At 37.5% G+C, this 111579-nt stretch overlaps 4 protein-coding genes across 8 annotated transcripts; 1 reads left to right on the forward strand and 3 right to left on the reverse strand.

Moving 5' to 3' along the window:
- Positions 1 to 19246: 19246 nt before the first annotated feature.
- On the reverse strand, positions 19247 to 47343 carry LOC114471660 (neuronal acetylcholine receptor subunit beta-2-like). The gene is made up of 6 exons (XM_028460538.1): positions 47166 to 47343; positions 26543 to 26688; positions 26334 to 26378; positions 26081 to 26190; positions 21331 to 22300; positions 19247 to 19995 (listed from the first exon to the last, which is right to left on the reverse strand). The coding sequence occupies exons 1-6, from the start codon at positions 47212 to 47214 to the stop codon at positions 19840 to 19842; spliced, it is 1476 nt and encodes a 491-aa protein (XP_028316339.1). The 5' UTR covers positions 47215 to 47343; the 3' UTR covers positions 19247 to 19839.
- Positions 47344 to 56532: 9189 nt separating this feature from the next.
- LOC114471658 (E3 ubiquitin-protein ligase RNF38-like) lies at positions 56533 to 76591 on the reverse strand. Of its 3 annotated transcripts, XM_028460536.1 has the most exons (13): positions 75318 to 76591; positions 70741 to 70793; positions 70403 to 70584; positions 66846 to 67272; positions 65880 to 66020; positions 65561 to 65749; positions 63170 to 63331; positions 62010 to 62110; positions 61090 to 61171; positions 60877 to 60998; positions 59243 to 59342; positions 58984 to 59061; positions 56533 to 57239 (listed from the first exon to the last, which is right to left on the reverse strand). In XM_028460536.1, exons 1-12 carry the CDS (start codon positions 75613 to 75615, stop codon positions 59002 to 59004), a joined length of 1917 nt encoding a protein of 638 aa, XP_028316337.1. In that variant the 5' UTR covers positions 75616 to 76591; the 3' UTR covers positions 56533 to 57239; positions 58984 to 59001. The 3 variants fall into 3 exon arrangements, with proteins under 3 accessions (XP_028316337.1, XP_028316335.1, XP_028316336.1); XM_028460534.1 differs by lacking the exon at positions 58984 to 59061; XM_028460535.1 differs by having other exon boundaries at positions 56533 to 59061.
- A 1672-nt stretch (positions 76592 to 78263) lies between these two features.
- On the reverse strand, positions 78264 to 88000 carry LOC114471310 (zinc finger CCHC domain-containing protein 7-like). Of its 2 annotated transcripts, none has more exons than XM_028460032.1 (8): positions 87193 to 88000; positions 84332 to 84393; positions 83632 to 83739; positions 83385 to 83555; positions 81391 to 81426; positions 81171 to 81278; positions 80032 to 80149; positions 78264 to 78893 (listed from the first exon to the last, which is right to left on the reverse strand). In XM_028460032.1, exons 1-8 carry the CDS (start codon positions 87554 to 87556, stop codon positions 78439 to 78441), a joined length of 1422 nt encoding a protein of 473 aa, XP_028315833.1. In that variant the 5' UTR covers positions 87557 to 88000; the 3' UTR covers positions 78264 to 78438. The 2 variants fall into 2 exon arrangements, with proteins under 2 accessions (XP_028315833.1, XP_028315832.1); XM_028460031.1 differs by having other exon boundaries at positions 83385 to 83558.
- Positions 88001 to 94916: 6916 nt separating this feature from the next.
- LOC114471193 (signal-transducing adaptor protein 1-like) lies at positions 94917 to 111151 on the forward strand. 2 transcript variants are annotated; one of them, XM_028459824.1, is made up of 10 exons: positions 94917 to 95279; positions 97162 to 97233; positions 97295 to 97390; positions 97536 to 97592; positions 99899 to 100071; positions 100151 to 100282; positions 101467 to 101536; positions 102560 to 102659; positions 102733 to 102921; positions 110632 to 111151. In XM_028459824.1, exons 1-10 carry the CDS (start codon positions 95178 to 95180, stop codon positions 110784 to 110786), a joined length of 1146 nt encoding a protein of 381 aa, XP_028315625.1. In that variant the 5' UTR covers positions 94917 to 95177; the 3' UTR covers positions 110787 to 111151. The 2 variants fall into 2 exon arrangements, with proteins under 2 accessions (XP_028315625.1, XP_028315626.1); XM_028459825.1 differs by lacking the exon at positions 97536 to 97592.
- The last annotated feature ends 428 nt before the right edge of the window (positions 111152 to 111579 follow it).

Consider the following 111579-nt stretch of genomic DNA (forward strand, 5'->3'; position numbering starts at 1 on the left):
ACAAAAGCTGCAGAAATGTAATTGTTAGACAAAAGAATTGAGAGAGCAAGGAAATGAAAAAGAGATATAGTCTGTGAGCCCAGTAAAAACACTACACATGGATTTACCCTCATCCTCACTATTATCATGAGAACCATTGAATAAAATGTAGTGTTTCCAACTCTCCTTGGGTGCTAAGTGGGGGTTTACTAGTATTTCTTGGCAGAAATACTATTAAACACTTGCTGTACATTCAGCTGACATAAAAGTCTTGTTTTCAAATATGTAGAATAATTGTGAATTTATCAGGTAGCAGTAGTAGTTTTTTTGTCCGTCAAATGTATTTAAAAGAAATTAAAACTAAAGAGAGAATGTTATTTAACTGTGGAACCTTGTCATAATTTTATTTATTTATATATATTTTTTAATTTAGAAAAAAAATGTTTGTGGTCTTGGTCTTGACTCGGTCTCGGTTCTCGGAAGTCTTGGTCTTGTCTTGGTCTCGGGCAAGTCTTGGTCTCGGATAGTGTGGTCTTGAACACAACACTACAATCAAGGCAAGGCAGATTTATTTGAAGAGCACATTTCTTACACAAGGCAACTCAATGTGTTTTACATGATCAAAATGTGCAACAGAAAACATTCAACAGCTTAAAAATAAAAAAGAACATTAAAATCAGCAGAAAAAACATTTTAAATCACCAACAAACACACATCAACAACATGACCAAAAATCTCTCTCTCAATCATATGCAGGAGAGAAAAAGTCTTTAACTTGGATTTTAAAATGTTACCATTGAATGCTGACTTCAGCTCTGCTGCAGTTTGTTCCACTTCTTTGCACCATAACAACTAAAAGCAGCATCACCATGTTTACTGTGAACTCTGGGTTCCACTATCTGACCTGTGTCCATAGATCTGAGAGACCTGCTGGGTTCATACCTGACTAACATGTCACTGATGTATTCTGGACCAAACCCATTCACAGATTTATACACCAGCAGCAGAACTTTAAAGTCTATTCTGAGGCTGACTGGGAGCCAGTGTAAAGATTTTAAAACTGGACTAATGTGTTCTGACCTCTTTGTTCTGGTTAGGACCCGAGCTGCAGCGTTCTGAACCAGCTGTAGCTGTTTGATGCTCTTTTGGGGGATTCCTGTCAGAAGACCATTACAATAGCCCAGTCTGATGGAGATAAAAGCATGGACCAGTTTCTCCTGAGCTTTCTGAGTCATTAAACCTTTCACTCTGGAGATGTTCTTTAGGTGGTAGAAGCTGTTTTTGTGATAGATTTGATCTGACGCTGAATGTCAGATCTGAGTCAATCAGAACACCAAGGTTTTTGACTTGGTCTTTAGCTTTTAAAGATTGAAACTCAAGATACATGCTTAGATCCTCTTTTCCTTGTTACCAAAGACAATCACCTCCATCTTGTCATGATTTAGTTAAAGGACATTTTCACTCATCCAGCAGTTTACTTTTTCTAAGCAGTCACACAAAACCTCAATGGGACCATAGTCATCTGGGTTCAGTGATAGATAAAATTGTGTGTCATCTGCGTAGCTCTGATAATCAACCATGAAGTTCTGTGGAATTTGTCCTAAAGGAAGCATATAAAGGCTAAACAGAAAGGGTCCAAGAACAGAGCCCTGAGGAACCCCACAGGACATTGATAATGATTCAAAGTTTCCAATGCTTACAAAATAACTTTGCTCCTTCAAGTAGGACTTAAACCATTGCATTACTTTCTCATTTAGTCCAACCCACTGCAATCTGTGCAACAACATGTTCTGGTCAGCACTGAGATACAATAGAATGGGATACTTTTCCTGAATCAGTGTTCAATCTTATGTCATTGATCAATTTGATAAGAGCTGTTTCTGTGCTGTGATGAGTATTAAATATTTAAGTCACCTGTTATTATTAAAAAGTTGTAGTCAGTGCATACAACTGACAGCAGTTCAGCAAACTCATCCATGAATTCTCCAGAATATTTTGGGGGTCTATAAAAGACTAAAAACAGAACTCTTGAATCACCCTTCAGTAAGAATGACATATATTCAAAGGAGATAAAATCACCAAATGTTATTTCTTTGCACTGAAATATTGATTTAAAGATGGCAGCAACTCCACCACTTATTGAAATAAATAAAGTCTTGTGGTGCACTTTCATTGAGAATAGTATTACTGATACCATCATTCAACCACGTTTCATTAAGAAATAAAAAGTCCAAGTGATGAGTCAAAATAATATCATTAATTAGCAGTGATTTGTTAACAAGAGATCTAACATTAAGAAGAGCTCAATTTAAAGACTTTAATGGAGACACTGGAGGACTCTTTGGATGACATGTTATTGTAATCAAATTATTATCTCTATTAATCTTTTTCTTTCTCTTTAATCTACAATTTTACCTGTGTTACCTGTCACCACAGGAATTAAAGAAGCTGCATTAACTTAGTAAGGCACTGACTTTTTCTGGTTCTTCCTACAAATAGAGGTATTGCAGTCCTCAATCACACTCCCATTCATTCCTATGGACAATTTAAAGACTCCAATCAACCTAACAGTCATGTTTTTGGATTTTGAGAGGAACCTGGAGTACCCAGAGGAAACCCACATGAGCATGAGGAAAACATGCAAACTCCTCACAGAAAGGACCCCAAAACACATCCACTGATGTCTCCTCTCCATCATCTTCAAAGCAGCCAATTTTTTCCAGAAAGAATATCTCCCCATGTTCCCCCATTCCCTGGTTCTGGGTTTTTCCCTTGGGCGGCATTTGGGATTATTTGGGATGGGCCTGGCGGGTGGGTGTCCGTCTCAGGGTCTGGGTGCGCTTTGCCAGGGGGATGTTGGCTCTCTCCAAACCTTCAAAATCAGTCAATATATGTCATAAATCCAACCAACTTAGATGTACTAATTCATTTAACTACTTTATGTTTTTTAACATTACGCATTTTTGTTTTTTGAAACAAAAATGTAAAATCAAACAGTTTTGTTTTTTGTTTATCCCTTCTTGACCTTCATGAAGTAAAATGCCTTCCATTTCCATTTCAATTATTTAAAAACCTGAAAACAAACCAAATAACCACCAATTAAATATATATATATATATATATATATATATATATATTTCCTTTCTGAACAAAAAAAATCAATGACCAAAACAACATACACTGACCTCTACCACTACTTTGCATTGTCCCTTGTTGTGAATTTCAATCTTAAGCATTTATTTACTGTTTTTTTTTTTTTTTTTATTGTTTTTTCTTATCCTAAACCTGTTGTTCCTGTCAACATCCATCCATCCATCCATCCTATGCTAACCATGATCATGGTACTGAGTACAATCCCAATTGACTCAAGGCACAAGGCAGAGTCCACTGAGGACAGGTTGACAGTTCTAGTCACTATTCATTGCTGTTTTCTCCTTTTCCTCCAGTCTGGCAGTGCAGTGCCTGCCTGTAAAGACTGTGGCTCACTTTTACCTACAAAGCCTAAAACCAATGGTTCATTTTATGTCATTTCAACAAATGGCGAACACACTTCGCAATTTGCAAAACTATTAAGCAATAAATGATTATAAGACACAGAAACAAGGCTACAATGGTCTCATGTAAAGGATTTTCAATATTTGTGAGTGGTGAAATAACCCCAAAGTTGTGGTTCAAAATAAAATTTCAGAAGTCGCAAAAAAAAACAATTGTTTTATATCCAAAGAAAGATTAACCTTTATACTATAAAATAAAACAGAGATCAGATTTTTTTTCTTACATTCCCAGTTATGAGCCAAATAATATAGTACTTATTTCAAGAGACTGTCACAAAAGAACCAATGCATATACAGTATATGACTAATCTATGTATAGCTCAACGCTGATCAAATCACAGGGAGCTGAGACATATGCAAAGTTATTTACTGAAGGCCCAAACATGTTCCAGCCAGAAACCCAGAAAACTTTTTTCCAATTTTGAGGAGCTGGTGTGTCCACCAGATAGGATGTATATCAGATATTTTTGTATGATTTGAGAGAGTAGGTGGAGCTGTATTACTTTACCAAATTTCAGTTTCCTGTGTGATCTAGTTCCTGAGATATTGGTAACTGAAGATGGAAGAAAAATAAGGATGCACCAAAATCGGCACATACCCCCCTCACTAAACTGGCCATATCTCAAAAAGTATTCATCGATCAAACAAAAAATGTACAGTGTAACTGAATAATTGCAAAACAATTGATAAAAAAATTCTGAATTTTTTGAGACTGAATTGCATGGAATGTCCTGAAAATTTGTTGAAATAATATGGAACGACCTCAATGTAAGAGAACCATAAGACATACCCAATTAAGTATGATGACATGAAGTGAAATAGACCTTTAAAAAGAAATAAGGCATACATGCACACACATTAGGTAAATATCATTGTGAAAGTATATTTTGTGTATATTTAAATTCCATAATATTATTATTAACACTATTGTCAGGAAATATCTTGGAATTGCATATTTAAAGCCTCCAATTCATGCACACAATGCAATGGTGCACCATGTTTCTAAGTGTACATCAAACTCTTATTTGATGTTTACCACAGTATTCAAATACCATGCGGTCATTATATCCTCATTGATTTGAGCAGCGTGTGATGGCTTCATAGAAAAAAATATCTCATTTAATTGAAATATGAAGGCACAAATGAAAGGAAAAACTTATTTCATGTGATTTAATCCCATGGCAGTGAAGTGTTTGTTCGTCATCGTTTCTAGTGACAGTATCATTGCAGAGACAGATGTCAGAAATGATCCGATTGTGGTGCTGATCATGAGCAGAAGTATTTCTTCCTTCCCATTAGAAACCCCTAAACATCTTCCCTGCAATCACAGATATATTACAATCAGTCAATAGGATATGGTTTCACTCCTTATCTGTCCTCTTTCAGCCATTAACGCAGTCTGACAAGTGATCTTCTTCCCAGAATCACCATTCCCTTCATGCCTCATCACATCCCACCAATCTAGCCTCAGCCTCAGCCTCAGCATCCTCCCAGCAGCACCAGTGTAGAAGCTCCCAGCATCCCCCTCTCAGTCCTCAAGGCCAACCCTCACCCTCTGGACACATCAGCAACATGGAGCCTTCCTTCTGACTTGGTCCACTGCTCAGCGTCTGCTGGGTCATCCTGGTCCACATTCAGCCTCCAGCGACTAATTAAAGTCTTTTCACTGCACAATTCTCAGTTATCTGTTTAAAGTGCTAATTAAACTGCTAGTTTTATGTGTCATGTTTTCCCAGAACCCTCCCACACACACACACACACACACACACACACACACACACACACAGAGAGAAAGAGAGACGCACACAAATTGTGTTGTAGAAATCATATGAACAACTGCAGATTAAAGAGTGTCAAACAAAGACTTTGCTTATATCACTAACTGGAATAAGAATCCCAATCTGAAATAATGTAGAATCAATGTAGAAACTCCAAGATACATGCTTTTCAAATTATGTGGCACATGTGTTAAACTCACGGCCCGTGGGCCAAAACTGGACGTTTAGAGCAGTTTATCTATTATACAAAAAAGGATATTCAACACACGTGGACATCGGGGGCAGTGCCTCTGGATTGGCAGACCGGGGTGGTGGTCCCCCTTTTTAAGAAGGGGGACCGGAGGGTGTTTTCCAATTATAGAGGGATCACACTCCCCAGCCTCCCCGGTAAGGTCTATTCAGGGGTACTGGAGAGGAGGGTCCACCGGATAGTTGAACCTCGGATTCAGGAGGAGCAATGTGGTTTTCGTCCTGGCCGTGGAACTGTGGACCAGCTCTACACCCTCAGCAGGGTCCTTGAGGGGTCATAGGAATTTGCCCAACCAGTCCACATGTGTTTTGTGGACCTGGAAAAGGCATTTGACCGTGTCCCTCGGGGATTCCTGTGGGGGGTCCTCCGGGAGAATGGGGTATCGAATCTCCTGATAGGAGCTGTTCGTTCCCTGTATGACCGGAGTCCGAGTCTGGTCCGCATTGCCGGCAGTAAGTCGAAATCGTTTCCGGTGAGGGTTGGACTCCGCCAGGGCTGCCCTTTGTCACCGATTCTGTTCATAACTTTTATGGACAGAATTTCTAGGCGCAGTCAGGGCGTTGAGCGGGTCCGGTTCGGGGGACTCAGTATTGCATCACTGCTTTTTGCAGATGATGTGGTTCTGTTGGCTCCAACATACCGTGACCTTCAACTCTCACTGGATCGGTTCGCAGCCGAGTGTGAAGCGGCCGGAATGAGAATCAGCACCTCCAAATCCGAGTCCATGGTTCTCGACCGGAAAAAGGTGGAGTGCCTTCCCCGGGTTGGAGATGAGGTTCTGCCCCAGGTGGAGGAGTTCAAGTACCTCGGGGTCTTGTTCACGAGTGAGGGAAGGATGGAGCGAGAGATTGACAGGCGGATTGATGCGGCGTCTGCAGTGATGCAGAGTCTGCACCGGTCCGTCATTGTAAAAAGGGAGCTGAGCCAAAAAGCGAAGCTCTCGATTTACAAGTCGGTCTACGTGCAACCCTCACCTATGGTCATGAGCTTTGGGTCATGACCAAAAGAAGAGGAAATGAGTTTCCTCCGTAGGGTGGCTGGGCTCTCCCTTAGAGATAGGGTGAGAAGCTCAGTCATTCGGGAGGGGCTCGAAGTAGAATCGCTGCTCCTCCGCATCGAGAAAAGCCAGATGAGGTGGCTCGGGCACCTAATTAGGATGCCCCCTGGATGCCTCCCTAGTGATTCGTTCAGGGCACGTCCCTCCGGAAGGAGGCCCCAGGGAAGACCCAGGACACGCTGGAGAGACTATGTCTCTCGGCTGGCCTGGGAGCGTCTCGGGGTCCCCCCGGAAGAGCTGGAAGAAGTGGCTGGGGAGAGGGAAGTCTGGGTCTCCCTACTGAGGATGCTGTCCCCACGACCCGGAAACGGCTAAGCGGAAGAAGATGGATGGATGGATGGATGGAGATAGAAGGATGCACATGTATTCATTAAAATAACTTGTCAATGTACAGGAATTGTAATGTAGTATGAGACTTGAGTATGATAATGTAATTTGCCAGAACACTGCATGGACTAAACATAGAAAAATTGGATTGTTTTATGAACTGACTGAATATACAAAACTTTAAAAAGCTTAAATTAAAGTCATTATTTTTACGTGGCGTAATTTAACATACTCTACATTTTTAAAAAAAATCATGTTAGTTTAACACAAAGTGAATAAATATACTTTACATTAAAAAGTTGTGTTAATTTAACATAGAGAAGATTAAATGCACTGAAAATAAAAAAGTCATGTTGGTTTAACACAGAATTTTTGTTTGTTGAACATAGATACATTGTTTTTAGTAAACAACTTTAATATACAGGCTACAACCGATTTTTTTTTTATGTAAATTTTACAGACTTTTTTTCCAGTGTACATCTTTTCATTAAAAAAAATCCCGAAGGCACACCACCAACTGAAAATGTTTTTTAATGAAACTTATATTAACAATATACAGTCATTCTTATCAAATTGTCTTGAATAGGAATCAATTGAAAAACCCTGCTTTAAAGCATCCGATTTGGAGAAACCGGAGAAAATAAAAATGACAGAGAAAACGCGAATCATTGTGTAAATTTCTCACTAATTCAGTTGTAGATATCACCAAAAACTAAAATTCAATGAAACTTCACAATATTTGCAGGACTCACAGTTTTCCCTACATTTATATCACATGATGGCCGTTATTTTTCATATCAAATTGAAGAAAGATCTCTACATTTTTATAAATCCTGTAATTTTCCCGAAATGATTCCACAGAATTTACCAAATTAAATACATTTCCGTGAATAATATTGGTGCCCTCATTTATGTCATTTATACGTGGAGGTTTTATTTTTTTTATTTCTTTCCTTCTTTCTTTCACTAAGCTTTTTACCTTTAATTTGTATGTAAATTTACCCTTAGTTTAGTGAGTGTCGCGCTTTTTTTTAGTTTCATTGTATAAGTAGGTTTTAACTCATCTGTGGTTAATAATACAATATTATATGGTTTGTTATTGGGGAGTAGATCGTCTTGACAAGGTATTAATAACTAATTAAGTGACTTAAGACACTTAAAACTCTATCTTAAGTGGCACCTCTTGGCAAAAATGTATTTAATATTAATACTAATTATTCATTAAATATTAAATTATCGCTCCTTGTCAAAGTACATACACACGACTATGTTCTGATAAATTTAGAAATTCCCGGAAAAGGGGGTGGGCCCCTGGGCCCCCTTCAAAAATGTCTCCGAGAGGCTCTTGACATCCATTCATAGAATGTCCGTGTCAAATTACATCCCGATTCAACGAGCATTAGGAGGACTAGTCATTTGAAAAATGGGGCCCACGGGGGCTCCCTGGCGCCCAAGTGGCACATACGCAGTAACGGCCCCCATTCATATATTGGTATGTGTCAATGATTCAGCACCACCAACTGTCGCAATATTTTAGTTACAAATAAATGAGAAATTGACTTCTGTTTTTTTAGTGGGCTCAGAGTGTCGATGAGTACACATCCATAGATTATAGCTACCAAATTTTAGCCCGATCCGTTCACGAATAACAGAGGATTTGCAATTTTAACTTGTGTACGCGACAACAAAAAGAAGAACAAAAAGAAGAACAAAGTCAGTGGCCAAAACAACAAACATGAAAGAAGAATGAGAGAAAACTATACATCATGATAACAAAATTACGCACAAAAAAATGACAGAAATATACAAATTGACAATAAATAAAAAAAGATACACAAAATGAATCTAAAAACACAAAACAACAATAAATGCACATGAAATGTTTGAGAAATATGCAAAACAACAACAAAAACACATAATCCCTTTGTTGTTTTGTGTATTAATGCTCAGATTGATGACTATTCTAAATGCTTAGTAATAATAATTACACCATCACATTTTAATTTTCCCACCTCTGGCTCCTATCAACAGTGTTGCTGAGTAAGCCTGCACAGTGTACACTCCCTGTTGTCCACTAGTGGGCAGCAGTAGGTCCTCTGATCCATCAGCAGGTAACAGACCACAGGAGGTGTCTCTTTGTCCCCTCTTGGTCCCCCGGGGCCCAGTTTGATTAGCAGAGCTCTGTGTCTGTCTCTAACTCTGCAGCTCATGAGCTCAGAGGGAAAGATGAGGATCAATGTTTGTACCGCATCCTCAACATCACCCAGTGCTGGGCAGCTCCATATTCTGGGATGCAGTAATGTAGTTCATAAATATCGACCACAAATGGCAGGTATAAATCCTAAAAGGATGTTCTGGGCTGGATAATGGGAAGGATGGAGGGCAGGGGAGGACTACAGGAAACACGTCTAAGTGCTGACTGCAGCTGCAAGACAATTAAAACAGCTCAATAGCATAGAATGCAATAGAATACAATAGAATAGAATAGAGACATCTGCTTTCCTGCTTTTATTTCCTGTGAAGTGATATAAAAATACACCTCAAACAAAAAAGAAAACACCTATATTGGCTTTTTTGGCATTATTGGCTTAAAGTTTAAGGCCAATTCAACAACGTTATTTGTCTCCTAATCCTGTCTTTAATAGGAAGGAGAATTTCTCTTTCTACGCAGAGTTTTTCTCTTTTTTATGCAAATGTTTTTGTGACCAACCTTTGCTATTTTAATTAGAGATGGGCGATATTATTGGCTCACTGATATTAGTCAAATATAACACATTGTTAATGTTTTTTCCACAGATATGAAAAATGGTGCTGTTGTGTGACACAACATAATAAAAACAAATATGACACTTCTTCCATAATTTAAGTTAAATAAGTATTCTTACACTGCACCGAATTTGTGGAAAACATTAGGTGTGGCATTGCACTAAAAGTAGCCTTAACTTGTTATTTCCATGGATATACAGCATATATTAGGGATTGGCGGTATAGACTAAAAAATTATCCCAATAATTTCTGGTATTTATCATGATAATAATAATAATCGAACACATCAACACTAGACACATTATAAAAGGCTACAATAGCTACTGACTCAAAGAGCCCATGTGCAAGTGGGTCACTCTATTAGTGTTATTGTATATAATTCATTTATTTCCTCATTTAAAATGAAGTTATTTTCTAAAAAAAAAAGCAGAAAAAAAAATCTCATGGAAAGCAAAAATAACTTCAATAGTGTTTTTACTGCTGTTGTTTATTGTATATCTTATAATGAGTTACATAAAGTTATGATTGTGGGGTTTGATCCCAGTCTATACCAGTCTATGTGTCGAAGTGTCTTTGAGCAAGACACTGAACCCTAAGTTGCTCCGAGTGGTCGATTAGTGCCTTGCATGGCAGATCAGTCCCATTGGTATGTGAATACCATATATATTTATATATGAAAGTTTAAATAGATAAAATGTCAAAATTTCATTACCTGAAATACAGAAATATTTTGTCAACTTGGAGGATTTTTTTGCACCAGGTGTTCATAGCAATGTTGCTTACATTATTCTGAGCAGCACATACAGCGAGTTAATAATATTGAATTTTCTTGGTAAATAAATACATCAGTGGGGTAATAATTATCACAATGATAGCTGCTGGATCGATGACATCAGTCTTTATTCCATATATATATTCAGACTTTTATTCATTACATATATTCCCAGAGTCATGGGAATATATGATGATGATGATGATGATGATCAAGGAGAGATATTTTAACTGTGACTCAGTCACACTGCAATAATCTGATCAATGATCTGATCAAATCAACCTGTTACATTGTTTATCAATGAAGGCGTTTGAAATTAAAAGTGTACTTTATCATTTTCATGGATTTCAATGACATTTATAGTCCAAAAAAATGACATCACCGCCTCCTTTCCTTCAGCCCGCCTTCATTCACACATACGGTCTACCTTACGCGTGGTGGGCGTGTCAGCAGCCTAGACCAGAGAGAATACTCGTAGGCAAGAAGTGCGTAACTGCAGGAGCGCAAAAAAGCGTTTAAGTCCAGACGGGAGAATAGAGCCCTATATGATTATTCACAGGTCATTATTACAGGCTACTTATTTTGTGCCTTAAGGAAACGTTGGGTGAGGACGCTAACCTTTGTGGCATTTATGATAAGGTTGAACATTTCCTTGCTTGGCTGGACTCTCGCTTCACGCAGATTTTAACTGTTGTGTTTATTTTATTCTTAGAGGTCTTTGTGGTGCACAGGTATGGATCACTGCACTAGCAATTCCATCCAAACAATTCTCAGTGGCTTCAGACGTGGCCTGAGGCAGACATTATCTTAAGGGAGATTTTGAGTTTTTCCAGAGAAAAGGCAGATATGAACAGTCATAGCAGGCCTTTAAGGCCAAACCTTACATAAACAGCCCAGAGTGTGAAAGTGTTTTAACAAAGTCAGTGAACATACCAAAACACAGAATTATTAGCAAATGTATTATTTTATCAGCTAATATTTTTACTTTGCATTTATTGGCCTATAGGTCTAGCCTTTTTGTTAAAGAGGCAGTATTATGAAAAATTAAATTTATAATGGTTTTGCTACAGTGATATACATTAACCCACTCAGTGCCATTGACGAGATATCTCGTCATTTTAAATCCAAACGCTCAGTGCCATTGATGAGATAACTCATCATTTGCATTTTTTCACGGGGATTACTAGGAAACACCCTGGCAGAAGTCCCTCATCAATATCTAAGCTGTGGGGTGTTGTAGTGATCAACTGTGCCCCGAAGATGGCAGCAGTGCACCTTTAGATGAGAGATTAGCCACTGATGCTTCTCAGCAAAGCGGGAAGAAGCAGGAAAAATGGAGATTATGGCGCTACAGAGTGATATTGTGAAGTATCCAGCAGCTCACAGCTCCACATACTAACACAGAACATGTGTGGACCTGAGTGGATTATTGATAATGTTGTGATCGTGAGATAAAACCATCAACTAACAGGGCCAAACGGGTCATCCCTGCATGTCAGGAGGAGGGGTGAAGAGGGGTGGTGTCGAGGTGGGTACAAAATACCCCCAGCCTGTGAGCCAGATAGCAAAATAATAGGTGACATGAAGGAGGTAGCAGCGCACCTTTGGATGAGAGATCAGCCATGCTCAGCAGAGCTCAGAGGGAGAAAGGAAAGGCGTTTACGAGACAGAAAATGGCGCCAGGTACAGGGTTGACGTTCCCAGCAGCGCACACTCCGACCAGAGCAAGTGTGGAATTCATGGATAATGTGGCGATTGTGCGATAAAACAATAAAAAAACACCGGGCATGCAGTGACACTCTGTATGTCCGGGAGGAAGAGGAAGTTGCGTGTGTACAGAATGACGGGAGAAAAAGTTTGAGGAATGCCAAAATACAGTGAGAAATCAATTCAACTCTGACCCAGATAGCAAAATAATAATAATTTTGCCATCAAAAGCCCGGTCTGTGTTTTTTTTTTATATATATATATATATATATATATATATATATATATATATATATATATATATATATATATATATATAAGGAAACGATGTTCAGATGTTAGAGTTGTCACTAAGGTAAAAAAAAAAAAAAAAAAGCTTTAGTCACTGACAGGGTTTTTCTTACAAAAAGGCTTTTTTCTCAGCTTTTTGCTCTGAAACTGAAGATTTGTGTAAAACTTGCTCTATTCAACGGCTGATTACAAAAGAACAAAACAAGCCAGAAACAAATGTTTTTTTTTTTTTTTTTTTTTTTTTTAATGAAAGAAGAGACCTCAATTTTTCAGAATATGGTGTCAGATTTCAGATAGTCATAGTAGAAAATATTCTGTGGGTCTTTAAAATCAGTCAAAATGCTAAAAAACTGGCCCTGAGGGGGGTAGAAAATCTGATAATGGCTGGCACTGAATGAGTTCAATTTAGCCTCATTCAGAGGGCCACAGTTCTGTTTCCTCCCTCCCTTGTTATTCCACATTTTGTTAAAAGTCAGCTCCAAACGGGCGAGTTGGATATGACTCCTCCTTCCTGACATTCCTCGCTCCTCCTACCCTCCGGAGCAGTCTGCTGTGAAGGAAGCAGAGAACCTCGATCAAGCTTGTAGCTTTACATGCATCAATTATTGATTATGACATGTATCAGGTGTATTGATTGTGTTAACAAATCTAGTCAGCTGTGTGAAAGAATGAAAGAAAGAAATTGACTGATGTCCAGGTCATTTAAAACACCAGCATTAAAAGATCTACGCTGACAGATGTTTACCAGCAATATTTCCTGTACATACTGTATGTCACAGCAGATTTCATTCCACTAAACTAGTAGCATCACATCACATCACATCACATCACATCACATCAACAGCACGACCACAATGGCTTTGCTCTCGTCCTTCTTTGTCCATTCCTTCCTAACCTTGTCCACCTCACTCAGGTGTAACACTGCCATCTCTTTTTATATCTTTCCCCAAATAAAGTCTAAAATACCCTTTCAGGGCAGGTGACGGTCACAGTTATGCACAATATTAAGTATAATCTTTTAGTTATTTTTGCAAGAATGAAACATGCATTCAAAGGTTGCATTACATGTAGTGTTGACCTTAGTTCAGGGGTCTGCAACCTGCAGCTCTGGGGCCTAATGTGGCTCTTTGACTCTTATGCAATGGCTTCCTATAGCTTTAAACAATTATTGAAATAAATAGTTATTTTTTTACAGAGGTTATTAATGATTAATGACGAATAAAATCAAGATATAACAATTTGTTAGCCTAAAATAAATCACGTTGTGCAAGGACTGAGCACCTTCCTACTTCACCTCCTACAACATCTACAGACCATCAACTTTCCTGCACCTGTGGCTAACCTTAAGTTTTAAATCCCTGGTAAGATAACTAAACTAACAAAAACACTATTCTGGAAGAAAATAGAGATTTGAATTGTGTGGGAACAGATTCATTTAACCACCAATGTACAGGTTAAATATGCATGTTTTATGTTTGACAAGTTTACTTTTTGTAGCCTTTCAAATACATTAACTAAAAAAAAATCTTCTTTATATAACATTGTGTTAATGTAAACTGAGATGTGTAAGAATTCAAAGATGCAAGATACTGTTTTATTTCTTGATGTCAATTTATTTTATTTTATTTTAAACTGTTGCCATTTACATGATCAACGTAAATCAAATCAAATTGAATCAAATATTATTCTGTATAATTTTAACTGTATAGAATTTAATACACTGTATTGTGTGGGGGAGGGGGGGGTTGATGCGCGTGCATGTGTGAGTGCGTGGGCAGCCAGTTATGGTGATGCTTGCTGGAAAATGACTGTGACACAGCAGTATCTTTGCTGGGAGCGTCAGCACTTGCTGGAAAAACAGGAGCTTGTGTTCTAGGAATAAGAATCATTGTCCACAGATGCTCCTTTAGATGCAGAACAAAATACAGTTATAGCCCCCAATGCATCGGATAGTGGATGTTTTTAACTATTTCCATCTTTATCTTCCTCATAAGTGGCACATCCAATAAGTGTGATTCCATGAACTGAGCTTTTAACGGCCTGAAAATGGCCTTGAATCCATCATGTGATAACTGATTACATGACCAATACTGAGGGAGCAGCTGTGATGTTAAAGCTGGGAAAGTTTCATAAAATAGAATCTCCAGATTTATGATTATGGGCATGTGTGCACGGTGTAGGCGTCCACACTCACTACCATGCTCAGCTAACAGAAGGTGAGCTTTCAGACCCTGAGAATATCTAATGAAAATAAGGGTCAGCTGACTAAGAATGTCAGACAGTTTACACACACACACGCGCACACACACACACACACAGGAGCAAGTCTCTTGTTCTTTTTCTCATTTTAGTGATTTTGTTGCTAACAAATTGTTTGTGTGCTTCATATAGTGCAAATCATTTCAAAAATAAAACTGCTGATCATGTTTCAATTCCCTTTATTAATTCAGTCACTATGATATCTGTTTTTATCTCAGTCCTTTCCGTGTCAGTGGAAAAAAAACAAAGTCACCTACATGTACCAACAGAGCTGGATAACAGCACCCAGTTTACCTGGTTAACATCAGCAGCAGTGACATGTGATCGAACATGGTGACAGGTGATAAATTACACAATGCACATAATCATTAAACATAAATTCAAGTAATGCCTTCAAAGGAGAGATTGTTACAGTAAAGCAAACAACAGAATTGAACAAGGACACATGGTTTGTTACATGTCAATGTGTAAGAATAACCTACACTATTATTGCTGCTTGTTAGGTCTGTGATGGCTACCGAGAAGCTGAATGAATAATGACAAATGGCTTTAAAGCTTCTGGAGACAACCTATTTTCTTTTTATCAGATAAAAATAGATAAAGAGTGTACAGTAGGTCTCATGGGGTCATTTAATGTCGTTTCAACAAAATTCTGATATTTTTTTACAAATTGTTCTGTGATTATTAAATAGGCAAACTGTACATTTTAGGTTTGATCAGATGAATCCTTTTTGAGATATGGTCAACTTATTGTGTGGGGTATGTGTTGATTTACAGCGTCCCTATTTTTCTTCCATTTTCATCTTCCAATATCTAAGGAACTACATCACATAGGGAACTGAAATTTGGTAAAGTAATACAGCCCCACCATGTTTTCAAAAATAAATGTTCTTTTCTGATGCAGTGCTTTGTTAGATTTTTTTTATTTTACTAGTGGAAAAACCAATAACTAATAACAACAACTAAACTAATGACAACAGAGGCAAGATACCTGTACATGGCCTCATGTGAAGGATTTTCAATATATGTGAATGGTGAAATAGTCCCAAAGTTGGGGTCCAAAAGAAAAAGTAGCATTAAGAAAAATTGTTTTACATCCCAAGAAAGAGGAACCTTTATACTACTGACATTCCCACACACAGTTATGGGCCAATGAAAATCTGTCACAAGTGTTTTTCAGAAATGAATAGAACCAATGCATATATGTGACTAATCATTAGTGATGTGAACAGTCTATGTACGTTGTTTACTGAAGGCCCAAACATGTTCCAGCCTCAAACCCTGACACACTTTTTCCAATTTTGAGAGGCTAGCATGTCCACCAGATAGGATGTATAGCAGATCTTTTTCTATATTCAGAGAGAGTAGGTGGAGCTGTATTACTATGCCAAATTTCAGTTTCCTATGTGCTGAAGTTCCTGAGATATTGGCCATATCTCAAAAAGTATTCATCCGATCAAACTAAAAAATGTACAGTGTGACTATCTAATAATCACAGAACAAGTGGTATTTTTTGTGACCAAAACACGTGGAATGTCCTGGAAATGTGTTGGAATGAACCAAAGATCAATAAATCAACTATCATTTTGCCAGAAAAAAGTAATGTAAAAGGTTGAATTTGCCAGTCAAGAGTTTGTTCTGATCTCCAGTCTCAGTTTGATGAAGGATGTGAGCCTGAAACGTTACACCTTTCATTAAACCTATCTTTTGGAGCTATATCTGGTGTGCAGACTCACTTTTGCTACTGAGCTCCAGTGTAAACATTTGGTTCATTGTCTGAAAAGTTTGGCACTTTGCATTGTGGGATGTGGAGTCCCGTGGACGGATGCATAGAAGTGTTTTTTTTTTTTTTTTTTTTTACTTCATTCTTCAAAAAACACACAAGAAATCACGGTAAGAATGAAGGAAAATCAATCAATTTGCATCCATCCACAGGACTCCATATCCCACAATGCAAAGCGCAACATTTTTCAGACAATTACAGTGGAAATCAATGCAAACTTTCAAGATTTCACATCTTTTTTTAAGCAAATGATGCTTATTTAAAAAAAAAAAAAAAAACATTTGTCTTTTAACAACAATCCTGATGCTTTTAAAAGACGCAAAGTGAGTAGCAGCTGCAGAATCGTGTTGTTAGAAGTTTTACAAAATTTAAATAAAAGCCCAAATCATGTATGCTAGCTCTTAGTCCTCACAGTGCATCGCGGAAGCATAAAAAACAAACTGGGCACTGTCTCACACACACACAGCAGTCTGTTATTATTAGAAGTCTGCTTCACTCGGTTTGATTTACAAGGCAAGATATTAAAAAAGAGTTTTTTTGCTCATGGCCACAGGACACAGAGGACAGAGTAACCTTCTTATTCTGAGTTTAGACAGCCTCCATCCTCTTCTTCTTAGTAGTTTGTTGGAAAGGTGAAGCTTATCACTGCAAAAAAAAAAAAAAAAAAAAAAAAGAACTTTTGTGCAGCCACTGGAGTCATTTAAAAAAAATAAAAAATTGGATGCGTCAAAGCAAATTTAAGCAAGAAAATGAGTAGAATAGTTTGCGTGCTGGCCACACATTTTCAGTTGGCTTAGATTGGCATAAAATTGTCACAGTTTATCTTCGTCCCAAGGAAAAGAAACCCGAGCCCTGAGTTGCATATACGAACAGCAAAAAGGAGCAAAGGATGTAAGGTCAGAACATTTCAAAGGAATGTACACCTTTAAAAAATACTACATTTCCGTTCTCATGGACCTGGAGGAGTGGGTTTTCAATGGTTGACAGGCTGATGCTCTTCACATTTTCCTCCGTATCTGCATTTTTGACCCATTGTTGTTAAGTTTTTTAATGTCATTTCATTAAACATAATTAATGTTTTAAAGCAGCGATTCTCAACTGGTGGGTCGGGACCCAAAAGTGGGTCGTGGACCTGTACTGGGTGGATCGCGGACAGCTTGTTAAAAATAAATAAATACTTAACGTCTCTCATGTTGGGCTTGTCTTTTATCATGAAAGAAACTTTCCCATTGACAGGAATGCTGTGAAATGCATGTTGCACAGTAAAATATATAGAATAAGATTATATATTTGTGTTTTCAACAGCTAATTTTGAAAAACTAAATTTGGTTTGTTGAATTTGGTAAAAAAAAAAAGTGGGTCGCGATTTAATGGCGGTGGCAAAATGTGGGTCCCAGGGTGAGATCAGTTGAGAACCGCTGTTTTAAAGCACTCAGTGATAAACTGGCAGAGAACTACAAAGGAAATGGCATCAGCGATAAGCACCTACGGGACCTGGGGCTTTTATTGTATATCAACAATGTCAAACATTCTGTAGAGCAGGAAAACAACGCGAAAAGTAGGTTTATTTTGAAAGTTTCCTAGCTTGCAGTGAGGAGTGCTATATATTGCGAACGCATCAAGTTCCAGTTTAATCATCTTTCAGAACACGTGTCAAAATCAAGGCCCGAGGGCAAAATCCGGCCCTTTAAAGCTTCCAATTCAGCCCACAGGAGAAAGTAAAAATGACAGCGAAAAAACATGACTCATTGTATAAATCGCCAACTAATGCAGTTGTAGATATCTCAGTACCTCCAAATACACAAATTCAATGAAACTGCAAATTTTTTTCAAAGGGGTCACAGTTTTCCCACGCTTAATTATATTACGTCATCTTTTACTTAATATTTCCAAAATCCTTAAATTTTCTCCCAATTATTCCTAAAATGTCCCTAAATTAAATTAAAACAATTGACACAAAATCAAGGAAATGTAAGATCCTACAGGGACTGATATGTCACTTATTGCTTGGAAATTTGTCAATGCCTTACATACTTTAAGGCTGGGATACGCTGTGCAATTTTTTTCCAATCATTGCATTCAGCTCCAGCTCAAACTGTGCGACTCAGACGCAGAGCCCGAAATGCAACGTACAAACTAGAAGAAGAAGAAAAACACTGAAGCGTCACCATTAAAACAGACGAAGAAGAAAAACCCAGAAGTGGGGAGACGCTCGCAAATATCAGCAAAAAGAGCTTTAAAAAAGAAAAGACGGCGACGTGATGGACCAGGAGCTGGACGGACAGACGTGGGCAGTACAGTCCGTCAATTTTACAGCGGTCCTACGGTGTTCGCGTTTACAGTAAGCCGGTCCGTGGCACTGCTTCAACTGTGCAATGCCCTCACGAGGAGCGACTGGATCTCAAACATGTTTGAAATCCTTACGACCTACGATTGCTGATCGGGAGCTGGTCGTGAGATGTTAATTGCTTCTCGTGACCCCATGTATACTACACGATGCACGACACACGATCCAGCAGAGACTCATACGATCCCACAAAATAGTCGCACGAGTCGAAAATCGGCTCAAAATGGGCCAAAAACTGCACAGTGTATGCCTGCCTTTAGATACTATTACATGTGAAAGTGTAAAAGAATGATAAAATTGCTCATTTTACCCACTTGAGATTAAACTGGCCTGTATTTATTTGGCCCCTGAACTAAAATGAAGTTGAAACCCCTGTTTTAGATGGAAATACATGTGTTTGTAATTGGTTGATAACATGTAGGGTAACTGAGGTTTTGTGTTTTAAAATGCATGTGTATTGTTATTTTAAAATAAATAGTTTTTAAAACCTTGATTAAACTCCTTCATTTTGGAAAGAAGATACTTCAGCAGTGAGCCTTCGCTGTGGTTTCATCTGGTGACCATAAATCATCAGCAGCCCATTGATTCCTCCAGCTATCGTCCATTGTAAATCTATCATGCACCCATAATAAATGTTCAACCACCTCTTGTATCCCAGAGTTTAAATGTGATTCATGTTAAAGGCTTTATTATTCAGCCTCTGTCTTCATTATCTGAAGTTTTTCAACAATATAAATTTAGGAGAAGCTTTAGCTTTTCCACTGTTTTCATGATTTCTTTTGTTTTGAGCTTGACTAGGGAGTTTTGGTGACTCTGCACATCTGCACTCATCTGTGAGGAGCAGAATAAGAAGGACAGCAGGTAGTGGAGGAGAACCAAAGTGTGGAACTGGCATCGGAGTGACCTTGATGTGGTAAATTGTCAATAGACCTTTACATTTCTGGTGGAGCAGGAAGACCCAGTTCTGGTTCAGGTGTTCTCCACGTCTTCAGCTATGGGAGTGTTGTAACTCTGGAAAAGAGGCTGCATGAAGAGGCCGACTGTGCCCACCACACAAACACACACAAAGATCCACAGGAAGAGTCGATCGATCACCATCGCTACGTATTTCCAGTCCTCGATAATCTGCAAAGGAACAGAGAGCGACAAAGTGAGGAGTTTCCTGCTTTCATTTGGTCATAACTACATAATCTTACTCATTTCTATGTTGCATTGGTGTCATTTTAACGCCTTGTAGTGAGAATCAAACAGTCAATCTATCAGATTTTGTACTTTGACACATCTGTGGTTAAAAACAATTTTATCTATGTTTTCTTACTATATATATGTCTTACTATATACTTTTCACGTGACTAAAACTAGACTTAGACTAAAGCAAACAAAGGCTGTGTGAATACATCTCTTTAAGTTACTTTTAAGGGGAGGGACATGGTGGTAAACAAGCAAATCAAAAGTTTTTAGGTCAACTAAATCCTCCATCATCACTACAATATATTGATTTGTGTTAAATATGCAGCATTTATAGAAATAGAATATATAAATAAAACGGAGGCCATATTTACATTCATGGTAACAACAGATCAAAAAGGTTCAAATAAGTCACTAAGGCTACGTTCAGACAGTAGGCTCATAAGCGCCCTGTATCCAATCTGTTAAAACCTACTGTACATACTGTATGTGGTCCTAAATCCGATACGTATCGGATATTTTGCAATGCGACTGCGGTCTGAAAAGCCAGGTTGCATTCTAGCTGACCTTTTTGTCACCACAATGCGATAACGTCATAGTTCTGCGTCCAAGAATGAGCAGGGACGGTGAGAATCCCTTTGGAGGACGGAGTGGGAAGGAGAGTAAGGACTTAGAGTTAATAACTATTTATTACATGATACATATAATCAGTACCACACACACGCCGAGACAAATAAGGTCCATATTTACTTCTGTATTTAGTATGCCCACGTATCTTTTTCCCTATTTATTACGCCATTTTTATTTTTATTTATCTGCTGCTGAAACTGTACAAATGTCCCCTTTGTAGGACTAATAAATCTTATCTTATTTTATCTAATCTTAGGACATCTTCTGTGCACGTGGTTCACTTCAGCGTTGTATTCAGTTCATATTGCAAAGTATTAAGAATTAAGACCTGCAGTGTGAACATAGCATAAGGAAGTGTCACATATTGGTTCTCACATGTTTTTAAATTCTCTGTCATTTCGGTACAACTCTAATTTGCTTTGGTTCCTGACATGCCTGAAAAAAAAAAAAAAAAAGTTTTCCATTAAAGCAATACTGCATGTCACAAAAGAAACTGATAAAAGGAATAATAAAAAAAAATTATGCAGAAAAAAAACCAATGCAGCCAACAAAATAGTAATAATAATAATTGAAATCTTGTTGAATGAAGAATGTAGGCCTATATCTTTTTTATGGAACAGCGCAGACTTTTTCAACACTTACCCCCTCAACGTCATCCTCACTCTTCATCTTATTAGCAATGTAGCGCACGCCGTTCACAGCGTCCTCCACATCGATGTTGCTCTTGAGCGTCATCCTCTTTCTGATCTCAGTGTTCTCCGAAATGTCCCCGATCCTCCAGCCGTAACGTTTGGCTGAATCCTCATTGACGTAGAAAGACGAGGAGTGATCTCCCATTCCTCCAGCGTTCCCACCCTCCACTCCATCCAGCTTCTGCTTCTGCCGTTTTTTCCTGAACTTCTCCCGAATGTTGGAACTGCCGGGTCTCCGCATGAAGAGAAAGGAAGGGAGTCGATAGAGGAAGATACGCTTGACCCACGGAGGCATTGTGTGTGTGCTGGGAGAGCGATGGTGGACGTTGAGCACACAAACGCTGGTGACGATGGAGAAGGTGACGAGCACCATTGCAAACATGAGGTACTTCCCAATCAGAGGCACTGCAAAAGAGGTGGGTGGCACTATTTTGGAGATCATGAGTAAAAACACAGTCAGAGCCAGAAGGACTGAGATGCACAGAGTCATCTTCTCACCACAGTCTGATGGGAGGTAGAAGACCAGGATAGCCAGGGACGTGATCAGAATGCAGGGGATGATGAGGTTGATGGTGTAGAACAAAGGTTTCCTCTTGATGATAAAGTCATAGGTGATGTCCAGGTATCGGATGTCATTGGGATCCTCATTCTTGCGTCCCGGCAGTGAAACAATGTCCCATTCACCGCTGGGTTTAAAGTCATCACGAGAGGCAAAATCGCTGAGAAGGATGAGGTCAATCTCTGTGTGGTCATAAGTCCACGAACGGAACTTGAGCGTGCAGTTCTGCTGGTCAAAAGGGAAGTGACGAACTTCAATTTTACAGGCCGACTTGTAGATTGCCGGAGGAAGCCAGGCCACTTCACCATTGTTGGAGACCACAGCGTTGGAATAGAAGGAGACTTCATACGTCCCATCAGCACTGGGGAAAACCCAAAGACAAAGTCAGATAGTTTTAAGCAGTGTTTCTCAAATAGGGGTACGAGGTGGTCCTACAGGGGGTACTTGAGAGAGAGAGAGGAAAATTAACAAATGAAAGCGTTAAAAATATTGGGTTTTATCATGTTTATTTTAGTTAACTCATTGACTGCCATTGACGTACATATACGTGATTTAAAATCCAGCTGTTCATGCCATTGACGTATAAGTACGTCAATTATGTTTTTCAACAGGGGTTGCTAGGAGACACTGTGGCCGAGTTCTCCCATGAATATCAGACTTGTACTGTAGTGTAGTGACCAACTAGTGACCTGTAGGTGGCAGCACTGCAACTTTGGATGAGAAATTAGCCGAGATGGGCATATGTAGCCGAGAAGAAGAGAAAGAGTTGACGAGGGGCAACAAGAGAAGATGGTGAAGTTCAAGCAGCTCACACTCAAGCAGAGCATGTGTCGACCTAAGTCGACTATTAAAAGTGTCGCGATCGTGAGAAAAGACGATCAACAACCCGAGACAAACGGTGAGACTCCAAAGCCCAGCTCATCTGGACGACTGTACTGTAAGGCCTATCGTGTCCCCTTGCACGCAGCTTAGTGTTACGGTAAGCTGAAAACTATTCAGCGTAGGGGTTAACACATAACTGAAACTCTGACAGACTGATTAAACTATTTTAACTCTGTATAATGTAAAGCTACAGTTTGATCCACTACAAGAGTAAATAACAAGTGAAACATGATGACATGTGATGACGACTAATGTGCGCTGACCACTTCTGAATGCAGGATTGTAAGAATTTAATAAAATCAGGCTTTCCACACAAACAAATGTTAATCTGGCGTTAATATGAGGAGAAAGAAAGATTTTAACTGTGGCTCGGACAGAAAATAGTGTCCGATCCTCACACTGCAGTCATCTGATCAATAATCTGATTAAATCAACCTGTTACATTGTTTATCAATGAAGGCGTTTCAAATTAAAAGTGCCCTTTATCATTTTTACGGATTTCAGTGATATTTACATGCAGTGAGAAAAGTCCATGTTCCGTGATTTCTAGACAGCCCAAAAGTAATGACGTCATGGCCCAGTCCGCCTCCTTTGCTTCAGACCTCCTTCATTTACAGGCTATGCGCTATTGGTTGATTTAAACACGGTGGGCGTGTCAGGAATCTGGACTGGAGAATACGAGCAGAAGAGAGGCGCGTAAAAAAGCGCTTAAAAGTCCAGCCCGGAGAATATTACCAGGAACACACAAAATGACAACACACACCAAATGAGATAAAAATACACAAGATCACTATAAAATACACAAGAATAACAGAGAAACATATAAAACAACCAAACGACACCGAAAACACACACACTGAGAGAACTGTTTAAATAATGACAACAACACACAAAAATAACAACAAAAAACACACAAAATATCCATCCATCCATCCATTTTCAGACCCGCTTGTCCCTGTTATTCAGGGTCACGGGGGTCTGCCTGTGCCTATCTCTGGCTCACACTCGGCGCTTGGTGGTGGTACATCCTGGACATGGCACCAGTCCATCACAGGGCAACACAAACACAAACAACCACTCACACTCACATTCACTCCTACAGGCATTTTTAGAGACTCCAATCAAACTAACAGTCATGTTTTTGGATTGTGGGAGGAAGCCAGAGTACCCAGAGGGAACCCACACAGCACGGGGAGAACATGCAAGTGTTCATGATTGGAAATGATAAAAACTATAGAAATAAATATATTCAGGAGACACTAAATACTTTCATTTATCTTATTTACAAAATGAGTTTCTTTAAAATGTGTGCTATCATTCACTTATTCCATCATCATGCTCTATAGTAGATTTTTCACAGAATTCTGAGTAAAATGTTTTTAGTCGGACAAAGGGAGGACTTGGACTTAGAAATAAGACAAAGGGGGTACTTGAGCCAAAAAAGTTTGAGAACCACTGGTTTTTAGGGTAAATAATGCCAATCAATTATATCAATGAACAAATCACATTTATCTTAACATCAGTGATGGTCAAACAACAATTCTCAATGTTCACAATGATAAGCTTTTTGCAAGATACCGTATAAGATGCTTTGAATCGTTCCCTTTGAAAAAAAACCTACTTAAAGAGCTTAAATTCTATTGAATACGGCAGAATAGGCAAGGGATAAACCCAATAACAGTTTTATTGCACATTCTAAGGTTTAGTGGTTAAGTATAACTGTGAAGTCTCACTTTAAATAAGGTTTTCATCCAAGATGAAAGAAGCTTTAAAATACTTTTTGAATTGTGTAGCAATAAGTTGTTAAAGAGCTATAAGAGAATTCATGAAAAGATTGAATAAAAACTGGGGGTTCCTATCAGTTTTAAACCATTCACCATTAAAGTCTTTGAGTAATAGTGTTTGGATATGTTTATTTTTGACATTGAATGGTGTGTATGTTATTAAATCACTATTTAGAGTTCATAAATAGAAATATGCTTCGCACTGAGTGAGTGTGAAATAGGGATGTACTGTATGCTCGAGACATGACAACAAGCCGACCCTCACAAATCTGCAGAGCTGACTTTTGTTCTTTCTTTACAGTGACTGCGGCTGCAGGTGATGCATTATGAATCAGTGGTCCATCAATTAATAAAGCAGGTCAGGAATACAACCATCACATTTAAACTCTACGGCTGCTATGTGTATATGCAAACTAATTAAAAATATAGAGGACTACTCCTGCTTTACGTGACCTCTGCTATGGCAGACCCGGCCGCTGAAGTGCTGATCACTTCCTCTCTCTGAGCCATAATGCTCTGCATGTGTTCCTTAGCTAACCGGCAATCTGCGATCATTAAAGTTTAATGTGGAAAAGCTGGACAAACGATAGGGTCACTGCTGACCAAAATACTAACGTCCCAATAACCGAGGTCTGAAAAGAAAACGCAAACTTTCCCCATTTCTCTTACTTTTGAATCCAAGTCTCCCCTTTGTCCGACTAAAAACATTTTGCTCAGAATACTATGAAAAAACAACTATAGAGCATAATAATGGATTGAATGAGTGATAACACACATTTTAAAGTATAAGTCAAATGAAACAGTATTTAGTGTCTCCTGAATAGATTTATTTCTATAGTTTTTATCATTTCCAGTTATCTCCATCCTGATGTGGGACCAAGACTGATCCTTGAATTTTCAGTTCATATTTTAATCAAGATCGATTCTCATCATCATTAAGTGTGTTTTCTGTCATTTTGTTATGGTTTGTCTGTTCTTTTTATTATTCAGTATATTTTTCTCTTATTTTGTGTGTTTTTGTTGTCGTTTTGTGAGTTGTTGGTAAAAATTTAGTATGAATATCATTTTTAACTGAAATAAACATAAAACCCCATAATTGTTTATGATTTTATTTGTTAATTTTTCTCTCTCTCTCTCAAATACCCTCTGTAGTACCATTGTAACACAAAGTACGATTAAACACGTCAGCGTTTATAAGCTAAAATTTACTACATTGCGTTTAAATTGATTTTCACCTGCAGCCTTTTAAACACATTATTTATAGATGAGCCTAAACATGCAATCACACACAGTAAAGCTTTGCTCTGTTATAGGGCATCAGCCTGGTAATAACAGATGAAAATACTCTTCATTTTACACCTGATGTCACAAACCATCTGTGTGGTTGTAAAATGCTCATGTTTTGTCTGAGTCGTAAACAAGGATGCACACGCACGCACACACAGGGACACTTTTAGTACGTTATAATAACTGACTTGTTGTATAGAACGATGTCAGGCAGCCAGATGTGTTGGGACGGCAGTCGTATTTTTTTGATACCTTCGTACTCCTCAGGATCCCACATTAACCTGTAGTCATTCCAATTCTGATGGAGGAAAATACACACACAGAGAATATAAAATCTACACATACTCACACACACAGAAGAATACTCCGTTAATCAGATTTAGACATAATTTTTTAGCATGTTGGTAATTAGGAAGTAAGAAAGAAAAACAGCAGACAAACCTGTGTGAGCCAGCAGTTGGTGGTCATGATCTGCTCACGTTCATTCTGAAACAAAAATTGTGGATGCTTAAGAACTGTTATACGTGTGTGTGTGTGTGTGTGTGTGTGTGTGTGTGTGTGTGTGTGTGTGTGTGTGTGTGTGTGTGTGTGTGTGTGTGTGTGTGTGTGTGTGTGTGTGTGTGTGTGTGTGTGTGTGTGTGTGTGCTCACCACATTGATCAGCTGGGCCAGTGACACCAGGATGTAGATGGTGACCTGCTGGCTGTTGTTGACGGCTGGTCTGATCAGCTTATTGTAGCGATCCGGTGATAAAAGGTGACTCACCAGCCTTTCCTCCACATCAGCACAAAAGGCAGCTAAACACATACACACATATAAGAAAACACACAGAAGACATCTGTTAGCATATCAACAGTGTTGCCGCCCCAATGTCACTTTTTACAGTAACTAGTACTGTAACGCAATATTTTTCTAAAGAAATAACGCCGTTACCTATACATTATGGTGCGTTTGTCCGTTACTTTGCTAGCAGCTGTGTACTTTCTGTTTACAGTGGTGCTACATATTTTTGCGGGACGCCGTGCCAAACACGGTAAAACAGTAGAAGAAGAAGCATTGTCAGCGTGTTTCTGTTTATATCACGTGCGCCAATCATGGTGAGTCAATGTGAGAGCAGGACGTGCTTCTCAGAGTGGAAATACGCGCATTATTTTTGTCTCCAAAAGATGCATCAATGAAGCTAAGCTAACGCTGCGGCTGGATTTTAACAGACTGTGACTGTTATCCAGGGAGAGGTCAGCCAAACTATTGCACGGTATGTTGTTGTAAATACAGTATACTGTCTCTACTGATGAGTCACTGCTAACAGCAGCTCGTTAGCCTGATATGTTTAGCATTGTGTAGCTGAGAAAAATGCTGTGAATTAGTTTTTCCACATTTATTTTCATAAGCATTTACAACAGCAGAATGTGCACCTGGAATATGCACAGCTTACTAGACATTACTGTGCTAAGGCTGAAAAATTACTGTTTTAATTTTGGAGCAGCTGTTTTGTGCTTTATATGCACATCATTTATGGTTGTTTTATAGCAGTTGATCAACAGTGAATTATTATATTATTACAGCACTAATATGAAGCTGTACAGACACAAATAACCCAAAATAAATAATACACTCTTTAATTCTAAGTAACTCAAAAGTTACTTTTTCCAGTAACGCATTACTTTTTGGTGTAAGTAATCAAAATAGTAACTGAGTTACTTTGTGAATGAAGTAACTCAGATAAATAAACAGAGCAAGCCGCGGAAACAAACTTGTGCCGGTTCTCAGTGCCCAACCCTACTAATGGGGTAAACTAACAACATCTTCATGAGCAGAACTTAAGACTTGGGTTTCTAAAAGGTGGCAGGAGATTATTTAACATGGCCACCCTATAAATCTATCAAATTAAAAGAACAAAAAATTGACTCAAACTCAAGAATAGGTGGAAAACCCTTTTAAATAAAGGGTACGTGAAATAAAATGTGTTTTCTTTTGGCACCCAATGTGGGCTTTTATTTTTCTTCCTCACACACAAGCAAAACAAAAACAAAAAAAAAACAGAGATGTTTATTAGATGAGACCAGTTTCATACAGAGAGAGAGTAGCGACAACTCCGTTCACTCCAATGGTTCGGTTTTTTTTACAGCAATGGCGGCTCATGGAGCCTCACAATTGTTCCCGGAAGTGATCAGTTTACTATTGTAGCCAATGGAGCTAGAGCGGATTAGACGGTTTGTGATGCACTTTTGAACGGTAAGACGTTATTATAATTATTATCAGCGTATCGAAACCCATTTAGGCATATTAGTAGAGTATCCCACACTAAACTACTAAATTGTTATTTTAATTTTTTTGTATTTTCATATTTTATTACTATTATTATTATTATTTATTTATTTTTCATTGTGAGATACACTGCTGTTGTTTTCATGTTCAAAAGAAAAAGAAAGAAAATCTAAATTCTTCTTAGAAAATTAAGGGATCATTAGTAAAATACACAGGGTTTATTTCACACAGTTTTATCTACACACATAGGCTATATATCTTCTTCTTTTTCTTTATATTTTTTATTTATCAAACAATAAGCTTTTCAATTGTGTTATTTGTGGAAAGGATTTTTTTATTGTTATAATCCTGATTTTTATTTGTATTTTTTTTAGATTGCTCCTGCTGACTTTGGCTAATTATTTGTTTCTCCTCTCTGGTTCGGTTGGGAAGCCAAACATTTTCAATCTTTTATCGGAACGAGTGGAGCATCTCCATACAGTTATTAATGTTTCCGACATTTATTTAATGAATTTATCTTGGTTAATGACCCGTTCAAAGCAATACAATACATATGAACACATTTTTTAAACCACATTAATGTTGGCCTTAACTATGTCAAAAAAGGAGGTAAGCTGTTTACACTAATTATTAATACAAATTACTATAGGAAAAAAACTATTTATGGAACTACATAAACATATATTGTATATACACATACATATGACGGTGTACTGTATAAATATTGTAATTCAATGCAGTTATTGATGACAAATTACCAAAAATCCCAGTTATGTCACTAGGAATCAATGGATTGGAATGGCACGCCACTAACTTCCGGGACAAAATTAAGTCTTACATAAATCACGTGACGGTCAAGCATTTTGGACTCTCTCTCTCTATACGGCTCTGGACGAGGCTATTGTAAGGTTTTCTTCTTGCAGATCTTTTAATTGCACAGCTCCTAGAACAGATGACAAGAGTAATTCAATAATACATTTGTTCCTCTGTGTATGTTTGTCACTCTCAGTCTGTTCCACAGTAAAAAACAAGAACAACACTTGTCTTCTTTCTCGGCCTCCCCTTTCATACCCTAACGTGTGTGGTACAAGCATGATTAGCAGGGCAGACCTACTTATTTGCTGACTTTGAAGTCATGTGACACAGTTCATCTTTGTGTGAGTGTTCAAACCAAGCATCTAGAGTTTCAGGGTCCATCAGACACACAATAAGAAATAATCATTTTACTATGAAGCATGTGTCAAGTAGTGATGGATCTGACAATATCAATGCATCATGATGTCAGAGGTGCTCATAGACCACACCTGTCAAATAACCTGTTTTGGCTGGGAAAATAAATCCGTAAATATCCCGTATTTTAATGTAATAATAATTAAAAGATGCCTTACTAAACTGAACGCCGTCACTAGCCTCGCGAGAACTTCCACCTGAAATGGACTGGGTGTCAGTTCTCGTGAGATTAGTGCCAACAGTGGCAACAAACCCGGAGACAACTCAGAAAAGAGATGATGAATGAAGACGTTATGGTGAAAAAAACAAAGAACTGGTGTAAATACGTTGTGAAATGTGACAGAGAGTTTATCTTCCTAAAGAGCAGCAGGATGGGACACAGTTACACGTTCTGTTAGATTAATAACTGAGATTTTAACGTTTCCTATGGGGGAAGGAACCACGTAAATCAGCATGAAAAATTGATCAGCTGTTTGTTAATAAATGTCCCTGTGAAGCATTTTGCATCAGCAAATTTAACCCAGAATTGTCTTTCTGGTCAGACTTTATTTAATAAAATTATCTAGATTTATATCGTATATCACCATTTTGAGAAAATATATTGAGATATGAGTTTTGGTTCATATCACCAGCCTTAGTAGGAATGTTCACAGCATTTTAATGTTAATAAAGGTCGACCTACCAGATTCTAATCACATAATTGTATTTAATAAGTGGTTGACAAGTGGCTATTTTAGATTTCTTGTACACCTATATTAAAATATAAGGGATACTGGAGCTTGGTTGGGGGGTGGGACGGCTCGTAGTGGGTGCCAGAAAATTTCCCTTATTTTCAAACCCAAAATTTGACAGGTATGCCATAGAATGAAAGCTTGTGTCAGTGCACGCGTCGCTTTTAGAAAAGGTCACATGACCGATACAGCTGCTATTTTGCCTGTCAACACGACGCCACACTGTGTTTAAAAGGAAGCACATCTGCCAGCTGTGAACAGGATGTGTCTCTATGCAAAGAGAAAGGTTTGTATTGCACCGTCAACAACACTATGGAGCCTGAAAGGAAAACAAAGGTTTCTGTCTTTTGGGATCATTTTGACCTTATATTAGCAAATAAGATTTGTTCTTATTTCCTTGTTTCAAATTCATCTCAGTTTTTGCTTGATCGTTCAGATTTTAAATCTATTTCAAAGTGACTCTTAGTTTAAATTATTAATTTTAAGTTTTGCAAGTTAAATACCGCATTTTTTCAGAAGAACTGTCCTATATTAATAAAAGCACCTCCTTAATGCTGAGGCATTATCGTGCACGTCATCAGCCTGAAGAGGCCACAAATACACCTACAAGCACAGGTATACAAACATTTTGCTCATGGGAGCTTTATTAATAATTAATGCATTTATTTTATTTCGTTTTTCAGCATTAAGCTTCCAGGAAGTAAGCATTAGATAAAGCAGTGCATAATTTTATTATTAAAGAGTAACTAAACCCCAAACCCACTTTTTTCTGCTGAATACATATGTATTTGGGTATTAAGTAGTGCTGTTTATTAATCCTAGTCCAACTTGTAAATGCAAATGTACCACAATTGGAACTTAACTTATTGTCCTTTTTTTATGAAGCATAGAAAGTGGCTTTGATTAGAAATGGTACGACTAAGAACATATGAACAGAAAATAACCTCCATTCAATGCATTGTGTTTAATCTGGTTGGTCAACTACGGTGTGATGCATTTGATTGTTGTCTGGTCATTTCCTTTTTTGTAGTTTCACAATGTCTGTTAATCATTTTAAAACCAAAAAAAAAAAAATGACCCAGTAATGGTTGGGTGTAAATACATAATAAATTACTTTATTTATTTTAAAACATACTTAAGTACAAGTAAAAAGTACCCATAAAAGCAACTCAATTACAATAATGCAAGTACTTCACCTCTGGTCATTAGTAGCTTCAGCATCGTCTTTGACATTTGCCCTCTATTTTGTTTTTGGCTGTTCCCTTCTGAGGTCGCCACACTAAATTATTTGCATGGTTTATTTTTTTGGAAGAAAATCAGTCAAATCCGTGCCTGTAGGAAAAAGCATGTTTTGAAGTAGGGAAACACCCACGCCTTCAAAGACGTCAAAGATGATACTGAAACTACCCAGAGACCCATGAGACTCAGACAAATACATAATGAAAATCATGTAAATGGACAAAAGCAATGGTTGGGAAAGCTAGTTCATTTCCTCATAAAGTCAGGGAATGCATTGTTACTTATGTGATCCTTTTAGGATATCATACAGTTTTTTACATGCTTATTTCCTATGCAAACATTTTGTTAGAAAAATAACTATATAAGCCAAACACGAGAAATAAAGATATTTGTGGCTGGTTCCATTGGAACACCTCCTTAACTCTCTTTGGTATACTGCTCTTTTTACAGGGTCATTCCATGTCATTTCAACAAATGGTTCACGCACTTTGGTCAAAAAAAAATCAGAAATTTTTACCAATTTTTCTGTTATTCAATAAGCACACTGTAATTTTTTCTTTGAGCTTTGAGCTATGTATATAGACTGTTCAAATCACTAATGATTAGTCACATATGTGCATTGGTTCTTGTGTGATGGTCTCTTGAAATCTGAAAAAAATACTCTTTTCACTAATTTCATTGGCCCATAACTGCATGTGGGAATGTAAGAAATCATTTTTATTTCCATTTGAAGTCATATTACAAACACTACCATTTCTCGAGTTATAAAACAAATTTTCTTTGTATGACTTCTACATTTTTATTTTGGACCCCAACTTTGGGTTATTTCACTTCAGGACGCACAGAAATCAACACATATCCACTCACTAAATTGGCCATATCTTAAAAAGTCTTCATCCAATCAAACTAAAAATGTACAGTTTGCCTATTGAATTAACACAAAACAATTGTTAAAAATGTCATAATTTTTTGAGACCAAAGTGCGTGTGTCATTTGTTGAAATAACATGGAATGACACTAAAACGCTTTGTTGGATGAGCAGCAGAACTGTGTATGAGTGTTTTCCCCCCATGGAAAATGTGGATATTATTTCCCTACTTATTGTGCATAGTTTATATCCTTTAGACTTTATGAACATAATCTCAGCACAACTTCTAAAACATCCTTTAGTTATACTGTATTTATTTCCCTTCTAGTGCTAAAAGGACAAACTGCCCTCTCCAGAGTAGCCTGCACATTAAACACAGTCAGCACTAAACTGGTGCACTCCTATAAGCTTCAAATAAGCTTTAGAGTGTGTGCATGTGTTGTATAATAAATGCAAATGCCATGGACAGTTACATGTCGCACACGGGAACGAGGATGATACAGATTATTAAACGTATAAATTTGTGTAGCACTTTTTATACACAAGGCCATTTAATGTGCTTTACATGATGGAAAAGTGTAACAGAAAACAAACATTAAAACATTTAAACATTTAACACCCCTCAGTCATAGACAGAGAAAAAAATGCCTTTATCTCGGATTTATAAATGTTCACATTGGATGCTGTAGTTGATAAACAGAAAACACTTAGTCGGTTTTACGTCATGATTATAGAACGTCACAGTGGCTACATTTACATGAAAGCTTTAATTAGTATGAAAGTTAAATCCCCTTGTAAACACCTAATTCCAAATGAAAATGGCCATTCCAAATTAAACTTAAATCTGAATTAAGTGGCTGGTTTATTCTGATTTTAATTCTGAATAGAATAATTCCTCAATCTTGTACACATTTAATTCTGCTTTCTATTAATTCCGGTCGTTCTGCGCATGCTCGTCCTGTCGCGATGACGCGCTGGTGACGACATAGTCCACGATGGTTGCCCAAAGCGAGCGTTGGACTCGAGTCGAGACTATTTATTTATTAAGAGCCTTAGAAGATACAGCATGTGTAAATGTCTGGGAGACAGTTGTTTTTGAGTTTTTAGATTTTTGGTTTCTGTGATTGTTTTCATAAGCATGGAAGTTCATATGGTTTAAAAATGTGGGCTATTGTTGTTTTTTTTTATTTCATGGAAATGAGGCAAGTCACATGACCACAGGTAGTTCAGGATTGCAGGATCGCACCTGTGCAAAACAATCAGCTGCAATATGGCTACAGAGGGAACTGATTAGGGGTGTGGAGAAAAAATCAATTTCATGATATATCACAATTTTTTAGGTGCCAAATTTAAATTGATTTTTCTTTTTTTTAAATCGATTAAAATATATATAATTATACATATATTTTAAACCAAAAATCTAAAAACTCTATTCTATATTTTAATCGATTTATATCAATATATATTTTAATCGAAATTTAATTTTTTTTGCTGATATTAAATCAATATTTTTCTTATTGTATTTTTCACATTTTTGTGGATGTGTTTTCTACTGCTGGAGACATGGTATGCACAGCCATTTTATTTTCATATAATCTGTTCAGATCAGTGTTTAAACTGATACAATAGGATCAATTATTTTTTCTTATTTTTGTGCATGGTCAGTAATTAAGGGTGAATTATTCTTTATATTCTCACTTACAGTTGTTACAATGCCGTCGTTATGTTGTCATGGTTACTTTGAGACTTCGACACAGTAGTTTCAGTGAAAAGAAACTTGTTGCACTTTATTTTATGATGGCAGTGTGTAACACTGCATTTTCTTTTTTCAGTGAAAATGTGCAAAAACATAAAAAATAAATAGGATGTTTTGAAGCAAATAGTTTTGATTTTTTATCTCTACGTTTAAGTTTGATATTAACTGGGTAGAATATTGCGATCTATTGCAATAATATCGTATTGTGATACATATCGTATTGCAACATCCTTGCCAATATTCACTCCTAGAACTGATATGTCCAAAAACCCAAACTATTCTGTATGGTTTGTGAGGCGCACACACGGAATCAGAGTCGGCGTCAGCCAGTATGAACTGAGGGGGAATATAGAAAACTTTAGTGGGCACAAGAACGCTCCGCACTGACTAGCTTTTACTGGGTGCACAGTGTGCAAGGGGTGAAAAAAGATGGTAAATAATATAAATGAGTAATTAACGACAACCTAATGCTATATAAACACAGCCACAAAAACAAAGTTAGCTCGCTAACATACCTCTGACGAAGTGGTCGCTACAGACACGGGCATTAGCACACTGCTTCTCCCAGACGTAGGTTAAAATCTACTTATTACGGCGTTGTTCTGTGAGCTTTTTACATTTCTCACCTTTGTGAAGGACAATCTTCGGCACTCTATGAAATCTCCTTTCCTTTTCTCGATTAGTACAATTGGACCAGACGTAAACTACACAAAACATGGGCATTTTGATTATTTCAGATGTCAGATTCTCAAGCTACTTCACTTCCTGCCCTCCATCTGAATTTAGCGCTCTATATCTATATCTCTATACGGCTCTGGCTCTCGCAATGCAGCAATATGAGTGAAGCCACGTGAATCAACAGAGCAGGCTCCGTCCACGCTGTCAGTGTGTGTAGTCGGTTGCGATAGCCAATCAGATCTCTTCACTTTGAGTAATAAAAAGCTCTCCCTGTAGCGTGGGAAGAGTGAGATGGGGGTGGGCACAGTAGGTCAGCAGAGGGGGCACGGCCTGCGAATGCCCTCCCATGACGCCGACACTGCATGGTATATGGATGGTGACCATTCTCAGCCAATAGCAAAATTGTATTGCAACAGAACTGATTGGACTAGTTTTCCAGTGTGCACAGTGTGTATAAGTTACACAAAACATCTTGTTTGGTTAGAAGGTCACACTATAGAACACTTGTGTGTGGGCTACAGCAGAAAGTGAGCATCACTGTTTAGTTGGAACTTCACTACATTCATTTGTTGACAGTTCACTCCACTTGATCTCAGTTGTTCATCTTCTTTAAACCACTTGGCGTCGCATTGAACAGAAGGACACCAGCCTGTCACATCTCTCTGACCTCACACTAGATTTCTGATTTTATAACTTGATGATAGTTTGTATTTCTTAAAGCACAGTTTGATAACTCACAGGATGGTTCCACAGTCAGCTGTCTGGTTAGCATCAATCCAAGACTTATTAGTGGTAACCTGGATTTATGAGGTGCTAAGGTTCACAGGCTGAAGACGAGAGAAAAAGAAATGTTCTCAGTCGCTCCACGTGAACCTCCATGTTGAGAGGAAGAAGTGTTTAAATGTTGACTAGCTCTGACATGACAGAGTAAACATAATCTAAGACAGAACGATCAGTGCCAGGTTTAGACAAAGAGGAGACCGACTCACACATGAGAGGATGACACAAACACACAAGTGTACACAAACACAGCATTACACAGAACAATTACCAGATGAGAAAAATCCTCCAATCAAATGGAATTGGATCAAGTCCTATTATGATGAGGATGATGATCGTTTACGAGGAGTGACTGATTTATAGATTTGCATAATTGCATTAGAGACGAGATAAAGGATTTGTTGTTTGAAGCAGTCAGAAGGCAGACGTATGTATGACGCCATTATGATGTCCTGTGAGAAGAAGCAAATGACTATCAGACAGTCTGTAGCTGCTTTGTCCCAGAGGAACATTCACCCTTAGAGTGCTGGAAATGCAACATGTCAGATTGTTTGAGTAGTGGACCAAATTTCTTAAAAGAGTCAAATTGCATTTTTCCGTTTCTTCACCTGGACTCAGAGGCATTCCAGCCTGTGGCGATAACGCTCTTCCCCAACAGAGGCCTTACCAACTAACTTTCTTGCCTAGACTGCAACCCCTTCACAACCTTCTCGGTGACTTGAGCCTAAAGTTAACTAAGGGTGCATTCACACCGATGGATCCTAGAGCATTTGGATTTGTTTGCACTGATAGTCTGCCTCATTTCGGTGGTGAGAACATGCAAACTAAGTCTAGAGAGGATCAAACAGGCAAATTCTAGAGCGATTGTTTTTCTCGGTCTTGGAGCATTTCTAATCAAAGTCTAGAGCAATAAGGTGAACACAACCGAATGGACAAATATGTGGGTGGTTATGAGATCCAACGACACGCGCCTACTACTTCCGCTCAGGCCTATTTTACGGCAGTTCGTGTAACAAGGTTAAAAATTAAAGGTGATTTAAGCTACATTTGAGGTTGTGGCCCCCAAAACTTGGAATGGTCTTCCCCCAGAACTGAGAGCCCTGACCTCTGTGGACATATTTAAAAAGCAGGTGATGACCTATCTGTTCTGCATTGTGACTGTTCTGTATTAACTCTGTTTTATTTTCTCTGATTGTGAAGTACTTTGTGACGTTTCTGCTTATGGAAGGTGCTATATAATTAAACTTTTACTTACTTACTATTCTAAAGGTTGGAACCCTGCTATTTAAAAATAATTTAAAATGTATGTTTTGAGTTTTTGATTGTCAATGTTGTGTGTTGTGTTTGCGGTGGTTTTTCCTTTATGTCTTTTGTTTTTTCGATTAAAAACCCCACAAAAACAGTCACATGTACATGTGTATTATTAAAATACTTAACAAACGTCATATGGTCGGTTTACATTCAAATATAACGTCCCAGGAGCTCTGTCGTGATGATTGCGAGTAAAGGAAGTGACTTGGTCTACGCGTATGGGTTGAAAGGATCAGGCACTGACAAAACAGGGCCTTTAAACCATTAAAACTGAACTAGCAGTTTGTTGCTGCTCCATTGTTGAATGTTGGGAAAGAACAAACGGTGAAGGAAGAAGTTTCTACTCTTAAGCGCTCGTTTTGACCCATTGATCAGAGTCTCCTCTTCAGGTTTCTGTTTTTCTACCCAGAGAAGTCTCTACCACACCCTGGTTAATCTGAAGTTTCTATGACAGCAACTGCTTTGAGGAATTGTTTTTCTTTCCAAAAGGGAAATATGGATCATAATTGATTTAAGCCATTAATAAATAAACTCTCTCAACCCCCTACACAGATTTTGAGATAACCAAACTTATATTTGCTCAATATCGTACATACTATATTCAGGTTAATAAAGCTAACCCAGCATATATAGAATTTAGTCATTATTGAGGCTCTTGAACACTTAAAAGATATATAACTGCGAGGCTACTAATAACTGGCATTATCGTTTCATTTGGTTTTTCCAATTTCAGCCTTGGTTTCAGTTTTGGCCAAGAGTTTTAATTTCGGTGCATTCCTAATTTCAGACAGTCAGATTGTGGAGCCCAGACTTCACAGCAAACACGGTGACACTGCTTTTAATTGTTATGCTGCACTGAAGTGGAAGCAGAGCTGAAATCAGCATCACGTGAACATTTTTAAATCCAAATTAAAGGCACTGGTTTTTCTCCACTGTGTATGATTGAGAGGGAGATTTTTAACCATTATTGTTGATTTAATGTTTTTACTGATGATTTTAATGTTTTTATTGACGTTTAAACTGTTAAATGTTTTCTGTTGCACTTATGTAAAGCATATTGAATTGCCTTGTGTATGAAATGTGCTATACAAATAAATTTGCCTTTCCTATCTCCACCTCTTTTATTTTCCTCCTAAACATTTATTTCAAACTTTTTCATTTAATGCTCTATACTGGGGGGTGTAAGACAAAAAAAAAAACTTTAATTACGTACTGTAATCCTGTGTTTATGTGTGTTGTCCATGAAAATAAACACAATGAATCTTGCAACAGAGACCTAATAACTTTAAATGAAATGAAAAGGTTTCACAGTGAGGTGTGACTTCTGCTGTGGTGCTTTTCACTAAGCTGCTGTTTGATTTCTGCATGAGAGAAATAAGTGATGTCATGACACTGCCTTTAAAATGTAATGTGGGCTGTACCAAAATAAACCCCACACATAAAAATGAATAAATTAGGAAGGACCATCACCGTGTGTGTGTGTGTGTGTGTGTGTGTGTGTGTGTGTGTGTGTGTGTGTGTGTGTGTGTGTGTGTGTGTGTGTGTGTGTGTGTGTGTGTGTGTGTGTGTGTGTGTGTGTGTGTGTGTGTGTGTGTGTGAAGTAAGGCTAGTGTATGATGAAACAGTGGGTGAGGCTAAAATGAGATGTGTATGAGGCTGATATAAGGAGGAGTGCAGCATTAGGACGTCCGCCTCGCTGCATTCTCAACACCTCAATAATTAATCTGTGTTAAAATAAAAATGCCATCCTGTCACGTGCACAGAAACTCAAACACAATCACAGATTATCCTGTGAGTCCTTCCAACACAGATAAAATCAATAGAGAATCCCACACATCATGCAAAGAGAAAAGCTCAGCAAACCGCAGTGTGTGTGTGTGTGTGTGTGTGTGTGTGTGTGTGTGTGTGTGCGTGCGTGCGTGCGTGCGTGCGTGTGTGTGTGTTGTGTCATCACCACGGCTCACAGAGGAAAAACATCCAAATTCCACATCCTGCAGGTTTCTCTTTGGGAGTGTGAATTATTCATTGCGTTACCATCTGCCTTGGCCTTTCTGACGCCAAAGCCATTCAGGCTTCAGATGTCTTCCAAATCTTTCAGGTCAGTAAAGACATCCATGTGCAGTCTACGCTCGCACACACTACATGCAGTGAATCCTCAGTCTTAGATGTGTGTGTTTTAATCCAAAAAGTGCTTTTCTGTCATTGTATTCTATGTATTTTTATTATACAACTATACTCCCCTAATTCTTTCTTATGTTGTCCTAAAAAAAGAGCACTTATTCATTATTCCTTCACGACCACGTTATCCTATTAAAGGTCAAGTGCAGGCTCTTAAGTATTCAAATAGAACTAATTTATGTCTAGTTTGGCAGAAGGATGAATTAGGTGTGAAACGACGTGACATGATTTCAAATTTGCAAATTTTTCATAGTGTGCAGGAGGATTTTGCAGGTTAAATGTTATCATTTATCATGAAAGATGCTCTGTCCATATCAGCACTTTCACATAATGAGATAAAATATTATATTCAGCTAAATTAATAATTCTGAGGACTCCATTAACTCCATTAACCTAACATACACATACAGGTAGGTGCAAAACTATGGAGGTATATTTGTGTTTTTATTATTCAATCAAAAAACACATACACACACACTTCATTCAAAAACAATTTACTTCAAACAAATATTTTAAATGAAAGAAAAAAAGTGTTCAAATGTAATTTTTTGGGTCTCACATATTTTTGATTGATTTTTTTATTATTATTTTTTCATTGAATAATAGACCCAAACGTACTACCCATAATATGGCCCACATATAAAAAAGGTGACCTAAATACAAAATACAAATTTCAATGAAAGAAAAAAAAAAATTCTCTGATTGAAAATGTTTTGATTGAAGTACATTTTTTTTGCTTAAAGTGCTGGGTTTTTTTTTTATTATTATTATTATTTACCTCCATACAAAACAAAGAATTATAAACTACTACCAGAGATGGGCAACTAATCAGAGTGGTGGCAACAAAAAGCAACCACGTTGTCAACAATGACAATATTATCATGAGAAAGATCAAATAGTTTTGAGCATTTTTTTTATTTTTTATTGTCGTTTTGTTTAGTTTTTGTTATTTGTTTGTGTTTTTGTTGTTTTGGGAATTTTCGTTGTGAGTTTGTGTTTTGGACAAAAATATTGTGTATTTTTGTATATTTTTCTGTAATTTTGTAGTAATCTCTTATGCTCTTGTAGTAAATTTGGTGTATTTTTATGTCATTTTGATCATTTTTTTTGTGGCATTTTGTGCATTTACTTTGGGGGCTGCACAAATATTGACCGAGGGCCACATGTGGGTCCCGGGCCGCCAGTTGCCAATGTCTGAAATATACTAAAACAGGAACAAACTGGCAGTAGAGATCCAGAGAATCAAAGAAAATGCACCAAGAAACATTAGCAGGGGTGTCAAATAATTATTATAATAATTATTGTGCTCCAATTTGCACTGACTAAATAAATGAATTTGTGCAAATTTTGTGAAATAGTTTGAAACAGTGAGTTTTTTTTTTGACAATTTAAGATAAATACAAAAAAAAATGAAAAAAAATTATACCTTGCTCTGAGGAAGGTCATAACATAAAGTCCTTTATTAACTAGATCAGTGGTTCCCAAATTTTTTGTGCTCAAATGTGACAAAGCAAATGTCTTTGTCACATAGTAGTGGTCTCCTGTTCTCTCTCTCTATCCTCTGACTCATTGGTCAATGCTGTCAGCTAATGAGTGAAAAACAACCACTTTGACCACTGGTTCAAAGGTTCACTGCAGTGGCGTACAGTGGTAGTGCTTCAAGTTAAAGGTAAATGATGGTTAATTACCAGAGACAGCAGGGGTAGATGAAAACCACCCCAATCACCCCATAAACACTTGTATCACCCTCAGAGGGACTACAAGAATGATTTATTAAGGTGAAAAAGTTACTTAGTTCTGCTTTAATTAGATATTTTATGTAATCGACTCCCATCACTAATTTTCTAATGCTGTTCATATGCTCATCGAGCAACATTTAAAATCACACTTGTGTCTACTTCTCTGCACACACTCACTTGATAAGTTATACCTGGAGCATAGCAGGATCATGGATGTGTGTGAGAGGGGATTTCGTGCTACATGATAAACACAGATAGTGTGTGACCCTGTCTTGCACTCCGAGGGTTTTCGCATGCACATGTGCAATATCTCATTATCTCATCTCATAGCAGTAGCACACGCTCGCACGTTTAGCACACATGATGAAGAGAAAAATGGTCACTGAATACTGTATGTCTGTATGAGAAAAATGAAAGTGATAGTAATGAGAGACAGGCAGAACGTAATGCAGTAAAAGACATTTAGTCACAATAAAGCAGAATGATAACAATAAAGCAGACTGGATGTCGCTTTGTCATAAAAGGATTATGAAGGCCACACTCACTTAATTCATTTGGATAATATACAGTTTGTGTAGTTAGTGAAAAGGTTTGTTTAGAATCAGTAGTGTTTTTAGCAGTGTTACTTATCTAATGGGTTAAGTCAGGAATAATCTCAGAAGTAATGACTGTTACTCTTTGTCTAGTTATCTGATGTTACGGTTCAAATACTGTAAATAGATTTCGTGAAACTGAATAAGCCTTGAGCTACGCTGTGGTAAGGCAAGGCAAATTTATTAGTATAGCACATTTCATACACTAGGCAATTCAATGTGCTTTAAATGATCAAAAATTGCAAGAGAAAACATTCTACCACTTAAAAATCAATAAGAGCATTAAAATCAGCAGTAAAAACATTAAATCAACATGCTTTCAAATTTGATTTAAAACTGTTTATATTGGATGCTCTGCTGCAGTTTGTTCCACTTCTTTGCAGCATAACAACTAAAAGCAGCAGCATCATCATGTTTACTGTGAGCTCTGGGCTCCACTATCTGACCTGTGTCCATAGATCTGAGAGACCTGCTGCCTTCATACCTGACTAACATCTCACTGATGTATTCTGGACCAAACCCATTCACACATTGATACACCAGCAGCAGAACTTTAAAGGTCCAGTATTATGCTATTTTTACCCATCTCTATTTGTTCTCTGAACAGCAACAACATAGTATTTGAGGTTTATTTTCCCAAACTCACCTGTTTTCCAGAGTTTAGCTCTCTGAAAAGTCAGTTTAATGACTCTTCTATAAACGGGCTGTTTTGGGTCCTTCATGCATATGCATGAGTCTATAGAAGCTGACTCCACACAACAGCTGATCACTATCGTGATTTTCTTTTGCTATCCACACACTCTTGTTGTTTTTAGCGAAAAAACTGCACATTACAGTAAAACACATGACTATTTAAGCGGCTATTGTGAATGTTAGTCAGACAAACACTGCTCCACGGTATGTGTTTATTAAACACTCATCGGAGCTGCTACATCGCTTTTTTTGTCATCCTCACCACTACTGATTACAGTAATAGTCCATTCAAGGGGATAGTAAACTGTTTTGTCCAACCTCTGCATTGCATTGGGTCACTAACACGTCAGATCATCTCAAAGGCAATACGAGGCAGTATAACGGTTACTAAAAATGGAACATTTTTATATAAGGGATGAGGGGCCAGGATTGTCAGGAAGAAGAGTTTCCGTCATGTGACGTCACATGGAAAGAAAAATCCAACTTGCCCATTTGGAGCTGACTTTTTACAAAATGTGTAATAACAAGGGAGGGAGGAAACAGAATTTTTTTCAACTATGGCCCTCTGAATGAGGCTAAAGGAATGTATATCACTGTACTAAGCAAAACCATTATAAAGCAATTTTTTCATAATACTGCTTTTAAAGTCTATTCTGAGGCTGACTGGGAGCCAGTGTAAAGATTTTAAAACTGGACTAATGTGTTCTGACATCTTTGTTCTGGTTAAGACCCGAGCTGCAGCGTTCTGAACCAGCTGTAGATGTTTGTTGCTCTTTTGGGGGATTCCTGTCAGAAGACCATTACAATAGCCCAGTCTGCTGGAGATAAAAGCATGGACCAGTTTCTCCTGATCTTTCTGAGTCATTAAACCTTTCACTCTGGAGATGTTCTTTAGGTGGTAGAAGATGTTTTTGTGATAGATTTGATCTGACTGCTGAATGTCAGATCTGAGTCAATCAGAACACCAAGGTTTTTGACTTGGTCTTTAGCTTTTAAAGATCCAGACTCAGATACTTGCTGACAGCAGTCCTCTTTTCCTTGTTACCAAAGACAATCACCTCCATCTTGTCATGGTTTAGTTGAAGGAAGTTTTCACTCATCCAGCAGTTTACTTTTTCTAAGCAGTCACACAACACCTCAATGGGAACATAGTCATCTCGGTTCAGTGATAGATATAGTTGTGTGTCATAGAATTTGTCCAAAAGGAAGCATATAAAGGCTAAATAGAAGAGGTCCAAGAACAGAGCCCTGAGGAACCCCACAGGACATTGTTAATCTGTCAGATTCAAAGACTCCAATGCTTACAAAATACCTTCGCTCCTCCAAGTAGGACTTAAGCCATTGCTGTACTTTTCCATTTAGTCCAACCCACATTTACAATCTGTGCAACAAAATTTTAGTTGTAAAGAGGCGCTCAACTAGACTGGAGCACTCGAATGGACTGATCAATGGTTCACGGCTCAAGTAGTCTGGAACACTCTGATGGACTATCCTTCTATCCTATTCTGTTTGTCCCTCTGTTCACTAACCCCAACCAGTTGAAGCAGATGGCTGCCACCTCTGAACCTGGTTCCGCTGGAGATTTCTTCCTTTAAAAAAGTCTAAAAAAGAGTTTTTTCTTCCCACTGTCGGTAAATGCTTGTTCATGTGGACGTTGTTGGGTTCTTTTTTCTTTTTTACTATGGACTTTATATTTTGTTCAGCACTTTGAGATGACTTTGTTGTATTTTGCGCTATATAAATGAAGTTGAATTGAATTGAATTGAATTCTCTAAAGCTAAAAATCTTTCTGATTTAAGTTCACATCATTTTACTCAGCATTTGTGTAGTTTCTCCCACAGTAAAAAACAAAAGCATTTTATATTAGAGTCGATTAATTAAAGTGACGGTGATGGTCTGTCTTTGGGTATTAGCCTAGCTAAGAGCTAGCGGTAGGCTATCCAGGTAGAGTGAAGTTTGGTGATAAATGGGAGGAGTCGATTAGTTTTCCATGGGAAAGTCCTATTCAGTTTCTGCTAAGGTGAAAACAAATATGTCAACACTTTATGATTTATTAATGCTGAGTATAAACAAGCTAACCCAGAGTGTTCTGCTACAGTTCTTCTGAGTGGTTTTCTGAGAGCAGAGAAAACCTAGTGAACATCCTCTGGTTGACCTGCAGAGAACTGAAGCTTCTACTTCTACTACTCAGGGATTCCTCTTAGATATATAGCAACTATTATTAACGCAGGGTCCTGGATGGTGCATGTTGCACAAAGTGTGGAAAAGACCAGAGCCTCTGATGGATGAAACCATATGAAGATCAGATCAAACATTCATGTGCTACCTCTAAACCTGACTGGATACCTGCAATGCTGCACATTGCACAAATGCACGGTTAACAAAAACACATGAACTCAGGACATTTTGACTGCATTTATACGAGGGAATTGTTATTCAGCACAATATTAAAAAGCTAAACCTGAGGTACTTCATCACTGGTTCCTTATGAGGTAAGGTTATAGTGTCAGAAGGTGTGTGTGTTAAAACCTGTGCACAAGTTACATGTATAAATCACATGTTGATATGAATTTGACTAGGATAATATATCTGACAAAATACGTCAAAGTTACAGGTTATAATGTATCGAGTAAAGCTCTGCAATCTGTAAATTTTTCCCAATATTGTGCAGCCATATCCATATCACATGCACAGGAAGCAAACACGGTGATTCGAAATGCAAATAAATTTGCCCTCGGTCTAATTTCGTACGGCTCCGAAAGTGAATGCGCAACAACTTCAAAAACCCAAAACAACAACGAAAACACACAAAATGAAGGGGAAAATACACAATGGACAATAAAAATGTAAAATAATGACTCCAACTTACCAAAACCACAACAAAAATGCACAAAATGACTCCAAAAAACACAAAATGACAGAAAAATATACAAATAGTTAACAAAACTGCACAAACCAACAAGTACTGTAAAATGACAACAAAAACACACAAAGTAAAAGAAAACAATATACAAATGACAACAAAAAACATTAAACAACAGAAATATACAACAAATTGTTCTTTCTTGGATTAATGTTCAGATTGATCATAATTTTTAACGATGACAAGAATGTGGCCCTCGGATCAGACAATCCATTATTTGTGACCCCCAATGTGATCAAAGTTCTCATCTCTCCTATATCTATATATATTTTAAAAATAACAGACCTAAACGAAACATTTGTATTACTCCCACTTAGCGCTGCGTGATATGGACCAAAATTCTTATCGATACTTTTTCTCTAAATAGCGCCATGTGGCATAAATCTTGATATTTTCAAAACAATAAAATCCATTCTGGGTTAAATTTTTTTTTTTTTTTAAAGGATTTTTTGGGCTCTAGTGGCCTTTATATGACAGTTGCTTGACAGGAAAGGGAGAGCAGGGAATGACACGCAGCAAGGGGTCCCAAGCCGGGAATCGAGCCTGGGACCGGCTGCAGGTGAGGAACTACAGCCTCCATTTATGGGGCGGGCGCTCAACCCACTGAGCTAAACACCACCCCCTGGGTTAAATTTTTTGACAACAAAATGCCACACAGGCACATTTATTAACAAATAGCCGCACAATATGTGGCAATTTAGTATTTTTCTCCTCTAAGGGACAGCATGTGTGAGTGAGTTCTGTAGTGTGGCTTGTTTAGGGGAAGGTCTAGGTTAGGACGCACTCAGCAATCCATCAAAATGTGCTTTTAATGCTGTTTTGAGAAATAGAGAAAAAAAAATGGCTCATAAAACGAGCATTTTAATACAAAAAAGGTATCAAATAAAAACGTATAGTTATACTGTAGAGGCAATATTGTCATTTTCTATATCGCCAAAATAGAAAACTTGATATATCTCGATATATTGCCCAGGCCTACTCCCACTTATAAAGGAACACATTTCTCCAAATATCCCCTGCAACATGCATCCCTTGGGGTACATGTACCTCAGGTTGGGAATCACTGGAATAGATAAGCAGTGTGAGGTAACATGTGATTGTCAGTTTATTTTGGATCTCCAGTTTAAGAATATTGCACGACATCTAAATTTCGTAGCTTGAAGTGTAAAGAAGTTGGTTAATTTAATTGAGGCGTGCAATTTCCTATCTCGTGCACAGAAACACTAATGCATTTAAGTTTAGGGGCCTCAAGAGGGCCACAGATTTTATGCGGGAAAATTTAAAATTTCAAGATTATTGTGTCGTAGTTTGCACTTCTACGTTACATAAAATACAAAATATGTAATAAACTGACATTATCAAAGCAATAAGTGATAGATATCAGTGCCAATGATATCATCACTTTAAATTTCCTAGATTTTGTGACCAATTTCTATTAAATTAAGGGAAATATGTCATAATTTGAGGAGAATTTAAGGAGTTTTTTCAAATGTTTAACATTAAAAATGTCTGCAATCATGCTATATAAGCACCAGGAAATATGTGTGCTCCTGCAAATATTGTTGAGTTTCCTTTACAAGAGTGATTCTCAAACTTCTTTGGCCCAATACCCCCTCCTTTCTCTTATTTCTGAACCCACGTACCCCCTTTGTCCGACTACAACATTTGGCTCAGAATTCTATGAAAAAAACAATATAGAGCATAATGATGGAATAAATGAGCGATAATACACATTGAAATCATTTAATTGTAAAAAAGTGTAAAGACAGTATTTAGTGTCACCTGAATAGATTTGTTTCTTTATAATTGCCTGTCATCTCCCACCTGGTGTGGAACCAAGACTGACCTTTGTATTTTCAGTCCATATTCTAATCAAGATTATTTCATCTCATCATCATTATGATTATTATTTTAACTCAAAATAAACAGTATAAAACCTAATATTTTTAATGCTTTCATTTGTTAATTTTCCACTCTCTCTCGCTGTCTTAAAAGTACCCCCTGTATTGTCATTGCGTACCCCCATTTGAGAGACACTGATTTACACAATGATTCACGTTTTCTGTCATTTTTACTTTCTCCTGCTGCGGGCCGAATTGGATCCTCCAAAGGGCCTGATTTGGCCCCCGGGTCATGAGTTTGACACGCACGCAAATATCTGCACTGCTGATATATTTGCAGTAGCTGGTAAAAGTAACACTTGACCATAGAAAAAGGCTGACATGCACATTTAATGAAGTGTGTTTTATGTGTCGGAGCGTTTCAAAGTGGGATCAGCATCTCTTACCTTTACCTGTGACGGTGAGAACCAGGAGAGCCACGAGCGGAGCCGCCATCGCGTCGCCCCTCCACTGCGACCACCACGAAACTCACAGACAACAAGAGTTCTGTGGCGTTTGTAGTGGAAAAGGAGTGGCTGAGATGATGACTAGTGTAGAGGAGCTGCTGCTGCTGCTGCTGCGTTTGGAGGCTCTTTCTGTCAGAGCGCACCGCGTCTCCAGCGCATGGATCCGTGACCGCGCACAGAACTCAGAGCTCAGACTCCCTCCACGATCCGTTCAACAGCTTCCCCTGAGATTGTGTCTCAGGATATGAAGTTGAGACACACCGAGCTGGTGATATCGCTAACACAGCCGTGCCTTGGCTCATATTAAAGATTGAAGCGCCCTGCGTGGTCCGTGCGTTGCCGCGTGCGCACATCGCGCTCCTCCACCACCGGGCGTCTGTGTCACTCTGTGTGTGTGTGTGTGTGTGTGTGCGTGTGTGTGTGTGTGTGTGTGTGTGTGTGTGTGTGTGTGTGTGTGTGTGTGTGTGTGTGTGTGTGTGTGTGTGTGTGTGTTAGTGATGGACAGAGTCTGACAGCAGGGACAACAAACAGCACGGATTAAGAGTCACAATAATACCCAAAGGGAGATCACTAATGCACAGAAACAGACCTTGTCATAAATAAAGAGCATTTACTGTGAAATGTTCCTTCAAAAGTGAAAACACACTGAACTGAAGCACATGTTAACATCTCAGGACATCAATGAGTCATAACCAGATGACAAGTAACAGTACAAACACAGGTGCTGGTCATATAATTAGAATGTCATGAAAAAGTTGATTTATTTCAGTAATTCCATTCATTGTATAATGTATTCATTCATTTCACACAGACTGACATATTTCAAGTGTTTATTTTAATGTTGATTATAACTGACAACTAATAAAAACCCCAAATTGAGTATCTCAGAAAATTAGAATATTGTGGAGAGGTTCAATATTGAAGACAGCTAATTTACTCAAAACACCTGCAAAGGCCTTTAAATGATCTCCAGTCTAGTTCTGCTACACAATCATGGGGAAGATTGCTGACCTGACACTTCTCCAAAAGACGACCATTGACACCTTGCACAAAGATGACAAGACACAAAAGGTCATGGCTAAAGAGGCTGGCTGTTCACAGAGCTCTGTGTCCAAACACATTATAGAGAGGGGTAGAAAAAAGTCTACAAACAATAGGGATAACCTGACCCTGGAGAGGATTGTGAAACTAAACCCATTCAAACATGTGGAGGAGATTCACAAAGAGTGACTGTAGCTGGAGTCAGTGCTTCAAGAACCACCACGTACAGATGTATGTAAGACATGGTTTCAGCTGTAGCATTCCTGGTGTCAAGACACTGAACTAGAGACAGCGTCAGAAGCGTCTCGTCTGGGCTAAAAACAAAAAGGACTGGACTGCTGCTGAGTGGTCCAAAGTGATTTTCTCTGATCAAAGTACATTTAGCATGTCCTTTGGAGATCAAGGTCCCAGAGTCTGGAGGAAGAGAGGAGAGGAACAGAATCCACGTTGCTTGAGGTGGAGTGTAAAGTTTCCACAGTCAGTGATGGTTTGGGGTGCCATGTCATGTGCTGGTGTTGGTCCACTGTGGTTCCTTAGGTCCAAGGTCAATGCAGACGTCTACCAGGAAGTTTTAGAGCACTTCATGCTTCCTGCTGCTGACCAACTTTATGGAGGTGCAGATTTCATTTTCTAACAGGACCTAGTGCCAAAGCTACCAGTACCTGGTTTAAGGACCATGATATCCCTGTTCTTGATTGGTCAGCAAACTGGCCTGACCTTCACCCCATAGAACATCTATGAGGTATTGTGAAGAGGAAGATGTGAGACACCAGACCCAACAATGCAGAAGAGCTGAAGGTCACTATCAGATCAACCTGGGCACTCATAACACCTGAGCAGTACCACAGACTGAACCACTCCATGCCACGCCCATTGCTGCAGTAATTCAGGCAAAAGGACCCCAACTATGTATTGAGTACATGATCATACTTTTCATCTTCATACATTGCAGTTGGCCAACATTTCTAGAAATATTTTTTTTGTATCAGTCTTAAGTAATATTTAAATTTTCTGAGATACTGAATTTATGATTTTCATTAGTTGTCAGTTATAATCATCAAAATTAAAAGAAACATTTTAAATATATCAGTCTGTGTGTAATGAATGAATATAATATACAAGTTTCACTTTTTGAATGGAATTACTGAAATAAATCAACTTTTTTATGATATTCTAATTATATGACCAGCATCTGTACTTCATTACTGTACTAAAGTAGTTTTTTCTGGCATCCGTACTTTACTTGAATATTTATTTTTTGGTGACTTCTTACTTTTACTCCTTACAAATATCTGTACTTTTCTGCTCCTTACATTTTAAAAATGAGCTTGTCACTTTTAAGACGATGATGTCACGAAGTAAAAAGACGCAAACCAACCACTGCAAAGCTGGAGCAGATCAAAAAGGATACGTCTCCATTCCAGAAATCTCGAGAACATGATTCTCTTAAGGCTAAATGAAAATTTTTGGTAGTTTGAGCTTTTTTCTGTTAGGTCCCTTAGTTTCATAGTTAACATTTTCAAGTTTTTAAAAATGTTAAACTAAGATGTTCAAATGTAACATATTTAACTTGTTTCCATGTACCAGTATTCTACAAGTTCTTAAATGAGATATGGAATTTCAGTTTAAAAACCCTGTCTTATTATTGAAGGGACATGATTTTACTTTTTTACTTAAATCTGCAGTATGTAAGTTTTTTTTTGGCATCATTTGGTCAAAAATCCATAATCATCTTTGAACATATTGTAATCTGAGTGGACAGTGAACCTCTTCTCCTTTCCCTGGCCCTGTAAATGAAGTTCAGAAATCCAGGAGCGTGATGCTCGACTTCAGCCAATCAGAGATCTTTCTACAAACACGTGTGCTCCATGAGCTGTTCACGTAGCATGTGCAATGGCAGACATTCCAGCAGAAGTCTCCATCTCAGCGTTAGGCACAACATTTACACAGCAAATCAAGCGGGAATAGGCAGATTGATGTGGAGAAGCAACAGTCTAAAGGCACAAACACCGAGGAGGAACGGATCACTTTGCGTCCTCGCGGATCCCAGTGATTGCGCATGGTCCGCCGCACATATTGGCTTCAGAGGGAGAGTGATAAGAGACAGGATAAATTGTGTGTAAACCTAAGAGAAGATTATTCAAGGTGAAATCATTTTACAGTTTGGATGCGGAGTGACGGTTGTCACTCTGCCCTGAGCGGCAGGCAGTCTAAATCACAGTCGCCCCTTTGTGTGCTTGTGGAGGAGATGGGCTGACGACAGCAGCCTCTGCTCAGAACAGTAACTACAGTAATACATGCATTCATGTCAGACAAAAAAAAATCTCCAATAACACAAGATAAAGTCCCTACAATTGTCACTAGTCTCTATTGAGAAAAACGTCACTAAAGGCGCAAAGGAGCCTATGTTTCGGTTTTGAAACGGAGAGGAGAAAACATTCTACATACTGCAGCTTTAAATACATTTTGTAGCATGTACTTTTTTACTTTTACTTAAGGGAGCAACTTCAGTACTTCTACTAGTCATTTTTTTGTTGAAGTATGTATACTTTTACTCAAGTACATTAGACTGGTATTTTTGCCACCTCTGATTTCGTCATCCCGCCTGCTTCTTTTGCACGGTTCACTAGTGAACATGTTTCCTCAGGACATGCAGTATGTTAATGTCAAAGTGCATCTCGGTGTGTACATGTCAACAGTAACAGGGCATACTAGAGTACCACCCCAAGACAAGAACATTTTCATTATACACAGGTCGCAAATGGGGAAAACAAACAAAATCTGCAGGAGCAAAACACATTTTTTTGTGTTTCTATAAGATGGGAGGGGATTATTTTGCTACGTAGCCCCTCTGTGGCAAAACAGACACTCTGTGGTTCAAGAAAAAGGGATCAGAGACATTTTTAGCCACATTATGTTTTATTCAACATAATATTCATAATTCTGAGTGGAAGGTGGGTGTGAGCAACCATTCTCAATGTGACAGTCTTTTAGTTTCAAGCCAATCAGCTTCTTAAGAATCTAAGAATTCATAAAACAATGTACACGTCCACAAGTGAAGCTTTAAGATCCTACATGTCAACTCGTGAGAGGCACCGTGTTCACTGCTTTTGGCGTTTACATGTTAACATGTCATTTTTTCCTCTCTAGGGAGCTAGTTGTATCTAGAAAAATGAAGTAGTTAACTAGCAGCACAGATATATTTATCACATGCTAACTAGTGGAGAACATTTTGTATCACTAGTTGGCTATAGTCATGAAATGCAATTTTACTACGTAACATTTATGGCCGTCACACTAGTCTCCATCACTAGTTAAAGGAGCATAGGGAAGGATTTGTGGAAAAAATAAACATTAACTTTAAGTTTCTAATGCTAATGGGTGATGAATTCATTTCAATTTAACTTAATATGTGATAGTCATCTCGTAGTGCTATCAAAATGTGAAATTCTTAAGAAAAAACCCAACAAATCCACACAAACATGCATCAGCTACAGTGGTGAGAAATCTCCAGCAGAACCATCTGCTTCGACTGGTTGGGGTGAGTGGACAGGAGGACCAACAGAACAGGATAGATAGAACATCAGAGTGTTCCAGACTAGTTGAACCATGAACAACAGATCAGGTACTGTCAACTCCAGCTTCAAGACACCTGAAACAGAGAAGAGAGAGAAGGGCGAGGAGAAAGCACAGACTGCAGAAAAATATGATACAGTATTAGAAGGTCTGCCTGCATGTAAACACCTGGTGCTAGACAATGTGTGAGTGGAGTATGGTGTTGCATGGTGTGTAAGCAGTGTGGTGGGTGTACAACAGGGAGCAGAACTGGGAGATTAACTACAGCCCAGCACGACTGTGTCTTTCTGGACAGCACCTGTTATGTGCACTATGTGTAGATGGTGGATCCATTATGTTCTGGGCCCAGATTTCTGACACAGTTGTGCAGACGTGACTTCAAATGACGCTGAATGTGCATTCTCGACGGCTTGGAGAGGCGTCAACAAACTGCCAAATGACTGGTTGGTTCTGAAATGAAATAACAGTAAAATAATACATACTGGCATTGGTTTTAGGTAAATAATAAGACTCTTTATTCCAATTGTGTTATTTGTTACTCACAATTTCTGATGTTCTATAGATAAAATGAATACATACACGTCGCACCTCTACATTAACTCCTGTAAGCTCTATATACAACTATTTTGTTATGCTTTATTATGTTACCAATCCATCACGCCATATTACAGCCACACTCAAACAACATGCAAGTGTCTATCCTCACCCGCCTGTGCTAATGAACATTATCTCTGTTTTGAAAGGGATGGAGAGAAGATTAAATCAGAGCTACTCCCAGCAAACACACACACACACACACACACACACACACACACACACACACACACATTGAAAGGATATCATCTTTTCTTCTGCGTTCTGACCAGTGTTAGTGATATGGGCAGCGTGGTGGTGATGTTATATAATGACATAATCAATCATCACTAATCATTTTATTAGCCTGTTAAACTAAAACAGAATCAGTGATACTTACTGAATAACATTAAAAAAAAAAAAAGCTCTCAAATCTTATCAAACATCACCTAGACATGATTATTATTTAGTTTGCTTCCACGTCTCAGGCACTGCAAGACCCTCATGACCCTCCAACCATATCTCCAACCACCTGCTTGATTTGGGGCGCAACATCCTGGACATTTAAATGGGTACAACATATACAATAGAAATACAGAAGTACTGTATCTTTAGTACATATAACCCAGTGTGTAGAATATTTTAGAGTATCTGTACTTTACTTGAGTAATTTTTTTAGGGGATACTTCTTAATAGGGCTGGGAAATATATCGTGATTCAAGATATAACGAGTTTTCTATTTTTGGTGATATAGAAAATGACAATATCGCCTATATCAAGATATAGCTATTTATTTATTTTTTACTTGTTTTTATTAATACCATCACACAGTACAACTCACGTCCTACAAGTATTTAATATTATTCATAGAGTGCATTTGTATAGCTTATTTTGTATTGAAATACTAGTTTTAGGAGTCGCTGCTTTTGCTATTTTTCAGAACAGCATGAAAAGAACAGTTAAATCTATTGCCGAGTACGTCCTAACCTAGACCTTCCCCTAAACAATCCACCAGTGACGTTCAGTCAGGGTAGGCAAGGTAGGCAGTGCCTACCCAAGGGTGAATTGCTATTTTGATCATTTGATTTAATTATAATATCATTATAAATGATAATGATATTTTTCTATTTCCGATAGCCTACAGTAGCTATGCTATACCTAAGTTCACAGTGCATTAGTGAATTGATGTCACGTGACCGCTGCTTCTATGTTCTCTAGCTAGTGGGTGAGATAACACTTCAGGCAGGATGACAGCGCTAGAGATGATTAAAAAAAAAAAAGGGAAAAACAACAGCTTTTAAAAGATGGAGACCAACACCTGAGTTACCAGAGCTTCAGCAAAGGTAAGGTCAGAACATGTTTCATACTTTTCTACAGTGAATGGTACAAAAGGAAGGATTGACTTTGTGGATGCTCTTCACTGAGGCTGTTCTGAGTTGTTGTTGTAATTTTCTCCATGTTTCTGTGTTTCCAACACAAACAACAGATGTGCTGCCGTGTCATGAGATATATCTTGTTGGAGATTATGGAGGCTATATTAAATAATTGTTTATGTTTCTTTAATGGTGTTTATGATGTTGATTTTGTTAGATGACTAAATGCTTGTTCATGTGGATCTTGTCGGGTTGTTTCTTTATTATTATGAATTTTATATTTTGATAAGCCCATTGAGATGACTTTGTTGGAAATTGCGCTATACAAATGAAGTTGAATTTAATTGAATTAAGACTTGCCAGCAGAAACATATGAAATTGTCATTGGTGGTCTCAATTTGCAACGTGCCTACCCAACCCTAGTGGTCACGGCACGTCACTGCAAGCCACAGTACAGAACTCACTCACACATGCTGTCCCTTCAAGGAGAAAAAGGCTAAAGTGGTACATATTGTGCAGCTGTTTGTTAATAAATGTACTTGTGTGGCATTTTTCATCAGCAAATTTAACCCAGAATTGTCTTTTTGATAAGACTTTGAGTCTCCTGACGGGGACCAACGGCCCAAAATGGAATGGAAATGAAATGTATTTATGGACGATTGATGATGATGATGATGATGATGATGATCAACAAGCAGAGTTGGTTTGATTCATTTGCCGTTAAAAACGTTCAGTTTCCATTGCCTTTGTATAAATTCTGATGAAACATTGTGTGTAATCGTTGTATCTTGTAAAAGTTTAGCAGTGTTTTAAATGTGCATAAACACTTTTTCCTCTGTTTTCTGCAGCGATAATGATGATGATGATGATGAAGTGATATTCCACAGTGGAACCACTCTGCCATTATGATCTGATTATCCATATAGTCCACAATGCTCCATATGCTAGTGTCAGGAGTAGTTTGTGCACACAGCATAAACATGTGCACGTTACCTTCTGCCTTTTCTACCTCAGGTTACAACAAACCTCAAATCATCTGTATCTCATTCCCCACAGCTGCTTCCTCATGTTGGAAAACAGTGTGTGCGAGTGTGTGTGTGTGTGTGTGTGTCTGCCTCAGGGTCTACTGATGAGCAGTTCTTCTCATATTTGTACATTATTTGTGTCATAAATTCACATCCTGGGGGGACACGAGGACAATTGGACTGAACTTATGAAACATAGCTTTTTCTAATGTTTTTTTTTGGTCACCATCACGTCACCATCTCTCTCTGATGGAGCAGCTCAAATGTTGTGATGAATGCTTTCAACATTGATTTCTGTGAAATGCTCCTCCTGCTACTTCCTCCTCCATCATCGACACATACTGTAGACTACTATCTGCTACTATCTACTACTTTACAGCTGTTTTATTTTGGTCCACTTCTCCAATCCATTCATTAGGAATTTGGAGTTTGTACCAACTGTTATTCTTTAAAAACCCTCATGGCATCATTAAATTTTGAAGTGTAATAATAGTCTAAAGAAATGTATCAGATAAAGATCATTTGATAATGATAATGTTATAGGTAATGTAAATTAAATTAAATAAGATTAAATAATAGATAGACAAACAGACAAATATGTTATTCATTCTGCTAAATCTACTGAGCATAGCCTCAATATTTCTTCTGGAAACGTCAGAGCTTGTGTAGCTTTCATCTCACCTCAGAAGATGTCAGCCATGAGTTCTATGTGGGCTGATCACACTTTAAAATGTTCCTTCAGAGCTGGTGGAGCTCAGCACATGCACGCCTGCTCCTCCTGCAGCGCTGCAGGAAGCTTCCTGTGTTCCATCTTTAACTGCAACAGGAAACACATCACACCAGACACCACAGCTCTGTGAAAGAGACATGACAACATGGCACACACACTCATCACTGGTGACACACACACACACACACCTACAGCCCATAAAGAAAATAGATGGAGAAGAGGCCTGCAAAATAATAGATTGATTAATGATACAACCAAAATTTCACTCATCTTTAGCACTAAAAATAACTAAAGACTAATTTACAATTACTTAACAAATGACTTTAACAAGATCTTGTAAAATATTTCTATTATCATCATTTTGTATTAAATAACTGGTTCACTTCATCTGTGCAAAGTGAAGTTTAATCCCTGCTGAGGCATTTTATGAAGGAATATTAGCATTTTGAACGAGTTTATTCAGAATATAGAGGGTTCCCGTCTTCACAAAATGATCTAATTTTTAGTCATAAAATGTCAGCTGCAAAAAAGCATGTCCGTATAACTAGAAATGATTTTCAGTGAGCGTGGACATGTTCCATCCCCCCGGATAAAAATAGACAAAATCATCTGTTGTAAGGTTGCACTACGTAAAGTGTTAACCCTCGACAGCATGTAGACAAGGTGAGAGAATAAAATTTAAATAAAAATAAACTAGTTTATTAATTAGGAGTTCATTTGTAAAAGCAGCTGTCTCAATTTGTATACATTTTTCCATAAACAACTTTTTTCATAATTTAGTTCAGGTGATATGGGTCAAATCAAAGTTGTGTGGCTCATGAGAGGAGATACGAAAATATATTTAAAAACACAGTTTTCTGCTTTTGCATCTGCTCTTTTTCACCCGATGGCCCTTTGAATAAACCACCCACAAAACACAGAGCTTATATCAAGCAGTTTATTTGGTATACAGATGTTTTTTTTTTATTTATACAGTATATATAATTTGCTATACATATATATAATGTGCCACTGCAAAGTCAAAGACAAAGTTAATTTCTCTCAGAAACAGAAACGTGTGCGCAATTTAAAGTACTTTAGTGAAGCGGATGAACAGAACAGGAATGATGAGGTAAGTAACAAGCATTTTAAGTGGTATAATAATAATATTAATAATAATAATAATAATAGGAGCAAATAAACATAATTATAGTGGCAGCCTGGAACCTCAATGAGAAGGCAAAGAAAATCATTGGTTCTCACACACACACACACACACACACACACACACACACACAAAAAAAAATCATGCAGACCCGACACTCGTCTGATATACAACAGAAAGTCAAGCATGCTCCAGGACATCAAAAATACACACACGCACACACGCAAACTACAGGACTAACCACAGCTCTAGTTAATGCCCATGTCAACACATGTACATTAACTACACACGTGTCCACACAGGACAAACAAAGGGTGGTGTGTAGTGTGTGTACGTAGACATACACAAAGGATGATTTAAAATAAAGAAGGAGGAAGAAGGTGCTGCACATGAACACAAAGTAAGTCAGTGTGTGTAAGTGATGGGGCGCAGCAGGCAGTGCTCAACACGTCTGACAGACATTAGGTAGTGTCTTGCTCCATCTTGTGGTTACTCTGAGTCTCTCTGGACCTCTGAGGCGTCCGCACGACAAATAGGACACGTCCTGTTGGCCTGGAGGAGAGGACGAGAGGAAACATCAGACATGGTTTGAAGCTGAAGTTCTGAACCAGTGCTGAGCTCTCAGAGGTGCACATGGTTCTGAAAAACTGCTGACTTTGAGGCATCAAGTATTTGGACCACGTTTGAATCCATGATCAGCCTCCAGAGTCTAAACCTCATCAATATTATTCATCTTTCAAACATTTTCTGTGGAAACTCACATTTAGAAAAGTATAGAGCGGGGTCTCAAGCTGAATTTGAGGCAGAGTCTGGGTCAGACTGGTGTCGGTTAGTTTTTACCTGATATTGGGTTACGACTTTTAACAGCAAATTAACTGGTGCCTTAAATGTTTTTATTTTAACATACTCAAAGGCTGGGTTGAAAATGTCACACTAATGTACTATACACTACAAACTCAATGAGTATATACTGTCTACTATATACTATTAGTATGATTAGGATGATGAGCGTTCCCACTGAAGTATACTTCCAAGTTTCCCAAAATGCCTTTCAAACCTACGACAACGACAAAAACCTGAAGCACAGCACCGTGCTGGAATTGCCATGTGAAATGTCATTCAGAGATTTCTGTACTAATTTAAAAAATGCTTAAAACATCACATCAGTCGACCATTGATTAAAAAAAAAAAAACAAAAAAAACGACCAATGATAAAAAAAAAATAAAAAAAAAGATTGTCATGATCAGATTTATTAGAACACAACAACAGCCTATTATTGTAAATTACATCAGGTTAACTGTTATTTATTTCATAATATATATTATAATCATGTCTTTTTGGAAAATAAATTATTCCTTTTCATATCGAGTTTTATTATAATCATTTTTTTTGAAGAATAATCTATTTCTATTCGTATTGACATTGCTGCATCAGACACTATTACTTTACTCAAGTTGTTGACTGATTTTCACTTACTCAGCACAGCGGAAGTAGCAAAAATTAATTTTCCGGTCGTGCGCATGCTCAGTCAATCACTATGAGGTCCCAGGACCATTTCTCACATAGTCTTTTCATACTATCTAATGTGAACGCACTACATACTAATTTTGACATCAGACTTAGTATGAATAGTACGTTAGTATGACATGTGGAATACAGCCAAAGTGTGTGTATTTCTTGTCATTACCCATTGCCTTTTGAAAATATTTCACATGTGGCACTATTTTATTGTAGAACATTTGACTTTTAGGAGTTTTTATCTCGTAAACTGTTGCAAGTCATTTTTAGATTAATATTTTTACATTTAAATATCTACAAAGCTGCTGCATTTGACCATTTTTCTTTATTTTTGCACTACAAGTAAACATTAAACTCAGGACATTTTATTGGTGGTTTAAGATGTTTTATTCATTTGTCCTGTAGATTATTATTTTATCATCTACCTAAAACCTTGTGATTTTCTTCATTTGTAAAACCAAAATACTATTCTGCACTTTATTTTTGTCAAAGAGTCTACAGTGTGACCTGTTGGACACGTTGATAACTACCTCATCTGCTGTTAAAACTATAAGTTTGTATTCTTTCACTGGTATTGTTCAATGTTATACATTAAAATAAAATTGGAATCTGCAGATCAGGCTTTTTAATAATTGGTGATTGGCCAGACTGAGGGTGCCCCCTTAGTTTAAAGGCACCCTCATCAGCCAATAAAGTGCGGCCTATGTGACAGGGCAGGATTTTTCTTGGAAAGCGACCAACACAGCGGTGCGTTCTACAGCCCAGAAAATACAGTACTTATCGTTTGTCGTTTTTTCAGGTCTTCAGCACAGAGAAGTTCTCTCCACGCTCTATTATCAAAGGCGTCTGCAGCTCCTACAAAAAGGTGTTAACGAGTCGTTCAAAAACAACCTTCCTGTTGACTGGGTGCCACACAGAGACCTGAAGCTGTGGCCGTCTCATATCAAGGTGTGTGTGTGTGTGTGTGTGTGTGTGTGTGTGTGTGTGTGTGTGTGTGTGTGTGTGTGTGTGTGTGTGTGTGTGTGTGTGTGCTCACCCTTAGCCATTTGTCCACACATTTCCCATGAAACTCGTGGCTGCAGGGCAGGACTCTCAGCAGTTGGCGGGACTCAAAGTCGCTCATACAAACCACACACCTGGAACACAAGCCGAGAAAAGTCATTCCCTGTGGCTCTGACTACACTCTGGGGCAGATTCTCTAAAGGTTTAGGGGTATTAAAACGTGTGCAAATGTCACTCCATGCGCTAATAAGGGGTGCAAATCCCAGGGAATCAGGACTGTGCGTCTTCTGCGCATCACACAATGTGCCCTCAATCTATTTAACGTGTTTCCCTCTGATGAATATGTAATATAGGCGGATCTCATAAGGGGACAAAAAATGGGAGGAGGAAATGCACATAAATTAATGCAGAGAGCGCAATGCAATTAATCAAACCTGGAACTGTTTGTGGCGATTGTTTCAGCACAGGAAAATAGTACGACTGACAAGCAGGTGTAAATACACACGCAGAGATCAGCTGCAGTAAATGTTGACAAAACATGACGGAGATGGAAAAAATGCTCTAGTTAACCTTTCTAGTATAATAAAATAATTTAAATAAAACAATAGTCAATATTTAACAGCCACTGAATAAGAAAATACAGAGTAAAGTGCGTGTGTGAGGGAGAGAGAAAAAGCTGCACATCTGTAGCGGTGCGTGTGGAGTCTGGTGGTGCTGCGGTGGGGAGAGGATGCTGTGCGAGCTATGGATGCACCACTTCAGTGATATTTTGACCGTCAAACTCTCGTGTCACGTTAATGGAAGGCGCATCATGCCAGAATCAGCTGATCAGATGCGTATTTTACGCAGTGATGACACAATGTGTGTCCCACAGCGCTGCTCAGATCTGCTGGATGATGGTCAGTAGATCATCTTCAAATGGTGTAGAATGATTGACAGACTGTGTTGCTGTATTAACGCAAATCAATGGTAGATCAATAGGACGTTTCTGTTGTTCTGTGCGCCTCACCTCTCCACATTGAACGAGCAAAAAGCTAATTTAAACAGAGGCGGTCTCCACCACTTCTGCATGTGCGCTAATCTTAGTGAATTCCTTGCAGGAGGTGAGAAAAATGCATCATCAAAGGATTTAGGGACGCAACTGGTTTACCACCATTTATTTCAGATCTTAGTGAATCCGCCCCTCAGTGTATGTGTAGCAGCTTTTTTAAATCTCCATAGACTCATTCTTTAAATCTGTGGAAGGTCCTCGAGTAGACCTGGGTAATATATAGAGATTTAAGATATATTGAATTTTCTATTTTGGCAATATAGAAAATCACATTGACTATGACAATATATTATTAAATAGTTTATTTAATATTTTGTAAAACACTGAATTGTCTTGTATATGAAAGGTGCTATATAAATAAACTTGACTTATTTCTTTTTTCTCTCTTTTTTTTCTTTTTTCTTTATACTATTTGTCTTTGGTTACGCCTTATTGATGGTAAAATATCGACATTTATATTGTATATCGCCATTTTGAGCAAAAATATTGAGATTTCCTCACTTGTCAAAATATACGACTACAACCTCAATAACTCATTTAGCCAATAAAACCTTCATGTGTCAGTCCTGAAGCAAAACACCCAACTCCTAAAATCTGTGTGATGATAATAAACTCACAGGGTTTGCTCAGACTGATGGTTGTTGGGATTGAATCGATACGAGGGAAGCTGTTCTATGTCTCCCTTGGTCAGTCCTCTGAGTTTAGCTTCTCCAAGGCGCTCGGCAAGGTTCAGGAGCGCCTTCAGAGAACACAACCATCATCATCATAAAGCAAAAAAGTTCAAGCCTAACTTCAATAAACACAGAAACGCATGCAAGACGCCGACAAACCTCATAATTCTCTACTTCTCCATCATCAACATCCAGCTCCAGACTGATGGCAGGACCAGTGGGCTGGACTGGCAGCATTGATCTGAAAAACAAACACACACAGTATTACAATAAGGCTGCAATGATGAATCGATTTATATTCCTACGATCCAACTACATTGATCTGTACTCGGCAAGTTGGCCTTCTTGATGACATTAAAATAATTTTTAAAATTAATCAATCGATTGTGTTGATACAAGGAAATAACACATTGGATTTAAGAACATCAAACTTTATATGAATGGGTTTTAAAAACACTTAATAATAAAAGACGTTATGGCCGACTCTGTCAAAGCCAGTTAGCGAGAAATTGATCAGTAATCCTCCTTTGGCGTCCAGTGTGTGTAAACACTTTGGTCCACCATTGACCACCAGGCCCTTCTAGCAGCGTTCACTGCTGCAGCAGCACATGTAGCGTTAGCATTAGCTATGCAGAATGCAAGGTCAACTGTGACTCAGTTGAGAGAGGTCGTCTTCTGATCTGTGTGTTAAAGTGTCCTTGGGCAAGACACTGAACTTTAAGTTGCTCCAAATGGTCAGCTGGTGCCCTGTATGATTGCTCCGTCTCATTAATGTGTGAATCAGTTCATATTGTAAAGCTCTTTGGAACTGCATCATAAAAGCACTATTCAATGTAAAAGTTTAACATTTACCATTCACTTAGAAATGCCTACAATTGCCTAGCCCTGACCATTGCTGCGCAGCAGCTATAATATTCTCCTGTTTGTTCATTTGACTCTACATTAGTGTATTGTAGTTGTAGTCTGTTTAAATTAATATAAAATAACCATGCAGCATAATTATCATTATTCAGCTGCTTCAACAATTCAGTGTCAAACAATCCCATTAAACACTGTTATATTTAAGCAGCACTACTTACAGGAAGTAAGGCAGAAGGCTGGGGTGGTAAGGTGAAGGCGGCAGCTGTTGTGAGCGATACCGTCGCCCAGGGAGACGGCGATGGATGAAGTTAGGATAAGACTAAAAAACAGAGAGTTACTTGTTAGAAAAACTTGTTTTCCATACTTCATCACTTAAAGTGTAACTAAACCCCTCGTTTTTTGCTGATTTGCCACTACAAGGGAAATTCTAAAAATGCCTTGATTATGGGCGTGGCTCCCAGAGCAGTTAAGACACACCCAGTCTATACTATAAAGAACAATCTATGCTTATTACTCAATATACCTCTCTATTCACAATGCTCTCAATCAAAACTACTCACCGCAGATTGTAGAGCACACAGGTGTTGATTCTAATAAAAGGGGCAGGGCTAACAGTGATTGTGATACATGATGGTCCCAAAATGTCACATGATCTTGTTCTAAGCCAATGGCAAAAATCTATTGTAATAGCTGGGTTTCAGCCCATAGAGCGCAGTAACTCTGACATTTTACAACTAAATTCGACAAATGGAAATAGTTTGACTAAATTATTGAGCATTGGACCAGGATCAATACAACAGCACTACTTCATAACAAATACATTTATATTCAGCAAATAGAAGTGGTTTTGGGGTTTAGTTACTAATTAAAGTGTAAGTACACCCTAAAATCACTTCCGTCTGCTGAATACATATATGATTAAATATAAGTAATTAACTTTATTGATCCTTGTCCCACTCTTTGCATTTCACGTTTTTAAATTTAGTGTTTTTAGTTGTATACTATCAGAGTTACTGCCCTCTATGGGTTGAACGCAGGCTATTGCAATTATATTTTACTATTGACTGGGATTAGATAAGTGACGTCTTTTTGGATTGGTGATGTCACTAACATCCCTGCTGGCTCTGCCCCTCCTATAAAAGATGGGAAGAAGAACTGGTTTCCTCCTCTCACAGCCCTGATTGACAGCTTATAGTGGAACTGTGCAGCGTTGTGGAAGCGGGGCTGCTGTGACTGGGTGTGTCTTAGGAACAATGGCCATAATAAAGGCATTTTTTAAAATTTCTCTCTAGTGGCAGGTCAGCAAAAACCTGGGGGTGTACTTACACTTTAAAAAGGTAGCAAGCTGCATATTTGATCATTTCAGTGTGAATCCTACCACTCCAAAAAACTCCTGTGGCAGAGGATCGTGGGACAGGAAGTGGAGCTGTGTGGAGTGAGGGGTGAGAGCAGGGTGTGTGGCGGGAGGATAATGGAGCCCGGCGCCCAAAGACAGGTGCTCTCCAAGCAGGTCTACGTCGTTCTCTATCCTCTGCAGAGGCTGGAATGGCAGAGAAGGGAAAAACTGACGATTTGAGTTTACACTGTCCATCTGAGCAATCAAACCTCTGTAATAGAAATCCTGAAGAAAAAAAACTGGCAACTAGCATTATTATAAGGATAATTAATTAACAGCCTTACTATCAATAAAGTAAACCCGTTTTCATTACCAGAATTGGTATTCTTTTTTCAAATAAAAAGTGCAATTAACAATATGTAGAAATTCTTATCAAAGTGTATTGAATACATATATATATATATATATATATATACATATATATTATCATATTTCATATTTGGCAAACTTGATATGCGTCACGAAAGGGATAAAAGTAAGTAATTTATTTTCTATTGTTTAATGTATTTTTTCGCATTATATAATTTTATATTATATTTAGATAACATATAATACATAAATATATTAATATTTTTAATAAGCACAATGGCATATTTGTAGACAATAATTAAGGAAGGGCCCAGCGGCAAAGGCACCGCCCCGCTCCTAACTCGCCGGACATGGTGACCTCGATGAGCCCTCTCCGCTCTCCGGCGGGAATTGTTGTCAGTGCCCCGACAATTGCTGCCAGGGGTCGGTGGTGATGTCGGCCACCCACCCAAACCGACCTGTCTAGAAACACGGACCGCTGTGTAACTGCATAGCAGAACACACTAAATTTGAAGCATGTTTATCACCAGCTCCTTTTCTTACAGCTACAGCTGTCTCAGCACTTACAGTCCCCACCGATAATAATTGTGTTTTTCTTTTATCCATCCACATTTTATTTAAAAACCCAAATCCCACAAGTGTTATGAGAGCTGATGTAGGTTTTATTAAGGCTGCTTTGATTGTGCACAGCAAAATGTTTAGTGTCTTGTGTGATTTATGCTGCTTATTTAAGTTTTGTTTGGAAGTCTTTACTTTCACCGAACAAGCTTTTGTGTTAGATCAGATTGAATTTGCTGAACAAGCTATTATTATATGTATTTATTTATTTTGTAATATGATTAATGATTAATTAATCCCAGTCAGCCTCAGAATAGACTTTAAAGTTCTGCTGCTGGTGTATAAATCTGTGAATGGGTTTGGTCCAGAATACATCAGTGACATGTTAGTCAGGTATGAACCCAGCAGGTCTCTCAGATCTATGGACACAGATCAGATAGTGGAGCCCAGAGTTCACAGTAAACATGGTGATGCTGCTTTTAGTTGTTATGCTGCAAAGAAGTGGAACAAACTGCCAGCGGAGCTGAAGTCAGCATCCAATGTGAACATTTTTAAATCAAAGTTAAAGGCACTTTTTTTCTCTACTGCATATGATTGAGAGAGAGATTTTTTGTCATGTTGTTGATGTAATGATGATTTTACTGATGATTTTAATTGATTTTACTGATGATTTTAAATGTTCTTATTGATTTAAATGTTCTTATTGATTTTAAACAATTGAATGTTTTATCATGTAAAGCACATTGAGTTGCCTTGAGTATGAAATGCGCTACATAAATAAATTTGCCTTGCCTTGCCTAATGTGGGATTTGGTGATTTGATATAAACAAAGATGATAGTGATACATTTGTTTAGTTACTTTAATGAATGGATACCGACACATATACCTTGTTTAAAAGTATGAAATAGCCACAAAGTGAGTTCAAGAAAAGAAAAGGCATATAAAATTGTGAAATCGTTAATATCGTAATAATTGTTGATGAATCGAATCGTAGCACCCTGAATCAAAATTGAATCGTGAGGTCCCTTAGATGGCACACCCCTAAAACTAAGGCAGTAACCAAAAACTTTAGCTTTACTCCACTAATTTTGGCCCCCAAAGAGTTATACATTTCTAAATGTTCCACGCCAACACGTGACCGAGCCCTATGCTGTAAAAAAAATCCTGGCGAAAACCCTGTCCCATGGCACACAAGTGTGGTTGAACACAAGCAGTTGAAAAACCCTGCTTTAAGGTGTAAACAAATAGAGCTGCTGCTGTCATCATGTAATGTTTTATCTATGGTAGACGTCATATTTTCCTTTGTTATAGTCTGTTTTACTGTTTCATTTTACATAAAAATAAACATTAAAACATAAAAAGTACTGAAGAAATAATTATTCTTTGATACTAAAAAGTGTGAACCTGAACTTTACCGTTAATCTGGCAAATTTCAACAACCAAACACTTTTAATTTTTGATAAAGAGAAAAAAAATGTGATCCAAAGACACACAATCCTCCTCACCGAGCGTGCCGGCTGTGCTGAGTACGGTCCAAACTGCCCAGGCTGAGGCAAGTGAGGGGGATGATGAGGAAGGTGTGTTGGGGGATGGGTGAGGTGAGGAGGGGGGAGCAGGAATGCTGGGTCACTGGAAAGCAGTGAGGGGAATGGGTAGGGCATTGGTAAGTGCTGGACCGAACAGGTTTGAAGGACCTGCAGGAAAACACAAAGAATTTATTTAGAAACCTTTAAACCAACTCAGAAGCTAACGCATTAGAAAGCTGCTGTTTTTAGGACAGCTGAGGATCTATAAAGTCATTCATTTACAGAAACCCAAACTGACTGGAGGAGGGACGCTGCAGACGGGATAGTGCTGCCCACTGAAGACCACAGAGCATGCTGGGATCTGCTGAGGAGCAGAGCGAGGAGGCAGGCCCGGAGGAACTCCAGAGGGGGAGACGGGATACGATACTGAAGCTGAACCCTGAAGAACAACAAAAAACACTTTCAACACAACAATAAAACCTGTGTTTGTTAAAGGACGTCAGTGTTTTGAGGCTTTTAAAGGGATCCTCCACTGTTTTTATAAATGTGGCCTAAAAGTTTTGAAATGTACTTAGTAGAAGATCTACACCTCATAACACGCATTATTATGCACCATATTAGTTTAATTAACTTCTAAAAAAAAAAAAAAAAGTGACTATTTTCAAGCTTCAGAGCTAGTGTTCAACCATATTGAAATCACATGATTGATGTTGTCACAGCCCCACTGCCAATATAGCTCCCTTTGCTTCCTATTGGAGGGAAGCATTCAGCCTGATTTTTAGATAAGTTAGCAGCTTTTTCGGTCAAAATGCCAACTTGTACTGCTTTTGGTTGCTCTAAAGAATCAGGAAAGTTAAAGATGTGCACCATTTAAGGGGGAGTTAAGGCCCCTTAGGAGAGCTTTCCTTCTCTGCTTCATTGTGTACTACAAAACCACAGAGTTGGAACTGTCACCACCTTCACAGATTTTTTTTAGGGTCACAGCTGTTTTTATCCTCTTTCAGTAAACAAAAGATCTTTAACTTTTCCTAAATGCAACAATTTCATAAGCATCTTAGTATCATATTTTAAACCATGTCTGTAATCAACAGGTACGGCTAGAAAAACTCTAAGCTGACACCATCATCACTATATAGGATTTTTTTCACCCAGAAAACAGCATTTTTTTTTTTTTATTTAACAGCAAATCTGCTACTAGTCTCACCATCCTTTGAGACATACCTTCATACTGTGGTTCTCTGTGAAGTGTTACCATTGAACCCACCTGCTCATGAAGGTCAAGGACCAGGCTGCTTGTTGCTGGGTGTGGGTGCTGTGCATGTGCTGCTGGGTGCAACAGTCGAGGAGAGAGGTTTGCTGATTGGAGGAGAGGCCTTGGCGAAGGGTTTGGTGGATGGTAACCTGAACGATCTTCTAGCCCCACCCCGTGCCCTCTTGGAGGTTGCTGGCTATAGGAGGGGTAACCCTGAGGAGGAGGAGCCGGGTGGCGGTAGTTTTCATCCTGGTGAACCGGAGACACACCATGGTGTGGGTGCAGGTGGAGGCTGTGGTGGTGGTGGTGAACGTTGGGATTGTGATGGTGGTTGTGATGGTTGTTGTTGCTGTTGTAGTGGTGGTGGTTGTTGTGGGCGTGATGGTGGTGATGGCGGGTCAGACGGTCCCTTCGACCACGCTGGCGTCTCATTGGAGGGCTGAAGTGGAAAAGGAAAGATTTCAGATTTAAATTAAGTAAAGGCAGGAGGCGTATAACGTCACTTACATGCAGGAACTTTAAAAACAACCAGCAGAGTGACGGCACATCGGGGTAAGACGAAAGGTGGCTAAAGACATTGTTAGCAGGTTCTCTGTCACAGCGAGATCTTGACCATTAAAACACTCACTTTTATTACTTACAGAGGTGCAGGCCATATATCAATCACCGTCAGTCACATGATTGACATACGTCACATGACGTCACTTCATTGAAAACAAATATCAAAATTTAACAATAACAGAAAATGGGAACACATCTCAATAAACACGCACCCATCAGACCCAGTGTCTACCAGAGAAGCCTGTGGGGGTGGGGCTAAGATCTGATGTTGCAGCTCGTCAGGTCTAGATTTATCACTGTTTTGTATCCAAAATTCTAAATACATCTTTTTAAATTCTGTTTTTTTTAGAAATAATTTATTATTTTTTTTCAGGAAATGTTAGTTTTTATTATAAAAAAAAGAGAAACGAAAACCGTAAACAATTAAAAATGAGCAGTCAGAATGATTTTTTTATTTATAATATGTCATATAAAGACATATGAGAGCAGCATCAATGTCACCCAATTTCCCCTCAGAGATCAATAGTTTACTGAATCTGAGCAGGTGTATTAAGTTTTGATCAACTTAATTTAAATTATCCTGATGACATCATTCCAGACGTAACAATGGTCAAAAATAAACAAGGATGCATCAGCCATTTCACCACTAGGGGGCAGACTATTAGACAGCGCTGGATGTTTAAGACTCTACAATCCCTGGCATTGGTGGTCTCATCCATAACAAACAACTTTTTCACACAGATCTTCTGTAGCACTAATGAACATCATCGTTAAAACACAGTGAGTAAAGCAAAAGGCGGTTTTGTTTTGTTTGTTTGTTCCAAACAGAAAATGATAGAATAGAATATTAGGATATGTGGATAACCTTTAATGAGTGGAAAAACTATCAGATATGGTTGGGTGTCCTTAAATTGAATTTTTGTAGGTCATGAAAAAATTTTGAGGAGTAACTGGAGATGCTTGATATTAGCTTTTGCTGATGACATTCAAAATTGTCCAATACTTAATTCCCAATATCAACCGAGCCCACGACCTAATTTTAGGTCACATTATATATAGATTTTAATAGAATTAATACGTTACTTTGAATGTGATGCCCTACTTTATGCATTCCGAGTAAAAATAAATCTTTGCAGAATGAGAACAATAATTAATATTCAGTTATGGAAAAAGTGCGGAATATACAATTTAACATGTCTCAAATAGCACATATCAGTTTTTCAATATTGGTGTCTTTGTAAGGATTTTCCTCTACTAAAGTGTTTCATACCCATTCTTGGGAGGTCTAGCGCTGGTTTAGTTTAGTGGTTTTAGAATGAAACAACATGCGTATTGGTCAAAAAATAAACTAAAGGCAACCAAAGCAAATAAATTTTGGCAGAAAAACCAGTACTGATGTCAATCAATATTATATTCTATGTCAAATATCAGCCTATGATATCAGTGGGCCAATAATATCGCACTTCTCTACAAAGTACATATTATATTATATCAACGTTACTTTTGACAGTAACTAGTACTCTAACGCAACATATTTTTAAGAAATAACTCAGTTATCGTTACAATATTGGGCGTTTGTCCGTTACTTTGCTAGCTGCAGTGTACTTCCTGTTTACAGTGGCGCTACATATTTTTGTGGGATGATGTGCCAACCTCCATAAAACAGAAGAAGCATTGTCGGCGTGTCTCTGTTTACATCACGTGCGCCAATCATGGTGAGTCAATACGAGAGCAGAAGAGCTTCTGGGAATTATTTTACCAATTTGTCTCCAAAAGATACATGCATCAGTGAAGCTCAAAGCTAACGCTGCATTGGTAGACGTGAGGAAAGCCTCTGCACCAAAACAATAGCGGCTGGATTTTAACAGACTGTGACTGTTATCCAGGGACAGGTCAGCAAAGCCATTGCACGATATGTTGTTGTAAATATGCAGCCTGTTGCTGCTGTGGAGTCGCTGCTTTCAGCAGCTCGTTAGCCTGATATGTTTAGCATTGTGTAGCTGAGAAAAATGCTGTGAATTTGTTTTTCCACATTTATTTTCATAAGCATTTTCAACAGCAGAATGTGCACCTGGAATATGCACAGCTTACTTTACATTACTGTGCTAAGGTTTGAAAAATTACAGTTTGAATTTTGGAGCAGCTGTTTTGTGCTTTATATGCACATAATTTATGGTTGTTTTACAGCAGTTTTTGCAAAGCAGAGTTGGTCAAAATGTATTTCAAATGTTAATTCAAACTGCTTCAATTTATTTATTTTAAAAGGTTTTGTGTTTATGTTGTACATTGTTGTTAGTTTTTGTACTTAAGCTGTAAAGGAACATTCTAAGGGCTGAACACAACTGTTTTTATGATGTTGAAGCCACTTTAATTTTTTATCTTTGATTTTGAATATTATTCAGGTTGTTTTGTGTTATTTATTTCAGAATTCCTTGTAACATTTTCAGTTTCTGCTGGTCTCAGGTAAATAAACTGGTATTGAAAGAATACTTAGTGTTTCAGTCAGATTGGTGTTTGTAAAGACTAATACTGAGCAGACTTTAGTAAAGTGAATGTAAATTATTAGAAACTGTAGGGTTGGATACAATAACATTTCATTTATCAGAGGCTTTTATCCAAAGCAATGTTAATACAGGAGCAGTAGGGTAGGAGGGATTCAAATCACTGACCCTCTGATTACAAGCCAGCTTCCTAAACCACTATTCCTCCACTGCACAGTTGATCAACAGTGGATTATTTTCTGATACAGCACTGATATGAAGCTGTACGGACACTAATGACCCAAAAAATAATAAAATTCTTTGCTAAGTAACTTAAGAGTTACTTTTTCCAGTAATGCATTACTTTTTGATGTAATTAATGAAAATAGTAACTGAGTTACTTTGTGACTGAAGTAACAAGAAATGGTAACTAGTTACTTTTTTTCAGTAACTAGCACAACACTGGTTTTTATTTGGTCAGAAACTTATTGTTGTTCGTAATTCATAAAAAAAACAAAACAGTTTTACCTGCGACGGTTTCGAACAGGTGTGTGGCATCTTTCTGGCATGTAGTTGGGGTGTGGTCTGCGACTGGGAGGCAGCTCCCATGGGCGAATGGGAGAGGCTGGAGTGGAGGGAGGGGCGGAACTTAGGTCCAACATGGACTGCTGGGAAAGGCGCTGGCGTTTGGGGCTCGGGCTGTCTTCAATCTGCACAGAGAGATGAGCCGGAAGGGGGAACCGAGGCGAACAATAGTGAGGAGAAAACAAAGAGGGTGGACAAAAGGAGAGGATGAATGAAAAGGAGGAAGCAAATACATGCAGATTCTAAAGCATCAGAGGCAACAGGCTGTGGTTTCTACCTACTTTGTCTCGATCCTCAGTGAACACATTGTCTGGATGGAAATGCAGCACTCCTCCTGCAGGCCACAGAACAGGGAAAAAAGCATAATCAGGTTTAAAAAAAGGACTGAGGAAAACATCAACATCACATGACACATGGACAGCAACTCCTTAGCAGACGACACCATTGCCAACACAGACAGGATTCATTCTATTTTCAATGACACATTCAAAGCAAAATGGAAAAAACACATTTTTGCTAAAAGCGTTCAGACTGGCTTAATTATTCCCATACACGTAACAAAATTCAGTCTAAAGTTGATAACAAAATAAGACATGGCAGTTACAGTTCTGTTTCCACACAAACAAGCTTTTGAATCTTCCACTTTGAAAGAAGTGAGAAAAGGAGGAGCAGTTTACTGTGGAAGTCAAATTACTCCCTCTGATCTACCAAAAAACACTTATCAATGCACAAAAAACCCCAACTGAACTGAAACCAACCCTGCACCACTCACCAGTGTGTCTCGCTGGTTTATCTGTAATGATTAATTTTTCAATACAAAACCCTCTCAGTCACCAGAAACGAGCATCAGTTTTTCCAAAGCTACAAGAAGGAGTTACGTGCTGATGACGTGTGAGTTAGAACTAGTTTCTACAAACACTGTGATCTCTGAATCCAAAGGTTTTAGCCACTCAGCTGAGAATGCATAGCTCTCTCTTGTTTTACACTCATTAAATTTGCACCTCTTCCTTTGGAGCTGTGCAAATTTAAATTTAACAGCATTTTAAAGATTTTAAAAAGGCATAACCTGTTCAGTATCTGATCTGAATGTGCAGATCAAGCCTTAATTCAAACAATATTTTGCTTCCATAAGATTTTAGGCACTCTGGCAGTGTTTGAAATGGCACACTCCATACTATACACTACAAACTCTGAGTACATACTGTGTACTATTTACTGGGGCTGTCACTTTAATGCGTTAATTGCGAATAATTAATTACAGAAAAAAATAACAGCTTAAAAAATGAACGCCATTAATCGCTTATTTTTTGTAGCACTCCAAACAGCACAGAACCATTCTCCTTTTAAAAATTTCCGGTATACCCAATAATGCTGATGCACAGACTACAATACAAGACGGTAGACTACCAAGCTGCTTTGTTATAATTTTGGCTTTTAAAATCACCGATTGGAAAACTGAAGCATAGTTGTGTGCAAATTGTGCAAGAAAGAGTTTGCTGATCACCGGAGCTTTTGTAGCCCCCGCTAGCACCTCAATGCTAAACATGTAGCCGCTAGCACGGACAACGTGCTAAGAACGTGCCATGACTGATAAATGAACAAACTCACGGGACAATTATTATTTTCTGAAGGAGAGAAAAAGCAAGTTCGATGTCAGAAAAGTGTTTTTACAGTTTATGATGTGCAAACTCAAATTCTTACGCATCTCTGTATACATGAACACAATGTTATATAAAGAAGATTTTTTTTTAGTTAATGTGTTTGAAAGGCTACAAAAAGTAACTTGAATTTGATAATGCATGATCATGTGGTCAACACATGCTAATTGATAATTTCTTGCCACACATAAAGCATGCCTATGGCAGAGATTTTAATTGTGTGTGGAACACATTCATTTAACCGCCAAAGTGGAGGTTAAATGAATGTGTTCCACACACAATTAAAATCTCTATTTTCTTTCAGAATAGTGTTTTTGTTGGTTTAGTTATCTTACCAGGGATTTAAAACTTAAGGTTAGCCATGCACAGGTGCAAGGAAAGTTTATTATCTGAGGGCCCGGACGCCTATCCCCAGTGTGTGTTTGTCCCAGTGTCCATGAACGCAGCACGGACCGTGTCTCTCCCCAGTGTTGGTGACGCACAGCTGTGTGTTTGGAAACATGGCAGCACGTGTAGTGTCCATGTCAGACCCTGATTCACAGGAGGAAGACTTAACAGGACAAGGAAGTTTCCTCCTTTTGGATTTTCAAAATAAGGTCACCCTAGTACTCTCACAGATGCGACCAGATTAAATTTTCACTCACACACCGAAAAAAAAATAGTCCCATATGCGACCAATTTATTTGCAGTCTTGAGCCCTGATTGCACAATGTTTTTAATCTCTTGACAGCACTACTATATACTATCCCACTGAGGTATACTTCCAAGTTTCCCAGGATGCATTTCAAAGCTACAACGACAAAAACCTAAAGCACACTGAGGCTAAATATCTCTGTTGATTCTCCACCTTTGAAATCTGTGAAAATTTTTAAGCGAAAAAGTGACCAAGTAGAATATCAACATCTGGTCATTCGATCTATAAAACTCACAGAAACACCCTACATTGTGCAACTGACAACTTCTGGTTAACTTCAAAAGGAAAGGGGATGAGGAGCTGGACCAGTTCTGTTGGCAAACAGAAACAACCTTTTCCTCAGAGCATGGCTACTGGGGGAAAGACTGACACCATTCCTTTCCTTTCCTGACACACTATCCACAGTTAAACAGAGCACAGAACTTTTGGCTTTTTTTTGAGTGAAAAAAAACCTAGAAGATTATAAGATTAACATTGGCAAAATTAAATAGTTTGTTACAGGAAAAAATCTGTTTAAATACACAACAGGTTGAGAACTGTTGATTTTTCCAGCATTAGAATATTGTTTTAAGTGGAGGGAGGGGGAAACAGGGGTTTAACAGCTAACACATACAGCATGAAGAGGTACCAGGGGGCGTAAATAGTGAAACCACGGTAAAAGAAAACAAACACCACTGAACTAGAAAACTTGACGCTCACAAATACACAAAAGGCAAATGTAATATTCAAGTCATTCACACACAAAATCTAAAATCAGTCTTAAACTAAACAGAAATTGAGCAGCACAACATGTTCTTTAAAGCCTCAGGGTGTATAGAGCTTTTTAATGAAATGACTGAAATGAAATATACAAATATCTGCTTTTCCAGCTATGAAAACCAAATTAAATTAAAACTAAAAGCACTGAAAGTTCTGTTATTGGTTAATTATTTCTAAAAAAAATAAAATAAAATAAAAATAAAAATAAAGCTATAAAAACAATTTAAAAAAAATATATTTTATACAGCCCTGATTAAAGATTGTAGAAAAAAATGTTCTTGCAGTAACGACAAAGCTTGCTTCCAGGAACATGTCAAGATTAAAAAAAATATTGTCTGCAAAAGATAATTCAGGGATATTACCTCCAAAACCAAGTAGTTCCTTATCAATACCAAAGCTATTAAATAAGTATTATGAATCTTTTGAAAAGTTTTTTTTGAAAGCAAATTTAGCATTAATTGGAAAAAAAAAAAAATATATATATATATATATATATTTTTATATATATTATATAATATATATATACTGATTGTATGTATATATATATATATATGCATGACACTTTCCCCTTGTACCCAAAGTGTACAAGGGGAAAGTGTCATGCAAGCCTGCCTTTTAAAAGGGAGCTGTTTAAATATGTAAGACAAAAATACTTAATCTAGCAGGGTTGGTTGCTGTTTCAATATGTTTATGTTGCCTTCATGTAAAAGCTCATACTCAGGAGCCCGCCAGGCTGAAAAAATAGTCACATATGCGACCAATTTGGTCACAGTCTCTAGCCCTGTGGACCAAAATTCACAGTGATGGGGTGTCAAATGTAAAAACTTAATCCCTTTTTCCATAGATGACATATTTTGAACATTTAGCTATTTTTTTTCCCTTTCACTTGAAACAGAAATATATCATTGTTAAAATTGTACACATGAAAAACAAAACAAAATGTAAATGTTAAATCTAAATGTAAATATTAAACCTAAATGTAAAATCGGTCTCCAAGTATAAAGCTAAATGCTTAGAAATAATGCAAAGTGGGCAGGTGGGCATTGCCTGTCAATCATGAGACCCTGCCCACAAAACTGATTGCAGTTTGAGGGGAAATGCGAGCCATGGCAAGACTGCCCCAAAAAGTTTAACAGACGCGGATTTACTAAGAGTACAGGTATGCTGTATGTCAACTCACCTTTGCAGTGATAAAGACACCAAGGATGTAGAAGACCTTGGAGTGTGGGCGGGGCCTCCAGATTTGACAGACGCTGACCAGCCTACTTTGTACAATTTCTAAACGTTTACACTTAATTTAACATTTAAATTTATATTTGACATTTACATTTATTTTTCATGTGTGCACATTTTTATGAATTATATACAACATGCTGTTTTACATGAATTTGTCTCAGATGAAAGGAAAATGAGCTAAATGTGAGGAACCAGATAAAAATACTTGGACTGTCTGAGGGAAAAATATAGTAATAAATGTCGGTGGGTTCAGGGCCAAAATCCCACTGAAAATTAAAAAATGTCTAGAGAAAGTTGCCCTTCACTATTTTAACAATTATCGTCAACATCAATAAAAACGTGACAGCAGAGCTTTAATTGCATCCCTTTCATTAGCAGCTTAAGTTTGAAATCTTAAATCTTGGTAAGCCTGCTAGTGGTCAGCATACATCCCCCAGGGTCAGGGTCCAGGTGCACCCTGGGTATGTGTGGTAGGTAATGGTAAAGACCGTGTTTGTTGATGCTTTCTTACCGGGCCCCGGGTGCCTGTGAGCTCCTTGTGCAGAGTGCCGCTGCCCCCCGGCGGACAGGTAGTTCCCCTGGGCGTGCTGCTGCTGCTGGTTCTGGTTCTCCGGGTAGCCTCGGCCACCGTGGTGCTGCGTCCAGCCCGGGTTGTTCTGCGGCGAGTAGCTCAGCCCACCTCCACCGGCGTTCATCATCATGCTCCCGGCACCGACTGCGTTGCCACCGCCGTTTCCTCCTACAGCGCCGTTCATGGAGAAATGGTAGAACCCGGACCGGGAACGAGAGCGCGTCCTCGGGGGGTCCATGGCCGTGGATGGAGATGTAGGGGCGGATGAGGAAAAGAAGGAGGCGGAGGAGTAGGCGGGGCGGTGGTGGTATATGGACGTGATAAAGGTGACAGAGATCCAAACCGTTTCCCTTGGTCTACCTCTGCTGAGCAAACACTGATCTCTACTCCACCCACTCTCCACCAAAGGCTGTCAGAGTGGAACCAATGAGTGTGTGTATGTGTAATGTCACCACTTAAAACACACGACTTATGATAGACTTTAAAGAGAAACACAACAAAGTAACTATGTTGTGTATTCAGCCCCTCACTCAGTCTGTAACAGAACAAAAAGTCACCGCTTCTCCATTGTCCTCCAGTCCTCTGCTAATGCTCTCCGTGCAGACCCTGGTGGACTGTAGAAGAGTCCGGTTTGTGTCGGCCTTTTCCCCGCACACACATGAACACACAGCCGCAGTTTTTTTCTGTTTGCCTTGAGCTTCAACAGCCCGACAAACTTCAACGCTGCACCGCGGACAAGATGCTAGTAGCTAGCTACGGAGCTCAGGCCAAGTAAAAGGAAACCGCTGCTGCCTGCGATAAGTCAAGGCTAAACTGGGTTACTGACGAGTGTACGTAAATATAACACAAAGCGTGTCCAAAGTAAAACCACACTCTCCGCTTCTTATCTAATTAAACTCGCGGGTTGGTCAGCATCACTTGAATATTCCAGCTAGCCCTCAGCTAACAGGAAGCGAGCTCTGAAGGGGAAAAACAAGACTGAACAGTGCCGACATTACCAGCTAGCTAACGTCGCTCCGTGTCCGCACCGGGTTTGTCTCTTAACAGGGATAAAGACGCGTTATGTCGGCCTCTTTGAGAAGGCGAAACGGTTTGCCGGTCCGTCAAATACAGGTGGGTGTTATTTGTCTAATTTAAACCCTCTCTCGCCTCCACTGTCGAGTGTTTTCTCTGGTCAGCGGGGAGTGTAGTGGAGATCAATCAATGGGAGTTTCAGGTCTCGTCCCAGCCACACTAATCAATAACAGAGCGACACATAGTTTATAAAATGAAGGATTTAGAACTTTCCACCAGAAATTACACAACTGAGTGTGTTACAAGATGCCATGACGCAAAATATACAGAATTAGTTAGATAAATGTTGTGCTCGCACTGCTTAAAGACGACGCTCAGTAGGGCTCGTCGTCGTGGTTTGATTACTTTAGCCTGGGCATCCGCTGCGCTCATTAATAATTCATAGGAAACAAACATGAGGGAGGCTTTGAAGGCAGATGTAGATCTACTCCACGTTCACACATCACTCGCCAGTACTGTATTAAATGTCCCCATCTATATGTTATATATCAGGGGTGTCACTCATTTTATTTCATGGGCCAAATACAGACCAGTTTAATCTAAATGAGCCGCAGATTATAGATAGGGGGGAAAGAACAATTTTAACATCATTGTGCCCTTGTTTTCATGCGTTCAATTTGCTTTAAAAAATCTTGATTTTGTTACCAATTTTGTGTGTAATTGAGTGGAATTTTGTGCAATAGTTGGAGAAATTCCTAGATTCGTAGAAAAATTGAGTTATTTCCACAATTTGCAATTAAAAATGACTAAGGGAAAATGCAAGCCCTGAAAAATAGTGTGGAGTTTCATTAAATTGGTGAATTTGGTAATTTACACAATAATTCATGTTTTCTCTGTCATTTTTACTTTCTCCTGCAGGCCGAATTAGGTGCTCTAAAGGGCCGGATTTGGCCTCAGGCCTTGAGTTTGACATATATGTTGTAGATCTAACAAATTACAAGTCATTTTAGTTTTAGTTTAATACAACACGTGTTTTAATGCTGAGAAATAGTACACAAAATTCAAGGGGATTTAACTTGCACAGGACAGGAAAGAGTGGAGCAGTTATATGTGGTATCAGTGCTGCTGCTGTTCAGGGATAAGATACGAGCCTGATTATTTCTGATCATTATCATCAGGGTTACATCAAAAGTCCTTCAAATATTTTGACTACATTTTAATTATTACACAGGATCAGTTTGAAAAATCAAAAAAAATCTCTATTTCTCATCATTGGCAAAATTTGAAAAATGGATCTCGGTTCGTAAGTGACTGATCTTTATGAAATTTGACTGTTATATCGGATTCATTTCTTAATTACTCGACCAAGTTTCATCCGGTTTGCACATTCATTGCGATTTTTCAAAGACCTACTGTAAAGTTATTAATGGTGATAGAAATTCCGTACAATCCTTAAAGTGTGAACGATCATTCATGGTACCATGACCAGGATCACTGACGATCCAGATAACTGACAACTGAATATCTGGCAAAGAGGATATTTGACACATGGCAGAGGTTTGCGCTCTTGTTGTACAATAAAAATATCATTAAATTGATTGAAATAAAATTTAGATCAACACTTAAAATGAAATTAGAATCCTTTATCAATGCCTGGACAAAAGCCAAAAACAGAATTATGATATATAAAGGATAAATAAATAAAGAATAATGTTTATGTCAAGATAGCTTTTGGGCAAGACTTGAAACTACACAAAGGTAAAGAAAGCCCATCTTGTATCCAATCTATTATAATTTACCAAGAATGGAGCCACATAATCTGTCATAACAAATAGTAAAACCTTGAGTTTAATGCTAGGATTAAGAGGTAGTTCTTTGTTGGGTTCAAGGTAAATGTTTCTGCCTTTCAATTCCATAAAACTCAGATTAAAGTCTGAGTAAAAAGTTGGTCAAATCTTTGCTGTGACCCATTGTTAAATATCTATAGTAGGTTTATTTAGAGGTAGTCTGGATGTTTTCATATAAACATTTCACACTTTATTTATTCCTATTTAACTCTGTGCTTTGTAAAGTGTCCTTCACTCCCAATGTCACTGTGGGAATACAACCCCCTACATTTCAGTCCCATTCTTCTCATCTTCTTCCATTTCCCACTTCTTTTTCTGCAACCCATCTCATCACTTCTGCTCTTCTTGGGTTCAGGTGATGGTTGTCCGCTACCAGGCTTTCCGAAGGGGTTTGTGGGGCAAACTTCAGCATTATCGCCATTCCCGGACCTCCCCAGTATTCCTCCTTCCCTCATGGCCTGGGCTTCCCTCCGTAACATCTTCACCTGCCGTCGTTCTCTGCGTCTCTCAGGCCACGTCTTCCTCCGTGGAGCTTGGATGCAGCACTTCTGCTTTGGTTTGTTCCTCACCTGGACCACTTGGAGTTTCTCACAGAATTCACTCACATTTGCAGACAGTTGTGCAATTTGTGGATGTAGCATAAATCCCACACGCTCTGAAAAGATAAAACACACAGACATAAGAGGGTACGCTTGAGATCTTTTAACCAGATTTAATTAGACATGAATGTTTTGGCACCAAGAACTTTCGTTAACACTTTACTTGAAGTTTTATACATAAAGGTTGAAGTTACGCAGTCATTCTTATGACATGACACCCGTCATTAGCATGAATAAGGTGTCATTAAGCTTTGTTCGCTACCCTAACCCAGGGATCACCAACACACCCTCATGGACCATGTGAGGGGCCCTCAGGACCTCTACTAACCAATGAGCTCCATCTAAAATCTGATCAACTTTCCAGGATTCAAACCCACAAAGATAAATACAGATGACAGATGATGTAATTATTACTTAGTTAAATACTGCAGCACGTGATAAAGTTTTAGGATTAAATTACCATCTTTACTGTAAATGTTTAATTTCACTGAAACATTATGATAAATGTTTTTAAGTGTTGAAAATATGATGTGTATTGTGTTATGTTATATACAGTATAATATGACAAGATATATTCTTAAAAACGCAAGGTGGATTTTCATGAAATATGACATAATTGTTACATTTTACACATGTTACGTTACACGATTAGTTAAGTTGTTTGTTAGTAGCAAGTAAAATAGGAAGATGATCATTTTCAATTAAATGTAATAAAAATGATACAATTGGATAAATTAGGAGAAGTTTTGCATGTTAAAACTTAAACATTTTCCACTTTTTTAAGTTAGCCTACTGCTAGCCTTCCTTATTAACTTACCATCTGATTAAAGTGAAACCGTGAACATTTAGCATTTAAAGAAGTGCTTTTTTTAACTGGTAGCCCTTCAGACTATTCTGTATCGATGAAGTAGCTCACAGTTTAAGAAAGGTTGGTGACCCTAACCCTAACCTCACTAGATCCCTCCACCTAACCCCAAAAAATGTCAACATAGCTCCAAAAGTGTCATAATTTTGCAAACGACACTTAATGACAGCCTTCAGGACCCCTTATTCATGCTAATGACAGCGTAATGTCAGCCTTATGTATACAATTTCACATAAACTGTTATCACCAAAGTTTAAATGTTCCTATGGTCTAATAATAATAATAATAATAATAATAATAATAATAATAATAAATCAACATTGTGAAACCTTTGGCTTCTTTTAAACGGCTGGTGCCGTTTTGGAGAATCTCTTCCTTTGAGTCATAGTGGCAAACAAACGGCAGTGAAAGAAAGGTTCCACTGACCATCCTCGTCTGTGTGCATTCCTGGAATCAAGAGAAAAGCAGAGACACAGAGAGCTGAGCACAAAATGGAGATAAACAGAAAAACCACCACCTTGTAGGGTTGGATGATAGTAAAACCAGGGCAGGGGGAGCAGAAGTGAAAGCGGTAACTCCTAAAACAATTATCTTAATACAAAATAAGCTTTAGAAAAATGCTCCATCTTTATAATATTACTATTACCTCTGGCAAGGAAGTACGATTTACACCAGTGTTTATCTACGTACTTTCATTGTGACAACATTTAAACTAAACATAGATCTTACACTATGGAAGGTTCCATGACATTTTGGAGGATCTATATACTGATTCTTGATTAGTTTGAAAAATCAGAAAATCCTCGTCTCTCACTATTGGTGAAGTGTCAAAAACTCACATCTTGTTTGTAATGACCAAATATGTCAGGTTGGTTCCTCAGTTATCCAACAGAATTTCATCCGAATGGGATCGGGATTGTACATTTCATTGTGATTTTTCAACAAAATCGAGGTGTCCATACATTTGGACCTACTGCAGTGTTTTTCAACCTTGGGGTCATGACCCCATGTGGGGTCGCCTGAAATTAAAATGGGTAGCCTGAATGTCTTGTAATTGGGAGAAAATTACTGATTAGAATTATATTTTTTATATTATAATATTATAATTCTTTACCACACACAATCTCAAACAAGTATTCTTTCCCTTTCTCACATATACAGTAACTGTAGTTCAAATAAAATGCTGTGTATAATTATCTGAGCTGGTGCATCTTGTCACTTTGTGCACAATTCTAGCAACAACAAACATTAGCAAAAGCTAATTCTATATATATATATATATATAAATAAATGTCTCTGGGGGTCACCAAAAATGTGTGAAATAAAGATGGGAACCACTGATCTACTGTTTCATTAATAATGGGGATAGAAAGTGTGAATGATCATGGTGCCAGGATCAGGATCACTGATCCAGATATAACTGACAATATGTGGAAAGGAGGAGATTTGGCAGAAGTTTGCGACTCACAAAACCATAGTGCCCATGTGATCCACAGTTGTAGCAGTTTGCATGAGTCCTTTTGAGTTTCAGGTGGTGAACAGTCTGCTGTGGTAGGACTGGAGCTCCTGGCGTGATCTAGAAAAACGGGCAAAGAAACATTTTTTTTTTTTTTTTACAAATACTGCATGTTTTGGTTCACCTTTCACATCACACACATGCAATCTTAGGTATTCAACTTTAGACTCACTGTGTTGTGGTATTGTCTCCATGTATCTGGACAGACCTGAAGAATATAGAAAAAAAGATGAGAAATTTAGATTTTGCAAAAATACACACACACACGCACGCGAAATATATATTAGGGCTGGGCCAAAAAATTTATTTAATCGATTTATCGAATTTGTAGCTAAAAAATTCGATGTGTTTTTATCACCACAGTTTTTACTTGCATTATTTTATTTTATTGGTCCTCTTAAATCCTAAAGCTTAAAATAGTTGACTGACAGAGCCTCATTTACTTTTTATTTTGAAATCGTTCTATGCATTTTAACTCTTGAGGACAATCACAGCAATAAAGTTGCACTTTTGACAATATATCTGATGTCTGCAGTCATTTTTAAGTGCATTGAAAAAAAAATCGAAACTCAAATGTTTCTTTTTTTTTTTTTTTTAGACAAAAAATATTTTCAAAGTTTTCAGCAACACATTTTCTAAAAACTCACATGTTAACTAGTCAATCATTGATTAAAGCACTGGTTCCCAACCGTTTTCAGGCCGTGACTCCATTTTCATATCACTCATTTCTGGTTTTCTCTAGAATTAGTGTTTGATCATGTTTGTTTTACTGTAACAAATACAAAATAGCTAGAATTGTGCACAAAGTGACAGGATGTGCTAGCTAAGATATGTTTACACTTCATTTTATTTGAGGAAGCAAATGTAGAAAGTTGTATAAAATACAATTGTTTGAGAATGTGTGTGATGTTTTAATTTGAAAAAGAATATATATAAAAATAGATATATACATAATAATATATAATATTAATCGGTCATTGGTTTTATCAATTACTAGACAAATTTAAGCGACCCCATTTTATTCCAGGAGACCCTAAGGTTGAAAAACACTGGATTAAGGTCTCTAGTTAGCTATTAATACAATTGTGTGTTACTTGAAGGCTGAAAAGCTCACTTGGCTTAATTCGTAAACTAGTAGCATGCTGACTAGTGGACCCAACATGTTTACTAGTGAACTAGTAGAAGTAAGACATCTACTAGTAAAGCCATTAGCAGCAGCACTAGTGAACTAGTGATGGTTAAAGTGTTACTAACTGACTAGTTAGACAGATACAAAAAATCATAATAAGTTGTGAAAAGTGTCACTGACTGAGGCTTCCTATTGGCTGCTGCTCAGTCCAAAATGAAACCTGACAACCAATGAAAACACAGGATTTTGTTCTGATCCGCCTGCTTCATTTGCTTTATATTTTGCTGTTAAAGGCACATTTACATGTTTAGTTCTATTTGTGACTCAGATTAGTTTTTGTTATTTCAGTTTAAAGTTATTTCTATTCAATATTCATCTATTTATCTTTTTTTTTTTTTTCAAACTTTCTTTATTGAACTTTTTTTTTAACAGTAAACAGACATACAGAGTGCTCGAAGTCAGGCATCAATTTATCTTTTCACGGTTGATTATTTTATATTAGCATACTGTTTCTATACTTAAAAAAATCGATTTCACCATATGACGCGATTTTTTTTTTTGGGGTGCCAATTTTAAATCGACTTTTCATTTCAAAAATGTTTTTTTTTTTTGGTTGATAATTATTAAATATTTTTGTGTATTTGTGCAATAATTCAGTGATTACAATGCTTTCAGTGTGTTGCAATGGTTATTTGACACTTGATTTTATGATGGCAGTGTGTAATAATGCCTGCAATATTTATGTATGCAGTTTAAAATCCATTTTATTTTTTCCAATTCTTTTTAAAAATAATCTTTTTTTTTCTTTCAGAAAACTAGTTTTTCACTCCTGTGAGGAAACAAAAGAAATAGTGATAAAAAACAAACCATAATTAAACAAAACATATGTCAGAAATAACAATAAATCTGCAATTCCGTTAACGTGGAAATTATAAGGCCCTAACTGTTGTTATACGGTCGTTTTCTAGAGATGATACATTAGGGGTGGCGTGAGTTGGGGGCCCCAGGGACCCAAACTTGCTTAGACGGGCACTCACGTCAGAAAGGTGTCCCGTCATCTTGCAGCGCTGGCATTGCTGTTTCCAAACGGCAGGGACCTCACAGGCACTGCGGCCATGTTGATGGCGTCCACAGATGGGGCAGTGAAGACGTGGACAGGATCTGTGGATGTGGCCCCCTGTTCCACAAAGGCTACATGTGAGGCTTTTCTGCTGAAAAACACATCAAACAAGGTGTTGTGATTTTTTTTTTCCACTCAAATGTAGAAAAAAGTAGATGTTTGACCTTCTGGTAGAAGCACTGTTTAGAAACGTGTCCCGCCCTGTTGCACATCTGGCACATCAGGGACTGACGCCGTGAAAAAGAACTGGGCGCACACCAATCAACGCCTTTCTATAGAAGATAAATTACATTTTAATGCTTTTTACATCATATTACAATACAATACAATAACCAAACCTAGCTAAGATTCAGTTCAATTAAAAAAGCATCTAAAGCAGGGGTGTCAAACTCAGTTCAGGGGCCAAATACGGACCAGTTTAATCTCAAATGGGCTGCAGATTATAGACGGTAAAACGAGTAATTTTATCATTCTTGTGCCATAATTTGTACTTTCACGTTAAATAGTGTTTAAAGAATGTAAGGCACAGACAATATATAAGCATTAAGTGACCTTAAGATCTTCAATTTCCTAGATTTTGTAACTGTACTTTTATTAAATTTGGAGAAATTTTGGGGAATAATTGGAGGATTTTGGAAAACTCAGTAAAAAAAAAAAAACTGCCATCATGTGATATAAACATGGGAAAACTGTGCAGTTTTATTTAATTTGTGTATTTGGAGGTAGTGAGGTATCTACAACTGAAATAGTTGGTGATTCCGTTTCTCCTTTAAAGGGCTGGATTTGGCCCCTGGACCTTGAGTTTGACACGTGACCTAACGTAATGAACCTCTGTGCAGTACTCTTAGTGGATGATTCCGTTACCTTGTCTCTTGCTGACAGAGCCCAGGCTTCATTCACTGAGTCTTTCATTCTATCCGTTTCTACTGTAATGAAAACAATGAGCAAGGACAAGATTATATGATTTCATCTTTTAGTGAATAAACAGATCATTTATAAATCCAAAAACAAAATGTGTTGCTCTTTTTTGGTTTTTTACAAAAATACATTAAAACATTTTTGAGAACTTCCCTAAAGCTGCTAAAAAAGGACTAATATCACAGTTAATATAAGGGTCTTTCAGGCTTTATTTAACAACATGTGAACGCTTTGCACTTTATTCATTTTTGTTTAATTATACAAAAACTAGTATTTTTTTAATAAGTGAAGTTTGCTACAGGACAGAAGAGAAAGTCGTATTGTTCTGAGGGGAACGGTATTTTTAGTTGTGAAGTTTTCACTGTATTACCACTAGGGCTGAACGATTAATTGCAATTGCGATATTATCGCGATATTATAAAATGCGATTTTGTAATCACAAAGGCTGCAATTTTTTTAATTTATTTATTTTTCCTTGTCCTGTCTTGTACTGTCCTGTTAGGTTCAGAGAGTGTTTAAGAAGTGCAGTCCACATGTTTACATTTCATGAAACATGAAGTGATATGTTGAAGAGGTAAAGCCACATATCTGTTTGCTTTATTGTTGTAATCTGTGCTTTAAAATGTACATTTTATATTTATTTAAAGTTTAAATAAGTCTGAAATTGTTTATTATGAAATAGATTGATTTATTGCTTGTGTTCATTGAAAAATACATGACAAGAGGCCCTTGAAAAATAATCAAATATTAAATCACAATCATAAAATTGAGGGGAAAAAAATCGCAATTAGATTATTTTCCAAAATCCTTCAGCTCCAATTACCACAAAAGGAAACTTTATTTGGTTTTTAGAAGAACTTGTTCATTATTTCTGAGTGAATTGTGATTAAAGTAAGGTTCTCACTTAATTGGTCGACCACAGAAAGTTCCCATCCTTTTTATTGTCATGACAACCATTTTTATATCACATTTTTTTTCTGGCGATTTCAAAGACTTTGTTTTCTCTAAAATTAGTTTTTTCATCATGTTTGTCATACTGTGTTACAAATAGGGTTAGTGCACAAAGTAACACTATGTGCCAGCTCAAATATTTTTATTTTAACTACATTCATATTTGAGAAAGTGAGCGTATAGAATACAGTTGTTAGAGATTGTGTGTGGTGTTTAAATTTGAAAAAAAAATCATAATTATTAAAGCTCTTTGAGCTTTCTGCATCTATTTCTCTGATATTATGGATAGTGTTTTTATTTGTGCAAAATAGATGAATTAAAAATTAAAAAACAAATACAGTTTCAAAAAACTCTAAATTTAAAAGTATAATTTTAAGCAGTATTATTAGTAGACATTTCTGACAACCCTATTCTATTTCCAGGCGACCCATTTTTTCAGTTTTGCACTTTGGTTCATACATTTATTTTTGTTTGTTTTGTCTATAATCTGTAAAAATGTGAAAGGTGCCTTTTTGTTTGTATTTGTACTTTGTTCAATAAAAAAGAATAATTCCATGCGACCCCATAAAGCATGGATGATCAATATTAATGTCAGCTTTTAGAATAATGACCAATCACAGCATTAATACAGCAGGAAAATAGAGGTTTGGCCTTTTTTGTCTTTGTGGTTTTGATGTTTTGTCAGTTTTTTCAAGTCATTGTGAGGTTTTGTTTTTGTTGTGTATTATTCTGGCATTTTGTTTACAGATTGTGTGTCTTTGGAGCTATAGTATACTGTAATGTGCTGTTTTGTGTGTTTTTGTAGTCATTTTGTTTGTTTAAGTGTCTGTCTTTTCTTGTCATTTTGTGTATTTTAGGAATGTATTGTGTACTTTGTGCATTGTTGTACTTTGTGTATTATGTTGGGCTTCATATTCCTTCCAACTTCTTGAATTACAATTTTTGGGGATTTGCTTTGGTGGCCTCAAAATGCAAAAAAAAAAAAAAAGCTAAGCTAGCCCCCGGACCGCCAGTTGCCCTTGTCTCTCATATGGGGTCATGACCCCAGGGTTGAAAACCCCTGGTTGAGCAGGTTGTAAAGGTTGTCACTTAAAAATCAAAGGGGATTTTGCTCAATTTATTCTCAATCAGAAAATGTGTTTGTTGTTTTTAAATGAAATTGTGTTATTTTAAATAATTAATTCCGGTGTCTTTTGTAATTTTATCACAATAAATAAATAAATAAATAAATAAAAAGAGTTTTCTGATGGAAAATAAATTAGGATTTTGTTTGCGGACGAAATTAGACCGATACATTGGCCGGTCGATATTATCGGCTGATTTTTGCGTTTTTACGTGTATCGGCATTGACCAATGCGGGCTGCTGCGTTAGCCGATCTGCATTATTTACAGAAAGCAGAAATATTTTTTTAATTGTTCTTGTTCTACATCACCTGTTTTTAATATTTGTTAAATATGTTTTCCTTGTTCTTGTTCTACCTCACCTTTGTTAATTTCAATAAATGTTCCTTTTTTAAAAATGCAGACTCATACCATTTGTTATCATCATTGTGTAATATTTATGATGTAAATTGAGGGAGCAATAGTAGTATTGGCTCCGAATATCGGCTCAAGAAAATCGTCAGTCCGTATCGGTCATCGGCTAAGGCTGATGTAAAAAAAACATCGGTATCTGCATCAGCCCTAAAAAACCCATATCGATCCATCCCTAAATAAAACATTATTGTCGTAAAAAGTAAAGATTTGAGATGATAAACAAATTGAACATATAATTGCTAATAATCATAAAGAGCTTTGCTCAGAAGAAACCAGGTCTGCAAAGTGGAACACTGAGTGAAATGATCTTAAAGTCTTGCCTTCGTCTTCAGATTGAGATCCATCCTCTGAGCTGGTCCCATAGCTCAGGTGGAGCTGGATGCTGGAGTCCTCCTCCTCTGGTCCCACTTTTCCCAGGATCATCCAGTCCTCTATTGGACCCTCATCCTCCTGGTGTTCCTCCTGCAGACCAGCACCAGTGTCCAGGCTACAGTCCCCCCAATGGGAACCAGAAGCCTGGGGAAAAGCCAGGAGAAGCAGGGGTGAGGTGTCCCTGGTCCACCTGGTCCTGGGACGATCCTGGTCCCTGGCCTGCCTTTCTCCTTCATCCTCTGAGCTGCTGAAGTCTCCAATGTAGTACGACTCATCTCTCCCACCTCCAGTGTCCTTATTAATGTGGATCATTGTTCATCTACTAAACAGCGCCCTGTAGTGGGCGGAACACGCACTGCACCACACCAGAGGAGGCTAACGGCTAGCTTAGCTTAGCTAAAGATAACTTTTAAACACTGACCGACCGTCAAAAACAAACGTCTCTTCACTTTAGTTTTGAGTTCATTGAGGTTTATAAGCCATTATTCAAACCAGGTGAGGATATAAGTACAACTTATCCAGCGTCTTCTGCACTTTATCTAACGAGATAAATAAATTTAACCAGCTAGAAAAGTAACTAAAAACAGCCACGTGAGGTACCGTCTTTAACCAGGCTCCGTCCGGGTTTGAAAGTTGATATTTCATTTAGAAATTATGAAATTCACACCGAGACTCGTTGTTTCCTCTAGACTGAAGCACATGAATGTATAGACATTAGACACGTAGACGCCGCATCGACTGCTGCGGCCACTAGAGCGGTGCGTCTACAGGGCGGCCATCTTGGAACGGTGCTAATGACTCCTACAGTGCATTATATAGATAGATAGATAATTTATTTTAACAATTATTATTATTTTTGTATTATTCATATTTTATATTATAGTTACTGGTATTCTTGATGTATTATTATTATTATTATTATTATTATTATTATTATTATTATTGTTAGTGTATTATATTCTTATATGACCTTATTATTATTATTGTTTATTATTATTATTATTATTATTATTATTATTATTATTATTATTATTATTATTATTATTATTATTGTCCAAAGGCCTAAAGGTTTTTATTCCCTATTATTATTATTATTCCACACCAGTTTAAACCCTTAGGATACCCAAAGTCTCACCAAAATTTGCACGTACCTCAGGCCTGCTGAAAACATAGATAAGATGGGAGCAGGTCCCTGATGAAGAAAAAACATGCTGTGATCAGTGGGAGGGGCCTATAATGTCACTGAAAATCCTTCGCCATCATATCTAAATGCTGTATCTTGGCTAATTTTCAATAACTTCTCATCAAATTCACTGAGAGTGATTTTTAACTGGTTTTCCCTTTCATACTGGATTTTTTTGACTGGTGCCATTTTGCACACCATAATAGAAAAACTGCTATAACTCTCATATACAACGTTCAAACAGTCTCATACTGTACAGCAACAAATGCAAATGTAACCTGTGTGTATGTATGAATGCGCAGTGATACTCAGAAAATAAAAAAAATAAAAACAAAGCGTGTTGGCGAGAGTAGCACACTAGACCAACCAAACTAAGAACAAAAGCTTGAAATTAAAACGTGTCTTGCTGCAAAGATGAATCAAGCATCAGAAAATCAGAAAGGTGACAAAATGCCAGTCGAGAGAGAGAAATTCTGTCATTATTAATGACACAGAATTAATGCAAAATTGACAAAAAGGTAAAAAAAAAAAAAACACCTTCACATGTCAATGCATGGAAATGACTTAGCTTTCCATCCATATGTATGGTCTATGAATAATTAATGATTACATTATCAAGTTTAAGGTGGGAAGTTAGTTCACACGTGTCACAAAGCAAATTCTTCATCCAGAATTGCACATGAACATATAGAGTGCAAACAACATTGCATTACACATAATTTAAACATGAAATACTAAAGTTCCATCTGTCATCATGTCAGTGGTTTCTACAATGCATTTAGAAAACCTGCTCTCTCTCTCTCTCTCTCTCTCTCTCTCTCTCTCTTCAATTCAAAACAGCTTTATTTGCAAATGTGTTATAGAACAATGTTTGTTTTTGGAGTCAGTTTGTGTATTTGTGTTTTTGTTTCATATATAATATGTTTTTGCTATCGTTTTGTATGTTTTCTGTTAGTGTATTTTCGTAGTCATCTTCTGTCATTTTAGCTGTTTTTGGAGCCATTTTGTGTGTTTACTTTGAGGGAACCATCATTGGTTCATTGGTCCTTTTCCATTTCATCAAATTCTATGCCCAGAAACGTATTATCATGAACTATATCAATATTAACGCCGTCTATCAATAACTGTGCACGAGCATTGTTTTCGCAATTACCAAACAACTATAATTTAGTTTGACTTAAATTCAATGATAATTTATTCCTATTAAACCACTTGGTGTAAAATAATGATAATTGGCTCAATTTAAGCAATAAATACATGAATTAATAATTTGTAAATTATTATTATTTTTTAATCTGGGTCAGTCAGACATCAACAATCTCCATGAAATCAGATTTGGAATGTATGCATTTTAATGTTAAATCACTCTGTTTTGAATATTAAAACCATAGATTAAGCTAATCTTTCTGTGTCAGAAAAATGATTCTGAATGTCATATTACATAAATAATGTCTATGTGTGAGCTGCCTCAGTCTGTAAGAAGAACTGATGAAGAAACATCCTGGTGATGAAGATGAGCTCAAGTTCTAATGTAAAGTTAGTTTATTAATAAGCCCACAAAGCATTTCACCATGTTCAAGTTTTTATGATTTATTTAATATAGTTTAAATCCAAGCAGTCCATGTAGACTATACTACTGCTGTCTCATTCTCTCTACTGCTTACATTTATTATTTATTTAATGGAAGTCTTTCTTCTCCTCCTCCATTAATAGATGCTGGTGCTCCCATCCTCCATCTTTCTTTTCTTCATTTGTGAATGCAGGTGTTCCTGTCCAACACTCAACAGGCATTATTATAAAGTAACGTTAATTTTTACAATAAGTGTGTTTATTGTCTTTCTGTGTAAATGAGAGGCTTTGCTTACATTGTTTTAGTTAATAGAAGTCTTTATGTCCTCTGATGTCTCCTCCTGAGGCTGAGTGTGGGACACTTCAGTGGGCTGCTGTGGATGCTGGTCCTCCCGTCCTCCATCGTTCTTCTTCTACACCTCCATCAGTAGATGTCGTTGCCCCTGTCTGACACCTTACAGACATTATTTTAAAGTAACGTCCATTTTTTACAATAAACGTGTTCAGTGTCTTTCTGTGTAAATGGGAGGCTTTGCTTACATTGATAGAAGTCTTTCTTCATCTCCGTCATCTGCTGATGTCATTCTCTGGTCTTTGGAGACAGCAGACGTGTTTTCGTTTGCTCCGATAACACGACCTTGGCTACAGCTGGCTACAGCTGAACAGCCTGAACAGCCTGAAAAACTGGGCCCAAGACTGAAGGAAAATGGTGAAAAAACCGCAGGGAGGCCCTTCAGAACCCAATTCGGGTTTGGAAGAGGTCAAGGAGATGATACGCGAGGGTCTACAAAACCTATCTGCCGAGATAAAGTCGTTGGAAAAGACGCTGGAAAACTCACTGGAAAGACTACAAAGCGAAACAAAGGTACTGAAAGAAAAGAATGAAAGAAATGCTGAAGAGATAAAATTGTTGAACGCGAGGGTTGAACAGCTGGAACAAAAGGAAAGAGAGAAAGATGTCATCATCACAGGCCTAAAGATAAAACCCAGGAGTGACGAAGAAACAAAATCGATTGAACAACAGGTCATTGACTTCCTGAAGTCGAAGGACATTGTCCTGAACCCTGACAACATCAACTCCTGCCATCTCCTGCCAAAGAGAAATGATACCAGAGCTGTAAAAATAACCTTCACGAATATAAAATTCAAAGGAGAAATACTCAAGCAAAGAAATAAACTCAAGGGAACGAAGGTGTACATCAATGAAAACCTGACGAAACAAAATGCAAGCATTGCATGGAAAGCACGCCAAATAAAAAAAGAAGGAAAGATTATGAAGACTTGGTCAAAAAACTGCAGGATTTACATCCTGGAAGAAGAGGACGGAAAACCAGTTCTCATCAAAACGATGGAAAACTTGGGAAAATACGAAGGATCCACCTAAACAACAACACTACTGATGGTAATCATGGATATGGACCCAGATCTATATAAACACTGGAAACAAAACTCAGACTGTGATTATTTTACGGAGACCGATTTAAATGTGAAACCAAGAGTAAAAAAGGTCTGTCATTTATTCATTTCAATTGCTAGGTGGTGGGGTGATTAAGGATTACATTAAATTTAAATTCAAAGTGTTTATTGTCATATGTGCAGTTAGAAACACGATTTTTTTTATATACAATGAAATTACTACCTTGCTTATGAACTAAGATATAATAATGTGTTTATACAAGTTAAATCTAACAGTGGAAAATACAACACTGCCAATAAAACTAATAACAGCAGTTAGAAACACGCTTATGAACTAAGATATATTACATTAAAATACTGCCTTGCTTGTGAACTGGGATGTAGTGATGTGTTTATACAAGTTGGATCTGATCCCATCATCAGACAGTGGAGGATACAACACTGCCAATGGAACTAACAACAGCTGGATTACCCTTGATGTAGAGACAAAACAAGGTGACATTGTGGATGAAAAGGGAAAAACCTTCCAAACACCTTCGAAAGAGGAACTATTCTTGAACTGGAGGAATGCTAACAACGTCTGGCAGGGAACAAGGCCAACACAAACAAAGATAGAGAGGACAACACTGACTACAGATGGACGTTCAGAAGAAATCAAGAATGTTTGACCAGAGAGACATGTAAACCCATGTAAATTTGCGATGGTAAAACAGGGGACGGGACCCGGATAAGCAAACTGCTTCTCTCGTCTCCTTTTTCGGCATGTACAAAAAAAGAAAAAAAAAAAAAAAAAAAAAAAAAAAAAAAAAGTGAATGTAACCATGTCGGAAATAAACTGAATAAATAAAATAAATAAATAAATGTCTCCTCCTGTCCTCCATCTTTTCTTCCCTCGTTCATCAGACACGCTGGGAATAAAAAGTTCATCTCTAACTCTTTACAACCGAACTTAACCTAACATATATGTATGTTTTATGAGAGTGACAGGAGAACCACGTCTACTGTGGCCCGTCATAAAGAAACAAAAAATGAAATGCTTACCATATAAAAAGGTCCTGGTGCCAGACACTGCCTGGGACCTGGGACTGAATTGCCCCGCAAGACGCAAAGGCCAGCTATGACTTACCACCTAAAACAACTATTTATAAAAGGGTCAAAACACTACACAGGTAAAAACAAAAAAAACAAAAAAACACAGAAAGTTGATGATATACAACCATAGATAGAGCTGGAGGCTGAGAATTCTGACTCCTCAGGGTTCCTCATCCAAGTGCAGATCCACACCTTCACTGTCAGGGTCACTGGAAACAAAGACCTCAGAGATATAAAAGCAAACATGTCAAACTCAGCTGCCTCTATTAGGACAGGACTGGGTCCGAACCCAGGGGTGTATATATATAACCCTCAAGCTCCCAGGCCTCTGGTAGAGGACCCGAGCTTGGAGGAAAAAAGAGACCGCCCGCGGAGGGTGAGGAAGAGTTTATATATATATATATATGTATATATATATCCAGCTAGCACTGCTGACTAAACGACACTTTGGAATTGATCTTGTATAGTCAAAAAACTTAAGGTTAGTTAAGAAAACCATTACTATTATCACTATTACTATTATTACTTTCACTATTAATATTATATCCCTATCGTCATCATCATTTTTAGTATTATTGTAGCCAAAGAACTGACATATTCAAGGAACAAGAACATAAACAATCCTCACAGAAAACTAAAGAGTATTTAGGCCTATTATTAGCTCTAATGCTGTATTCTTTCTAACCCACTGATTACTGCAGTAGGTCTGTTTTTTCTGTGTAACAGGCTGTTTCTAGGAACGCTAGATTCATAACATCAATGATTCTGTCCGTCCTGTCTGCGTTTATATCACTATAACAACCTGCTAACAATATATTATCCCTTACATGTCTATGCACCGCTGCCTCCACCAGCACTGTTCCAAGATGGCGGCGCTGTAGACGCGTCCCTCTACAGTCAATGCAGTGTCTACGTATAAAATGTCTATGCAACTGACAACCGGCATGACGCTCGAATATGTTGGACGATCAAAAAACGAACCCCAGCGTTAAAATGGTTGGCCGACAAAATTTATTCCGGCGCTGTGGCGCAATAAAATATTCAAAATAGATACAAAAAAAACAACTTTTTAATAAAAAAAAACAACGTTAATTTAAGAAGAAAAAAAATTCAATGAAAAAAGAAGTTTATTTTAATGAAAAGTAAATACTTTCAATCAAATAAAAAAAAGATTCAAATGCAAAAAAAAAAACATTTCAGACTCAAATAATTGCATTTGAACACTTTTTCTTCTTTGATTGAAAATATGTATTTTTGATTGAAGGAAACTTTTTTTGATTGAAAAGTGTGTTTTTTTTAATTGAAGTGATTTTTTTGTTTTTTGTTTATTGAATAATAAAGACACAAATCTACCTCCATAGGGTGGGGTTGATTATAATTGTAATCGAGTAATTGATAACTAATTATTAATATGGTGTAATTATAATTGAATTTATAATTTAAAAATGTGTTTCTGTTGTAATTACCATTGAAATGAAACTGAGTTTAGATAATGAACTTTGAAATTGTAGCTCTATGGAAATTTCTATGGAATTTCATGGAAATTCTACTGTTATTTACAATTTAATTGAACGCAAAATTGGGGAACCTTGTTACAGTTCTATGGCTTACACACTTATGTAGTTAACAATCACTAAAATATATTTCACATCCATTTTTCCCACTCCCTGTCAGATCTCTTTAGGATCATTTTACCATTTAAAAAAAAATAAATGGAGGGGGATACTGACAAAAAAAAGTCTCAGATGCCCACACCAAAAATATTAACGCCAATATTTTCAATGATTAAGAAGCCTAACAAGGTAACCAAGAGTTGAAAAACTAATTGGATGAGAGACCATATTTTTTAGTTTGTTTTACAGCTGATTTAAGACGTAAGAGATGCTGAAGGAAAAACAAAAAAGTCAGCTATTATTTTTTGAATGATAAACATTGAATGGGGTCAAATTGACAACAAGGATAAAAAGATTTTTTTCTTTTTGAGTTATGTCATACATTTGAAGCCATAGTCATCACAGTCATGACTCAGATTAATAGATTTATGTGCTCACAGATATCAGTCGGTTTCTGTTTTAGTGTCTGATACGTATTTAATACAAAGTCCGAGTTAAATTAAATGTAGCTTTTTGATCACAAGTTGGACTCATGACTCAACTCCATGCGCCCTTTGACCTCTGTTCATTTAATGCTTAACAATTTATTTGAAACTTCAAAATCAAACAAAATCTGGACTATTTAAAAAAAAACAACAACACTGAAGCACATTTTTAGATCCATTTGTTCATTTGGCAGCATGTTTGAATGGTTCAAAAAAACACCACCAGTGCAGGTGTGTGTGTTGCCACTTTATTGCCTGTGAGAATGTTGTAAAGCTCCCTGTGCTGTTCTCAGGTTCAAAGTACATCTTGTGTATCTTTATATTCAGGGTCCTTTTACTTCCTTTTACATTAATCCCAGGAGTTTCCTCATTCCCAGAGAGAAGTCTGCACTCCAACTATTCAAGGTTAATGGACCCTCAGTTATTTACTGTGAAAAACCACCAGCAGCAGCAGCAGCAGCACCCGCAGCAGCAGCAGTAGTACAGGCAAACAGAAAGAGGAAGGGGTTTATTACACAGATACTAACTACACACAGGTAAAGTGAGACAAAGCTGAACAACGGATCATCCCAACAATGTCTGTGCACCCCAGAGTGGTTCATATGAGGAGAGAAAGCATCACTGCTCTGCCTCTCTACTACTCAGGACATCTACACAAGAAACAGACCAAAGACAAGGTAAGAACAACAACAGAATGTGTAATATAGAAGGATAAAATACATTTAAATACAATCAACATCTGCATCGATACATGTAACAGATACACTTTTCAGAACACTTGATAAATACTATATAAACAAGCCATACATCTACTAGTTACTAGTTTTATTCTTGTAAATTCCTTTAATGTGATGATTTTATAGCTGTTGTTTTAGTATTTATTATTTAGATTTAAATAGAATATTGACATTTAAAGTTAACATTTACATTTATATTTACCATGTAGATTTACATTTAACATTTACATTTGAAGTTAACATAGGTATTTGAATTCATCATTTAAATTTATCAATTACATTCAACATTTAAATTTAACATGTTTTTTTCCATGCAACGTTTCAATTTAACATTTAGATTTAATTTAACCTTTACAGTTACGTTTAACATCACCAGTAGATTTATCATGGGACATTTAGATTGAAATTGAGCGTTTAGATTTAAATTCAAAATTTAAAATGAACATCTAACATTTAGATTTAATTTTAACATTTACATTAATATTTTATGACATATATCATGTAACATTTAGATTTAAATTCAACATTTTCATTTACATTTAAATTTAACATTTGAAATTTGGCTTTACATCTAACATTTAGGTTTTAATTCAATATTTAGATTTAAATGTGTTTTTTTCAAATAATCATATTGTTGACAATTACATATAACATAGTTTTACATGAATTTCTGTCTTAAACGTAAGTAAAAGGAGCTAAATGTTGAAAATGTATCAGAAAATCATTACCAAATTTTTACATCGGGCACCATCTTGTATTTACCATAAATGCACAATAAATATGAATAGAATGTTCTGTATTATATGTATGACTCGCCAGTTGTTCTAAATCTAATTAAAGAGGACACAAGAGTTCTGAAGTATTATTATGCATATGGTTTCTCTTACCTGTGTGAATAAATATTCTGTCTTGTATAAATCACCAAAGTTTGGCTTAACTTCTCATACGGTTTTACACTGTTCACTGTTACCTCGGTTACAAGAGTTATTTACCATCAGTTTGTTGCTAGGATACAAGAGAATATGTTTTCATTAAGAGAGAAAAGCCTGTGATTGTTTGTAAGACCTTTTGTAAATTGAAAATCAATTAGAAAACCTGAACTTTAGATAATGTCTACTTCATCTAAAGCAGTGTTTCTCAAATGGGGGTACGTGTACCCCTAGGGGTATGAAAACTATAGAAATCTATTCAGGAGCCACTAAATCAGCATTTTTCAACCTTGGGGTCGCCTGGAGTTTAAATGAGGTCGTCTGAAATTTCTGAAAAATGTAAATAGATTTTTGAAGTTTTTTAATTAAAACACACAATTTTAAACAACTGTATTTCTATAGTTTTACTTTGAGAAATATAAATCTAGTTAAACCAAAATGCTGTAAAATAAATAAATTAATTAATTAATTAATAAATAAATAAATGTGTTTGGGGTCACCAGAAATTCTTGAAATCAAAATGGGGTCACGATCCAAGAAAGGTTGGTAACCACTGCACTAAATACGATTTCTTTCCACTTATTTACAAAATGAGATTCTTTAAAATGTGTGTTATCACTTGTTCATTTCATCATTATGCTCGATAGTTGTTTTTAAATAGTTTTCTAAGCAAAATGTTGGAGTAGAACAAAGTGGGTTAGAAATAAGAGAAAGGAGGTACGTGAGCCAAAAAACTTTGAGAACCGTTGCTCTACAACATGAGTTGCTCATTCTTAACAATGTGCTGTGATTTCTAATGATTAGTCATCATAAAGCTCTGACTGAGACAGCAGAGCATGAGAAAATGTTTTTCATGAAAGTTCATGTACCAAAACGTAAACTATGACTTTCAGACTTTTAAGAAGTTCTTCACAGAGCTGCGTGGATCTACTCTCTTCTTCTACAAAAACGATCAAGAAGACACCGTAAGTGAGCAGTAACGTTTGTTCACATATTATAAATAAAAGCTCTAAATCTGTTCATTAGTATATAGAGAAGCTGGACCTGAACCAGGTAAAGTCCATGGAGAAGTCGTCCACCCACCTCACCCTCAGCCTGGACACAGACGAAGTGAAGCTAAAGGTCAGCCTCACAGTCACAATGTTCTATTGTTTTATCTCATCGACTTCACTGTGTTAATGTCTATGATTTCAAAGTTACACTTATTCAAAGCAGAGAGTTCTTATCCGCGTTCTATATTCCAGTTTTGTGTTTGGTTCTAATACAGATGGACAACGATGTGACAGGAGAGGAGTGGAGAGGTTTCATTCTGACTGTGGTCAATGTAAACACAAACACACACACACACACACATTCCTGTGTGTTTTTGGTTTCGTAGCATGTTTTTCTTCTATCTTACTAGTTAATGATCAGGTGAGAAGTTATCAGTAATTTATACCTGTGTGACGTTGAGAATATATTCTTTAGAAAGAGAATCCCTCCAACCAAATGACCAGCTTATCAGCACAAGTATGTAGTCTAACTTAAGGTCCGGGGGCCAAATCTGCCCATTTGATGGTTCAATCCAGTTTACAGATGGATTTTAGATCATTTAGAAATCAAATGGAAAGCATTAATCATTCAGTAGAATCCCTTGTGGTTTCATTCCTAATATTTGTTACTTAAAGCTGCTTAACCACATAACTCACATTTATAAAAAACGTTCCCGTCTGTCATCCACGAGTTGTTCTTATAAAATCGTCTGATGAGATTTACTCACAAACAAATGTCAAAGTTAGAAATTGCTGCTCAAACGTTTGTTTTAACGTTTGTTAACATAAACGGCTTGAATTTCGGAAAAGTTTTTGCGCGTTGCATTGTGAAATAGGAAATCCTGTCGAAAGAATGCAAAGACGGCACTAAAGTAGAAAAGTTTTTACTTCATTCTTAGCGTGATTTCTTGTGTTTCTTCACCAGAAAAGACAACGATCCGCAGGACATGGTTTTTTTGTTATGGTTTGTGTCGCTGGTTTACGCATCAGTTTCCTGTGATATGACAGTTTTTTCTCTACTTTCTTCCTGGTTCTTTTGATTGAACTGCTCGAAGACAGATGGCAAGATTAACACTATTTCTCAGTGTCATTTATTTTAAGTTATAGTCATAAGTAAAGTTTTTGCGCAAACGTGATTGGCCGATCAAAGACAGTCCAACCCTGTGGCTTTAAGGGTCATTTAAAAACCGTGGCTGTGTTTGAAATGTCACACTTCCTACTATACACTACACACTCAAAAAGTATATACTATCCACTATTTATGGTTAGGATGATTAGGATGATGAGCGTTCCCACTGAAGTATATTTCCAAGTTTCCCAAGATGCATTTTGAACCTACAATGACAAACCCCTGAAGCACACTGAGGCTAAATATCTCTGTTGATTCTCTCAAAGCAGGGGTCTGCAACCTGCGGCTCTGGAGCCTCATGGGGCTCTTTGACTCTTTTGAAATGGCTCCCTGTAGCTTCAAAAAAAAAAAAAATCAAAATAATGAATTATTTCTTTTAGAGGATATTGATGATTAATGACATTAAAATTCAAATACAATTACGATAAAACAATTGCTTAGCCTTTAAAAATAAATCATATTGCACAATGACTCAGCACGTTCCTACTTTACCTCCTACAACATCTACAGACCATCAACTTTCCTGCACCTGTGGCTAACCTTAAGTTTTAAATTCCTGGTAAGATAACTAAACTAACAAAAAGACTATTCTGGAAGAAAATAAAGATTTTATGTGTATGAGGAAAAATGTATTTAATTTCTAACATGCCGGCTTAATGTGCATGCTTGATATGTTGCAAGAAATTAGCAATTAGTATGTGTTGACCATCCGGACTTTTATCCAGACGAGATTAGGCAAAATGGCCCCAGAGCAATACAGTCTTCTCATGTGAGTGTAATATATTGAATACATGTTACCTCAACACCATATTTCACACAGTTGAATTATAAAGAAATCTAGAAATGTCTTTTGACGTCTTTTTGATTTTGGTCAAATTCGGGCGCTATTGTTTTGTCGCTAACTTTCAATCCTTGGAAACATCAGAAATATCACTTTGGCTTGTATTAGGGTACAGCTTAAAAATGTTAGTTATGTCGTTAGGCAGCTTTAACGCTTTGCAAATCAATTGATCACAAATATATAGGTTTCTTTTATAGAAGTAAAATAAAAGTATATAATAGATTTCTAAACTTGATTAGAGACCCACAAAAGTTATATAACTCTTGTCATGAAAAAAAAAAAGTTTGACATGCCTGATCTAAAGTGTAGTTAGGGATTATGGGATGTTGAAATTATTCCCATCGTTTACACTTTGGATCATACACATTTCCACCCACTTGACTGATTTATTATTCTATTGTTTTATTAGACTAATCTTTTGAAGACATTTTGTAGTATTCAATGAGAAAATAATATTCTAATAAGATTGTAAAATCCCTATAATGTAAGTTTTGTGTTTTTTTATTTTCCTCTAATGATGAGTAAATCATAAGACTGTCACATGTTTAGAAGCTTAGAAAATACCTGCTTATCAAACACAATCCGATGATGAGTAGCAGCATACAGCTGTGCATACTGTTTCCCTGTAGCATGAGATACCCAGCCAGCTGAAACTGCTGCCAGGCCAGATGTTGAAGCTGCAGGAGTTTCTGAATCAGGAGAGAAGAAAAAACTGCCCCCAGCCACGACCGCCCCTCCCACCCCGACCCCCCTTCCTCCAATTGGGTGAAGGCTCTTCATCAACAGACCAAGAGTTACCAGAGTGAGTGCTTTATAACAAACATCTGCTCCAAACTACTGGAGGCATCAGCTGATTGTCTCTGTCTGATTCCTGAGTGCAGATGTTTCTACGGTGTGAATCGACAGGAAGCTGTGCAGATGCTGCAAGCAAATCCAGAAAATGGAGACATCATCATCCGCCCGTCTACAGTGGGCAACGACTACGCCCTGACCCTCAGACAAATGACTCCCAGGTCTGTGGAAACACAACAGTCAGATAAGGATATAGGGCAAGCCCTTTTTACATTTAATAGCTACATTTCACTATCTGGAATTAACATTATAGATATCAACAACATAGTCAAAAATACAGTTAGAAATATATCTGCATTCAGTTTTGATTAGTCACAATGACAGTTAGAGATATCTAGGTAACACTTTACTTGAAGTTTTTTGCATAAAGGCTGTCATTACTCTGTCATTAGCATTAATAAGGTGTCATGAAGGCTGTCATTAAGTGTTGTTCGTTACCCTAACCCCTAACCATAACCTCACTAGATCCCTCCACCTAACCCAAAAAATGCCAACATAGCTTCAAGGGTGTCATATTTTAGCAAACACTTAATGACAGCCTTCATGACACCTTATCGATGCTAATGACAGATAATGACCACAAAGTTAGAAGCCCAGCATTGTCCAAAACTTCATGATATGCTGAAGCATTCATGTTTACTGGAGATACTGGTTGGTTATTTACCACATTTTTGAAAGAGTGGTGGATAAGCAACAATATTCTCAAATAACATATCGAGCTATATTGTCGGTGATCATGTTCAGAAACACTTTGTGTTATACTGGGTGAAAGTAGTCGATACATTATGTATTAAGATAAAGGAACAAACAGAATCACATCTCTGTAGTAGCTGTAAACACTCTGACCAATCCCTGCCATTAGGCCTGAATGGAAAGAACCCTTCTGTCTCGTCCTGGTCTGGATCCCGTCCTGTAATCTTCCATGGCATGTCAAAATCTGTTTAGTACTTTTAACATAATCCTGCTAACAGTCTAACAAAAAAACAAATAAATGCAGATGAAAACATTATCACATTAGCAGAGGTCAAAATGTGCTGATGAAGTCAGACTGGAAAATGTTCAGATTTTTATTTGAATAAATCGTTTTGGCTGAGTTAGACTTTGGTCTGTTCCTCGCTGCTCGCAAAAAGAGAAAAATAACAAACTGCACTCAAAGATGAATCAAAGGGAAACAATGAGTAGTGAAAGAAGGGGAAATAAATAAATATAAGGTGGAATAAGACCAGAAATATTCCTGCTGATGTGCTGAAGTGGTTCAATGTCCTTGCTTGTTATTAAGCATTGTGGGTAATTACAGTATCTACATACATTGTGCCTAATGCTGTGGTTTGTATTGTGTTTTCAGTGGTCCTGCCATAAAGAACTTCAAAGTGACATCCACCGACTCAGGGTTGGTCATCAAACTAGACACAGCAGTAAGTCTGACCAGCCCACATTTACGATCTGATAAGAAAGACGTGATCTGAAGCTGGTGATCTGTTAAAGAGCAAAGATTAACAGTCTTTATTTATTAACAGGATTTATCTTATATTTTATTCTTTTCTATTATAACAGCCTATGATATACCAAAGTTATAGCTATACTATCGATTGGTGTATCACTGGATTTCTCTATCAAATTTTGTAGCAAGTATGAATTGAATTTAAAGCAAAAGAAATAAAAAATAACTCAACTCAACTCAACTGTATTTGTATAGCGCAATTTACAACAAAGTCATCTCAATGCGCTTATCAAAATACAAAATTCATAATAAGAAAGAAAAAACCCAATAAGATCCTGAAATAACTCATTCACCATTAACCGTAGAACATTATCCGTAAAATTAGTAACACCGTCACTATCGGTGGGGTATTTTTACACAATGTAATATACCCAATAAAAAGTAATCATCATCAAAATGTGACAATACATGACAAAATAGAGTTGTGTTCTGTTACCATGGTTGGACTCTAAAAATATTAAACAAAATTCATGAAAAATTAGGAATGTAAGAAAAAATGAAACTGGAAACTTGGTCTTTGGTCTTTGCTCCACCCATTTCTGGGGCATTTGAGGCTTCCCTGGTGAAGCCATAGTCACCTAGTAAATACAACTGGACTAAATAAAGATAGCGTGGAACTTTTGGGACACTTTTACTTACTTTATTTTTAGATGCAGTCAGTACATACAGTGTAGTAATAATGGTACAATAACACTATTGCTGGGTAAAAAAACACTTGAACGTGTGCCTGTAAGTAAAAGTGGTCTTTGGAGTAGGGAACATCCACACCTTCTAAAACATCAGAGAAGATGCTGAAGCTTCCCCTGAACCCAAGACACTCTGACAAACACAACTTCATGAAAATAATGTTAATACGTTTGATCGGGTGAAAATCACCCACTGATAGTGTTCTAGGGTTAAAACTATTGATCATCTCTCCTGTCTGCACCCCCCATAGGTGACAGTTCCCTCCCTGCATGCTGTACTCGAGTACTTCATGGAGAAAACAGAGCACCGTCTGAAACCCTATGTGGTATCTACCTATGACACTCACTTAGGTAGGAGCCCCTCAGAGGTCCTATGATCCAGCACTAAAATGCAGCTCCTAACAACGACTCATGTGTTTAACAGAACCCTCATCGTTTGATCCAAAGGACACCAGCGTCAGCTCGTCTTCAACCAAGAATGTACCCAAAGCACAAGTAGCACCGTTGCAGAGGGCAAAGACTGAAGAGGAAGTTCAACCTCCTCCCCTTGATCAAGATAGAGTCTACATGATCCCTGATGATGCCACACCTGAGAATCCCACAGTGAAGCCTGGTGAGTGGAACTAGTTACTGGATGAGAAAAGAAAAGCTCACCAAGTAGAAGAGTTAGTTTTTATCCACAGTGTATGATTGTTCTATATAGGATTAATCCATTGGATGGGGTTAATAATGACTGATATGTAATTACAGAAATCTCTACTGGTCAGTTTAGGTCAGATTGCCCTAAACAGGCCAGGTACCATAGTACACTGATAGCATTCACCAAGGTCTCTGCCTGAGGAGGCTCCGCTATGCTATGACTACCGCTATCAGCCACATATATAACACTGAGAGCACTGAACAGCAGCTGAATGCTAGTTAACCTCCAAATCCCTGACCGATCTGCTTCCCACAACCCTTTGACCAAATAAACCCTGTGTCTGCATCTGACCAGCAAAATCCGTGTTTCATTCGTTCATGCGTTTTTTCATTATGTAACAAAAACATGAACATTTGTTTCCAAAACCAAAATGAGAAAACGGAAAACGCCTTGTTTTTCAAATTCAAGCACTTTTGCTTCGGTACAGAAAACGAAGAACGAAAAATGAACACCTTTATTTGTTTTCTCCATTACCGTTTTTTTCATTTTCATGTTTTTGTTATATAATGAAAAATGAATGAACAATGATACACGGATTCATCAACCCTAAAGCTTGTCTCCGTCTCATTCATCAAAACCGCCACAACAATGACTGTTTTTGATTCTACAGTGCTGTGAAAAAGTATTTGCCCCCTTCCCAATTCTGGATTATTTTGTATATTTATCACACTTAAATGTTTCAGGTCATCAAACTAATTTTAATATTTCACAAAGACAACCCACATCGATATAAAATGCGGTTTCTAAATGAAGATTCTGACTGGCCACACCCAGGTTTGATTACCGCTATGATTGTTGAATCAAGAAAACACTGTCAGACACATTGAAGTAGGCTACAAGATGTCAAAAAGACACCCAATCCAAAGAAGTTTAAGAACAAGTGAGAAACAAAGTGATTTAAATCAATTATTCTGGAAATGGTTACAAAGCCATTTCCAAGGCTTTGGGACTACAGCGAACCAGGTTTAAAGCCATTATCCACAAATGGAGGAAACTGAGAGCAGTGGTGGTGAACTTTCCCAGAAGTGGTCAATCAACCAACATTACTCCAAGAGTGCAACAACCTATCCAGGAGGTCCCAAATGATCCCAGAACGACATCCAATGAACTACAGGCCTCAGTTTAGGTCAGTGTTATGACTCAACCATAAGAAATACTCTGGACGAAAGGATCATCAAGAAACATCTTGATGATCAAGAAACATCTTGATGATCCTCAAGACTTTTGGAGAAACATTCTGTGGATATACGACAAGTTTTACTTTTTGCACTTTGTGCGTTTCAGCGTAATAATAACAGCCTTTGAGAAAAGGAACATCATACCAACAATCAAGCATGACAATGGCAGAGTTATTATCTGGGGCTGCTTCACTGCTTGAGGACCTGGACAACTTGCTGTTATTGATTAAACAATTGAATGTGCCATCGACCATAAAATCCTGAAGGTGAATGTCCAGCCATCAGTTTATGCCTTAAAGCTCAAACTCTCTTGAGTTGTGCAGCAGGAGAACAAACTAAAACGTAGCAGCAAATCCACCTCTGAATGAGTCTGAAATTTTATCCAATAGAAATGCTGTAATGTGACCGTAAACAGCCATATTTAAAGGTTTTTGAGCATGAACTTCTTGAGTTAAAACCATTCTGCAAAGAAGAGTCGGCCAAATTTCCTTGACAGCGATGTAAGTGACTTCTCATTGCTTAATGCAAATGCTTAATTTCCACCAACTATTAGGTTCAGGGGGCAATTACTTTTTGGGCCAGGTGGGTTTGGATAAAATCATAATTTAGGAACAGAATTTTAAATTGGCTTTGGTTGTCTTTGCCTTTTTTTTTTTTTCGAAGTGTTTTTATTGTAGATTGCGCAGACATAATATAACTCCCCTCTCCCTCCCATAGAACACTCCCACCCTGTTGCACCTTAAAGAAAGCTACCAATAGAATATAAATATGAATACAACATAATTCTGATAGAATACATGAGGGATCCACCTGTTTAATTTGATCCAAGATGGGTTGCCAGAGAGTGAAAAACTTACTGGCACAAGAAAATCATATTTTCTCCAGTGTTAGATGACCTTAGAGATTAACAAACCACATTCTAAAAGATGTCTTTCCATTTAAGCAGTATAAGCCTTCGGGCAATACTGTAAGTGTAGTAAACGAAATCACATCTTTTTGCTTTTGATTAAATTTAGAAAATTGTGGTACAATGCCAATCATTGCAATTGTGGCCCCTGGTTCAACAGTAATCCTAAATACATCAGAAATAAATCTGCATATGGATTCCCAAAAATGTGTCAATTTTCAGCAAAATCATATCATGTGAGAAAGTGTTGCTGGCTCAGTTTCACAGCAACCACAGTTGGAGTCTAGGTCAGGTTATATTTCAGTCAGTTTCACTTTTGACCAATGCAATCTGTGAACAATTTTAAATTGAATGACCCTATGTCTTAAACAAATTGATGATGAATAAATATTATCTATCACAGATTGCCATACATCTTCATAGATTACAGCAGCAAGTTCCTCCTCCCACTTTCCTTTGACACGAGCCAAAGGTTCAAAGGTTCTGAAGAAATGAAAATCATGAATCTGAAAAATCGCTTTCACTTGTTAAAACGAGGCAAACAGTCCTTCAACAAACATGAGTCTGGGTATCATTGGATAATCCCTAATTTATCTGTGAACCAAAATAAAAGAATGGTTCTTCTTCCTCTCCTTTTCAAACAAAAAACAAGAAAACCACTTTACTGTTTTAATCAAAAAACCATAAAACAAACCAATATTGGCCCGTGGCCTGGGTATCATTGGATAATCCCAAATTCATCTGTAAACCAAAATTAAAAAACTGTTTCTCTTCCTCTCCTTTTCAAACAAAAAACAAAAAAACAGTTTTACCGTTTTAATCAAAAAACCATAAAACAAATCAAAATTGGCCCGTTTTTCGATTTTCCCATGTCCTTTTCTCCTTTTCCCTTTTACAATTAAACATTGAAAAACAGCAGTTTCCATTTTCCATTCTCCTTTCCCCATTTAGAATTGAAAATAGAAAATCAGCTGTTTCCTTTTTCAGTTCTGAACTCTGAAACGAAAAACGAAGTCACGTGACCGAGTCACGTGGTCTGGCTTTTTTTTTTTCAGCCGACATGCGGAAGTGATGGTGTCAGAATAAAATCATACAGGGAGAGAGAATATAAAGCAGACACATGATCTATCACAGAGAGTGATACATCATTAAAAGCCTTACAAAAGCAACACGAAATCGCTTAGCAGGCCTGTCGTGTTTGAAAAACATAATCCTAAATGACCAGCAGAGGTCCCCATGCTGATGCTTGCGACTAGCACGCACAAACAGAGTTACAAAAAATGACCAGCAGGTGGCACTGTGGGGGGTGTTTTTTCCATGCAGGCATGATTTCATGAATGTTCACATGTGGAAAAGATACAGTAAACACATGAGTTGGAGATTGTCTTATTATCAACCATATGGCTTACCCAGTGCTGTAATTTTGGAGCTTTTGAATGAGCTCAGAGCTGGCTTGTTTTATTATTATTATTATTATTATTATTATTATTATTATTATTATTATTATTATTATTTAGTCAGTTTTTATTTAAATTTGCATTTAACACTATATAATACCATAAGGCAAATCTATATACAATATAAAAAGTGCAGTGTGTTACCAGGAAGAAAACATGGGCACAATGAACATCCTAGTAGACGTAAAACATCAGAGGGTTATTCCATTAAGCGGGTTATGTTCAAACTCTGAGTATGTTCAGGCTCAAATGAGGGAAACTCTGAGTATCCCGTTCCTAAATGCGAGGTATGTTCTTCTCTGAGTATGTTACCATGGCAACATTGTCCGTGAACTAAACCTGAGGGGTATTCCATAAAGGAGGGTTAACAAACTCTGAGTTTATCCATAAACTCTGGGTCAACATACCCTGAGATGGGAAACTCTGGATATCGGATTCCATTAAAGCTGGTATGAAGTGGGTCAATCAACCCTGAGTATGTAAACCTTGGGTTACTTACGTGCACGCGCGCGACAAAAAGCCATCATCAATGGATCAGAGATTTAATCGAGCTGCCATGGCAACCAAACGGAAAATAGTGATTTATTCACCGTAATGGGTGAAATAAGCTGTTGTTTGATGAATAACAGCCTGTTCTAAAGGTGCATTCAGTCTTCAGTGACAATAGTGGCTTAAATCACCCGTAATTAGTCACACTTTTTGGTCGTTTCATCACTTTATTGCTTCAGTGACGTGACAAGCGGTGAATAATATGAATAAAATGTGTCTGAGGAGACGTGTCAGCAGCATAGGATGTCTGCATAGAGAGTCCTCCTGTTACACTGGATATAAAGACAGTGACTGCTGCTTCATATCACATCATTTATATTGATTTTTAATGTAATATTGTCGCCAGAGTCATCTCAACGTCCTAAAAAATGTCATAAAAAAACACTGAAGCGGGACTCAAACCCGTAACTCGTCACTTCCAAGCGCAGCGTCATAATTCACTGCACCATCATAACTTCAAAGACACATGATCTACAGATTTAACTGTATAATAATATAAAACAACAATCGCGCCTTAAAAGTTGATTTATTTAAATTATCATCTCCTCCTTTATATTATCCACAGGTTTGTATTCAGTGAACTTTACTACAGACGTCAGTAGATGTTTTAATGCAGATCAACCTCTCAGTGTCTTTCACTTAATGATCTACATCTACAATGTTAGAAAGAAAACTACCGTTTGCACACACAAAAAAAAAAAAAAAAAGACGTAAAGCAACACAACATTAGTAATGATGTGAACACGTCTGTGGTGTGTGATGTTTGGCTTATTTCACCCATTACGGTGAATAAATCACTATTTTCCGTTTGGTTGCCATGGCAGCTCGATTAAATCTCTGATCCATTGATGATGGCTTTTTGTCGCGCGCGTGCACGTAAGTAACCCAAGGTTTACATACTCAGGGTTGATTAATCCACTTCATACCAGCTTTAATAGAATCTGATACCCAGAGTTTACATCGCTGGGTATGTTGACCCAGAGTTTATGGATAGACGTTTAGATGGATAGATACATGTGTTTGTAATTTTTTGTTATCTATACACCTAGGTATTTGAATTTATCTTTACTCAGTTTAAATGGGAGTGATTTATAGGCATAAGCTCCCTCTTCTACGTGTTTACTTTATAGCCCGATATTTTCCCAAAGTCATCCAGAAGGTCAAGAAACCTTGGAAGGCTTTGAAGTGTCTCAGACAGATACAGAAGTGTATCATCTGCATAAAGGGACACCTTATGTTCAAAATGTTGTCTTTGCACACCCCTAATAACAAAATACTGCCACCGCCAGAGGTTCAATTACAAGAGAGAGTAATAAGGGAGATAGGGGTCAGTCTTTTTTCTCCAAATATCAAAAAACTTAACAAGAATATATGTTGTGATACTGTGACGCCACAAATACAGATCTGAAACGTTATTGACTTCAAATACTAACCAGTTCAAAGTAGCACATGGTAAAAATGTAAATACAAATCTAAATTAAAACTTGGAAGTTTTACCAGCAAAAATTGTCCCTCCTCGCAATGTTTTCCTGTGTGTAAGACGTAGCCACTGCTGGATCATCAAAGATCTTGTCAGTGCCGCTATCATAAGTAATCCGCAGCCGGGCAGGGTAGAGCAGCTCTTAGCGCACTCCCGGAAGTCCTTGGAGAAGCTTTTTGACATCGTTAAATGCTGCCCTGGCGCGGGCCACACTTGATGGCACACAATCTTGGTAGTAGTGCAATTATGCTATGATCGCTCTGGGCCTGCCATCTGCTCCACTCCCCTGCAAAGTGCGATGAGACCTGTCAATCAGGATAAGGCTCCAGATTCAAAATGTCTTTGAGTAGTCTGGATACAGAGGCAGGCGTACATGAAGATTCCTCAGCTACATTCAATATACGGATATTTGACCTCCGCATACGTCCCTCCATGTCCACGCATCTCTTTTGCAGAGTCTTCACGATCTTCTCCAATTTCCAAACTTTGGTTTGCAGTACCACGATATCATCCGAGCAGTTTTGCCATTTCCAACTCAGACCGAAGAGCAACTGTGTTGTTAGACATTTCCTGCTTCACTGATTGCAGCACCTTCGATGTCAGTCGTAATCACCTTCGTCACTTGTCTTTGAAAAAATTCAGTCATTTCGGTTTTGATGGATGAGAGCTGTTTCATTTTTAAATTTCCGCTAGGTTGGTTTCTTCCCTCATGCTAGCTGAGTCGCTTAGAGAGTCCGCAGGATTCTCAGCCTCGTGTGGCCTGCTAATGCTAGTTGTATTGCTAGTAAAGTGTATTAAAGTATTTACCATTTGATATTAAAAGGTTTATACTCCTTTTGAATAAAGAATTGACTGTAGCCAAATGCATATGAGTGACATTATATGTATGAACAAGAGGCCCTAATTTAAGCAATAATACCATGATGTTTTCCACAAGAATTTGGGAGTGTTAATAATAATGTTGGAACATAATTTTATTCAGACTCTGTCTACAAATTCCATCTTTGTGCAGTAAAATTTAAGGCTCTGGACATGTGAAGTGTAGGTGTAGCTCCGTTAGGGAGGACAATGTTCATTCAATATTGTTACAGGATGTGCACAGTTTTCAAGACCTATATTGCGTAGATGATTCTGTAAACAGGATACCAGATGTATGACATGTATTCTTTAAGTTTGTATACACTGTATCTGCTGGTGCCAGACAGGCTTGTATTCCAGTCCAAGTTTCTATTTCTATTTCTTCATACTAGTGCCCAGAAGTAAGTTGACACCTTATATGGTGATGAGCTAATGTTAAAGACATACCCCTGAAAGATATATATGTTTAGCCTTGCTCGGACCAGCTCAGAGGTTGCAATGATCCTGCCAGCGTACTCTCACAGGTCCCTCTTTTTAACCCGTATAGGACTCTGTATTAATAAACTGCCTATTATTTACAACTCAGTTATCCCTACACCACTTTTTTTGTCATCACCATCCACACAAGATGCACCACTAGCTTTGTCGGGGCCTGTCTCACTTGAAGAGCCCTTGCCCATGTACTGTATTTGTACTTGCGCAGGTTGTTTGCCATTTTTTGTAGAGATAGTCGTCTCATATATGTGGTAATATCTTAGATGATCTTGTAGCTTCTCTCTTAATCAAAACGCCAAATAAAAAGACTTAAATGCAATTTTGTGCGGACCTTTCTGAACACACGTCCTACTCCATTGCTTGCTTGCTAGTGCCCCTGGATTGTCATTGTCAGATATCGAATATGATTTGATAATCCAGAACATTTAAGTGGGATAAATATGCAAAATAATCAAGAATCTGGAGGGGGCAAATACTTCTTCACAGCATTGTATGTTCTTCAATCAGTTGTTGGTTTGGAAAAAAATCTTCACAGTGATAAAGATGATACGTGAGATACTATGTGGTATCTTTTTTTATTGATTGCGTGAATTAATCCATCGAACAACTGGAGAGTTTCAAATGTAACTCTATGAAATGAGGAAAGCTCTAATGTGAACCAATAGATTGTTCACGTTTCAGTTTTTTTGTCTTGTGCAGCTACTCTGAACGATGAGCTTCGGCACGCTGTGAAACAACGAAGACAAGCGATCTACGACGCTGCGGAAGGTGAAGAGCAATCGAGATATGAAAGACACATCAGTGATCGTCAAACGCCCAGCAGCTCAGTGCAGTGGATCAACAAAACACAGTGAGGCAGCGTTAGCATCAACACCTTTGGATAGCTTTAATATTGAGCAAATTAACGATGATGGTTAGTGTCATCCTGGAGCTCAGTGGTTCACAACCAGTGATACGTAAAACATGTTGCAGGGGATACTTGGAAACATTAAATAATTTATTCTTAACATGATTAATTTCATATCCGATTTCAGACACTGTTTGCAGGGGTGGTTCAGCGATTTCAAAAGTGAGGGTGTTTAAACTCCCAATTTAATTATAAATATGTTTTATAAAAACTTTTAACCCCTTTTTACCTTTTTCTTTGGCCATTTTGCCCCTTTTCCCAAAATATTTGACACTCTTGTTTTTTCAGATTTTTGCTTCCTTTGGCTAATAAATATCCATTTTTCCTAATTTTTGCAAATTCTTTTTTGACACTTTTATCTAATTTTTGTCGATTCTTTAACCATTTTTTTTTTGACACTTTTCATCCAAATAAGCTACCTTTTGCCCATTAAATAGAAATTGTTTCCTTTTTTCCCTACATTATTGTGCCCCAGTTTGCACTTCTACGTATACAAAAAATATGTAAGAAACCGACAATATCCAAGCATTAAGTTAATAGATATCAGTCCCAACAGGATCATCACTTTAACTTTCCTAGATTTTGTGACCAATTTCTATTTAATTAAGAGAAATATTCTGTAATAATTTGAGGAAAATTGAAGAATTTTGTAAGAATGTTCTTTTTTTCAACTGTTTAATATAAAAAATGACCGGGAAACCTGTGAGCACATGCAACTATTGTTGAGTTTCATTCACACA

Source organism: Gouania willdenowi, chromosome 10 (genome assembly GCF_900634775.1).
Source record: "Gouania willdenowi chromosome 10, fGouWil2.1, whole genome shotgun sequence".
NCBI lineage: Eukaryota > Metazoa > Chordata > Actinopteri > Blenniiformes > Gobiesocidae > Gouania > Gouania willdenowi.

Excerpts from the sequence above, each read along its gene's own strand:
- LOC114471660 (XM_028460538.1), bottom strand. The coding sequence starts at position 47,214 with ATGGCGGCTCCGCTCGTGGCTCTCCTGGTTCTCACCGTCACAGGTAAA. Across the intron at positions 26,689-47,165 it reads TCTCACCGTCACAGGTAAAG|CTGCCTTTTGTGCTGATGTG; the intron begins GTAAGAGATGCT and ends GTATGTGTTTAG. Across the intron at positions 26,191-26,333 it reads CCAACTGCTGGCTCACACAG|AATTGGAATGACTACAGGTT; the intron begins GTTTGTCTGCTG and ends TTCCTCCATCAG.
- LOC114471658 (XM_028460534.1), bottom strand. The coding sequence starts at position 75,615 with ATGGACCCCCCGAGGACGCGCTCTCGTTCCCGGTCCGGGTTCTACCAT. Across the intron at positions 61,172-62,009 it reads AGCCTTCTGCCTTACTTCCT|ATCAATGCTGCCAGTCCAGC; the intron begins GTAAGTAGTGCT and ends TTTGTTTTTCAG. Across the intron at positions 57,240-59,242 it reads GTGTGGACAAATGGCTAAGG|GCCAACAGGACGTGTCCTAT; the intron begins GTGAGCACACAC and ends CCTCTCCTCCAG.
- LOC114471310 (XM_028460031.1), bottom strand. The coding sequence starts at position 87,556 with ATGATCCACATTAATAAGGACACTGGAGGTGGGAGAGATGAGTCGTAC. Across the intron at positions 80,150-81,170 it reads CACATGGGCACTATGGTTTT|GAATGCACACAGACGAGGAT; the intron begins GTGAGTCGCAAA and ends TCTTGATTCCAG. Across the intron at positions 78,894-80,031 it reads CCGTTTAAAAGAAGCCAAAG|AGCGTGTGGGATTTATGCTA; the intron begins GTTTCACAATGT and ends TTATCTTTTCAG.
- LOC114471193 (XM_028459824.1), top strand. The coding sequence starts at position 95,178 with ATGTCTGTGCACCCCAGAGTGGTTCATATGAGGAGAGAAAGCATCACT. Across the intron at positions 102,660-102,732 it reads TACCTATGACACTCACTTAG|AACCCTCATCGTTTGATCCA; the intron begins GTAGGAGCCCCT and ends TGTGTTTAACAG. Across the intron at positions 102,922-110,631 it reads GAATCCCACAGTGAAGCCTG|CTACTCTGAACGATGAGCTT; the intron begins GTGAGTGGAACT and ends TGTCTTGTGCAG.